Below are 103,332 nucleotides of genomic sequence, written 5' to 3' on the forward strand. Positions count from 1 at the left end.
AATGAGCCCCAAAAGCAGGTCAAGGTATCTGAGGGGTTTGGATTTTCTTTCTTGGGCAGTTTTCTCCGGTTAACTCAAGTTCTCCTATCGTTGGGAAACTTAAGACAGAAAGAAAAGGGAAAAGAATCCGATTCGGTGTGTGACTCAGGCGTCCCTCGGCTTGAGAGGATCCCGGGAAACCAGACCCGGCGGGGGTGTCCCTGGCCAAAAGGGCCCCCAGCTGCCTCCCCACGATCCGAGACTTGCTCCGGGACTCCGCGGCCGCGGGCGGGCCCCGGGCCCCGGGCCGTCCCCACCTGCAAGGCGGGGCGGGCGGGGCGGGCTGGGCTTCGCGGGCTCCGGGCCGGCCGCAGTGTCGCCGCAGCGCCGGCCCCGCCCCGCCCGCTGCTCCCCAGCCCACACGCCCGCGCCCGCGGCACCCCCAGGCGGCTCCAGAGTGGAGACCCGCGCGGAGCCCAGGTGAGCGCCCGCCCCAGGGACCCAGGCCCGTGGGGCTCCGGTCCCCCGACCCTGCCACCCTGACTTGGCCGCCGGCTCCGGTCGGCGCCGCTGGCCAGCGCTGGCGGGTCTCGGACCCGGGGCCGGCAGCCCAAGGGAGAGGGAGAAGCCCGGGCAGGAGCGCCCTTCTTTCTTTTTCCCTCCCTCTCCGGGCCCTCACTGCACCCCTTTTGCTTACAAGTTCCCCCTCGGGCCTGGGGCGTCTGGGTTTGTGGGGGACCCGGACAAGGCTTGGAAGGCTGTAGGAAAGGGCTTCTTGGATGGCAGGAGCTGCACGTGCAAAGGCAGGGAGAGTGCACAGATGGGCGAGGGGGCCGGCGGGGGAGGAGGTGAGGGAGCTGAGCCCCTCCCCCCAACTTGAATACAGGACCGAGGAGTTCAGGCACTACCCTGAGGAAGGCTGGAAGCGACTGAGGGCCCAAGATGGGCAGCAGCTCTCCTGGTGCCTATGGAAAGGACCAGGGGAACCTTGGTGATGACTGGGATAAGGGGGAGTCTAGGCATGGTAAGGACAGGTTTCTGCACCAGAGGAGCCCTGGGAAGGATGTTGGTGGGACAGGACATAGCCTCTTGGCGGGCAATGAGCACTCCTGGACCATTATAACTTTTCATTCAGCTCTCGGCGCGCCTGCGGGCATGGGACAGCTCTCTGAAAAAAAATTGGGGTCGCCTCCTGCTGTGTCCCTGGCAAGGATCTTTGCCTTTGAGTGTGGGGGGTGTGGGGGGGCATCTGGGCCTGCAGGAGGCAGAAGGGCTCCAGGCCAGCATAGTGCAGTACAGGTTAGGCCAGGAGAAGTCTGTCTCCTGCGAATCTCCTTTTAGGACCAAGGTCCTGGAGGGGCTAGAGACTGGGGAAGAGAGAACAGCCAAGACAGGCACCCCATAGCAAGTCAGGGTCCCATCTTTCCAGGGTCTATGTCCTAGAGGATGAAGCCTGCAGCCCAGCAAGAAGGAAGGGGCCTGGGCTGAGCCAAAGTGAAGCCAGGATCTGGGGAGGGGTGCCTTTGTGCCCAGACCAGGGGGAAGCCGGGCAGGTAATCACTGAGTTTTGCAGACCTGTCTTGGTGACAAGTTGGGGAAGGAGCATGGGTCCACGCAGGTGGCCTTTGATGCCACTGCATTATCCCTTGCCTGTAAGGCAAGGTGAGATCAGGTTCCTCTAGGGCAGGTAAGATAGGTGCCAGGCATTCCTTCCCCAGCCTTTCCTTCCATCTTCTGGCCCCATTGCTCTCAGGCACCCACCTGGCCCGTGCTGGGATCCAGGCAAGACCAATGGTCCTCAAAACCTCCTTGAGTCAGTCTTCAGGAAGACTTTCAGGGGAAACTGTGGGCTGGACTGGGGGAGGTTGCTGTAAACACAGCAGCTTCACCGTTGTCCTGGGCCTTCCAAAGTCCAGTCCATGAGCTGCATCTTCTGAAGGGCCTTGAGATCTTGAGGGCTCCTTCGCTCCAGGCATCTCTTTGTTGACCAGATGGCCCCTCTCCCAGCCTGATGGTTACTAGGGCTTCAGGGTGATAAGGGGGCTTCCTGGATCCCTGCCCTTCGTGCAACTAAATAAGGTGGGAGAGGGCCGGGAGGTCACCCTGATGCCCTACCTGCTGTCGGAACTTGACAAGCCCTTGGCACCTCAGGTTCTCCACCTGCTGTTGGGCATGATCACAGCACCAGGGGCCTTTGTGAAGTGGGCCTTTGTTAAGGGGGAAGGAGGGAAGCCAGGGCTGTGTGCCTGCCTACCCTTTACCCCAACCCCATCAGGCCCGGGCTGGCCGCCCACTTTCATTCACCATGGAGCTGGGTTTCCCTGGGCACCAGGGGACTGGCCCAACCCCATCCCCCCCAGCCCCTCCTCACCACCACTCTCACTGAGAGTAGGGGATGGAGGCTGGGCGGCCTCCTGCACCCCTGCCCCCCTTGCCCTGCCTCCCAGGGCCAGGCAGCCTCGGTCCACTGCTGAACTGGGAGCAAGAAGCAGTGGCTGTCCTTGGCGGAGGTGGGCATCCAGGGGCTGCCAGCCACAGTGGGGATCGGCACCACGGTGACCTAAATGTCACTCCCATTGTAGGAAGGAGAAAACTGACAACGAGGAGGATTCTGATCTTCACAAGGTGACCCCAGTTTTGACCCCCAAGTCTCCTTGGAGAATAGAAGGTCCTGGGGTATCTAGGCTGTGAAATTTTGAGGGGTAGCAAGGAGGGTTTCCTGGACGACACAGCTATGGGCTGGAACTGAAGGGCAGCTGAGGTTTTGACAGAGGGGCGCCTTTGACCGCACTGGTGTTGTCCACGCAAAAGTGGAGAGGGGAGTGAGAAAGGGGTGCTAAACCTGGGGGCCCTTAAAGGGGAGATGACCTCCAAATCCTGTTCTTCTGGGACCCAGCTCCTTTACCTACAACTGAATGTCAGCTGGTTCCCAGCTCAAATGTGGGCCTCTTCCAGAAGCCCTGCAAGTCTGTCTCTGTCCTTCTACCCCCACACCCCAGTGGTTTCCATAGATGCCCCTCTCTGTCTACCCTGCAGGTGTGTGAGTCAGCTCCAGCTGGGATGGCAGTTCTCGCATCATCGCTAAGGGCTGCAGGAGGTCCAGCCCCCCACCAGGGCACTCTGGGCTTCCCATAGCCCATCACCTGTGCACCTGTTCCGCACGCATCCTCCAGCAACTCGCCATGGGTGGCTGCTTCTCCAAGCCCAAGCCAGGTATCACCTCTCTTCTTGCCTCCACCCTCCCTTCTTCCTCCTGCTCCCTTCCTCCTCCCCCTCTGCCTCTGAAGTAGGTCAGGCCTGGTAGCAGCTGGCTCTGAATGTTAATGCGCTGCAGGCAGGAGGGGTTGCAGAGGCTGGAGTACTTCTCCTAGCCCCCCTCTTTTGGAGTCTCCTCTTTTGGTAGGTTTTGAGCTGGTGGTGGAAATAGCAGCAGAGTCTTCCTTGTAAAGGGGAGGAGACGGTTCCTCCTGCCATAGGGTGGGAACTCTGTCCCCCAGAGCTGGGGAAGTGAGGGCTCCAGTGACACCTCAATCACACTATTACCCAGGGAACTCAAGTTAGCTCTCTAGGCCTCAGTTTCCTTCCCCACAAAATAAGCCCGACCTCTCAAAGCTGCAGTGAGGGTGGGGTAGCCCTACCCTCTTCACCTCTGCTGACCCCCTTTGTGACCTTGGGCCGCCTCCTAAGCCTCTCTGGGTACCCTTCTCATTTGTACAGTAAAGCCCCACCCTGCCTGCCCTGGGTAGTTCCTGCCCCAGTTGGGGGCCTCCCAGGGTGATATGGGAGCCCTGGGCCCATTATGCACAGAGACCTCCCGCATCTGATGGACTCTCTGGCCCCCACTTTCCCTCTTCTCTCCTCACAACACCCAGAAAGGCAAAGGTATGTAGCCATATCCCAGGTGGAGAAACCGAGGCTCTGAGGCCTTAGTGACCTTGCCCACCCCCACCATAGCCACCATGCCCCGGGGAAGCGTGCCCCAGCACCCCTTACCTGATACGCATCAGCTCCATTTCCTTGGAACTCATGAACCTTTTCTGCTTTTCCTGCGCTTGAGGGAGAACCTGGTGGTGATAGAACCTGGGTTGCCCTCCAGGCAGAGGCATCCACTTATGTTTCTCACTCCCATGCTGTGGACAGCCTGGACCCTACCTTACCACCCCCCCTGCCTCAATATATGACTTGGGCAAATGATGCCCATTATCTTGACCTCAGCCTTCCTCCATCACAAGTGGGCAGGAGGATGCCAGCTGGCCACATAGCTGGCTCCTATAGGACTCCCGGGCTGGCAGGAGGACCTGGGCAGAACATACCACCTGCTTCTTCTTTCACTCACAGGCTAGCCTGCCTTGGACCCCTGGCCCCAGGACTTCCTCTACCCCAGAGGTTGTACTAAGAACTTGGGCTTTTGAGCACACACGCAGCCAGCCCTACCCTGTCCTTGGCTGCGTGACCTTGGGCAGGTGACTCCATCTCGCTGAGCCTCTGTGTTCTCACAGAGTACAGAACAGGGCTTAATAAATCTGCCCTGTTGTGGGCTATGTACTTAGCACAGCACCTAGCACACAGGAGGCATCGCAGTGTTACTATTCCCTCTTTTGGGGGAGGGGGTGGCTGGGCTCCCTGCCACCAAGATTTCCCCTGGGGGCTGTGACAGAGGGGCAGGCCCCTGGCTCTCACACCGCACAGGTCACGCAGGTGGGCTCAGGGAATTTCAGGGTGTGCTGGTGAGAGCATTTGGCCATGAGGGTTTAGCTGGGCTTGATCAGGTTGGGGTGACCACAGCCAGCAGATCTTTGTGCAAATTCTTCATCTTTTACCTGCTCGACTGTGGCTTATGCACATCAGCACATACCTCCTCAGCCCCCTCTGCGCTCCCGGTGTGCCTACAGCCCCATGTTCCTGATGGGAGGTGTTTTGGGCCAGTCTGCTAAGCTCAGAACTAAGAGGAAGTGCAATTCTCTTGCCATCTGGTCACTTGCCCTTTATTAAGACACAAGTGCCACCTAAAAGCTTTTCCTCTTCACCATGGCTGACAGGTGAAGAGCTAACCAAGAAAACATTACTATCCACCTTCCTCCACTGGGCTTCCACTCTGGTTGCATAAATTATCTCCTTCAGCATTCACTATCACCAAAGAGGCAGGCACTGTTTTCTTCCTTTTGTAGGGAAGGCATCTGAGCCAAAGGAGCTCAAGCAGGAGGCCATGGTCAAGTGGGTGGCTGAGAATCACGGAACTAGGGTTGATACATCTCTGTGGGTGAGCAGAGACCCTTTCCCCCCTCTGCCTTTCCACCACTGCTCCTGAATTCATATCTTCCCATTAGACTTGCATCAGCAAGCACCTCAGGGAGCCTTCTGGAAGGAGGTAGAGAATGAAAACAGACTAGCCTGGCTTGGCTGTTCTCCCAGCCCCTGCTAGGCTGGTCCTGTGAGCAACCTCTCTTCAGTTCACACACATAGCTGTCGTCAGCTGAGTCCACGGTATTTTTCTTCTTAATTGTTCCAAAAACATTCTAACCTCATTACATAAAGTGTGGGAAATGGAGGGGAAAACCCATCCTCCACTGTAACCCCTGCCCCCTCCCACCTGCCACAACAACCTCAGTGTGGAGCCAGCTAGGATCACAGGAGCAGACTTCACTGGGTCTGGGGGCTGGGGGCTGGAAACTGAGGAGGAGGGCCACAGGCCTGCCCGCTCAGTCTCTGGGTCTAGCTCCGGGCCGGGGGGGGGGGGGGGGGAGGGGGGGGGATCGGAACAGCACATGATGAGGGACACACAGGGACTGGGCAGCCAGTGGAGGCAGCGCAGGGGGTGTGTCTGGGTGGGAGGGCACGAGTTAGCCAGCATCGGGAGGAGGACAGCCTGGGCCAAGAGAACTGCAAAGGCAAAGGCTGGGCAGTTTGAATTAAAAAGGCTGGTTGCTTTGTTACCCAAGTGTCAGGCCTGAGGTGAAGGATGTAAGAGGTGAAGTCAGGAGAAGCTTGAGGCTCTGGTGCCTTAGAAGTGGGGAGAGGAACTTCCTGATCCCTGTGGGCCCCACACTGTGCCAGGGGCTTAGTTTCTATCACTCCGCAGTCCTCCCTGCAGCAGCAGCCCAGGAGGCCGGATTATCGCTGCTAAAAATTCTGTTTATTGTTCTCTTCTAATTAGAAAAATACCCCCGGTGCATTGCAGGGAATTTGAAAAATGTGCAAAAAATATAAAGGAGAAAAGGACAATCTCCTACTTCCTGCTCCCTAGAGTAGGCCTACTCTAGAGTAAGCCTTCCTCATGTGGGCACATGAGGAAGTGTCTTCTTGGTGGAGGTGAGGTTGCCCTGTGACCCTCTGTGTTGTCCTCACGCTCCTTCCTGCGTGGGGTCCCCTCCCTAGGCCCCAGGCTCTCACAAATGAAGTCACTGAAAAATCAGCACTTACTAAATGATGAAGAATTCTCAGATTGGTGCGAATAGCTAATTTAAAGAAGTTGAAATTATGTTGTGTACACTTCCTTACATTTTGAAACAATGTTGAAACCGATAGGGAAGTTGTAAATGTAGAACAATGACCCCTCGATTTCCCATCTCCCACATTCACTGAGCCATTCCCAGTTTTGGACACTGTTCTAAAATCATACCCTAGCCTTGCCCCTGAGCCATGAGGGGTGTCAGCATCATCCCTGGGAGACTACTTCCTTGGAGTCAGAGCAGACTTGGGGCACTAGGCATTTGTCCTCAGCACAGACCCTTGCACTAGGGCCAGTTTCAGGGTCAAAGGAGCTTCGTTTTTTGCCCTCCTCACTAATCTTGTTATTGAAAAAGAAAACTTGTGGACATTAATTCAAGCTGACCCAACTATCCCTACACTCCCCACCCCCACCGAGCCCCCACTTCTTACCATTTTAAGGCTCCTGCCTGGTGGTGCAGCTGACTTTCTGGAGTGGTTGTGGCGCAAGGGAGAATCTAGACTCAAGATCCAACCCGATCCAGAGCTAGTGGGGTGGCGCAGGAGGTGAGTAGGGTCAGGGACTCACAGCACTGCCCTACCTGCAGTGGAGCTCAAGATCGAAGTGGTGCTGCCCGAGAAGGAGCGGGGCAAGGAGGAGCTGTCAGCCAGCGGGAAGAGCAGCCCCCGGGCCTACCAGGGAAATGGCACGGCCCGCCACTTCCACGCTGAGGAGCGCCTGCCCGCCACACACCCCTACCCTGGCACTCAGGACTGCATTGAGGCTGCTGTCTGCCATGTCAAGGACCTTGAGAATGGCCAGTGGGTGCTGGGCCTGGGAGGGGGGAATCCGTGGACCTAGATGGGAGGGTAAGCTACAGATCAGGGATGGAGTGGGCTGGGAGTACTGGAAAGTACCCATGACCAACTCCTACCCTGGTCACCTCTTTGGAGGCTTCTGCTGTTTGGGTCCCAAGAACGTTGAACTCTGGAAAAAGGTGCCCACAGGGGGTTGCGCCTGGCTGCCTGGTGTCTGGCCTGACCTCTGAGTACAGCCCCTCCCCAGGATGCGGGAAGTGGAGCTGGGCTGGGGAAAGGTGTTGCTGGTGAAGGACAACGGGGAGTTTCATGCCTTGGGCCACAAGTGTCCCCACTATGGTGCACCCCTGGTGAAAGGTGAGCTGTCCCAAGGGTACATGGGAGGGAGGGGCAGGACCTCCCTGAAGGTGATTTGGCTGTTCTTCCCATAAGGGGCTAGACCAGGCCCCAGGTCAGCTTGACCCCTTCCTGGACCTCTAAGTCCTCATCTACTAGTGGGGTCTCCTGGGCTGTGGGAAAGGTCAGTGGGTACGGGGCATAGGAATACTTGCAGAGGAGTTCTTGGTGGTGGCCCCAGACTCGCGCTGTCCCCTCCCAGGTGTGCTGTCCCGAGGTCGGGTACGCTGTCCCTGGCATGGCGCCTGCTTCAACATCAGCACTGGGGACCTAGAGGATTTCCCTGGCCTGGACAGTCTACACAAGTTCCAGGTGGGACAGGGTGTGCAGTGGGGTGGCAGCTTGGGGTGCAGGGTCAGGGACTGGAGCACCCCAAAGACTGGTCCTGAGCAACTTAGCCCTTGCAGGTGAAGATTGAGAAGGAGAAAGTATACGTCCGGGCCAGCAAGCAGGTAAGGGGGTAGCTTGGGGTCTGGACAAAAGGTAAAGTTGAGGGGGACATCTTGGCCCAGGGAACAGCATGAAGAGCTGGAGATGAAGCTGTGCTGGAGTAGCAGGACCTGGTTGGCTAGGATGTTGGCACAGGAAGATGGCAACAACCGACCCCAGCTGCCTGCTCTTCCCACTCTCTGGCCACCCTCAGGCCTTGCAGCTGCAGCGAAGGACCAAGGTGATGGCCAAGTGTATCTCTCCGAGTGCTGGCCACAGCGGCAGCACCAACGTGCTCATTGTGGGCGCAGGTTGGTGGTGAGGTCACGAGGTCAGGGTGGGTTGGGGAAAAGATGGTTCTTGACCCACAGTCCCCTCTTCTCAGGTGCAGCTGGCTTGGTGTGTGCAGAGACACTGCGGCAGGAGGGCTTCTCAGACAGAATTGTCCTGTGCACGCTGGACCGACACTTCCCCTATGACCGACCCAAGCTCAGCAAGGTGGGGAGGGGTGGAGTAAAAGAGGGCACAGGCAGGACTCAGGCCCCTAGCCTTTTGTGTCCCAGTTGGGAGTAATCATCATCTTGATGTCACCCCTTGGGAGTCTGGCTAGCTGCTCTCATTGCTCGTACCAGGTTCATCTGGGGTACCCCCAGAAAGATCTGGGTTTGTTGAGTTCACTCCTACAGTTGTGTGACCTGGGGCTGGCACCACCCTCTCTGGGTTTCCATTTTTGTTGTGAAATGGAACTGTGCCCCGGATCTCATCTCAAGCTGGCTGTCTCCTGCAGTCCCTGGAATCACAGTCCGAGCAACTGGCCCTGAGGCCCAAGGAGTTCTTCCGAGCCTATGGTATTGAGGTTCTCATGGAGGCTCAGGTATGAGGTCAAGGCTGGGGAAGTGGGCTTAATGGGAACCATGAATGGCATGAATATGGGGGTGCCCCCAGAAGTGTAGAGGGTGTTCTGCCCTCCTACTCAGGCATCTGAGGGGTATTCAAGGCCTTGGAGACAACACTGGATTGTCTTCCTGTCAGGCTCCTGGAGAGCTGCAATACATGGGCACAGGCACTGTACCCACTTCTCAGGGCTGCTGGGAAATGCACAGAGTGGACTTAGCCCAGGCCTAGCAGGGAGGATGACTTGCTAAGAGCCAGAGCAGGAGGCCCTGGCGGGACTTGAGAGTATACGGAGGGATTTGAGAGGAAGCTGATACCTAAAGCTTACAGAGTTAGCAAAAGCTGCCAGGTGAGGGAGGAAGGACAACCGAGGTGGCAGGAACAGTCCCTGTGGAAGCATCTTAGGAGGTCTGGGATGTGGGCATATTACAGGAGCTGGGAGAGGGCAGAGAGGCCCGTTCCATCTACACTCTTCCTGGTGGGGGTTGTAGGTGGTCACAGTGGATGTGAGAAACAAGAAGGTCGTGTTCAAGGATGGCTTCAAGCTCGAGTACAGCAAGCTGCTGCTGGCACCAGGGAGCAGGTAGGAGGACATCTCCTCTTTTGACCCCCATGACACTGGACAGAGCACTGGGCGGGGAGGAGGGCCCTGGACTCTGGGAACCCCTCACTGTTGCCGGCCATATCTCAGTCCTAAGACCCTGAGCTGCAAAGGCAAAGAGGTGGAAAATGTGTTCACCATTCGCACACCTGAAGATGCCAATCGTGTGGTGAGGCTGGCCAGGGGCCGGAACGTGGTGGTCGTGGGAGCTGGCTTCCTAGGTGAGTAGCCAGGGATGGTGGAGGTGGTGGTCAAGCCATCATGGCCAGGCCAGGGAGGTGCTAGCCCTGGGAGGTACGTGATGCCAGCCCATCACCCACCATCCTGCCTCCAGGAATGGAGGTGGCTGCCTATCTGACTGAGAAGGCCCACTCCGTGTCTGTGGTGGAGCTGGAGGAAACGCCCTTCAGGAGGTTCCTGGGGGAGCGTGTTGGTCGTGCCCTCATGAAGGTGAGCCTACCCTGGCACCCAGCCCCTCAGAACCCTGGGTATCCAACAAAGTCCCCAGTCAGGCCCTCGCCACTGCCCATCCCCCCACCTACCCTGACAGATGTTTGAGAGCAATCGTGTCAAGTTCTACATGCAGACAGAGGTCTCAGAGTTGCGGGCCCAGGAGGGAAAGGTAGGCCCTCTGTCCACTCCCTGCCACTTTCTGTCCCTTTTTCCCTGGGCCCCAGAGTTGGGCCCACCTGCTCACCCACCCAATTCCCACAGCTGAAGGAGGTCGTGCTGAAGAGCAGTAAGGTTGTGCGGGCTGACGTCTGCGTGGTGGGCATTGGTGAGTGGGTGAGCAGAACCACCTGCACACTCAAGAGTAACCTTGGGCCAGTCCCTTCCCCATCTTGAGCCTTACTCTCAACATCTGCAAAATGGGGGCCCCCAACTATACCCATTTTTCAGGGCTGTTCAGGAATGTGTGTATTAGGCCTAGCCCAGGCCTAGCAAGGAGGATGCTCCTACTGACCACTATCCACTAATATTGAGGACACAGACAAGCCTCTACCTGGTCCCTGCTCCCTCCAGTTGAGGTTCTAGTTTGGGGAGGGACAAAGCTGGGAGGTAGCCAAGAGGGTTTGGGAGTTATGGCATGTCAATCCCCATGGGAGATAGGGGGCTTCCTGGAGTGTTTCTTGGAGGAGGTGACCCATAAGGCCTGATGGGAGGCACTGGGGTCTGTGGGACAGAGGGTCAGGACGCATCAAGGCCCCAGGGTGGGCAGTCCATGAAGAGTCAATCTGGAGCTAGATTTCAGTGAGTGAAGGGTATGGGTTTGTGGAGAGTGATGGGGCAGAAAAAGGGAGGGATTAGGGAGTGAACACAGTGGGTTCTGTTCTGTCAGGTGCAGTTCCTGCCACCGGCTTCTTGAGGCAGAGCAGCATTGGTTTGGATTCCCGAGGCTTCATCCCTGTCAACAAGGTGGGGTGGGTGGTGTGGGCAAGGGTGCTGGGCTGGGAATGGGTGGGAGGTTCAGGTCAGAGCTCTGGGTCTTCTCTCCACAGATGATGCAGACCAACATCCCAGGTGTGTTTGCCGCTGGAGATGCTGTCACCTTCCCCTTGGCCTGGAGGAATAATCGGAAAGTGAATATCCCACACTGGCAGATGGCTCATGCCCAGGGTATGGCTAGCCTTGAAGCAGGGTCTCAGCCTCCCCTCGTCGCACCTCTTAGTTGTTGGCCTTGGGTTTGGGTCTTTGGGTTAGCTATTCAAGGCCCTGTGGTAACCTCTCTGGTCAGCCTCAGCCAGCTCACAGAGTAGGCCCTGTGGTCCCATCTCCAATCAGCCACATGTCCTTCTGCCAGTCACTCCTTAAAGACATGTTCCACAGAATTCCTTACCAACCTGTGTAGTCAACTGGGGCAAGAGAAAGGAATTTATTAGGACACAGGCCAGCTCCCCAGTCAGTGCCCCTGTCTACCTTGGACTGTAACCCAGTAGCCTCACGCAGGCCTGGGAGGTAGCCTTCTGAGCTGGTAACCCAGACTCAGTGGGATCTGTGCTGAGGAATAGCCTCCTCCCACATATTTGGTGGTTCCCAGGCCCCTGATGCCTTACTCGCTGTGTGCACCTGGTGGGGACCTTTAAGCCACAGGTGCCAGAAAGTTATCTGCCTCACCGCCTCACAGGGAGGACTTCCAGATGCCCTGAACCTATTTCTCCTTTCTTCTGCCTTCACATTATCTGAGGGTCTGTGCCTGAAATCCTACTCCTGGTACCAATTTCTCCTGAGGCCCAAGGTCAAAGGTTGATGCTAGGTCTTAAAGAACCAAAGGCTGCTCATTTGCCGAGTATAAGAAAGGGAAGTCCCAGAAGCCCAGGAAGCTGACCTTCCAGACTCAGGGCACTTCATTCACCTTCTCCAGAGAAGCAATCTAAGAGGCTGCCTTTGAGCCAGGTGTCCACCTGTGCACCATCAGTTACAGCTGAGGGTGGGCAGTGGGCTGAGAAAAGATGCCCCTCTGGACTTTTAGGGAGACAAAATGTAGTTCCACATTTTAGGTGTCCCCATACAGTGTAGGGGTGGTGAGGGTGGGGGTCAGGGCTCTTACGGCCCTGGGTCCCACAGGGCGCGTGGCGGCCCAGAACATGCTAGCACAGGAGGCAGAGATCAGCACCGTGCCCTACCTGTGGACTGCAATGTTTGGCAAGAGCCTGCGTTATGCAGGTAACTGAGGGCCCTTTCATGGGGGTGGGGGTTGTGAGATGAGGTCTTAGGAGAGAGCCTGGATTTTTCCAGGCTCTCAGAATGCAGATGGGGGGCTAGGAGCATCCTAGGGGCAGGGCCATGATGATTACAGGAAGGCCCAAAGAGCTCACTGGGGGCAGGGCTAGCTCAAAGGTCTGAGGGAGCTCACTGGGTCCGGAGGGGGCCCGAGGTGTGAGGCCCTTGGAAGCCCCCTCCCTTCCATTCACATGGCACCACCACTGACTGCCTGACCCACAGGGTATGGAGAAGGCTTCGATGACGTCATCATCCAGGGAGATCTGGAAGAGCTGAAGTTCGTGGCTTTTTACACCAAGTGAGAGCAACAGGGTGGAACAGGGGTGCCAAGCAATGGGAGAGGGAATCATCCCAGAGAAGCTCTGTTCCAGATGGAAACTGACAGGAAAGGTGGAGCAGGTGGCAAAGGGAGGCAGCTAGACAGGAGACGAGGCCAAGGGAAGGTGAGGAGGCTGGACAGGAATAACTCCAGCTACTATGCATGGAGGCTAGCCATTTTATCTTTGGGACAACTCTTTGAGTTGGGTGTGGACACTGCACTTTTACTCTAAGGGAAGTGACACAGGCAGAGGAGCCCAATCCTGAAGCCCATGAAGAGGAAGACTGAAGCCAAGCAGTAAAGTGCAAAGTGGGGGCGGGGAGGGTGCTCTGGACAGTTCTGTTGTTCTAGGCTAGACCCCCTCCTGAGCCCCAGGTGGGCAGGAATGTGTCAGGGTCTTCAAGAGGGCTGGTGCTGGGCAGTTCTTAGGCTTAGCTATCCTCTCTCTGCAGAGGTGACGAGGTGATAGCTGTGGCCAGCATGAACTATGATCCCATCGTGTCCAAGGTGGCAGAGGTGCTGGCCTCAGGCCGTGCCATTCGGAAGCGGGAGGTGGAGTAAGTTTGGGCATCAATGGTCTGGAGGGAGGAAATAGCTCAAGGAAATAGCTCAAGCTGCCCGTGGCAGTCAGCTGCCTTCACAGTCCTCCAGTCCCCTTTCCCCTACTCTTGGTCCCCATTGATCTGAGGCGCCCAGATCGAAGGCTCCAGGTCTATGGGGCTATGCAGGGCAAGGGTTGTGGTTTGGGAGTGGGCAGGTTATATGTGCTCCTGGGAGACAGAAAAATAGAAGGAAAAGGGGCAGTGTCCCAGTGCTGTTGGGGAGGGATCAAAGCTTGGGACACCTGACTGGATAGGCTGTGTTGAGCATGACAGAAACCAAGTGGGTAAATGCAGCTAGTGATGGCCCTGGGCAATGCCCTGCACAGAGAAGTGAGGTGGTTGTTTGAGGGCTTGGAGGCACTGGACACCAGCCATTACTCTTATCCTAGCATGGGGTCACTCCATAGGCTTGATCTGCCTAGAGAGAGCCCCCAGTGACTGGGGAAAGCCTGAAGGCCATGGGATGGGGTAGACTTCAGGGTGTAAACAAAGGAGAAGCAAGATGGGACAAGATGAATGACATGCTTTCTCCCTGGCCTTCTCTCTGTCTCTCCCTCTTGCCTTCGCAAAGGCTGTTTGTGCTACACAGCAAGTACGTGTATTTTCTGTTCTTCCTGTTCACCATTCTAAGCCTCTCCCACCTCAGTCCAGAGCCTGCACCCAATAGTCTTTCCCCTTCTGCCCAGGTACACATAACAGGGGGGCACCAGGGCCTGGCACAAAGCAGACGCCCTGCTCTCTCAAGGGCCAGCTGCTCAGGGTGCTGAGTGGGGAACCTCCTCTCTTCTGCCCTGACCCCTCCTCCCCTCATTCCTGCAGGACCGGCGACATGTCCTGGCTCACAGGGAAAGGATCCTGAGCTCACATGAAGTGGACTTAGGCAGGCATGCTGAGACACCAGGGACAAAAGCGGAGCTCTGGGGGCAGGTGCCAACCTCCAATTTCCCAGGATTCCCCAGGGCAAAACATGAGCCCTCCCAGAGCTTGCCTTCCACTACTTGGCTACCCTTCAGGGAGGCCTCCGCTGCCTCCAGGAGATACTCACCCCCCACAAAGGCCTTGACTGCCACCCACGGTGATGGGTGGGAGTGGAGGCAGGATAGCCTTGCCTCTTACCCCTCTATTGAGACTAGTCCCCTGTAGGGCCCTGCAACGTACTAGACATTGTCTTAAAATTAAAATGCACACATTTCCTGATCTGTGTGACTTCCACTGTAATTGGGAAAATACTCATGAGGGGAAAAGCAGATGACCTGGAGACAGGAACAACCAGAGAATACTCAGTGGCACACCAAGGAAGTTTGGCCTGTTAGTGCCGAGATGAGAGGCAACTGATCTGCCCCTGGGGTTAGGGAAGACTCCTCCACCAGTCTTGAATCTGAATTTTGAATGGAAGTGCTCTGGAGGTAGAAGGAGCAGCACTTGCAAAGGACTTGAGACAGGAAATGCTGCAAAAAGTGAAAGGGGGGAATTGTTAGGGGGAAAGGATGTCCTGAGCTAATCCCATACAGGCTTTGTGGACTCCACCCCTACTCCAGACCAAAGCCATCAGGACATTGGGAAAGACAAATCCTGTCACCACCAAAGGGAAGGTGGCTGGGACCTGAGGGTGGAGTTAAGCAGCCAGGGTTGGTATAAAAACCAAACACATGGGCCTTGTGGTGAGGGGGGGTCCCTCTCTGGCTGGCCTCCTGGCTTCACAGCTCCTGGCCGGCGGCCAGCTCTCAGAGTACCATTTGGGATTCCTGATTGGCGGATCGGGTAGGACGCATTTAAAACTCTGTCTCCCACTTTTTCTCCCTGAGTTGTACATTTCCTCATTTGCCCTTCCCTTGTAAATAAACCTTTTATTAACCTTTCGCGTGTGCCTGCAGTAGAGCATTGATAAGTCCTTTTAAGCGCGCAGGTGAGGACCCACAGTCAGGCACCCCGTTTTGTATCGGGGCTGCCCTATAACACTTCCAAGGTCAGAGGCAGCTCATGTGTGGCTGTTTGGGCGCCTTTGCCTCCTTAGAACTGTATAAGCTGTCATGAGACAGACATGCTTCTCTGGCAGCCGGAGTCCTGAATCCCCATTTTGCAGGTGAAGAAGCTCAGGTTCTGCAATAAAGTAGGAATGCAAATCCAGAGTCCCGTGGCCACGATGCCACAGGAGGCCAAAACTAAGAATGCAAGGAGAAAGGGGAGAGCAAGTCTCCTTCGCAGGCCGCTGCAGCCCGGAACCCTCCATCTGGGATTCCGCGAGCCGCGGACCACCACGGCCGAGCCAGGCGCAGACAAGGCATGCCGGGAGCTAGGGCCTATCTCCGGGTGGGTCTGGCAGGCGCCTGGAAGTGCAGTTCGGACGGGACTGGGGCGGCGTTCCCAGAAATGGGAAACAGGGCGCCAGTACTCCGCGGGATGTGTATCCCACTTGCCTGGTGGCGACCGCCCAGGTGCGGGGCTGCTCCGTGAAGTCTCGGGGCGCCCTGGATTTGGCGAGAAGCACCGGCGGGTCGGAGCGGCGCTGGCCGGAAGTGCCGCGCCTGCGCCACAGGGCTTTCTGGGAAATGTAGTCCCTTTGGGCGGCCCGGGGCGGTGGCCGCGAGTCCCGCAGACCCGGTGACCGATCGGCGTGGAGCCTGGATGGCTGGGCCGAGCGGCACTGGAGGCCCGATTGGGGCTGGGGCCCTGGCAGGCGGCGCGCGGTCCAAGGTAGCCCCAAGCGTGGACTTTGACCACAGCTGTTCGGACAGTGTCGAGTACCTGACGCTCAATTTCGGGCCCTTCGAGACCGTGCATCGCTGGCGGCGCCTCCCTCCCTGCGACGAGTTCGTGGGGGCCCGGTATGGCGAGCGTCAGGGGATCTTGGGGACTATGGGAGGGTTTCTAAGGTGGGGGGGTCCGCAGAGCCGAGGCCAGGGGCCAGTGGCGAGGTCGGGGACGTGGTGCCCTGGGGAGGGACCTGGTAATAGGGTGGGGGAGGAGGAGTGATGGTGTCCAGGACCGTGTCCAGGGTGAAAGGTTCGGCGCGGTAAAGACAAGGAGAGCCAGGCTACATTTCTCAAAGGAAGGGAAAGTTTATTGCGCCCCGGGCGGACCTCACAGACCCAAGGCGGGGGTCAGTGGAGTCGCGCACGTTGCTAGGGGGAAGCAGGGTTTTATAGGGTGAGGAGACGTCAGGTGGGTAGTTGGGCTCGTACGGCGGGAAAAGTTTGTAGGGCAGGTAGAGGTTCTTTGTCTGAGATGAGACTCGTAGGGGGAGGGGGGAGGCTCATTGTCTGAGTCCTCCAGGCAGGTATCTGCATTCCTGCCCCCCAGGTGGGCTTCTGGGTAGGCTTTTGCTTTCTAGCCTGCTGCATGGACCTTTCACAGGACAGGGGTGGAGGTTCTGAGTAAGTTTCTAAGGGGGGTGGCCCTGAGAAGAATACTAGGTTAAGTTGTATTTGTCGGTCTTGTATTTGTGGGTTTGGGGTCCCACTTGTTCCGCAGTGGCTTGTGAGAGTTCAGAGACTCCCAGGACAGTGCCAGAGAGCTCCACAGAGAGAGCCCTTTGGGGGATCTTTATCTATCTTGCTAATTGTGAGATGTTACCCAATTCTTGGGACCACCCATGCTTAGTTTCATTCTTTGAATGCCCCAGGAGGGTTCTGGCCTCACTGCTGTCCACTTTTCCTTTATTTCCAGGCGCAGCAAGCACACAGTGGTGGCCTATAAAGATGCCATCTACGTATTTGGTGGAGACAATGGGTGAGTTTGGGTTAGAGCATCAGGCTATTTAAGCCAGGAAAGGAGAAGCATGGTGGTTGAGACTGGGCATCTGTAGTGCAACTGCTATTCTTTCAGATATTAGTTAAGTGCTTAGCCCCAGTTTCCCATTCCATGAAGTTTGCTGCACTCAAGGCCTTCAGTACAGCATCGAGTAGGGGGTAGCACATGCTCTGTACATGTAAGTGGCCCTCTTTTTCTGAGTGAACGTATGTAACCTTGAAAGAAACACATCAGCCCTTTCAGGCACTTCTTTCTGTGCTGCATCCACGTATTTGTATGGCAGCCAAAAAGATACAGGGGAGCTAGACCTACATGGAGGGGAAAAAACTCCTAGTGTAGGCTGGGCTATATCAGGTTATGGGCATGGGCATAACAAGCATGCTGGTCCTCTACTAGGAGAAGACTTTTTCCTCAGAAATGCCTTCATGGAGGGGTTGATAACCTGGAAGATGACTAGTAATGTGCTGGCAAAAGAGGAAGAATGTACCAAGCAGAAGGATCAGTGTGGGCAAAGACTTGCAAGTGGGAGAGTACAGAACATCATTGGGCCTAGACATTGACCTAGACAGGCCTTCCCTCCCTCATTGATTTATTATTGTGCTAGATGTGGGTCTGAAGCTAGGTCTCCTGTACATGCAGGATTCAGTTCAAGTTAGCACTTTATGGCTTTGGGCTTGGGCAGGCAGCTTAATGGCATTAACTACACTGTGGTCTTCTCCCCTGTATTAGACAGAGGGTGGCCATATGTCCTGTGTGTGCAGAGTGCTCCTGGGGTCAGTGGATACAGGTTGTGAGGGGTTCAGTTTCCCTGTGCTGAGGGTGCAGTGTTTGTGCATGAACCATCCTACCGGTGAGTCCTGTGCCCACCTCTCCTCCGCAGTACCTGCCTAAAACCCAGGCAGGACAGGCTTCTGAGGGGTGCAGCAGCCTCAGTCCTGCAGAACTCCCTGGGGCAGCTGACTTGGCTCTGGTAAGGTCGGCAGAACCTAGGGTGGACCTGCAGACTGGGCAGATGGGTCTCTGAGCATGCCCCTTTGCTTCCAGCTGGTCTCCCCCACCGCCTTTTTGCCTTTGAGCAGCCAGAGCCATCAACTTGAAAATGCAAGCTGGAGCATGTTTTTCCTCTGCTCATAATCCTGGGATGTTTCCCCACATTTCACTGAAAGCTCCAGCTCCTTGAGGTCCTACATGCTCCCCCACTGCTCTTCTGTCCTCATCCTGCATTGCAATGAGCCACACCATTGGGGTGCTGTCTTCTGGTTGTATCAAGTACCTTTCTGCTCATGCCTTCACTCGTCTTTTCCTTTTGCCCTTCCTGCCCCTGTGATGCTCTTATGACTGAGGGCTTCCCTGGCCACCAGATCACCCGGCAGCTGTCACCTCTTCTCCACCCCCCTCTAATACTCCTTACCTGCTCCATTTCCCCCTGAAGCATGCAGATGTTTGTTATCTCTCCTCTTTTAGTGCAGGGCCTGTATCCCATCACCCAGGCAATTCAATAAATATCACAGAAAGGAATAAATAGACAAGAGACATCTGCCCACAGATCTTTACTGAAACCTTAAGGAGAATCTTCCAAACCTGCAAAGTCCTGGTGTCCAGCACAGGGTGGTAGGCGGAAACATCCCCAGGTGAGATCTGTAGCTGGCTCTTTGCATAACAGCTTTATGGCAGACAGCAGAAACAACTCACCCTAAGGAAACAGGACAGGTATTATTCATCTTACAAAGTTGTAACTTTGTAAAGACTGACTGGGTACAACCCTGCTGCAGCTCCTGTCTTCCTGGCCTCATGGCTTCTTCAGGCCTTTTGTCTCTCTTTTGTACTGGGAGGAGAGTGCAGACACCTGGTGCAGACTGGACAGGTCTGGCATGTAGGACGTGCTAGGCTCCTGTTGGATTGAACCCTGTCTTCACTCTTATGTACAATAGTTAATAGTTAGGTGGTGGCCAATGAATTTATTTATTTATGCATACAAGAACTAGGGTACAGGGCATACAAGAACTACGATACAGGGCATCCCGCTGCGGTGGCGCAGCGGTTGAATGCTGAGTTGCGAAGCTGCCCACAGCCTCTGCAGCAGCGGTTGGATGCCCGGCCACCCGGCAAGGGTCCCACATAGCACGCAGACCTCTCCTGCCGCCCGCTGCTCCCCTCAGCAGTGTACTTCGGTCCTTCTGTCTGTTCTGCTCCCTGCTCTGGCTCTGGTGAATTCTCTCACCCTCCCGCGCTTCTGACTGTACCCAGTGCATGTATAAATAAATAAAAACAAACAAACAAACAAAAACAGTATTAAAAAAAAAGAACTGGGGTATAGGCCAGAGGTGCTGGGGGTAAGAGGATTCACCAGAGACAGAGTGGGGAACAGAACCAGGCAGATTGACTGAAATACACTGCTGAGGGCAGCAGCAGGTGAGACAGGAGAGGTCTGCTGCACCATGTGGGTAGCTCCCTGGCCGGGGATCAAACTTTTGCTGCAGTGGCTGTGCATAGCTTCATAGGTTGTGTCTTTTTTTTAAAAATTTATTTATTCATTTATACAAGAACCGGGGTACAGGCCAGAGGTGCTGGGGGTGAGAGGATTCACAAGAGACAGAGTGGAAAACACAACAGGCAGATCTACTGAAATACACCGCTGAGGGGAGCAGCAGGTGAGACAGGAGAGGTCAGCCGTGCCATGTAGGTATCTCCCTGGCTGGTCGGGATCGAACCCGCACTGTAGAGCCTGTGGACAGCTTCACAGTGCTGCGCTCAACTGCCCATGCCACCAGGGAGGCCCCATACTTTATCATATCTTTAGTGTAGTTGTACATTAGATTTTCAATAGTGTCAGGATGATCGGAGCATCTGCATTGTGGTGGCACAATCTCAACAAAGATGTTGAGATTCGTGACTGGTTATGAGGTGGGGATGCAGGATCCCTCAAGTGTCCCTCAAGTGTGAGGTGTTAGCACTCAAGTCAGCCACTGGGTGACCTGAATTATGCTTTGGTCCTGTCCTAGGCAGGCTGTTCCACTGCAGCCCTGGTGCCCACAACAAGTTGGGGAATATCCATTTTAGTCACCTCTTGTCTGTCAGGCATCAGCTGGTTACCTGGTCTTGGCAAAGCCCCCCCAGAACAGTTCCTTCAGGCTCTAGTGCCCATTTCTGTGGTCCTGGTGGGGGTGGGGGAGGGAATGCAATGACCTGAAGAGCTGACCTGGGTCAAATCCACCTTTCTCTGACTGTGTTTCAGGAAGACGATGCTCAACGACCTCTTGCGGTTCGATGTGAAGGACTGCTCCTGGTGCAGGTGGGTGGCTGCCGTGCTCCAGGACCCTGCTCTTTCTCCTGCAACACAACAGCACTCTGATGGGCCCTGCTTGCCACAGTCAAAGTCTTGCTCATTGTGGAAGGCTAGAGAGAAGCTCCAAGCGAGAGATGGTAGTTGTCACTGGGAAGACATGCCCAGGGGCACTCTGAGCGTTTTTCTGTGTATCTTGGCTTTCTTTTCCAGTCCATGGACTATGACTGATTATTCTGAACTCTGCCAATTAAGGAGATCTATTTGATTCAGTTGCCAGTCTTCCAGTTGTGCTTCAAGAGAGTCCTCCGGTTATCAGGCCTGTCTCCCAGGCCAGAGACTACCATGAGAGAAATATAGTGTAAACTTATGTGGCATTCCCAACACTCCCAGGCCTCTTGAAGAGAAGGGGCACCATATGGAGTTGTGCCCTCCTGCATGCCAGACTTGCCAGCTGTGGGTCCTGGGCCCTACAGAATATGGGGAGAAGGGGAATCACTGCCATGACCTCAGGCAGTTCCCTGTAGCAAGAGTCAATCCCAGTCAGACCCATCAGTCCATGACCACACATGAGAATGATGTTAATTATGGGTTTCTCATATGTGGCCTTTATTATGTTGTGGTATGTTCCTTCTAGCCCCATTTTGGGGAGAGTTTTTATCATAAATGGGTGTTGAATCTTGTGAAATGCATTCTTTGCATCTACTGATATGAGCATATGATTTTTATCTTTCCTTTTGCTAATGTGGTGAATTACATTCATTGATTTGCATATGTGGAACCATCCTTGCATCTTTGGAATAAATCCCATTTGGTCAGGATATATGATTCTTTTAATGTATTATTGAATTCAGTTTGCTAATATTTTTGTATCTGTTTTTATCAAGGATATTGTCCTAGTTTTGTGTGTGGGTGTGGGTGTGGGTGTGTGATATCCTTGTCTACTTTTAGTGTATCACATGGTGTGTTGGCCTCATAAAATGTGTTTGGGAGCATTTTCTCTTCAATTTTTTGGAAGAGTATAAGAGGGATAGGTTAATACCTATCATTGAAGGTTTACTCATTAGTAAAACCAGCTGGTCCTAGACTTTTGATATTTGGGAGATTTTTAATTATTATGTCAGTTGCCTTGCTTATAACTGTTTGAATGTTTGAATGGATCCAAACTTGATCCATTCAAGTTTTCTATTTCTTTCTGATTCATTATTGGAAGGTTGTGTGATTCTAAGAAGTTGCCCATTTCTTTTAGATTATCTAATTTAATGGCATAAATATTTTATAGAAGTCTTTTATGATCCTCTGTATTTCTGAGATGCTGGTTGTAACTTCTATTTCATAATTTTTCCTCTTTCATTTCTGATACTGTTTATTAGGATTTCGTTTTTTTCTTTGAGTCTAGCTAGAAGTTTGTATATTTTTCTGTCTTTTCAAAGAACCACTCTTGCTCTCATTAGTCTTTTTTACCGTCTTTTTCATTTCATTTACCTCCACTCCAATTCTTATTATTTCCTTCCTTTTGGTGGCTTTCAGTTTCATTAGTTCTTCTTTTCATAGATCCTTAAGATATAAAGTTAGATTAGTTATTTGAGCTTTTTTGTTTCTTGATGTCACCTATATTGCTATAAACTTTTCTCTTAGCATTGTCTTTGCTGTGTCCCCTAGGTTCTGATAGTTCGTGCCTTCATTTTCATTTGTCTCCTGTTTTTTTCTTTTTTTCTTTCTCCTTTGATTTCCTCATTAACCCAACAATCACTCAATAGCATGTTGTTCAGTCTCCACATATTTGAGCTTTTTATTTCTGTGGTTGATTTCTAGTTTCAGGCCATTGTAGTCAGAGGAGATACTTGAAATTATTCCAGTCTTTTTTTTTTTTTTGTAAAGATTTATTTATTTATGCATACAAAAGCTGTAGTACAGGCCAGAGGTATGAGGGGGTGAGAGGATTCACCAGAGACGGAGTGGAGAACAGAACAGGTGGATTGACTGAAGTATACTGCTGAGGGGAGCAGCGGGAGAGCCAGGAGAAGTCTGCTGTGCTATGTGGTCTGCTCCCTGGCAGGCCAGGGGATCGAACTCATGCTGCAGTGGCTACGGACAGACTCAGAGGTTGCGTCCTTATCCCCTATGCCACCAGGGAGGCCCTATTCCTGTCTTCATAACAATTATTTTGTAGCCAATAATTCATAACAATTATTTTGTAACGTGGTGTATCCTGAAGAATGTTCCATGTGCATTCAAGAGTAATGTATACTCACCTTTTTTGAGGTAGAGTACTCTATGAATCTAATCTGGTCTGATTTCTCATTTAGGCCAGTTGTTTCCTTATTGACTTTCTCTTTGGTTGATCTGTTGATTTAAGTGGAAGATTAAGTCCCCTACTATTGTGTTGCAGTCGATGTGAAGACCTAGTCATAAGTCTTCTAAACAGGGTTTCTACTGTTTTGTTGAAAATGCAAGTGGCAAAATATCTACCACATGATTCCATTAAAAAAATTACTCTGAGGGCCTCCCCGGTGGCGCAGCGGTAGAGTGCTGGGTTGCGAAGCTGCCCGCGGCCTCTGCGGCACCGGTTCAATCCCCGGCTGCTCCCCGGCCACCGGAGGAGGATCCCACATGGCGCGCAGACCTCTCCTGCCGCCCGCTGCTCCCCTCAGCAGTGTACCTCGGTCCTTCTGCCTGCTCTGCTCCCCGCTCTGGCTCTGGTGAATTCTCTCACCCTCCCGCGCTTCTGACTGTACCCAGTGCATGTATAAACCAAACAAACAAACAAATAATAAATAAATAAATAAGACATGCCTCTAGAAAATTTAAAAAAAAAAATTACTCTGAGATGTAAATATGTGTAGGAAGGGTGTGTGGAGACCTCACAGTATGAACAGGGGTTTTTGGCAAAGGGATTGCCAAAAGCTTTAGTGCTGGTTTTTGTTTTTAATTTTTGGTAATTTTTGGGCAGTGCTTTAAAAAGGCAGGTACTACCTCCCAAATACAAAAGTAAAAGGAGGCTTGAGGGTGGCAGGGGCTGCCTTCTGTGAGTATGGACCATATACATAGCTTACCCCATTGACACCCACTGGGCCTTATGCCACTGCAGGGCTTTTACCACTGGGACCCCACCAGCCCCCCGCTACCACCACTCGGCTGTCGTCTACGGGAGCAGCATGTTTGTCTTTGGTGAGTTGCCTCTCATCTCCTGGGCCTCTTGCCATGTGTCAGGCTTGTGGGCTCTTTGCCGGCCTCTTCACCTGCCCCTCAGCATTGTCTGCCCACATTCCCTGAGCTCTTGTGATTGGCAGAGGGGGGGTGGTGCAGGGGGATTCTCATGGACTGACGGACCCTGTGGGCTCTTTTCTCTAACTGTCCTGGACCCCCCAGGATTGGAATTACTTGCCTCTATGCCTAGGATCCCCTCCCACCAGGGGTAGGAACCAGGGTTCTGGTACCAGCACAGAGGCAGGTACATGTTGGATGCATCCTCAAAGTTTGTGGAGGGAATCCTAGAATGCGTTTTTTAAAAGGATCAGATTCTGCCCCACCTCCCAGGTTTAAAGATTAAAATACTGTCTTTGGGTATGACAGCTTCTTGCTCTCTCCATTCAGGGGGCTACACTGGGGACATTTATTCCAATTCCAACCTGAAGAATAAAAATGACCTCTTTGAATACAAGTTTGCAACTGGCCAGTGGACAGAGTGGAAAATTGAAGGACGGTGAGAGACTTTGTGGAGCCTTCTGGGATTGTTCTGACAGTTACCCTGTTAGGTCTTGGGTGGCAACAAGCCCAGATTCAGATCCTGCATCACATATGAAGGATCTGAGGCTTAGAGAAGCCTGCGGGCACACAGGGGTTAGAAACAGGTAGTTGGTGCTCACTCACAGCTGCACCTGTTCCTGACCTCCTCCTAGCTCTCAGATTCCCTCCTTTCAGGAAATGGTAGGCACCCGAATGTCCTGCTGATGGGCACTCTGGTGGTCCTGCTTTGCAAACACACCCTTGGATAATTTGGTGGCAGCTAGGAAAGAACTCTGTGCCCGTATGGCTGTTTGAAGCCCTCATCAGCTGCCGAGGGCCTCATAAGTTCAGCTGTCACTTATTCCTTGTCTCTGGAGGGAGTCCCAAGAGCCCCAGTGTCAGCAGATGTGGGCATGGCAGTCCCAGTGGGACTCTCAGGGCTGTGGTCCTTTTCCAAACCTTGTGGGGCTGTGAGGCTTCAGTCTGCCCTGGATGACCTCTCTGCTTACCCAGTCCTCACACTTCAGGTTGCCAGTTGCCAGGTCAGCCCATGGCGCCACGGTGTACAGTGACAAACTATGGATCTTTGCTGGCTATGATGGCAATGCCAGGTAGGTGGTGGCCTGGCCCATGTACCCAGCCTCTGAGCAGGCCAGGTCTGAGCAGGCCTTCCTGGCCTGCTGGGAGGGTTCAGGTGGGGAGGGCTCAGATGGGGGTTTCTAAGGAGGTGGGTATATAGACAAGGAGTGGGGGGAAGAGGAAGATGTACAGGATGGGGGTGAATAGAATTACCACTTGCCTCCCACAGTGGGAGTCTGAATGAGTGGCAAGTGTGGTCCATGTTCACTCAGCTGTCTGAGTGTACAGGTCTCCGGGGCATAGGGGCCATAGCCGAGTGTCATTAGAGTGGAGGGAGAGTGGACGTAGCCTCTGGAATTGCTTGGGTAAAAAGATTCAGGCCCATAGTAAGGAGTGACTCTGAGGGTCAAGTGGGCAAGTGGGTAGCAGCAGCAGGGCTCAGACCCAGCCCCTCCGCTATAGAAGGCAACATAGGGTTCGTGCCAGTATAATAGGTATTTCTTCTTCTCTGAGAAATTTGACTTTGCTGTATTTTTTTAATTACACATGTAGCATGTATGCATTCCCCAAAACTTCAGTTCAATAGAGAATGCTAATGTTGTGCTGTTAGTGAAGGTTTCTTTAAGTGGTGTCTCTCCACAGTCCTCTCCCAGACCTGGAGGTTTGGCTGGGTGAGTGGTTGGCCCTGCCCTAGATGTTGTGCATGTTGTTCCTGTCTGGGCTGAGCAGGGAAACTGGCATAACAGTTAACTTGGTGCAGCCTCCACTCTCCCCTAAATGAAGCTCCCATCACATGGCTGCACCCTAGTCCCCCGGTCAGAGTCCCACGTGATGGTTTGAATTGTTCTTCCTTGGAGCCATCCCTCCTGGCCAGGCCCAGGCCCATCCTGATGACCAGACCCTGCTGTGGGGATCCTGACTTCTCTGTCCTACTACAGATTGAACGACATGTGGACCATTGGCCTCCAGGACCGGGAGCTCACATGCTGGGAGGAGGTGAGGGGTGGGGCAGGGGGCCAGGGTGGGGCATGCCAAAGCCAAGCCTCGGCCTGGCTCTCCCCTGACCTGCCCAGCCATCACTACAAGTTCCACTGGCAGTTACCCAGTAATAAAGGCTCTGTGCTTTGGATGGGCAGAACATCATGGCTTACTAAAGCAGCTGGGGTATAATGCACCCTTATTTGAATATAAGGGTGCTGCCCAGTGACCTGCCCACTGCTGTTTCTGGGTAGTCTTTCAGATTGCTTCATGTCTTTCCCTTTGGGGTTCCTCTTCTCTGTCATCATGATTTTAACCCTTACCCTGGGAGGAGACTCGAAGCTGTCCTAGAGGCCAGGGGGTTGGCTGGGGTGAGGAAAGAGCAGGCAGGGCATCCCAGGCAGAGGTGACCACTGACATCCAGCCAACTGTCCTGTCCCAAGGCAACCGGCCTGAGTTGTTAACTGTTAAAACTGGGCCCATTTAGATGAGTGAGTTGGGACTTTAAACTGTTCTGCAGAAATTAATCTATGAACCCTCATCCACAGACGTTTCATGAATAAAAATAGTTTCAACTCAGCAGTGTAAGTGTGCAGACTTGTGAGCGGGGTTGGGCAGACCCTGTGCTGAGCTGCCTCCCCCACCCCAGGTGGCCCAGAGTGGCGAGATCCCACCCTCCTGCTGCAACTTCCCCGTGGCTGTGTGCCGGGACAAGATGTTTGTGTTCTCAGGGCAGAGTGGAGCCAAGATAACCAACAACCTCTTCCAGTTTGAATTCAAGGACCAGACGTGAGTACGCTTGTATTGGGCTCCTTGGTCAGCACCCAGTGCCTGCTTCTGATACTGTGCTTTCCCATTCCTGCATGTGGTGTAGGACAAGCTGCCCTTCATACAGAGTGGGTCAGAGACTCCTCGACAGGCGCGCTAGAGTGTGGCTGCAGTTCAGCAAGAAAAGGCCTAGGCAGTACCCCTCTTTGAGTGCCATAGGTTGCCCCCTGCCCCATGAATGGCTTCGTTAGTTCCATGATAACAGATGTGCCCAGCATAGATCTCCCCTGATGGCAGACCTGGGAGGTGTGTGGGCTTGAGAGCTTCCTCTCTGCTTTACCTGGCTGCTGCCTTCCAACCCCATGATGGAGACTGAGCCCTGAAGGTGGCATGGGCTAGACTTTAGCTCAGGTAGCAAGTGGAGGAGAGGGAACAGGAGTTTTGACTGTAGGCCAGGGCGGGTTGGGAAGAGACTTAAAGCTGTCCTAGAGGCCAGGGGGTTGGCTGGGGAGGGGGACGGGCAGGCAGGGCATCCCAGGCAGAAGTAACCACTGACACCCAGCCAGCTGTCCTGTCCAGGGCAACCAGGCCTGAGAGATGAGCCATACTATACATAGGCCAGCTGCTTCATCCTCGTCTCAGTCTTCAGGGCAGTGGACAGGACAGAGGACTCAGAGTAGACAGGCAGACCTCTAGAGAAGTGGATGGAAAAGTTTGGAAGCAGAGGCTAGGTGTGCCCAGACAGGCCTCTGGGAGGGGACAGACACAAGCTCTGGCCAGGTAACAGGTGATTGATCTGTGAGGGATTTCTTAGGGAGGTGCTGGTATTGGGTGATAACCTGGGGCCAGAGGGCTGCCTAAGAGTCAGGGGTCACCTGTGGAGCAGGCCAAGGAAGCTGTATTGGGCTTACAAGAAAGTTGAGGGGCCCAGGCCAGAGCTGGATGCAGAGTTGCAGCTAGGGGTGGAGTGGATGGAAGTGGAGTGAATACAGAAGGAAGAAAACCAGGGAGACACAGTTACCAGGAGTTGCCCTGGAGGAGTATCGGGGGTTCTGGTGGCCCCTAACAGTAAAGGGACCCAATGGAGTGGGGTTGGCATGTGTCACCTCTGGCAAGGGGCAACTTGCTTTCTCAGTCCACTAGGCAGCCTGTTTTTGTACCCCTACCTTTTGCTCCCACACACACACAGAGGTGGGGAGCAGATATGCCCTGCCTTCTTTAGGTTGTGTGTAGGTGGGCTGACCCTGTAGTATGGGCATCACACAGGCACCATCTCCCATAGGGGCACACAGAAGGCTGCTGGTGTGGGTGTTTAGTGCTAGGTATCTTCCAGAGCACCCCCATCCCCAGATAGGCATTCCACAGCCCCAGCCACCTGGAGATGGGCTGCTCAGGCAGATCGCCTATGTACTAATGCCCCCCTGGCAGTGCCACTGAGGCACATGCTGAGCCTAGCATATGGGGGCACTAGTGTCTACACTGAGTCAGAGGGTGGGACCCTGTCCAGTCAGGTTCCTACCTGATTTGGAAAAGAAGGCATTTGCTGGAGGTGCTGGGGAGTGGTTAGAGAGCCTGGAGTGTTACAGGAGCAGCATTAGGAAAAGGGGTATGGGTGGCTTCCCTGGGGAATTGTCCTACCTGGTGGGGTGAATAAATCTAAGATTCCCCAGATTGCCACCCCTCCAGCCCTGCCACTACTACCTGCTGGAGGGATGGGAGGGGGCTCAGGCAGGACCCACGGTAGGCAATGTGGAGCCAGACAGAACTGGTGCCAGAGTTAAGTGGGGAGAGGGATTCTGGGCACACAGGCTGAAGACTCCCTCTGTCTGGGCTGGTTTCCCCAGGGACATGAGGCTCTTCCCAGTAGAGGGAGCATCAGAGGCGAGGAGCCCCAACCTAACACTGGTTCACTGTCATTTGTCTCCAGATGGACACGCATCCCCACTGAGCATCTACTTCGCGGCTCCCCCCCACCTCCCCAGCGCCGCTATGGACACACCATGGTGGCCTTTGACCGCCACCTTTATGTGTTTGGGGGTGCGGCTGACAACACACTGCCCAACGAGCTGCATTGCTATGATGTGGATTTCCAGACCTGGGAGGTTGTCCAGCCCAGTTCTGATAGCGAGGTGAGCACTTCCAGGCTGTGGGTGGGCCACCCCCACCCCATGGGCCCTTCACAGCTAGGGGCCACCAGGACTTCCCTACACCCATCTGGGGTGACCAGGGCCCAGGGCCAGCAGGATCCTGAACCACAGGTGGACACCAGCAACTCCTGCTTGCTCTGTCTTCCCCCCAGCTAGCTCTTCACAGCCTCAAAAGGCTCTTTAGTGGTCAGCAAGAAAGGCCAGGAAGGCCAGGAAGCCCACGGTCGTTAGCCCTGGCTGGCCTGATGTTGGGACTCCTCTGGCTCATTCTCCATCTTGCAGCCCATGGGATTTTACTGCTTCATTTTAATACTTCATTTCCTCAGCGCTGTGCTGAGGACATTCTCCTGGGAAGCCCACCTTGACTTCTGCCTAGCACCCAGCAACCTCTCAGCCCACATGCTCCCAGCACCCATGTCTTGTGACTGCCCCCTTCCAAACCCGCCCAGCAGTGCTCTTGGGCATGGATGGGATGTGTCCTCTGGCCCTCGTTGATGACTCCCATGCCTGCATGTCCCTGCTCACAGGTTGGCGGGGCTGAGGTGCCAGAGCGAGCTTCTGCTTCTGAGGAGGCCCCTTCCCTGGCCTCTGAGGAGCGGGCTGGCTTCAAGAAATCCCGAGATGTGTTTGGCCTGGACTTTGGCACCACTACAGCCAAGCAGCCTGCTCCACCTGCCTCAGAGGTGAGGGCCAGCACCCTTGTTACTGTTCCTTCCCCCCCTGAAGCTGGTCCTATGGTGACCCTTTTCGCAGGTGGGAAGACTGAAGCTCAGAGAAGTACTTGTTGAGGCCTCACAGCAAGTGAGGCAAGGGCTAGCTGCCAGCTGGTGCAGCATTTGAGACCAAGTGCTTACTCTGTCCACTTTGTGGTTCCACGGGACTGGTCCTGCCCACTTGCCCATAGAGACCCTGTTTCCCGCCCTGTGCCTGCAGCTGTGCCTGGGGGCCTGCTCTCTGGCCCTCCTTCAAGACCCGAGGTCCATGTCCTTGCCCACCACCAGGCGAGGTGGGCCTCATTCAGCTCTGCTGTTGGAGACTGTCACATCTTGCTGAATTGTCCCCCTCTCCACGCAGCTACCCAGTGGGAGGCTCTTCCACGCAGCTGCTGTGATCTCAGATGCCATGTACATCTTTGGGGGCACCGTGGACAACAATATCCGCAGTGGGGAGATGTACAGGTTCCAGGTGGGACTCATGGACACACAGAGCAGGCCATTGGCTACTTCCTGGACTGACTCCACAGTGGGGCCAGCCATGGTGGATGGGCCCCCGATGATGGGAAACTGAGGCCCAAGGCCCAAGGGGTGGGGGCAGGATCGTCCAAGGGTGCCCAGAGCCAGGGCAAACCTACTGGGATACCAGCTTTTCTGAGAAGCCTGGCAGGTGGGATGGAGGATTCTAGACTGAGAGCTGCCTGTGAAACTTCATTTCAGGGCAGGGCAGGTGAGGCAGGTGGCTTGGTGGGGAGCAGGGGGAGAGGGTTGGGGCTCACAGCAGGGTCAATTGAGGGAGCTGGGCGTGGCCCAGGGGCTCTAAGGCTTCCGTTGGCAACACTGGGGTCTCCTTCTGCAGTTTTCCTGTTACCCCAAGTGCACACTGCATGAAGATTATGGACGGCTGTGGGAGAGCCGCCAGTTCTGTGATGTGGAGTTCGTGCTGGGTGAGGTGGGTGCCCTTCCTACACCCTGCCTACCGGCTATGCTGTGGAGTAGGGATTTTGCCCCTACCCGGCAGACTGGGCCTGTCTCCTGGGCAAAGGCCCCATGCCCTCCATCAAAGTGTCATTCTGTTGCTGCAGAAGGAGGAGTGTGTGCAGGGCCACATGGCCATTGTCACAGCACGAAGCCGCTGGCTCCGCAGGAAGATCGTGCAGGTGCGGGAGCGGCTGACCCAGGTGAGGTGCCTGTCTCACCCTGCCCAGGCAGCTGCATCCATCACAGTGCCCTTGAGCTCTGCCTCTCCCTACAGAAGCCAGAGGAAGAGGCGGGGCTGGCTCCCAGGGAGTCCTCTGGTGCAGCTGTGAGTGGGACCCAGCTGCCCCTGCTGCGTGTGGCCATCCCTGAGGCCGAAGCCCGGCCCTTTGAGGTGCTCATGCAGTTTCTCTACACCGACAAGATCAAATACCCGAGGAAAGGTTTGCCTGGAGTGGGGTCAGTGTGGGCCCGGGCTGGGGTGTGGGCTGCCTTGCCTTGCCAGTGGGCAGCCTGAGAGTCAGAGGACACCACCACCTGTGTGTGGCTGAGTCGCTGCCTGGGCACCCCGAGCCTTGCTCCTGCCTGTCAACTGGGTGCGTACTTGGCCACAGAGGGAGCCCTGGGCCCTCCCACCCTCATTCTGCTCCCCTGAGGTGGCTGAGGCTCAGGGACCTCTTACGTGCAGGCCATGTGGAGGACGTGCTGCTCATCATGGATGTGTACAAGCTGGCCCTGAGCTTCCAGCTGTGCCGCTTGGAGCAGCTGTGTCGGCAGTACATTGAGGCCTCTGTGGACCTGCAGAACGTGCTGGTAGTGTGTGAGAGTGCCGCCAGGCTGCAGCTGGGCCAGCTCAAGGTGCGTGTGGGGTTTGCATGAAAGCCCCTGCCTCCTCTGTGGCCCATGGGTTTGAGGCCTGACCCTGCCTGCCCACCCCTCCTGTCTGTCCCAGGAGCACTGCCTGAACTTCGTGGTGAAGGAGTCCCACTTCAACCAGGTGATCATGATGAAGGAGTTTGAGCGCCTCTCATCACCGCTGATTGTGGAGATTGTGCGGCGGAAGCAGCAGCCGCCTCCCCGCACCCCTTCAGACCAACCTGTGGACATTGGTAGGAAGCCTGTTTCCCTTCCCTGAGTCAGCTTGGGTGGTGTTCATCTGGGGCAGAGATCTGAGGGCCAAGGAAGAACCTGCCAGGTCTGGGTGGGGTTTCAGGGAGACACAAAGAGTGTTCCCCTGAGCGCAGGGGCAGGCAGGGCAGTGGTTCAGTTGAAGAGGCACCCCCCTCCCCCACATACACACACACTCATGCCCTGGACACAGGGCACTTCTCTGGCGAGGTTGCTTTCCCTGACTCGGATGGCAGGTCTGAGGGCTTCTGAAGTGAGTGATGTACTCAGCGACCCAGTGATTAGTCGCCAAGTACATCTGCTGCTGGCTTTGGGGAGGATAAGAACAGACTGCAGACCCTAGGCCTCCAGGGGCCTGTGCCAGCCCTGGATGCTGGCTCTGGGCGACATGTGTGGGTAGACAGGGTGTGTCAGTGGCTAAATTTTGGAGACTGCCAGATACTGGGGGGCATGTTCGGAAGGGAGAGAAGAGTACAGGGTCTGGTGATGCCTCTGGGACTATACTGGGGATAGCAGCGTGGGTAGATGTACAGAGGCAGGGCCCGAGGTCAGTCAGAGGCTGTCCTCTGGCCCAGGGTCTGCCTGGGAGCGGGAGGTACCTGTTCAGGGTCCCCATCCTGTCGCCCTCCCCAGGCACATCCCTGATCCAGGACATGAAGGCATACCTGGAGGGGGCAGGCGCCGAGTTCTGCGATATCACACTGCTGCTGGATGGGCACCCTCGTCCAGCACACAAAGCCATTCTAGCTGCCCGTTCTAGGTGGGTGAGAGGTGTGACTACAGGGCAGGGTAGGTCCTGGGTGCTGGCTGTGTCCCCTGAAAGCTGGGCATCCGCCATCCCACTTGCAGCTACTTTGAAGCCATGTTCCGGTCCTTCATGCCTGAGGATGGGCAGGTGAACATCTCCATTGGGGAGATGGTGCCCAGCAGGCAGGCCTTCGAATCCATGCTGCGATATATCTACTACGGTGAGGTCAACATGCCGCCCGAGGACTCGCTGCATCCTCACGTTTGAGGGTCCTCCTGGGTCACCACTAGGAGTCCTAGCACCCTCTTTGGGTGTTTTGGGACCCAGTGCTCTCAGGGTTCTCTGAAGCAGCTGATCACCAGCATGGAGGGGTGTGCAGATAGGAGAGGGTCCTTGACCCTCATGACTGGAGAGAGGGGTTGTGTCTGTCCAGTAGGTGAGCAGACAGATGTGGAGTGGCTCCTCATGACATGTCCTGAGTCGGGGTGTGAGCACGGTGTGGAGGATGCCCTTCAGAGGCTGTGCGGCTGAGGAACAGTTCTGCGTGTACATTTGGGCATGTTCCTGGGAGAGGGTTCAGTGGGCCTCTTTGGATTTTGAATGGGGCCTTTACCCCCTTAAATGGTTCTGAGCCCATTCAGAGTAAGTCAGTGACCTGCCTGGATTAGAGTCCCGTGCCAGTCCCCGTGGTTGGGGTCCCCTGGTTTTGTGCTAACAGGAGGCGGCAGCCAGTCTCTGTCATCTTCTCTACCCCTGGGGGGCAGGGGCTCCAGCAGTCAGCTCCCAGGGGGAGGGGTGAAGGAGGCTGGGGGAGGACAGGTGGGTGGGAGGACAGGCTCCTTTGGCTGGCAGCTCCTTAACCAGACCCTAGCTACCTGTTCTCGGCTCCCTACTACTACGGCTTCTACAACAACCGGCTGCAGGCGTACTGCAAGCAGAATCTGGAGATGAATGTGACGGTGCAGAACGTGTTGCAGGTAGCTCATCTGGCACCCACTGGCCTCTTGACATCTGGGTGTGTAGATGAGAGGAGGGGCAGCGTCTCAGGAGTTTTCCATTCCAGATCCTGGAGGCAGCTGACAAGACGCAGGCTCTGGACATGAAGCGGCACTGCCTGCACATCATTGTGCACCAGTTCACCAAGGTCAGGGCTCTCCCAGCTGATGCTTGGCCACCCCTTGCTTTAGGACCCAATCCCCCTCGGTGGTGACCTTGGTTAGGTGGTGGTGGGGTGCATGGAATCTGGCCTTATTTTGTGGCACGGGGCTCTTGGGATAACCAAGCAGATTGCCCACCACTGGCCACCCTTCACTCTGTCCTTGGAGCCAGCCCAAGCCCAGAGAGGGTTGGGTCCCCAGATGACTCCACAACCCACTCTGGATCTGGTTCCATGTTTTGGCCTTTTGGTCTCCTGCAGGTCTCCAAGCTGCCCACGTTACGTTTGCTGAGCCAGCAGCTACTACTCGATATCATAGATTCCCTGGCCTCCCACATCTCTGACAAGCAGTGTGCAGAGCTGGGTGCTGACATTTGAGGGCCCATGTGGTGCCGGCTCACATGTGGACAAAAACCACGCCTTCCCCTGCCCTGGCAACTGCAAAGACTCTGATGGTCAGGTTCAGGCTTGTGGCAGAACAGGGTCCCCAGAGCCTCTGAAGGGAGCAGAGGGTTGTGGGGGGCTGCAAAGGTCCCACTCCACAGCAGAGGACAGGTCTCACAAAGAGCAGATGATGAAAAAAGGCCCTCCTTTCCCCCTCCCCGGCTCTTCCCTAACCTGGTAAGGGGGTATGGGTAGGAAGCCAGGACTCAGTGATGGGGACAGTGGAAGAAACAAGCCAAGGAGTTGATTCTGGGCCCTTACCAAGCAGGGACCTGGCATGGGCTTGTAGATTTGGCTGTTGGGTCCTGTCCAAGGGCCGACCTAAGTGGAGGCCACATGCTAACACCCTTTGTCCAGGTTGGTATAAAGGCCTCTCCTGCCTATGAGAATTTGTACATGGGCAATAGTATAGGCAAATGGAGTCTGACTCGAGATGAAATTTGAAAGGCCCTGGAGTCATCCACTCTGGGTTAGGCCTAGTTTCCAAAGGGACTGGGGGGGGTCCCACCCATCCATGTGGATCCATCAGGTCCAGGGTAGGCTATGGTGAAGTCAGTGGAGATGCCGCCACCCAACTCTTCCCTGCCCTCCCATCTGTTCCTAAGTATTCTGTCACAGAATGCCTCCATTAAAGCCACAGCAGCACCACCTGGCCAATGTAGTCCCCAGTGGGGCTCTGGCCTTCAGCCCTTTGGACTTCGTGGAGCCAAGGACAGGCCAGACCACCCAGTGGGTTGGGGCCAGGGAGCCGGCCTTTCCTGGTTCTCTATCCATATGGTCAGGAATGCTCCATCCTGACCTGGGTGCTCAGTCTGATGGGTGGGGGCGTGGGGGACTCCCCTATCAGGTAAACCCTGTAAATTTGGGCCTGCTCTCCTGGCCCCATCTTCTGCTGCCTTGCTGTGTGCTGTACTCCAGACTCTGGCATAGGCTGGGAAGCTGAGTCCAGAACATTGCATCCTTTCCCAACAGAAAGCAAGCCCTGGGCCTCCCCGGTGGCGCAGTGGTTGAGCTCTGGGTTGCGAGGCTGCCCGCGGCCTCTGCGGCGCCGGTTCGATCCCCGGCTGCTCCCCGGCCACCGGAGGAGGGTCCCACATGGTGCGCAGACCCCTCCTGCCGCCCGCTGCTCCCCTCAGCAGTGTACTTCGGTCCTTCTGCCTGCTCTGCTCCCCGCTCTGGCTCTGGTGAATTCTCTCACCCTCCCGCGCTTCTGACTGTACCCAGTGCTTGTATAAACAAAACAAACAAACAAGCAGACAAATAAATAAATGGAACATGCCTCTAAAAAAAAAAAATTAAAAAAAAAGAAAAGAAAAGAAAAGAAAGCAAGCCCTGTTCAGTGAGCCCACTCCAATGTGGAAGGCATTGTTCTGCCTTTTCTGGTAACAAGAACCCCAGGGACCTTTCTGCCCTAACAGCCAGGAAGCCACTTTGGGGGAAGTGGCCTTTTAGCCTTAGAGATTGTTGCTTTCCTCTGGCTGTGCCCATGCGACTGCACCTGCCATTTCATGCCCTTGTTCAAGAACCCTGGGTGCTGCGTGCCAAGTAGACCAGGTATCCTGGGGGCAGGTGGGCACTCTTAGACAAATGGGAGCCGTCATGAGGCTACCAGAAAGCTAGGAAATGGCCCGGTGCAAGGTCAGACATCTACAAGTCCTGTCTCATAGCTGACCCTTGCAACTTAGATCTTTCAGATGTGACATAAATAAAGTTACATACACAGGCCCCCAAAACAAACATCAAGATGTGTGGCAGTTTCCATTACTGACAGCAATTTGTGCTCTTGGGGCTGTTGTGAACAAGCCCAGCAGAGAGGTCACCTATATAGTTAAAACCCTCACAATGAGTTTGCCGCATGTGGCAGATGCAGTGAGGCCTTCCAGATTCCAGTGGAGTTGAAGGAAAATGACAGACTGAAGTGAGGCTTTGATTGCCCCATTACCTACCTCCCCCGCAATATTCCCAGACCTCTGTGAACTAGAAATGTCATTTGTTGGGCCCTCACTACTCGTCTAGCACAGCAGCCCCAAGAGGCCGGTGATTTTCTTTCTTGTCCCTTTATTTCAGAGACAGGCCTGGTGGTCAGCAGCACCACTACACTGTTGATCGCTGGGCACAGTGGGCCTGTGGATGGAAGCCTGTTGGTCACTGAAAAAGAGAGTCTGGCTCAGGTTTCATGAGTTTTCTGAAAGGAACCAATATGTTGAAGTCAGGGCTATTTCAGGTGCCAAGAAAAGGGTGCCTACTCATACCATCCTGTCTCCTCATAAGCCTGATTGGTGCATGGGGAGTGCTGGGCCTTCTGCTCTCCACAGCCAAGATGACTCAGGGGCTATAGTTTTCTGAGGGAATAAGCCTGGTACCCAGGGAAGGGGCCCCAAACCCCAGCTAAGTCAGATATCAGGACCTCCTTGCAGAATCCACTTTATTATGGCATCTGGTGGATCTGGTGATGGATGCATCTTAGATCAGGTCCCTCTTCAGGTGGATTCTGAGGGTAGAGGAAGCCAGAGTTCTGATAGGCAGCCCCTCACTTAGGTCATGCTGCTGCTCAGCTGCATGGCAAAGTCCTGTACATGCTCCTTCAGAGTCTGGCGGGCATCTGCCTGTGCCCTCTTCTCCCGAGCCCGCTCCTGCTGGAGCTTGGTCAGCCGCAGCCTTAGCCGCTGTTCTCGCCGCTTGCAGGCCTGCAGCTGGCGCTGGGCCTTGTCCAGGGCATCAAGTGCAGCCTCAGCCCGCCGCTTCCAGAGCAGGGCACTGCCCACCTGGTAGCTGTGCTCATTTTGGATGTAGGCTCCGGCGGGTGGTGGAAGGCGCAGCATGTAAGCCGAGGGTGAGACAGGCCGAGGCTCAAGAGGAACTGGTTGCCTCTCTGGTTCCCGCTCTGGCAAGGGCTGGGCGCTGCAGCCCGCTTCATCGGCCTGGGCACCCAGGGGCCCGAGGAGGTCTGAGAAGGGGCTGCCAAGGCCAGGTTCCAGTCTCCCAGCAGGGGAGGCAGGCAAAGCTGCAGGTGCTGAGGCCTCTTCCACAGGAAAGCAGGTGACGTCAGCAGGGGGAGGTGGAGAAAATGGAGTCATGGGCCCTCGGCCCTCAGAGCAGCTGAGGAGGGAGAGAGAGAGAGACTGACAGGCCAGGTCAAGGGTTTGCCAAGCTCTACTTCAGCCCACCTAAATCTCCACAGAATAGAACCCTAACCAGCAAGGCTGCTGGCAGACACCCAAAAGTCCAGTTCCAAAGATTTAAGAGTAAGAGCGGAGCACCCCCTGTCCCCCCAGTCACAGCACATACCGCTTCCTGCCTCGCTGGAGCCGACTGATATTGGGGGGGCCAGCTGGGTAACTGTGCCCCTTAGTCTTGGCTGTCCGGTGCAACTTGGAGAAAGACTCAAATATCGTGGGAACTGCCCCTTCCTTCAGTCTGTGATACCCGCTGTGAGGGAAAGCAGCCTGGATGAGGTGGAGAGCAAGTGCTGACAGCCCAGGCTGACCTGCACAGAGACATCATGCTTCCTGCAACCCCAAGGTGGGCTCCCCAGTACTAGCACTTTGGGAGATGGGAGAGCATATTGCAGAGAATTAGTGTGGAGAATACCAAATAAGGGAAAGTTACACCAATCACTTCTCCTCAAAGTTAAGGTGGGTAGAAAGGCTCCCCTAGCATAACTGGGCTAACCAGATTTTTTGGACCAGAATTATCTTGTGGACTTGCTGGGAGGACTGGTGTTCTACAGACCATCCTCTGTAAAATTGGGTGTTTTTCTCTGAGAATGGAGCAGTCATCCTGGAGAGGTGGGCTTGTTAGATGAGGAAGTTAAGGTGTGGGGCTGGGAAGATGCAGTGACTCTTAGAACCAGGTCTGCTGGCAGACTGTCTGGAGCCATATGTTCCATGGATTTCTGTCCCTGAAAGGCCGCTGTCCCAATCCTGCCTGGAGAGGAGGCTCACCTGATGCCCACTAGTTCAAAGCAGTTGTCTTCGAAGTGTTTGGAGCAGAAGTAGATGTACTCAGATGCTGGGTCCCACAGGCCCTGGCCGCTGGGGTCCAGCCTCTGGCAATTGGCCAGCCACAAGCCTCGCCTTGGGTTGTCTTTCTTGGGAAGTCTGCAAAGCCACAAACCTGAGCACCAGGCTGCCTGCAGTTTTGGGCTCATGTTGCCCAAACTCCCCTAATGGGAAGAAATGGTTCCGTACATGCCACCACCAGACCTCTGACCACCAACCCTGGCCCAGATGAGGAAACAGGCCTCAAGGAGGAAAGGAATTTGCGCCCCTTCGTTTAGCAGGTAAGAGTCTGAGAGCAGTGGGTCTCCGCGGCTCCCCTTTCTCTCTAGGCACAGCCCCACCTGGCCCGCCCCCTTCAACCACCCTCGTTCAAGGCTTGCCCCAACCAGGCGAAGACGCAGGCCAAACCGGAGCATGCGCGAGTGAACCTTCGCGCCCAGCACGCACGCGCGCTGACCTGTGGAAGGAGATGCCGCGGTTGCGTGTCTCGCGCGTGTCCCGTGTGCAGCAGCCGGCGGCGGAGCAGTGACGCGGCATCTGGGGAAGAGGAGGGAGCTAGGTCGCGGGCGGCCGTCGGAGCCCCAAGGGCCTCGAGGCCCCTGCCGCGGCTCCGCGCCTGGCGGCCCTGGCCTGCGGGATCTCCTCCAACCCGCTCTCGCCCGAGCCGCGTCCCAGGCCGTCCTCCTGCCTCCACTGAGCAGTACTCACGTCTCGCCATTGCTGCGTCGCCGAAGTCTCGCGAGGAGTGGCTCGCGGCGGAAGTCGATACCATAGAAACGCGGAAGAGCGTGGCTCCAGGCCGGAGGCGGGGCGGGCCTTCGAGGCGGCGGGAGCTGGGGGTCTCAGGCGCCCAGAACGGCCGGTGCCGCCCCTCACGGGAGCCCCTCTATCTCCCGGGGCCGCGGAAGTGGCGGCCGCGCTCGGTGGCGCTGTGTCCCGGCGTACGGCTGAACGGCCCCGAAGGCCGCGGTACCCACGCTTGCCACCCGCAGCAATTAACTTACACAAAAGGGTGCCGGCGCGCGTCCCAACGATCCTGCGAAAACCCAGTGCTCGCAGCTTATACGAGAGGAGGTGCCTTTGAAGAGACGGGTGGGCCGCGGCCACTATTTTGGAAAAACGTGTTTAGCAGGAGTTTCCTTACCTCTGGGTGGCACAGGGTAAAGTTAAGACCCGGGAACTCCCTGGTGCCGCAAGGGGTTAAGACACAACACCATGAAGCTATCCAAGCCAGTGCAGCACGAATTCGATCCCCGGGCAGGAAGCTCCCCACATGGCCCAGCAGACCTCTCCTGACTCGCCCTCTGCTCCCCTCAGCAGTGTATTTCAGTTCATCTGCCTGTTCTGTCCCCACTCTGTCTCTGGTGAACCCTCTCACACACAATGCCGCCTCCCCGCCACATCACTGGCCTGCACCCCAGCTCTTGTATGCATAAATAAATCTTTTCTTTTTCAAGACCTCTGAAAAAGGCGCATTAGGACTTGGGTTTGTGTAGGGGTAAGGAGTGACTTAGGGGAGAGAGGGGAGTGCTGCCTCTATGACCCCTCCCACAAGTGGTGAAAACAGCATTTCCACCATACAGAAAAAAGCCAACCAGGTTACAGTTCTCGAATGAACATCAAGCAAGCAGAGAAAGATTTAAGAATGTTTAAATTGAAAATAAAACAAGTTTTTTGGGGGAGTAGTGCAGTAACTAAACAATTATTTCTGAGAAGTATCTTTTCCCTGGAAATTCACTTGGAAGAGGCAGGTATCTGGATGGGAAATTTTGTCAAAGTGAAGTATAGGTGACAGAAGATGGCCTTAACACAGAAACTTTAATAGGTACACATCTTGTTACAGTGGGGAGGATGCAAAGGGATGGCTGCCAGACACATTCTTCCCTTCAGTATTCTTCCCCTTCTTCGGCCTCTGCTTCCACAGAATCGACGCCCACCTCTTCATAATCTTTCTCCAGAGCTGCCAGGTCCTCCCGGGCCTCGGAAAACTCCCCTTCCTCCATGCCTTCTCCCACGTACCAGTGCACAAAGGCTCGCTTGGCATACATGAGATCAAACTTGTGGTCCAGGCGGGCCCAGGCCTCAGCGATGGCAGTGGTGTTGCTCAGCATGCACACAGCCCGCTGCACCTTGGCCAGGTCTCCCCCAGGGACAACGGTGGGGGGCTGGTAGTTGATGCCCACCTGCCGGAGAAAAGAACGTAAGAGTGAAGTTTATGTTGTGGCCTCAGAAGTGGTGGCTTATTTTTAAAAACAAGCTGTGAACCAAGATTAAATGATGCCCTTAGAAACTGGTATTTATTTTTTGGTAGTACCTATTAACGTTTAATATCCTTTGACCTCTGTTTTCACTTTTGGAATTTACCCAATTAAGAGCACAAAGCTACATGTATAAAGATTTTTATGTATTTAGGTTAAAACATTGAAATGGCAAAAATGGAAACAAGTATCCATCGTGGGAGCTAGTTAAATTATACACCTACACAATGAAACACTATATGTGTGACCATGCAAAAGAACAGGAAATCTATCTAGTATATGTTCAAAGGATACTGTATACTTAAAAAGAAAAGCTAGCTGAGTTCTATGTGAAGATTTACATTTAAAAACATCTGTAGAGTAGCAAAGAGTAGAGAGCCTCAGGGAGACGGACAAACATCTGGGAGTGCACTGAGTCTCTTGCTCTCTTTCCTTTGGAGTAGATAGCCATTAGCAAGAGTCAGGCACACAGGCAGCCCCCAGAAGAGTTGGGAGGGGCAGAAAGAAGGAGAGGGGTTTCTCACCCTGCCCTCCCACAGCTCTAAAGCCAGGCCAGCTGGCTTCTCCCATTGGGAGTGCTGCCAGCTCCCTCTTCTCTTTGGCCACCTGTGCACACTGATTGCAGTCTGTCACCTTCATGAAAGGCGTGTGCATCCTTTGCTCATCTTGCTGGCCTCTTTCGGTCAATATCATCCATAAAACAAGCAGCACAATATACCATGAATATGTACAGAGTATCTCTTTAAGCACAAACACCCCGGGGGAAGGGGAAGAGGCTTTTAGTTTTCCAGTCTTTTACCTTCAATGCTATCCCCGAGCAAATAGATGGGGAAGTCACACTAGGAGAAGTGAAAATTCAACATGGTCCTCCAGGCTGGGCTGTCTGCTGTGGGGACAGTAGAAACGGCAATTTCACTGTCTCCAACAGAGCGGCCTCCCTACTGGCTCAGAAGCACAAGAGACTCAGGAGAGGAGACCTGGACACAAGGCACAGCACCTCTCACAGTACTTCCTACAGGCTGTTGGGATGTCTTAACCTTCCAGAGGTTAACTGTGACCGAGAAAATTTCCTCTGCTTAAGTCAAGAGCACGATAACTAGACATAGGGAATGAAGGTTTCAATTCCAACCAATAACCTATAATGTTTACAAATGTAAGATTTAATGGATGTTCACAAAGCTGGTGAAAACTGTCGTGCATTTTACACTTTTCTAAGTCACTTTAAATTTGTCAATCTGATCCATCAAGATGTCTTAAAATGGGGCCGACTAAGGGCCAGATGGGCTTAAAAATTTTTGTGTAGTCAGAGGTAGAGTCATTCCAAATGGGAAAAAGACTCACAATTTCTGCTGCTTCTCTTTTCATCTGGAATTATAACTGGGTTTGTTTTTTTTTTTAAAAAAACTCCTTAGACACTCACTAGCCTTTAATGTGGTGAGTCACACCTTTGTTCAAAAACAAAAAATAAGGCACAAAGTTAACAAACCCAGGCACAGTGGGGCACTTCACTGGTAATAATAGGCCCAGGCTGGATATTCTATTATTTGGCGTCTAAGTACATATGCGGCTTTCCTCTGGTAGACATTTCATTCTGTCACTAAACATGCTTGAAGGAGCCACCTAATTACAAAGTGATTTTGCATTTGAGGCAGTATTCCCAGTCTGGTTTGGAGGACGGCAGTGAACCATCCTTTGCCACCACCACCACCTCAACAGCAGAATGAATTTAAAATTCTATTTACAGGAATGTAGATGCTGCCTAAAATGCAATGACAATTGACTTAAGTTAAGAAACACTATTTCTAATATACTAAACATACCACAGAGCTCACAAACTTTTTAGTTTGTGAGAAATGTAGATAGACTGCTTTACAGTAGACCCTCCCTTAATGCTTTCCTATCATTGTGCCCGTGAAATTTTTATATACAAAAGCTCTTTCAGTCTGTTTCCACATCATAAAATATTAGTATGTCCCATGGATATTTCAAAGTGGTTGTAAGCAACAGGGCACATAAAACACTTTGAAGAATAAGGCACTTAGCAAATTAATTACTAAGGTTATTCCTCCTGCACTGAGCTGACATGGAAAAACAGGTATTCTCCGCAAAGGGGAAGCCTTCTATTGCAGGTCTGCTGCTTGCCAACAGGGAAAACCCCCCAATGTCACCCAGTCCTACCTTAAACCCAGTTGGGCACCAGTCCACAAACTGGATGGTGCGCTTGGTCTTGATGGTGGCGATGGCCGCGTTGACGTCTTTGGGAACCACGTCACCCCTGTACAACATGCAGCAGGCCATGTACTTGCCATGGCGAGGGTCACATTTGACCATTTGGTTGGCCGGCTCGAAGCAGGCATTGGTGATCTCAGCCACAGACAGCTGCTCGTGATAGGCCTTCTCTGCTGAGATGACTGGGGCATAGGTGGCCAGGGGAAAGTGGATGCGAGGGTATGGGACCAGGTTGGTCTGGAATTCCGTCAAGTCCACGTTCAAGGCCCCATCGAAGCGCAGGGAAGCTGTGATGGAGGACACGATCTGCCCGATCAGACGATTGAGGTTGGTGTAGGTGGGCCGTTCGATGTCCAGGTTGCGCCGACATATGTCATAGATGGCTTCGTTGTCCACCATGAAGGCACAGTCGGAATGCTCCAGGGTCGTGTGGGTGGTCAGGATGGAGTTGTAGGGCTCCACCACGGCCGTGGACACCTGGGGGGCCGGGTAAATGGCAAATTCCAGCTTGGACTTCTTGCCATAGTCCACCGACAGCCGCTCCATGAGCAGAGATGCAAACCCGGAGCCGGTGCCGCCCCCGAAGCTGTGGAAGATGAGGAAGCCCTGCAGCCCCGTGCACAGGTCCGCCTGAGAGCAAACGAGACCCGGGTCAACGCCTGCAGCAGCCACACCACCATCCCCAAACATTCCTTGGCACGTGTCTATGGACTCAAATCATCCTTGGTGAATGTGCATCATGCTCAGACGCTAAACAACTGTGGACACACTGTGGTCACACTGCAGTGCCAGGATGTGGACTCACCATTCTGACTTGGGTTTGGTCAAAATGACCTGCTGGTCTCCACCTCAGGCCCACCCTTCTGTCCAGGACAACGTCCCCGGGAAGCCTTCCCCGCGTTCTCACCAGTTTGCGGATCCTGTCCAGGACCAGGTCGACAATCTCCTTGCCGATGGTGTAATGGCCTCTGGCGTAATTATTGGCTGCATCTTCCTTCCCGGTGATCAGCTGCTCGGGGTGGAAGAGCTGCCTGTAGGTCCCTGTGCGCACTTCATCTGCAGAGAGGACACAGGTGCTGCCATCTTTGAGGCCCACGGTGAGCCCATCAGGGCAGAGGTTCGCAAGCACGTCTCTTCTACTAGGCATGTGTTGTTCTGTCAGCTCAGGGTACAAATGCCAGCTCCACCAGTTCCCAAGAAGGGAAACAGCTCTCACACCCCCAGGCCCCTTATATACTACACAGCCACCAGGTCAGCAGCATGACTTCTGCCAGTCAGTCCCATTTGTCACCCTAAAGCCTGGGAGACAAAGGCCACATAGGGTGCCCTTTCTGTCACTTCCCGAGGGGCCACTGAAAGGACTTGCTCGCTCTCTCTCTGCAGCTCTCCTTGGCCTTCTAATCTACTACTGGCCTTCTAACCTGGAAGAACACTATGAATGTTCTCCACGTAACTTTCTATGTCTCATACACGGGTCAAGACTCTTGTGCACCAGCAGGACAGAGAGCATGGCATTAAGCAGGGACCAGCGAGTGCCCACGTTCCCCGCAGGCAGAGTCTACATCCCCACCTGACCAGGGCTGAGGCAGCCACCAGTTGGTCCCTCATCAGCCATCCTGCTGCTGACAAAGCAGCCTTTTGCTCTACTTGAGGATTTTCTAAATCAGGAGCCAGCGCCCCACATTCACTCAAGGAAACTTTGCCATTTCTCACCTAACATGGCTGAGGGCGTTCGCTTGTATGTCCTAGCCTTTCTGCAGAGGGATTGAAAGGAGCAGAAAGCTGTCTAAGTGTCTGAGTACCTACCAACCACGGTGGGCTCCAGGTCCACAAACACTGCTCTGGGCACGTGCTTGCCAGCTCCCGTCTCGCTGAAGAACGTGTTGAATGAGTCATCCCCACCACCGATGGTTTTGTCACTTGGCATCTGACCGTCGGGCTGAATCCCATGTTCAAGGCAGTACAATTCCCAGCAGGCATTGCCGATCTGGACACCTGCCTGCCCCACGTGGATAGAGATGCACTCGCGCTGGGAACCAGAACATAAACGTGAGACCCACTTGTCTTCAGGGCCGGTGACACTATATGGCATGCAAAACATAATGTAATCTTTGTGTGCTTCAGTGCTAGGGCTCTCAAACTTATTACCTATGATTCTTAAGTGAATCTTCTACCTTTGTGAATCCAGAGGAAGAGCTGACCTTGCTCTGTGAGACAGCAATTTGTGATGTTAAACTTACTCAGACCCACCGTAGGTAAGAAATGCTAAGTTCCTCAAACCCTAACCTTTTGCTACAATACAAAATTAGGTTATTTTAAACCTTGAAAGCCCATTATTTTCAATAGTAAACTTCACATTATGGCTTTCGCAGCAATTATCTGAGGAATATAACAGGTCTGATTGTGTCCTGACTTAAGGATAAACTGAAAGGTAGTAAGTCAAGGGAGGAAAGAGAGACTAGGATACAGGTAGCCATGGCCCGAGTGCTGGCGGTTACTGTGCTCTCGCCTCCCTCCTGCTCCTCTGTATCTGCCCTCACTTGTCTCCCATCCCGCTCTAAGCTCCACGAGGCTGACCCCTACGGGCCGGCCGTACCAAAGGGCTGCCTGTCCTCTGGCTTCTGGTTGGTTTGGCCAGGGTCAAGCAGCTAGACTGGGAAGTTAGAGGGAGGTGCGGTCAGGGTGCTTGCTCCCTGGCTCCCTCTCTGCCAGACTGCCATGTGCTGCATGAGGCGTTTATCAAGGCCACAACTTTCGGCAGTAACTCTCTTCATAAAGCTGCCTGGTTCACTCTAGTATCCATTTCCTCCCCACACCCTTGCCTTCAAACCTAGGAGTTAATGGTGCCTACACATCGCAAATGGTGGGAAACTGCTCTGTACTTTGGTAATTCCTTTAAGTCCTACCCCTATCCTCAGAAAGAGTATCTTTTCTTGATACCCATTAGTTTCCTGTCAGAAGCCTAACTACACAGTCACTAAATCACTCGTTCCATTTTAAACATATCATGCTGGGGCTCCCCAGTGGTGCAGTGGTTGACCGCTGGGTTGCGAAGCTGCCCGCGGCCTCTGCGGCACCGGTTCGATCCCCGGCTGCTCCCCGGCCACTGGAGGAGGGTCCCACATGGTGCGCAGACCCCTCCTGCCGCCCGCTGCTCCCCTCAGCAGTGTACTTTGGTCCTTCTGCCTGCTCTGCTTCCCGCTCTGGCTCTGGTGAATTCTCTCACCCTCCCGCGCTTCTGACTGTACCCAGTGCATGTATAAACAAACAAACAAACAAACAAACAAACAAATAAATAAATAAAACATGCCTCTATTAAAAAAAATTAAAAAAAAACATAAACATATCATGCTCACAACTATATGAGATCAAATGAAACTGAGGTGTCCGTCCACTTTAAATTCCAATGTACACCTTCCAGTCCCGTTTTCTATCACGCAAGTATCAAATCTCAGAATTATCAAGGGCATCAAAGATCAATGCAATGAAGCAAACGCTCCACCACAGCCCAAAAGGGAGCATTCAGTTCTAGAAAGAACACTGACAGGGAACTCATTCACCCAGAGGAGGAATTCATTAACACTTTAGAATCCACCCATCCGCATCATTTCAGCGAGATTATTCATTCGCTTTACTTAGTTAGATGCAGATACTCAAGTTCACAAGATGCCTGACTTGGCATTCTACTCATTCAGCCCCCACAAGATCAGTGCAAGCTCTGTGACCTGGGCAAACCACACAATTTCTTTCTTTACAAAATAAGGACCGGGGAGCTGAGTTGTCCACAAGGCCATTTGAATCTGAGTTCATAAAACTAACCAAACCAATCAGGGAGATCATTCCTAACTCGCAATAGAAAGCCACGAGAAATTCTCGTTGCCATTTCACCCGAAGCATTGAAATTCCTATTTCTTTACTCAGCTGTCTTTCCTGAAGAAAATTATCTGAAACTTCCTCTGTTCTTTTCCCACTCCACACCAACTCGTCTCTTCAGTCTTGGTAGATGCCACTGTATCCTACCCACCCAGATATCTCAACTTCCTGCCACCGAACAGACCTTTCTGCTCCTGTCCTTCCTTTCCAACCACGCCAGGCCTCTTCCTGCCAATGAACCTCTGCTTCTGCTGACCGCCGCCCCAGCAGAGTATCTAGACCTTTTCAGAATACACGGAGATAGAAGCAACTTCCCAGGAGGACAACGAGGGTTCGAGCCCTTCCAGTTTGCACGGGTGGTGGGTCATCAAAGATGGCGAGAGTGCTGGCGTCTGAGCTCGAACTGCACCGGCGGCCAGCACATTGTTCACAAGCACCGACAGACAGACAAAATTTAGGGTAAGGATGGCCTTGCTGGAACAACGAAAAGACGACGTTCAGTCAATCTCTACCCTGACAGAACGGGAAGACACGTTCCGTTTGAGCGCCCGGCTGAACTGGCCGCTCTCTTCCGAGGAAAGCTACTTTTACTTGAAAGAAGTGAGAAACCTTGGGCTACTCAGTCTTGGGTCATTTCTTCTGTCCACATGCGTGGCTCTAGAGTGAATAGGTACTTTTAAAGTTTCCGTGTTCATTTCAAACATGACAAGTTCCAGGGACAGAACCCCCAGAAACAGAAACAGAATCTCTTCGGGCTCCCGGGTAATTTCTAGCGCAGCGGTGCCGGCCGCCTCTGGTCTTCGGAACCCGGCGAGGTGGCGCCTTCTCAGCGGCTCCGCCACGGCCGAGAAGGAGCCGCGGCCGCCCGGGCCCACGCCCGCCCCGGGCCCTGGTCTCCGCCACGCTCGGGGCCGCCACCGCCCTCGGCGCCCACAAGCCCAGGGACGAGGCAGGGGCCGGGGCCCAGGCCTCCCGCGGGCCTCCGGCCTCTCCCCGGCGCCCGAGCCCCGCGGGCCTTCTCACAGAGCGGCTTCGCCCACCTCCACGCCCCACCCCGCCCACCCCGGGCCAGGGCGCCCACCCCGCGCGGCCCTGCGGCCCTACCATGCTGAGCGGTGCCGCCGCCGCAGCTCGACTCCAACCGCCCGGCCTGCCGCGCGCCCAACGAACTCGGCCGCTGCGCACGGGCGCGCAGGGAATTGGTCCGCCAGCGCCTCGACAGCCATTGGTCCGCAGAGCCCAGGGGCGGGCCGAGTCCCAGAACCCCACTTCCCATTGGTCCTTGCTTAACTCGTGTACTGTGGCGCTTTCTGGTTGGATGCGAGTTTTGGCGGGAAGGCTGCACAGTCCTCGAGCGCGCAGTGAGGGCTGGAGCCTCCGAGGCGTTTTTGGGCTTTAGGTTGGCGCCTCCACCGCCACGCCTGGGACGTTCCCAACTGCGTGAGCCCCTAGCCTGAGAATGAGTTGACTACGACCTCATGCTGCTATCCCTTTTGGCTCCCCGCACCGGTTCCGTTTTTTTCAAAGCGGACTGCCTGCGAGAGGCTTGTTCACCATCTCTCCAAAGTGGCCTCCCTCTTTCTTTTCCACCCGCTGCCAGTGCAGAAAGGCTCTTCCCGTGTAGCACCCGGCGACCGGGCCGGATTCACCTGCTTTTAAAGGAGAAAGGGGCTTCTGGGGACAAAGGAGAAGGAGGGTACAACCCTGCTCTTCTCCCTCCCTGGGTTGGGGTGCAAAGTCCATTTTGGAGGACTTTGGAACAATCATGGGGCTCTTCCGTTCCGTAAAGATCAACTTAACTTTCTTTAGGCTCCAACATGCATTTCCTTCTGAGAAAGGCAAGGGAGGGCCTCCCTGGTGGCGCAGGCGGTTGAGTGAAGCGCTGTGAAGCTGTCCGCAGCCTCTGCAGTGCTGGTTCGATCCCCGCCGGTCGTGGAGATACCCACATGGCGCGGCAGACCTCTCCTGTCTCCCCCACTGCTCCCCTCAGCAGTGTGTTTCGGTCGGTCTGCCTGTTCTGTTCCCCATTCTGTCTCTGGTGAATCCTCTCACCCTCCTGCACATCTGGCCTGTACCCCCATTCTTTGTAAAATAAATAAATAAATAAATAACTCTTAAAAAAAAAAAAAAGAAAGGCAAGGGAGAAGGAATCCATGGGTACCTCCAGTTCATCACTAGAAAGTGGCACCCCATGTGGCGACTCCCTAGAAGGTGTTGAGCAGACCCTTCCCCTCCTTGCAAGAGAGTGGATCCTGCCCCTGTGATGGGACTCATCACATAGAGGAGTTGGAATATTTTATAGGCCTTGGTGAGCCTCTAAAGGCACAACCACATCTGTACTTAGAAAGATGCCCTTTGCAGCAGGGAGGAGGGAGGACAACAGAGTTATGGAAACCAAAAGAAACCCTGTTTGCCTCTTCTCCCCAGGAGGGTGAAGCCTTCCCTCCTACTCAGCTGTTTGCCATAATAAAAGACCACAGACCAGGTGACTTAAGCAACAGTGTATTTTCTCACAGTTCTAGAGGCTAGAAGTCCCAGTGTAACCGGAAGATCAGAGTTTGGGCCACCTGTCACCACTAAATGCCAATGCAGAAGAGACAGAAATAGAGTGAGCTCTAAAGTGTGCTTTAATCAGGTAGCCATCAATCTGGAAGATTGGGGGGTGGCTAACACCCTATAGGGTAAGTAAAGTATCAGGCTTTTCTGTCCTCCCACCATTTGGATGGATGATGGATCCCTGTGGTCCTGAATGCATGCCTGAAGGGCACCTGAGGTGGGGTGTGGGCATGAATAGATGGGTACACCCGAGCTGAGAGACTGGGCTTATAAGGGCGGCATCACGGGGACACCAGGAGAGAAGAAAGAGAACGACCAGAGAGAGGAACAACTGAGAGAGCAGCCCCAGCAGAGAAGCAGAGGTCACGAGAGAACGCCGGAGAGCCCAGAAAGAGGGACGATTTGCCGGGGGCTGGGAGGCCCGCCAGCCCCCCTGCCTGCCATGTACCTGGTAAACTCAATAAAAGCCTGAAAAGGCCACTGAGGGCTCCTGGGACTCTCCTTCGCCTGCCTGCTCCCATCATAGAGATGCTGCTCCGTGTCCCATCCTGCCGCTACACACCCTAAAGAAAGTGCCTTAACCTTTCATTTCCAGCTGCCTTTTAGTGAGTTGAACAAAGACAGTTCAGCAGTAAGCAGGCCTTCACTGCTGCCAGGAGATTGTGATGTCCAGCCCCGGAGCTCCTGGTCACCTGGCCTCATGCTCGTCCCGCCGTGCTGAGGCTGGTCTGCAGCGAGCACTGGCTCCCTGCCCTCCTCCAGATGTGTCCTCGGGCTGGAAAATTCACTCAGGACAGACAGGCCATAAACAACACGTATGTGCAGATTCCCTACTATAGCAGCTTAGTGTCTCACCCGATCTCCTCCCCCTCCATAGCCCCTATTACCAGCTCAAGGTCTGTGAGGGTCGATGTCTATTGAGGTCTCTCTTCCTGGCTTCCAGAGGGTTTCCTTCTTGTATCCTCATGTGGGGCGTGGGTGGAAAGAACAAGCTGTCTGGTGCCTCTTCTCATAAAGCTATGAGACCTATCCCATCCCAGCTCACCTGTACGACCTCATTCAACCTTAATCATTCCCTCTCCAGCACCTCAGAGAGTCTCTTTCACATCCAGAGTGGCCCCCCAGAACTTTCTTTCCTTGCTCTTTCACTAATCAATAAATGCTGGAGGTTAGGATTCCAATATCTCCTGGAGGTTAGGATTTCAACGCATGAATTGGGGGACTGACACAATTCAGTCTATATCACCCTCCTTCCTCGGGGCTCTATCTATACCTTGCACTTATCATTGTAACCTTACCTGTATCATGTTGTGGTTTTAATTACTAGTCAGTCAGGAAGAGTCCCAGGACACATATAGGACAGAACTCAAGAACCAGATTTTTCTGTTCCCATGGGCTTGTAAACAAGAGACGAAGCACCTGATGACTCCAGGCCTCACACTTGTTGCCATAAATATTCTTGGCTCATTGTTTTTTAAAACCATTTCTAGGTGGTCTTTTCACAGCTTATTGAGTTTACTGCTATTAGAAGAAAAGGGAGTTACAGATTCAGAAGAGGATCCCAGAGCTTGAGACCAGACCAGTTCAGACTGGAGCTGTGGGCACACGGCCTCTGTGAAATGTTCACCTTGAAGATGCAGACCTCCAAGCTACAGCTGATTGGTGCTCCCTACTAGCAACAACAAATGGACGTTAGCCAGGTCCACTCTCCTTGCTGTCTCAGCCAATAAAATTGAATTCCTTTGTTCTTATACTTTTATCTGGCAGAGTGAGGGGTAACCCAGGATCCTCAAACCTGCCTGCTCTAAATAGGTTCTGCATCTGCTGCATCAAGACAAAGGATACTCTAGTGTGTAAGACCTTTAATGAAAAGAACTTTTAGGCCTCCCTGGTGGTGCAAGGGGTTGGGCACCGCACTGTGAAGCAATCCGCAGCCTTTGCAGCATGAGTTCCAACTCCGGCCGGCCAGGGAGAAACCACACGGTGGGGCAGACCTCTCCTGTCTTGCCCACTGCTCCCCTCAGCAGGGTGTTTCAGTCAGTCTGCCTGTTCTGTTCCCTACTCTGTCTCTGGTGAACCCTCTCACCCCCACACCTCTGGCCTGTACCCTAGCTCTTGTATGCATAAGTAGGTGGATCTTGGGGGGGAAAAAGGAATAAATTATTAAAAAAAAGAACTTTTAATACAATTAGTGTGCAATATAGACAATTCGTGCGCAGAGAAGAGAAAGAATATAGTTAAAATAGTTTCCATTTAAACATCCAGTTACCCATCCCTGCATGGGTGAATGTCCAGCCAAACAGGGTTGGCCCAAAGCAGGGTCACTGAGGTCTGAAAGTTTGCCATAAGTCTAAAGCACCTTCTGGGGGGGAGCCATGAAAAAGGGGCAGAAGGGACCAGGAAAGTCTGGAAGGAAAAGGGCAAAATCAAAATACAAGTCAAGATAAAGGCTGCCATTGTCAGTCCCCCCATGGGTTCCTCACCCATGTCTCTTTCAAGTGTCTCTTTTCACGTCTCCAAGTCCCAGGCACTGTCCAAGGCCAAGAAGCAAGCACGGCTTCACATGTCTTTCCTCCAGCTTTCTTTCTCCATCTCTCTCTGCTTCTTCTCTTTCCTCCAGCCCTTTCCCCAGTCATTTCTAGTTTACCACCTTGCCCAGCTCCGCCCTTCCTTAGGGTGGGGCAGAGAACCTGGAATCTTCCCTTTCCCTGGGGATTACACTGTTACAACACCCCAGCTCCCAAACCTGTGCAGACCCCTAGCTCAGGCTCTTCGGAGAGTCTCTTTCACCTCCAGAGAGGCCACCCCCGCCCCAGAACTTTCCTTGCTCTTTCACTAAGCAATAAATGCTGAGTCTTTGCCTGCCCTCACCAATGTCTGTGAGATCCACTTTTCAGTCTTGACCACAGAGTCTCAAATGGCCCCTAAGTCCATCCCTCTGATTTCCAGTGGGTGGAGCAGTGGGCAGTGACTGGTTTGCCAGCCTGTGTTGTTGGAGGACGAGATCGGAACTAGGGGCCCTGGGCCTGCTCCCTTGTCTGGTGACACTATTAATTTTTCTGATTATAAAAGTAACACTCAAAGTAAAAAATGTAGAAAATACATAAAAACATAAAGAAAAAAACCCATAAACCCACCCCCTAGAAATAAACATTGCCAATAAGTTGGGGGTTCCGCTCCTTTTTTTTCCCCCTGTGTATATACATTCACACACTTAAAAATACAGTTTGGATCCAATAATATGACCTTTTGGTAACAGCTTTATCAAGATAATTCATGTTTTCCAATTCACCCATGTAAGATGGTGTACAAATCGATGTCGTTTAGTATAGTCAGAGTTGGGTAACCATCATCACAACCAATTTTAAAACATTTTTATGATCTCACAAAGAAATCCGTATCTTCCAGTTGTCAACCCTCCAACCCCCAAGGTTGCCTTGGGCAACCTCTACTGTACTTTCTGTCGCTGCAGATTTTTCCTGGTTTGGACATTTCATACCCATGAAATGATCCAGAAGATGGTCTTTGTGACTGACTTCTCTCACTCACATACATAATGTTTCCAAAGTTTATCCATGTTGTGTCACATGCCATCCCTTCCTTTTTCTTTTACATAACTTTATTGACTTGCGGTTCACATACCTTACAATTCACCTATTTAAAGCATACAATTCAATTTTTAGCATATTTACAGAGTTGTGCAACTATTACCATAATCAAGTTAGAAGATTCATCACTCCAAATGTCACTACCTTTTATTGCAAAATAATATTTCATTATATGGGTATACCATATTTTTTTATCCACAGATCAGGTGGTGGGCAATTTCACCTTGTGGATATTATGAAAAATACTGCTATGAACATTTGTGAAGATGTTTTTGTGTGGACCAAATATTTTCGTTTCCATAGGAATGGAATTGCTGGGCCATAGGGTAACCCTATGTTTAAGCCTTTGAAGATTTCCAGACAAACCATGCGAGATTTTTATCCTGACTTTCTCACTTAGCATTAATCGTGTACGTTTTCATAAATTGTTAAATGTCATTTGAACATTTAGTAACATTAGTAAAAACATGCTGGGGTTTTACTATTTGCAGAGTTCCACCTCTTAGCTAGCCAATCCCCTATTATTGGACATTTAGACCATTTCCAGTTTCCATGGTTGTTAACAGCATTTCAATGAACATCTTTGGGCACTAATCCTTGTATCCATCTCTAGTTATTTCTTAGATGAGATTAATCAGACCATTGGAACAGAGGGCACCGGCAGTTTAGCGTGCATAATAATAAATTGCCTTCCCAAAAATTGTGTTAGCATGCATTCTGTACGTTGAATTTGGGCATATCAGTTGCATACCTCCTTACATTTCAATTGCCTTCCAAGGTAGAGCACCAGGGAAAGAGGTTGTTTGGGCACCTTTGACACACTGCCCAGCACAATTTGCAGCACATAATATGAGTCTGTGTTGAGTGAAAGTAAAGGAAGGTCCCAATTAGTGCAGGGGCCACAGGGTGTCAAGTCACGTGAAGGTTGGCTCCACAGGACTTACCACCTGGTTGACAGGAGACTCAATTCAGACTCAAGGGGCAATAAGGCATCTGAACGGCCAGAATCCTCAGCATGAGAGCTGAAGTGACTGATGGGAGATGAGGAAGCCATACTCCGTAGTCATTTAGGGTCAGACACTGGCAGCAACTCTTTTTTGTATTCCACTCTATGAGCACCAGTCTTTATGCAAAGTGCTGGGAGAATTACCTTCGCGGAACTAGCAAGGTCATCAAACTCTCTGTTCACGTGGATATTCTGAGGAGAAACCCAGCACAAAGCAATGCGTTATCCCTTTCTGAGAACTTGACGTGTTTTACCTACAGCACACAAGAGCTCGAAGACCTTAAGGTGACTTCTTTCCTGTGGACGACAATCTCATTATTCCCCAAGTCATTCAAATGGAGAAGGAAAGGGGCTCGAGGGGGACTTGGAGGGTCCTGTTCTATTTCTTGATCAGGGGATTGGTTATGTACGTTACATGCTGCTGGCAGAAATTCACTGAACTCTACTCAATCTATCTGCTCTTTTTGGCATAGATATTTCTCAATAAAAATCAAAAATAAAGGCTTGGGGATAAAGACCTAGTACTCATTGAGTCTTCCTCTGCACAGGCCTGACCCCGAGTGGTAGGTATTAGCCTTGTTTCACATAAAGACAAGACTGAGTCCCGGGAATAATTTCGCATCAAGTGTAAGGATTCAGAAGTATTTCCCTAAAAACTGAGGATAAAATCTGTGAGCATCAGATTAGACGAATGACAGCAGTGAAGGAATAAGTAAACAGAAAAGTGCATCTTGCCTAGTGTTGATCTCTAATCAGAATCCCATGCTGACTAGAATTTGGACCCAGGCCTGTCTCATTCCAAACTCTGTGGTGTTTTCATTACACTAAGTTTCTGATGATAACCATACGTTGTGTTGAATAAGTATGTCTTTTGGCAGGACAATCTCATATGTGTAGAGTAAATGGAAGTGATCAGGGTTTTTCCGCCCTCCCGCCATTAGCATCGATGAGCGACAACTGTGGTCTTACACGCACGCCTGAAGGCAGACCCTCGAGCGTGGTGTGCGCACGCATGAGTGGGCACATCTGAGCCTGGGGCCTGAGCATATCAGGGCGGCAGCAGAGGCAAAGGCGGCAGAGAACTGTGCAGTGGAGTACAGCAGAGACCAGGGGACAGACCACAAGAGAACACCAGAGAGCCCAGAAAGAGCGAAGATTCGCCGGGGCGAGGAAGTCAGCCAGCCTTCTGGCCCCCAGGCCTCCCTGCCAGCCCTGCACCTGTTGCCTCACTACAGATGGGGTAGAAAGATTATTAAAAGCCTGAAAAAGCCATCGAGGGCTCCAGGACTCCTCCTTTACCTGTCTGCCTGTATCATCCAAAACCTGCTCTGTGCTTTGCTGGCATTACAATATGCCATTCCATTTCTTGTTTTTTAAGAATGTTCGAATTCAGGGGCCTCCCTGGTGGTGCAGCGGGCTGAGCGCAGTGCTGTGAAGCTGTCCGCAGCCTCTGCAGTGCGGGTTCGATGTCGGCCGGCCAGGGAGAAACCCACATGGCGCGGCAGACCTCTCCTGTCTTATCCGCTTCTCCCCTCAGCAGAGTGTTTCAGTCAGTCTGCCTGTTCTGCTCCCCAATCTGTCTCTGGTGAATCCTCTCACCCTCCTGCACCTCTGGCCTGTACCCCGGTTCTTGTATAAATAAGTGTAGGATAAGGTAAAAAGTTTCAGGCTTTTCTGCCCTCCCGCTAGTAGGATAGATGACGGAACCCTGTGGTCCCGAATGCATGCCTGATGGCGGGCACCTGGAATAGGGTGTGGGCACATGTAGATGGGATTCGCCTGGGCTAAGACTGGGCTTTTAAGGGCGGTGTCACAGGGATGCCAGCAAGAAGCAGAGAAGCCGAGAAAGAAGCAGAGAAGCAGAAGCAGAAGAACCACGAGAACAAGGCCACCAGAGAACGCCGGAGAGCCCAGATAGAGTGAGCGCTTGCTGGGGGCAGGGAGGCCTGTCAGCCTCCCGGCCCCCCAGTGCCCCTGCCTGCCGTGTACCTGGTATACCAATAAAAGCCTGCAAAAGCCACTGAGGGCTCCAGGACTCTTTCCTTCTTTACCCCATCTGCATGGGATCATAGAAAACCTGCTCCGTGGCCATTCCTGCCCCTACAATTGGGGTAGTCAGCAGTATTATCCATGCAGATGGGTATGGAGACCTGTGAAGACCTCAGAAGGGACCTCTGGAGCAGACTGAGAGCCTGTGACAATGCTGGAGGCATCGTGGTGGCACAGGAGATGGACAAGGTCCGGTAGCTACAGATGGACAAGGTCCGAGACCTCGCATGAAGGAGATGGCCCAAGAGGACCAGCCAAAGACCCCTGAGGCAGCAGAATCATCGGGGAAAGAAAGGACCAGAATTTGGAGCTCCCCAGTGCTGATGCAGGGAGAGGCCTGATGGACTTGGACTAATGGAGTTGGACTGACAATCCCGCCAGAAGGCAGAGGACCTTGCAGGTTGATATGTTTTGGGACCCTGGGGGTGGAACAGTTTCGTTTGTAAACCCCAGGAGATGGGAACCTGGGGGTGGCCAGTAGGCCTTGATGGCCAAAAGCAGGCCTGTGTACTGCCCAGCAGCTAGACAGAGGAGAAAAGCCAACTGGGAAGGCAAAAACTGGTACTGATGCTAAGTTTGGGAAGCCCCGAGAGGCTGTTAAGCACTAAGTAAGCTGAGGAAGGCCAGTGAGTCTCGTAAAATCACCTGTGGGTGATGCCCTGCTCGTTCTTGAGTGAGGGTGAGGAGCTGAGGAACCCGTCCTTAGGGGACAGGTGGGGAATGTGGCTTGGGATGGAGCCCAAGCCAAAGAGGGGACCCAAGAGAGGCCGCATGTGGAGTGTGGATCCCCGACCCATGTGCTTGTGCAGCGGGTTGGCCTGAGTGCAGGGGTCTGCGAGTTGCATTGGTGGCTATGAAAGCCAAATGTTGGAGCAACCACAGACAGAAACCCTGAGGGTTGGCGTTTACCCCCAACAGTACACAATTGCCAATCCCGGAGTGAGTGCATCCTGGGGGTGGATGCTGTGTGTGGCTTGTGGCTGAGACCACAGCCAGAGAAGGCCATGAAACCTGACGGCTCCTGGTGTGTTAAGGCAGATGCTGTGAGTGGTTCCCCTCCCTCCTATGAATAGTGCCTTTGGCAGCAGAAGTAGTGGATTATCTGCTGGTGCCAATAATTATCTTTTGCATGTTGGTGCCCTGCCTGGACTTACTTGTGTTCTGTTGTATTTTGTTATATATTTCATTTGCTTTTGTGGGTCATGGCTGCAGTGTTCTATTGCCAAGAGAAACGTATATGACTTGTTGTGAAGGGCGGGAACGGACACTGCAGGTTTTCTGATCCAGCAGTCTGGGTAAAGGAGAAGTCCTGGAGCCCTCAGTGGCTTTTGCAGGCTTTAATTGGGCTTTACCAGGCACACCGCAGGCAGGGGTGCCAGGGGGCTTGGAGGCTGGCAGGCCTCCTGGCCCCCAGCAAGTCCTCACTCTCTCTGGGCTCTCCAGCGTTCTCTCGTGGCCATTTCTTCTCTCGTGGTTCTCTGCTTTCGTTCCTGCTTCGCTGCTTCTGCTGGCATCCCCGTGACACCACCCATAAAAGCCCAGTCTTACCCCAGGTGAATCCCATCTACATATGCCCACACCCTATTCCAGGTGCCCGCCATCAGGCATGCATTCAGGACTGCAGGGTTTGGTATTCTATCCTAGTAGAGGGAGGGCAGAAAAGCCTGATACTTTTACCTTACCTTACACTTGTATAGACTGTCTGTCAGAAAACCCTGGGGGGTGGACTGTAGGGTAAGGTAAAAAGTATCAGGCTTTTCTGCCCTCCCGCCATCAGGATAGATGACGGATCCTTGTAGTCTTGAATGCATGCCTGATGGCGGGCACCTGATGGCACCCTACCTGGAGTAGGGTGTAGGCATAGGTAGATGGGATTCACCTGGGCTAAGACTGGGATTTTAAGGGCAGGGTCACAGGGATGCCAGCAAGAAGCAGAGAAGCAGAAGCAGAAGCACCACTAGAACAAGGCCACCAGAGAACGCCGGAGAGCCCAGATAGAGTGAGCACTTGCTGGGGCCAGGGAGGCCTGTCAGCCTCCCGGCCCCCCCAGTGCCCCTGCCTGCCGTGTACCTGGTAATCCCAATAAAAGCCTGCAAAAGCCACTGAGGGCTCCAGGACTCTTTCCTCCATCACCCCATCTTCACGGAATCATAGAAAACCTGCTCCATGGCCATTCCTGCCTGTAGGGTAAAGAAAATGTCAGGCATTTCTGCCCTTCCGCCCATCAGGATGGATGATGGATCCTTGTCCTGAATGCATGCCTGATGGCGGGCACCTGGAATAGGGTGTGGGCATAGGTAGATGGGATTCACCTGGGCTAAGACTGTGCTTTTTAAGGGCGGCGTCACAGGGACGTCAGTAGAAGCCAAGAAGCTGAGAAAGAAGCCGAAGCCGAAAGAGAAGCCGAGAAGCAGCTGAACAAACTCCAGAGAGCTCAGATAGAGTGAAGACTTGCTGGGGGCTGGGAGGCTGGCAGGCCTGCACCCCTGCCTGCCATATGCCTGGTGAACCCCAATAAAAGACCTGCAAAAACCACTGAGGACTCTGACTCCTCCTTAACCCGGTCTGCATGGGATCAGAAAACCTGCACCTTTTCCAGTCCTGCCCTTTACACTGCCCCTACAGTAAGTAAATCTTTTTTTAAAAAAGAATATTCAAATTCAGTGCCGACAGGAATTCTTAAAGCAGAAGGAACCTGGTCAAGGATACAAGTCTCTGGCTTTGGAGTTGTAGAGACTAGGCAGATGGAAGGACACAGTAAGGATGCTACACATCAATTGTTTTAGACCTGAGGGATCAGAACTATAAAAACACATCTCTGGAAAGACTCAAATCTGGGTTGAAATAAAGCAGGGTTAAAATAATTGGTATCTTTCTTTTAATAATTTGCATCTGGGGATTCTCTTCAAGTTTAACTGCCTTGGAAAAATGTCAGGGTCCCTCCCCAAACCCCCCCCCCCCCAGTTAAGAAGGTGAAACTGAATGAAAAGGGAACCTAACCTCCTTCGGCCACACAAGCAGATTTTCCAGCCCCACGATCCACCTGCAGGCAGTAAGGCCAGGTTGGGAGGCGGATCACTTTACAAGGGCTGAACCCGCAAATCTAAACTCCAGCAAGCAGTGAGCATCATGCTGCTGAGCCTCTCTCTCTCTCTCCCCTCTCTCCCCTCTCTCCCCTCTCTCCCCTCTCCCTCTCTCTTCTCTCTTCTCTCTCTTCTCTCTCTTCTCCTCTCTCTCTCTCTCTCTCCTCTCTCTGTTAATGGAGAACCCAGGGGTGGCCTTTGGAGATCACAAAGGTTCCCCCATCGGGGGTGCATAATGGAGCCAGAGTGGTATAATGACCTACATTCAGGCCTGGGGCTAGAATTTGGACTTGACCACACTATGGTATCTGGGCAGGGACCTCTGTTTCTCTAATCCCCACTTGCTTCCTTTAAACAGAAATAACACCTCACAGGACTATTCAACAAGAGGTACAGTTTGTGAGAAGCTCTTACAGAGAAATCCAGCAGTTCTATGGCAGATGCTGGGTTATCCTGGACAGACTTGAGAACAGCAAAGCAGCCTTTACTTTGCATAGGATTCCTCGACACCTAAGAAACACAGACACAAACACACGCAACACTAAGAGAAGCTGAGCCTGGGAAGTAAGACAGTAATGCGAAAGAGAAGGCAGGTATCTGATGACATGGCTCAGGTTGGCCCTGCTGTCTCAGCTCAGAAGGTGTCTCCCTCAAACAGGAGGAGGAGGAGGGAGTGAACGCTGGCTGAGGACCCACCCAGTGCTGACTGTGAGCTGGTGCCGACAATACAGACAAGACACACCCCAACCCTGAAAGAACTCACCTGTTGGAGGGAGAGGGGGGGAAAGGAAACATCATAAACATGCAGTGTGATCAGTGCAATGAGATAGTGCCCCCAAGCTCTACCTGGGAGGTAAAGTTTGAGGGGGGCAGGATAAAACACCTGAGTGGAAGTTTACAGCTGAGGTGGGAAAGAGCAGCAGGAACACAGCAGAGGGGAGATGAAGCCCTGTGTGGGCAGAGAGTTCTGAGCAGCTCAGGGAGCGAGAGCCATTATGTGCTGCCAGTAGGAGGGAAGGAGGCAGAGCTCAGATTTAGTGAAAGTTCAGCTTAGTGAAAAGAGTTTAGTGAAAGATGCACTACTATGCTTGAATTTATCCAGAAGGGAACCACACTGAAGGGCTTAAAGCAGGGAGGCACAGGGTCAAGTTTCTGGTTTAGAAAAATTGCCTGGTAGCAGGTGGGAAGGAAGTGTTGGAAACTGACAGGCAACAGAATTCAAGGAGGGGAAGTGCAAAGCAGGAGGAGCAGGCTGCCCGAGCATTCTGCAGGAGAAGAGAGCTAAGGAAGGGTAAGTGTGGGAAAGAGGGACAAGCACTGGGCCCCAGCTTGTGATTCCATGAGAAGTACCCCTCCACCCTCCCTCCAGCCGCCCAGCCTGACTAGGCAGCTCTTAGAGGCTTTACTCTCAGAATGCAGCTGGCCAATAGGAGATCCGAGGCACCATACAGCAGGTGGAAATGTGGATCCAGAGCTCAGAAGAGGTCTATGTTCCAGCGGGGGTGAAGGTGGAGGAGGTGGTAACCGGGTGAACCACAGGCTTGGGTTGAGGGCGCTGCGGGGGCTGCTCTGTCAGCTGAAGGAGCTGAAGGCCAGGCAGGGCTGGATAGCCCCTGGAACTGATGAGTGTCCCCAGTCACATGCTCCACCCTTGACTGCATCTTCCCTTCACTGTCTTAAGCTCCCAGCCCTCTCCGCACTCCCTCTCCATTGACAAGAGAGCCCCTGCTGTGCGCCCAAGACCTTGGGTAGGTCTGAGCAGCGGACTCAGTCTGACACGTAGGCTCACGCTGACTTCCAGCAAGGCCAGAGGAAGCTCAGGGAAGAAGATAAAGGGGAAGCAAGAGTGCTCCTCACCATCAGCAGCAGAGCAACACTGCAGGGAGCTGAGAAGGAGGGATGGCAGGAAGGGTGGGATGCCATGCCACTAGGACAGAAGGATGAAGTGAGGAGGAATCTGAAGAAGTGAGACTCTGGCCCAGGCCAGAAATGAGTGAGGGGTTGAAAAGGGGAAGTCGTGGCCCCAAAGGAAGCCAGGAGGTTTCCTTTCTGAGACCCTCATCTAGGTTCTGGAGTATGTACCTCCCACTGCTGTTGTGCTAGGGAGATATGCATGGCTAGGTACAGGCTTGAGCCTCCCCTCCCCCCAATCAGGCTAACACTCACAACAAGGATCCTTAGTGTCTGGTTGACCCGGAGGCCCAGGCCCAGCCTCAGGGCGCCTGTTGCAGAGATGCGGTTATTGCTGCAACAAAAAGACATGTGCGTTGTGCTAGCTTGCAAACAGCTGTGCAGAGCCAGACCACTTCAAGGTCACAGCTGGAGCTGCTGGCTCAGGCACCTGGTCAGGCTTCACATTCCATCTTCACAGATACCCTGGACCCTGGAGAGGTTAGGTGTAAATGGTGGATAACGAGCATGTTTCATTGGCAGCTCCCAGTGTTGAGGGAGATCACCCAGCCAACATCTCCAGAGCACCCATCACCCCTGGTGGAGACAGCCGCCCTCAGAACTCAGCAGCTCCCATGTGTCTGCCCCACCTTGTGCCCATATCGATGACCATAACAGTGTCTGTTCTGGAAAACTACCCAAACTCCTCCCCACATCTGCTCCTCTTCTTCCCACTTTGTACCTTGGATCTAAACTCCAGCCCTCATCCCTGCTCTTGGCCACGTCTCCCGAGCCAGTCCCACATCTCTGATTTCTCAGACCCCAACACTGGACTTGCCTCTCAGCATCTTTCAATGCCTCTTCTGGCCTTTTCCCTTCCATGGGAAGGAAGGTGGGCAAAATTGCAGTGGGCAGGCCCTGCTCACTCTAGTAGCCCCCAAGGAGGGGCTCGGCCACAGCAGCTCATCGCCTGACTGATGTCTGCCATTTTTTCCTCTCTGGGCTTATGGTCCCTGCTCTGGTTTTCTGCTGAGGCTGGCACTGTGCTGGGGGCCGCAGGAGAGCTTGGCATGCCGGCAATAGTCATGTGCTGAGCAGAGCGTAAGTAAGGGCCCGCTTGTCAAGGCCCTGCCCAGCCCCACTCACACTCTGCTCCTCCTCTGAAAGGGAAGAACACACACAGAGCACCCAGTCACACCCACAGGCTCTGCTGAAGATGCCTCACTTCACACCAACTACCTGTGTGCTAGGAACCATGAGCCCCAACATGGAAATGATGAACTCAAGGAAGGACAGACCTGGGAGATCCTTGTGGCCCAAGCTGCATCATGAGTAGATGGTGGTAGGTTAGAGAATTTAAATGGCGAGAGACCAGAAAGATTACCATGGAGACCCCGTCTACAGAGTCTGGGGATAGTGACACTGACATGGGCAGCACCCTATGCTCCTCACCTCATGCTGAGTTCCTCCAGAACATTGTTGGTCGCAAGTGCCTCACCCACTGCAGAGGCTCCAGGGTCTCCAAATCCATTGTGAGAGATGTCCAGGACTTTCAGGAAGATGTTTGCCTGGAGCACAAAAAGAGCAACCCCATGGGGTCCCATGCAATGGTGGAGAAAGCCAGGAGCCAGTCGCAGGACCCAAGAGACCCGAGGTATAAAGATCACAGGCCGCGTATGGACAGGCAGAGTTTCCGGGGAAGTCATGTGACTTGGGTGGTGGTGACCGATAGAGTCCAAAGGCCAGAAACACAGTGCGGAAGGTGGATGTGGATGTGAATGACCTTCAGAGACTACAGGTTGGCCATGTGGCAGCAGCTGCCGGAGATACGGTGCTCATATCTGCTTGGGCACCCCTCAGGGACAAGCGCCCCCAGGCACAGAGCAGCCCAGGAGCCCAGAGGAGGCTCCAGTGAAGGCTGTTGGCTAAAGCTTATCCAGGGATTTGTGACGGGAGGAAGGAGGAGAGCTTGTGAGTACACGCGATGATAGCCTGACATGTCTTCTTGTGGGGAAGCCCTCAGGTCACCCCGTCAGGGGGCAAGGCAGCAACATCCATTCCCTGAGAAGGACTTGACAAAGGTGGTTGGCACTTGGGGCACTGCAGGTGCCTTGTGCCATCCTGGCAGGTTCTTGAACCGCCCATTTACTGTGAACCTCACAGGGAGCGGGTGAGGTGTTTGAGAGCGTGTGCTGGGATCCAAGGGTGCAAGGGAGTCATCTTAGGGAACATGGATACATGCCCAGCAGTGACAATGTGTCTCCTCACTGCCTGATGCTCCCCACCAGCAGAATGTCTGGAGAAGGTGCACATGAGCTTGACCCCTTCAGTGAGTGCCCTGAGAGTGTGCACAAGTAGGTCATAGTCATTAAATGGGAGCCAGGAAAATTAGTCACCTAAAGCAATAATCTTTAAGCTTTGCTTCAAGATGAAAGGTTCGTTTCTGAAGAGTTCCAAAGGCAGGGGAGCTGGGACCCAGAGACAAGCCGAAGGAGATGACAGGGTGAGTTGGGGGCCTCTTACCTCCAATCCCTTGGCAAAGGCTATGGCTCCTGGGCCTCGAAGGTGATTCCAGCTTATGTTAAGCTGGGTGAGTCCTGTGTTTTCTGCCAGGGCTGGACCAAGCATCTCCCCTTCAGAAACACCAAGAGAGACCTCCTTACTCACCTAGTTCATTCCTTCAAAACATGATACGGATGCCCGCTGTGTACCAGGGTCTCCTCTGGGCATGAGGATCACAGAGTGGACCTGCACATAGCTCCAGCCTGCCTTCAAGGAATTCACACGGAGTGGAGAAGGTACAAATACAAATTAATGGGATGGGGGTATTATAAACTACAAACCTTGGTGATGCAAGGGGTTAAGTCTCGGCACTATCAAGTTATCACCAGCCACTGAGGCATGATTTCGATCCCCTCAGCAGTGTATTCCAGTAGATCCACCTGTTCTGCTCCCCACTCTGTCTCTGGTGAATCCTCTTACCCCCACACCTCTGGCCTACACCCCCGTTCTTATATGCATAAATAAATAAAAATAAGCCTTAAAAACAACATCAAAACAAAAACGACAGACAAGGATGAATGGAAGAGAGTGGAGCTAAGCTTGCCTGGGGGCAGGGGGCAGGACAGTGAGGACAGAAGAGAGGAGCTTGGACACCGAGGGAGTCACCACACGTACACACATGCACAGAGGCCAGCAGACACAGGACAGGATTACACGCAGAGCCTCAGGGAGCATGTGCAGGCCTTCAGCTGGGGGTGAGCTGGGGGAAAGATAGCAAAATGAGGTAGGAGCGACGGGCACTTGAGAGAGACTGAGAGACCTTGGATGCCAGGCCAAGGATCTTGGGCACCACTGTATAGGTGGTGAGGAGGCAGGGAGGGCTTTAGAGTAGAGGTTGGGTTCCTTAGCAGAGGATGTAGGGGGTGGACTTGGGTGAGCAGGGGCAGAGATGAGAGTCTGGGGTGGTGCGGGGCCTAGGGGAACAGTAGAACAAGGCTGGAGCAGCTGTGGAGGAGTGAGGCAAGTTTCAGAGAAAAGAAAGGGAAGGCCATGTGGGGTAAGACACCCTGAGAGATATTTAGCATGCGAAATGGGCAGAAGTCCCACCTACCACCCTGCTCCCCACTGTCAGCCCTCAGCACCAGCTCCAGCATGCCTCTCAGCTGTCACCCTGTGTGGACCTGTTGACCCCCCTTCACCTGGTGAATAGCTCCTCAGCCTGGGTTCCTGCCATCGGGAAGCCTTGCCTGCTCATGTGGCCCGAGTCCACTGGCTTCCCTCCTTCCAAGCCCTAGCTGTTAGATTTCTCTCCCATCAACCTGGATGCCCCTCAAGGATTTGAATTTGACTCCTCTGCATAGTCCCATCCCTGAGCATGGTCCAGGAAGGCTGGTGGGAAGAAATGCACAGAGGGAAAACAGCTGCTAATTGAGCAGAGCATTCAGTCTGCTCCTCCTGGATGAGGCCCCCCCCTCCCCCCAGGCATTTTTAGCACCATGGAGAGCTCTCTGCAGGCGGTGGGGATGGGGGCATAGGGGCCCCTTGTGCTGCCTCCCTGAGACCAGGACCCAGCACTGGGTCTGACACCCTCGGGTTCTCAAATGTGGGTGATTTCCTCCTTCCTTAGACATTTTCAGGCCTGGGAGGAGCAGTGGTGCCCTCCACTTCGTTGTGCAGCCCTTTCCTGCTGAACAGCTAGAGGGTAAGAAGGTTCTTCTAATTCTAATGCTTGGTCTTAGTGACTGCTGTAGTCAGTCGAAGAGGCAGGGGCTACCACAGTCGTTCTGCAGGTGGGGAGACTGAGATCCAAGCTCCTTCACCCCTTAAGGGAGTCAAGCTCCCCACCACGGATCCCAAGGGAAAACAGAAGCGCTCCCCCAGTCAGCGTTGGAGACCCAGCCCTGACCCCATATCTGTGAGCCTTTACAGGGTTTTAGCTTCCAGTCCCATCCATGCTGGCTGCCTCTCTGTCACTCATCCTCTGACCATGCTGGCCCAGAGAGTCTGAAACGATTTTCTCTTTTAATTTTACTGGTTCCCCACAGTGATTTTCTTAAGAATGCACTCCTGGCAGTTAGGTTCCACGACTGACTCTCACAGGCTGCCACCTCATTGCTCTCAGCAGTCTGAGACAGACCAGTGCTTCCCAAACATTCTGAACCAGACAAATCTCCTGGGGCACCCCTATAAAATAAAGTGCACAGCAGCCACTCAAGAGTCTGGTTCAATGGGTCTGGGGATGCAGGAATCTGTATTCCTAACCCAAGGCCCCAGATTATTCTTGTAATTGATTGGTTGAAGACAGAGAGATATGACTGCATGTTCCTGGCAAAGCAGATAGCCTGTGCAAAAGGGATGAAAAAAAAAAAGTGATCAGCTCTAGCAATCCCACTGGTGTCTTCCACTGAGAACAAAATCTTCCATGTAAATTGTAAAGAAAAGAAAACCCAACAGCACAGGCATGCATGTAAACTGGAAAAACAAAAAAGAAGAAATCTTCATGCCTGGTGTCATGAGTGGTAGCGCTGCAGCTCCCCGCTCTCTCCACCCTTCAGCCTGGCCTCTCTCCCCTGGCTCATGAGCTCAGGCGCACTGGGTCTGCCAGTCTGGGAACAGGTCTGCATGCTCTCTGTCCACTTGAAATATTCTTCCTCTGTCTCGCAGCTGATTTCCTCCCACCCAGGCCATTTCAGCTTAAATGTTCACCTCACAGAATCTTCCCCATGCACCCCTCTCCAGCGTGGGGTCCCCATTCTTCTCTAGAATGACACCCTTTTTGTTTCTTTTGTGACAGCAGAATTTTCATGGTTGGGCCCTGAAATCAGCACCCAGCACAGGCAGAGGAGGACAATGAAATATCCCTGGGAAGAATCAAGAGTTGTGTGTGGAAGGAGAGGGAGGGGGGCAGGCCTGCGTGGAGTGTGTGGGTGAAGGCTGAAGCAGGGCTGCTCAGCATGTCCCTTTCAGCACCACCCTGTCTGAGGAGCGCCCCATGCGGCCTTGGCTGGATGGTACCTGCTTGGTCACTCAGTTGGTTGTAACTCAGGTCCAGGGATTTCAGGCTTGTATGGGCAAGCAGAAGTTCAGCAAGGTGCTGGGCTGCCTGCTCCTCCAGGTGGTTCCCTGCCAGCTGCACCTTCTGTACAACTTGGTTCACCGTGAGGGAGGCACAGAGGACTTGGGCTGCCACTGCTCCCAGCAGGTTCTCCGACAGGTCCACATCTGGGGACCAGCACAACCCCTCAGCCAGACAGCTCCACAGTCAGGTCCACCTCCTCCACCTCACCCCATCCTCCAAGCTTCCAGGCCTGAGGAGCTTTACAGTCAGATTGTTCTGGATTGACATGGAGACTCTGCCACCTTTGGGGACCAGGCAGCTCCCCGCTTATGTGTCCAGGAGTGTCATTGTCAAGGGGCTAACACCTCCAAGTTTGCAGTCCTGGGAAGAATGCCTGTGATGGAGTCACATCAGCAGCCACCTTGCAAATGATCTGTGCCCAAGAGCAATACACCCCACCCACAGAAGCCCTGGAAGCTGCATTTCTGCGTGCTGGCAATTACAGCCCAGGTGGCCATGCACTCACATGCCTCAGACTCTCTGCTGAGCATGTTATGATCACCACAGCCTCAAGGGTGGGCGGGAATTATTGGGGCCATTTCACAGATTGAAAATTGAGTCTCAGTGAGTTTGAGCTGCTTTCCTTGCATCATCCAGATCTTTGTGGCAGAGGCAGCATTTGGATCCAGCCCCACCATACTCCCACGCCACCCTCCCTCTTTTCACACCTCCCAGGCCCTGCCTCTCTGTGTCACAGGACCCTCCCCCCCACACCTTCAGTCACTGAGAGGCCACCAAATGCAGGGGGAGGAGGGGTGCTGGCCAGCAGAGGAGAGTGAATGGGGTGGGGTGGTTGGAAAGAGTGATGCCCAGCTGTATGCACGCCTCCACCTGCCCCACCCTGAAATGAGGCCTCAGCAATACCAGCAGCCCCCATATGAGAGGGCCCAGTTGGGGGAGCGCACATCCCTCAGGAAAGGAAGGACTCCAATCTGCCCACCTGCCTCAGGCTGAGCACCTACCACAGATGCTGCTGTTTTTGCTCAGGGCACGTGCCAGGATTTCCACATCAGCCCCACGGAGCCCACTGTCCCCAAGGTCCAGCCGCCTGACATGGGGATTAGAGATCAGCGCAGAAGCCAGAGCCTGTGCCCCCTGGAGAGAGGAGAACAATGGGAGGGGCCTGTTCCTTTCCAGGACTAAAGGCCCCAGACACAGCCGGTTACTACCTGGCTGGCGTTCCCAGGGGTCAGCCTACTCGTTGCCCTCCAGCTGGAAGGCCTTCCCCTTCCCACATGCTCAGGGGGTACCTGCTCCTCTCTCTAGGCTACTCCTACACCTCACCTCCAGGAGCCCTCCCTGACCCCTTTCCAATGGGTTAGGGGCCCCCTGCAGACTCCCAAGTCAGTATACTGCTCTGGGTCATAGCCTGGGCCCATCTGTCACCCAGATGTGGGGGATGGGACATGCCTGGCACACAGCGGGGCAGGGGAGTGTATAGGGTGGGTTCAGAAGGGCCACACCCTTAGTTGTTGCCCCAGGTCCTCCCTTCCGAATGTGGCACCAGGGTCCCTCCAAGGGTACCTGAGGCCCCAGGCCACGGTGTCGCAGGCTCAGCTCTGGGGAGCTCCCTTGGCGCAGAAAGCAGGGGGCAGGCCCAGCACCGCGGGCCCAGCAAGACCCCGAGTAGTGGGGAGCCTCAGCCCTCTCTCCAAGTCCACGGGTGTCTGAAAGTCACAGGGACAAATGTGGATCCTTCTGCAGGCACAGCCACGGCCTCCTCCCTCCTGTCAGGTGCTTCCCCTCTTGAGGCATTTCTTTTCCTGTGCTGAGGACTTTGAGTCTCAAAGAAAGTAAAATCCTCTCACCACTGGAAGAAGCTAACCCTGGCAGAGCCAGTCTGTCCGATGCCAAAGTCATTCTGTGTCTTTCTGTGGGAGCGCAGCCCACCTGTGTTTTGGGGCCTTCTCATGGGGGGAGGGGGAGGGGTAACTGAAACAGCTCGAAGCTCAAGACACCCCTCAGCTTAGTTTGTCCTATGTGCTGGGGAAACTCCACCTGACTTCACTTCAGAAGGGGCCTCCTTTGGCACTGGTGGGCTTGTTTGCACGTTAACCTCATCCTGGAAGGGTATTCTAATAGCAGAAGTCCCGATGCCGCCAGGAACCAGGAGGCTGAGGGGCTGCGTTCTGCCCTGGTGGGCACGTAGGGCTAAGCTTCCTGATGGACAGCGGTTCCCTGACACCTGGGCCCCAGATTGTTCCCTCTAGCCAGGGAGGGAAGCTCTCAAGGTGAGGAGACTGGCCTGACACCGATCCTTATCGCTCCGCCTGTCTGGGGGCACCTTCAGTCTCCAGGTCGGAATCTGAATCTGCCTTGTCCTCCGCGACCCCTGCAGGATGCCCAGCGACTGTAGCAGCCTCTTTCTCCTGCTCTTCTTCTTCTCCAGGTGTCTTGCTGGGCCCCCTCATGGTTACTTCTCTGTGGCAGTCTGAGCATGGAGACTGGCCCTGCGGGGGGCCGCCCCTAAAGTGCGCCAAGAATGCAGGCAGACACTGGGCTGCGTCAACCAACCGAAGTGGCCTGCAGGGAACAGGCTCCGGAGGCAGCCAATAGAGACGCACTCCCGGTCGCAGAGGCCCTGGTAACCCGGTGTTGTTGGTTGCTGCAGAAATGGCCAGCACTTTTGACTCTGCGCTTGGGGGTGGGGTGGAAGTGGGGAAAACTCAGGAGATCCTGGGGAGTCTTGCAGAGCGGGACCACCCTCCCCTCTGGAACCAGTCCCTCCCGGGATGCAGGTTCCTTCTCAGGCTCCAGCCCTTGCATATGCTGCTTCCTCCAGTAGGAAAATCCTTTTTCAGAGCTGCACGTAGAAACTTCAGATTCTGCAAGTGTCAGCTTGGAGGTCACCTCTTCAGCTGAAGCTTTAGTGGCCCTTCCTCTGGGCTCCTGCTGCCCTCCCTCCATAGTTCCTGTAACAACTGTCATCCTCTTACCCCCAATGGAAGTGATTCAGGGGACAGGGTCTGCTCCTCTCTGCATGCCCTGTGTCTGGCAGGGAGAATCTGGAAAGGGTTGGAGGTCCAGGTCAGCAGGAGGTGGAAACTTAGCCCAGGGTTGGTGGATAGAAGCTGGATCCTGCCCTGAAAGGAAGTGTCCCTTTAATAGCTGCTGACCTGGCCTGGCTCAGGCACCTGCTTCGCCTCCTGTTCAGCTGTGGCAGCAGTTGCTGTGCTGACTCATGCACCCGAGCAGCCAGTAGGAACCAGGAACATGGGCTCCCCAGGGGCCGCGGTAGGCTGGGGGCTTCTGGATTACAAAACTGAGAAGTATGTGATGACCAGGAACTGTCGGGTGGGTGCCCTGCAAAGGCTGCTGCAGCTCGGAGCTGTAGTCTACATGGTGGGGTAAGAGCATGGCGCCTGGTCCCCTGGCTGGAGGGATCATGGCTGGTCCTGATGGGTTGAGGGTTGAGGGTCTGCCTGCTCAAGGGCCAGACTGGTGGTAGAGGGGGGAGATTAGGCATAATAGGAGGTTAGGCTGAAGGAGGGATTTCTGTGTCTAGAAGCAGTTGGGTTACAGAGCAAGCTGTGTGCTTGGGTCCTCTTGCATGCCTACTCACTTTCTTCCCAGGGCCTTGTCCCCATACCCATGTTGGGTTCTGGCCACAGAGTAGATGGACCCCAAGAGTGCCCAGGGTGTGGCAAGAAGTTGTCCCTGACACTTGTGAGAGCTGGAGCACTGAGGCCTAGGAGAGAGACCAGTTTTAGCTGGGACTTAGAGGAGTTTGTAAGGAGGGAACTGTGTGCAGCATGGTGAGGGGTTGGCAGGTGAAAGAGATGTTGGTGGACATTTTGTCTGGGGCCACTGGCTCTCAGACGTGTGGCCAGATCTCCGGCCTGTGCAGGGTGTTTGGGGAGAGAATGAGGCTGGAGAGGAGGCAGGGACCCTGAACACTGTTCAGGGCAGGGCCCTAAACCTACAGGGCCCCTACTTGCTGCCCCTCACTGTATGCCAGGGATATGCCACATTGCCCTTCACCTTCTCCTCAGGTGGGCCCTTCTGGCCAAAAAGGGCTACCAGGAGCAGGACCTGGACCCCCAGGTTTCTGTCATCACCAAACTCAAAGGGGTTTCTGTGACACAAATCAAGGAACTGGGGGACCAGCTATGGGACACAGCTGACTTCGTGAAGCCATCACAGGTGGGTACCTCAGCAGTGGTGCTGCGAGGCACTAGCCCTCTAAGAGCAACCTTGCAGCACGCGCATGTGAGAGAGGCAGACAGTGGCAGAGGCTGTCACAGGGCTGGGCTTGGGAAAGACCCAGGACTCTTAGGGACGCCTAAGAGATTTCCAGGTGGAGCAGGGGATGGGTTAGGAAGCCAGGCCCAAGGTACTGCATTTGCAAAGACTGCGTGTGTATCTCAGTAGAGTCTCTGGCAACTCAGGCATGAGTTGCAGGTGGGGTGGAGGGGATTAGGGGCCGGGACTGGGAGTTTCCTGAATGCTCCCCTCCCTGACCTGGGCACTGCTGTCAGAGTCTCCTCTGTGCCTCTCACGGTGCATTTCTTGACCTTTTGTCCCTCCATCCAGATGATCCATGGCTTGTTTCTATCTCTGTCCTGCTGATGCCCAAATTGTAGCCTAGTATCCACCTACCTCCCAGATGTATATCCTTCACTCCAAAAAGAAATCATCACCCTCTCCCAGAAAGGCCTCTTTTCATTCAATAAGGGTCATTATGTCCCTCATTATGTCCCAAAGCTGGATCTGCCTCAACACCTTCCTGTCCCTCCCTCCAATGTGTTTCATCTCCAGAGAGTTTCCCTTATTGCCTGCACTGCTGGGCCAGGCCTGAGGGTTTCCCATTGGTCCCCAGTACACTCCCCGCAGCAGCTGGGCTGAGATTTCTCACGATACGTCTTCCAAGTCTGTCAGCACTTGGCTTCCACACTTGCAAGGTTCCATTTCCATATTGCTATCCACCAGATCCTATCTACTACCACACCCTGATGCCCTCTGCCCCACCCTCATTTCCCCTTCCTGGGGTGCATTTTCGCACATGTACAGAGTTCTCTTCCTGCTCCTCCTGGCCTGGCCCCTGCAGTGTGTGGATCTATCTGCCCACTATCTTGGGTGGGAAGGTACAACTCAGCTCTGGATGTTCAGTGCTTACAAGCAGGACATTTGGGGGAAATTCTGGTTGAACAAATGGGAATGAACGTGAGAAATAAACTTGTCTCAAAGAAGTGGACATCAGTTCAGAAAAAGCCAGAAATCTAGCCAGCCTCCTATCGCTGCCCAAATTTGCCTCACTGTAGGTGTTCTCCTGGGACACAGGGCTGATGGCCAGACAGGACTGGGACCAAACTGCCAGCTTCTGGACCCTCCTGTTGAGGGAGAAAATTGGGGCTAACTCTGACACTTGCATTCTAGGGAGAAAATGTATTCTTCTTGGTGACCAATTTCCTTGTGACACCAAAGCAAGTTCAGGGAACATGCCCAGAGGTAAGGCTTCCTGGGGGCTTCCCCGTGGACCCCTAATCCCTCCACCAAGGAAAAAAGCAAGTCATTTCATCTGGTCTTTACAAATACCCTGCCTGGTAGGAATTACTATGGCTCCCACTTAAGATGAGGAGACTGAGGCTCAGAAAGTTTGAGTCACTTGCCGAAGAGGTCCCAGCCTCTGGGCACAGAAGCTTTCTACTAGCCCTGTGTTCTCCACGAGGTGTCCAGGCTCTTCCTATCCTGGTCCCACCTCTGTAGACTCTGGGTTATCAGAGAGCTGTCAAAACTGGGTATCACTCTCAGGTGGGCTTTGATAAAGAGAGGCAAGTTGGCAGATCACCTTCCCATTTCTAGGCCCAGCCTCTATTAATGTGTTTGATTTTTTTTTTTTTGTGGGTAAATACAATACACTCTTGTTCACTACTACAACTGTCATCAAGCCAGAGTCCTGCATCCCATTCTTGTTCATTTCGCATCCAGAAATGTGGATTATCTCCCTGAAGCTCCATGCATTTCTCTAACCAGGGGATGTCCCAGGAACCCAAAATCTGTCACAGAGCACACTTGCTCTCCTTCCCAGCCATGGATTTTTTTCCCTAATTTTAAAAATTGTGATAATATATGCATAAGACTTATTATCTTAACCACTTTGAAGAGTACAGTTCCCCAGCTATGGATTTTGCTTGAACAGTTGAACTGTTCTGAACTGAGGACATAGCCCTGGTGGCATGGTGACATTTTTCTTCAATCAAATCCAAAATTTAATCTCTTGCTGAATTCGAGGGTACCTGGTTACCTGTCCCCTGAGCCCTAGTGGTTGGTCCCACCACAGTTACTGGGGGCTTCGCAGTTGCACATCTTTGACCCTGCTACACAGGAGGTGCAGTACGTGCACAGGGGGAGTGCTTACATTCGGCAGATGCGTACTATGTCCTTCCCATTCTAAATACCGAGAGGACATCTGTTTAGTGTTGTTTGTAGACTGTCTTGAGATTTTGCTGGGGCCATGGTTCTGTGCTTTCTGGAATCCATGTGATTTCTCTTTGCCCCATGTCCCAGCTTCTGACACTTCCCATGAAACCGCTAGGACTGGGAAATAATTCATCCAATCTGCCAGCCCGGTTCCTGAGAATAGCCATCGCCCCTGCCAGCTCTTCCTGGGGATCCCGGTTGTCTGCTCCCGCCCAGAACATGCACTGTGTTACTTGCAGTGTCACAGCCTCCAGCAAGAATCTGCTGTGCCTCCTCCTCCTGAGCCAGCCATATGAGGAGTGTGAAAAACACCATCCCCCAGGCTCTGGGAGCTCCTGCACAGCAAGCCAGCCAGGGTGTTGGTCTTGTGAGGAGGGCACAGGCTAAAGCTGGTGGGTCTAGCAGCACTGCACGTCGGTGCTCGCTCAGCAAGCTTATGGAGCCTACTTCCCTTTGCAGGCACCTCTGGCTAGGGCTCTGCCATTGGTCCACCACCTGGCGCCTCCACCTTCCATGAATTTAATCTTGCCAGGGTCCCCTCACCTTCCCTGCGCTGTCATCTGAATTAGACCAGAGGAGCTGGGTCTCTGTGAATTACTTTTGCTCCTGCCAAGGACACAACTATCAGGCAGTGAGGAGTCTCACTCTCCCTTGGGATATAGCATCTATCCTCCCCCTTCTACCACTTCTTTTTATTTGCACCCTCAAACTCAGGGAAGCTTGGAGAGTTAAGGTAAGGAGGGTATGTCCCTATGGACTGTGGCACTGGGTCACAGAGAGGAGATACCCCCTGGGCCCTTGGTAACTCTGTTCTCTGACCACCTCAGCACCCCTCCATCCCACTGGCCAACTGCTGGGCTGATGAGGACTGTCCAGAAGGAGAGATGGGGACGCACAGTCACGGTACCTGGGCTCTGTCTTCCTATGCTTCCATTAGGAAGTGGGGGGTGGGGGTGGGTGCGGGCTGGAACCCTGGATGGCTCCCATACCTCTGTGTCTCTCCTTTTTGCCAGCAGCCTTCTTGCCCACCCTCTCTGGACCCCATACGGATTTGAAAGACTGAAGTCTGTCTTGTGTTTTCCAGGCATAAAAACAGGTCAGTGTGTGGTTTTCAATGGAACGCACAGGACCTGTGAGATCTGGGGCTGGTGCCCTGTGGAGAGTGGCGCTGTGCCAATGTAAGTCTCCTCTAGTTTCCAGGGCAGGACCCCAGGTTGGGCCAAGCCTACCCCTCATCTCCTCTCCTCTTATAGGAAGCCCTTGCTGATCCAGGCCGAGAACTTTACACTGTTCATCAAAAACGCAGTCACCTTTAGCAAGTTTAACTTTTCCAAGTAAGTGTGGCTGGGTCCTGGCTGGCCTGAGTCTCCCTTTACCGGGCCTGGTCTGATCCCTGGCTCCACGCCCTCAGGTCCAATGCCTTAGAGATCTGGGATGACACCTATTTCAAGAGCTGCCGCTATGACCCGCACTCCAGCCCCTATTGCCCTGTGTTCCGAATCGGGGACCTTGTGGCTGCAGCTGGAGGGGTCTTTGAGGACCTGGCATTGCTGGTGGGTCCATGGCTGGGGGGGGAGGAGCTCTGAGAGGACTAGGGAGAGGGCCCCTGGCTGGTATGCTGGTGGAGCAGTGGTGTGTCATGAGCAGGGCGGTGCTGTGAGCATCCACATCCGCTGGGATTGTGACCTGGACCACAGGAACTCTGACTGCAGGCCCCACTACTCCTTCCACCTGCTGCAGAGAAGTTACAACTTCAGGTGGGGCCCCCATCCTCACCAACAACTCCTTGCCGAGGTCCCCTACACTGTCCTCCTCTGGCAGCCACACCGAGGCCCTGCCCCCTGGACACTCCACTGCATGTGTGTTGGGGGAGGGGCCCCAGGGGCAGAAGGGGGTGGTCCCAGCTCCAGGCCCTCCAGCACAGGTTCCATCCAGCCTCCCTCTGGACACTTCCCCTCTGATCTGGGTCCACACCTCCTTCAGCAGGAGCTCAGACTGTTCACCCCACCCTGCCTCTGGCTTCTCCCCTCCACAGCACTGGGGCCTGTCTGTTTTGCTTTTTCCTTAAGCTTTTACAGAAAATTTCCAAAAATCTATAGAAAAGGCCAAAGGTAAGTGCTGTGAACATCTATTTTCCCTTCATCTGGGTTCCCCACCGTTTTCCTCAGTGCTGGCCTGAGGATGAGTACCCTTCCCACTTGATGGCGGTCTCACCACATCTAAGAAACTTCACATTGACAGAATACATCTAATAGTTATAGGTCCTCAACTGTGCCCTTATAGCACTAAATCTTTTTGTTTTTCAATCCAGGATGTGCTCAAGGAGCTTGCACTGCGTTTATGGTCTCCCAAGCACAGCCTCCCTTCCTCCCCTCGCCCCACGGGTCCCCCTTAGCACAGGTCTGGAGATGGCACCACAGGACAGTGCTCCCTGGCTCTGCCTGGCCTGGCTCCACTGACCTCTCCAGCCCTTTGCCTTTATGTGGGACTGCTCCCTGCCCACGGCCTGCTCCCTCTGTCTATGCTCTTGCTGGTCTATTCTCTCTGCCGACAACTCCTTCGTGACCCTGGGAAACCAGCCTGGAAGTCTCCCCGGAAGGAAGCCCCCCAGTTCCTAGAGGGAAGCAGGTCATAGCCCTGGGCCTGTCCCCCACCCCCTCCTACCTCACTGGTCTCTGTGGCAGGACCTTTCTGTCCTCCTGTCCCCTCAGCAGGCAGACCTTACCCAAGACTTAGGCTTGGGCTGGGGGTGCATGGAATCAATGGATGGGTCAGAGGAAGCTTGAGAGAGCCATCCCAGCTTGGGGACGGCACAGTGGGCCAGCAGAGTTCTCTCTCCCGCCTCCAGGACAGCCACTCACTGGTGGGAGACCCCTGGCGTGGAGGCCCGGAATCTTCTCAAGCTCTATGGGATCCGTTTTGATATTGTGGTCACCGGGCAGGTAGGGGGGGGCAGAGGGACAGGTGGGGGCCTGGGTGACCCAGAGGCTCAGCCCACATATCTCTCAGGCAGGGAAGTTCGGGCTCATCCCCACAACCATCACTCTGGGCACAGGAGTGGCTTGGCTGGGTGTGGTGAGTCTGGCCACTATGGATCCCCTTTGTCTGCTGTGAGCATGTGTCCTTGCCTGCCGAATGCCCCCCGTGCCTGTCCTTGGGTCTCTAGGTGAGGACGAGGCGGGGAGAGCAGCAAGTAGGTTGGGGGCTGGGATACAGATTTGTGCTGTCTTTCCCAGATCACCTTCTTCTGTGATCTGCTGCTGTTGTATGTGGATGGAGAAGCCCAATTTTACTGGAGGACCAAGTACGAGGAGGTGAGCTGTGGTCTGGCCTGGATCCTGAGTTCTGCTACACTTTGGAGAACATACCTCGAGTCCTGACTCACTGTACTCATCTGCAGGCAAAGGCCCCAAAGGTGACCACCCACCATGAGCAGATAGAGCTGGCCTCAGTACCCTCACACTCTTAGAGGGGGCCCAGCACCCACCCCCTTGGCTGCTGATGCTGGGAGCTGAAGAGTGACGCTGGGGTGGCCTTCTCAAGCTATGGGCCCAACTGTCAGTTCACTCCTGTCCCCTGCTGTTGGGGTCAGGGCTTGGAAGAGCGGGGGCTCCGCCCTTGGTATCTCATGGATGGACCCAAGCGGACCAGAGAAGGGAGCAGAGAATTCTCCCCTTCATCTCCCGGGAATTTGTCCCCACCTTGACTCCAGCCACTCCAGGGTGACGGAAGTCCATGTTGTGTAGAGACCTGCAGCAGAGTAGGGGCACAGACAAGGGGGCCCGCGCACCCACATGGCAGGGAGCTGGTCCAGGCAGGCCCTGCTGTGCCCAGATCTGGAGAACAACCTCCACGGCTGTCACCAGTGCTCCCAGTAGCGCCAACTCTCAGTAGTGGACACTGGTTACAGTGACTGCAGCCCTGGCTGGCTTCCAGTCCTCCTTTTCTCACCGGAGTGGGGGTATTGAGGGAGTAGAGCCCCTCCCTGCCCCACCAGCTGCCTTTCAACAGGATCTGGGCAACCAGAGTCCAATGCGCGGTCGACAGAGGTCTGACTCATAGGGGTTGTCTCCCTGCTCTGGTGTTGGGTTGCCGGGGCAGGGCCCCACCCAACTTTGGGCCTCATCCATGGAACGGGGAATGTTTGAGGCAGATGACCCGGCCCCTGAGGGTCCCAGGCAAGGACACAGGCACCTATTTGGCCCATACCTGCTAGGGCACTTCCCAGAGCCTTGGGCTATGGAGGGCTGGAGGAGGAGAAGGAGGAGGGCTGCTGGTCACTGGGGTCTTCTCTATGCCCCCTGGGTGAGCTGCATCCCAACCTCTGGAGCCTGCTTCCCAGGGAGTCATGGGGGTGAGGTGGATGTACATCTGGAATTCACTACACCCAAGGTCATGCCTAAGTACATGTTTTGGCAGCTGCTTTCCCTCCCTGAGGCAACTGTAAACAGGAGGCCTTGACCACGACTCAAGGCAGAGCCTAGAAGCAGGAAGGACTATCCTTAATAGGGGATGCAGAGGCCCCTAGCAGATTGGTCTGGCTCTGACTTTGGAATCCTCCCAGGATTCAGAGACTTGCCTGATGGAGAATGTTCCTGGACCCCAGGCCCAAGGAGTGGAGGGATGAGGGCTATAAGAACCAGGACAGGGGCAGGGATCTGGGAGTACCTATCCCCTGAGAGATGAAGGCTTTCTCACGGGCACCTGGTGGCTGGAGTGTGCTGGCAGCTTGCTGGTGGAGGAACATGGGCCAGACTGAAGAGGGCCAGGGTGGAGTTCAGCCTGTGCTAGCATCTGGAATCATCTGGCCCCTGGAGCCTCAGCAAAGCCTTGGGGACCCTCCTGCCTCTCTCCTCAGAGCAGTGTCCATGAAAACGTGGGCTCAGAAGGGCCGGGGTGAGAAGCATGGCCCTGAGGTCTGGTGATTGGAGCAGGGTCACAAGTACCTGGTTGTTCTCAGGGCCTAGTGAGAGCTGATGTCACCACTGCAGAATGTGCAGGAATAAAGCCTACCAAAGCCAGAAGCTTCCCGTGTAGTCCTTGCAGGCAGGGACAGGGAATTGGATGTGTCTATGGGGAATAGAACATGGACACTATAGACAGTGTCGTGGGGAACAGGGTGGATCTGGGGTCCCTCCCAAGGACCAGGGCCTCACAAACACCAGCTGGCTGGCAGGTGCTTCGAGCGGCCTGGGTGCTGGCACAGCACACATGTGTGCTCCATCTCGAACCTTTACTGCAAAGACTTGAGGGGTAGGCAGAGCAAGAGGAGAGAATGAGAACTTGGAAACAGCCATTGCCTCATTCTGGGTGTGTATTCCCCAGGGTAGCCATGCAGACCATGTGCTCATGTGACGCTATATCCCTGGGCAGGCTTTAGGCACACGGTGTGCTCTCTGAGAGCCCTGGGAAACCAAGAGGACCCAGATCTCCATTGCTTTTCTCAACAACCTTCTTGGGGCCCAGGCTCTGCTCCCTGGATCTACCCCCAGGGAACTCATGAGAGTGAACCTGCCCTTGGCCCTGTGATGGACTCCTTTGAGCCTGTGCATCTATGTCCATCCCTCCGAGCAGCACAAAGGGTTGGACTGGCCTGTAGGCAGGATCCCAGGTCCCAGGCCCAGGGCTGTCTCAGGACTGGTGCCTCCCCCTTGCAGAACTGGGGACAGTCACTTGGTGAGCAGGTGAAGACTCAATACTGCAAAGAATGCGAGAGTGGACACAGCAACGGCCTCATGGCAGGCCAAGCAGTTATTATTGTGGATCCTTGGGGTTGGAGGCCTCTCCCCACCAGCCCACCCCACCTGCCCAGGTAGCTGGAGCTGGTCATAAACTGGAAGATGCTGGACAAAGAGACCACCACATGTTGGCTAAGGCCCTAAGGTCCTGAGGACCCCCAGCATGAACAGGCCTACAAACCCAAGCTGTCTCAGAGAGAAAAGGCTCCCAGCCCCTCCAGCCTCCTGATGAAATAGGGGTGGCAGGGCAAGAGTGGGCAGGTTTTCAGCTGGCTTCATGGACTGGCAGGCTGTACCATGAGGTCAGGTTCCTGGGTTGGGGCCTGGCTGCAAGGCTGCACAGCATGCACCGTCTCCTCCAGGCTGCCGCTGGGGAACACCACGTAGCGCGTGGCAGTCAGCCCTGGCTGCTCCCGCTGGTTCTCCTTGCTGTGCCAGATGCCGTAGCCAAAATAGACCGCAAGTCCTATAGGGGTGATACAAGCCAGAGGGGCAGGTCCTGACCATGTGCACCCTCCTTGGCCTCCTCCCAAAGCCCAGCCAGGGACCTAGTCCAACCCCCACTCACCAAGCAGCAGCCAGATGGAGAAGCGCAGCCAGGTCAGGTAGCTCAGCTTCAGCATGAGGCAGATGTTGAGGAGGATGCTGAGGGCTGGAGTCAAGGGCACCATGGGGATCTGAGGGGCAAGGGTAGGGCTGGGCTGGGCAGCAGGGAAGGTCTGCGAACCCAGGGTCTCATTTCTCAGGAGTCCACAGAACCTTTGGAGATTCTGGAGACAAATGCCCGCTTGCCATGCCATGCAGAATGAGGACAGTGGGCATATTGGCCTCCCCAGCCCTGTGAGCCCTTGTTCTCTCTGCTGCGGTAGAGGGGGAAGGGGCATGGGGAGTTGACTGGACTGAGAGCAAATGGATGTCGGCTATGGGTGGTACCTGGAAGGTGTCCTGCCGGTGCTGTTGCTGGTGGGCCAACAGGACAAGGAGACTGAGCAGAAACACAACAGTGCTGAGCAGGAGCATTAGCGTGTAACCCCAGTACGGAAGGTGGAGGGTCGAGAGTCCGAAGACTAGCACACATCCCAGGGTGATGGCTGAGGATACCAGGATGCCAAGTGCCCAAGACACAGCAGCTCCAGGGCTATAGGCACTCAGGAACCCCAGATAGGGCCTCAGGGCTGGCCTTAGTTGCCCGGGCTCAGGGGCCAAGGCCTCCTCCATGCCCACCAGCTGTATGCGGTCTGAGAAGGAGTTGTACTCTTTGGCAATAGGACCAGGGCTGGATGGGTCTGAAGAACTGGATGGGGGCGCCTTCTGGAAACGTAGCACAATAATACTGGCAGCCACGAAAGTGTAGGCCAGGAGTGTGCCAATGGACAGGAACTGGACCAGTGCCTCAAGATCCAGCAGCAGTGCCAGGAAAGCCATGAGGACCCCAAACACCAGGATGCCTACCACAGGCACCTGGGTCTGGGGTTGCACACGGGCAAACACCTGGAAGAAGAGCCCATCGGATGCCATGGCATAGACGATGCGTGGCAGGGAGAAGAGGTTGCTGAGCAGGACAGTGTTCATGGCTGTGGCAGAGGGGAGGGAACTGGTCAGCATGGTGGCCATGCCTATTGGGGGGGGGGTCAATGCTGGGGCCGAGGGCATGGATTGTCTGGGAACAACATGGACATGAGTTTTTCTGGCTTTCAGAGTGAGCTGCAGGGCTCTGGATTGTCACCCCCCAATCATGAATGGGACACCCCAGTTTAGGTGACAGGCCCACTGAAGTATCTGATGAAGGCTGAGCGCCTCTGTCCAGGAAAGGACCTGGGTGTTTCCAGGTGTAGAACTGACAGTCTACGTATAATTTGGGGGTGAGGTCAGTAGGTCCCTCACGACAAACCCGGGTCAATAGCCTAATAATTAGTACCTTCTTGGGCCACTCATACAACTGCTAAACTGAAGCCCAGATGGAGATGTGTTCCCCCGGAGGCTTAGGGCAGGGCCCTGCTGCTCATTTCCCTCCCACCTTGCTCAGAAGGCCCTTACCACAGATGGAGCCAGCTGCCACAATGAAACCAGCCCAGCTGTAGCCCCTCCGGTAGAAGGCATCTGCCAGCGCTGAGTCAGGGTCCAGGCTGTGCCAGGGCACCATGAGGGTGAGCACAGTGGAGACGAGGATGTAGGCACCAGCTGCCAGGCCAAGTGAGATGGCGATGGCCATAGGTACGGACCGCTGAGGGTTCCGAGCCTCCTCGCTGGAGGCAGCGATGACATCAAAGCCCACAAAGGCATAGAAGCAGGTGGCGGTGCCAGCCATGATGCCAGAAAAGCCAAAGGGAGCAAAGCCGCCCTCTTCAGAGCTCCAGTTATGTGGGCGGGCCAGGACGAACCCTAAGATGCTGATGAAGAGAATGACAACCAGGCTGACGGCAGAGAAGATATGGTTGAGCCAGGAGGAGACACGGGCACCACAGGAGACGAAGGCAGAGGCCAAAAGTAGGATGCCAGCAGCCAGGAAGTCTGGGTAGCGAGCCAGGAATGGCACCTGCCAGGCGCCCATGTGGGCCTCAGTGAAGTTTCTGATGCGGTGACTGAAGATAGCATCCAGATAGCCACTCCAGGCTCGGGCCACAGCGGCACCACCAATGAGGTACTCTAGGAGTACGTTCCAGCCAATGAGGAAAGCCCACAGCTCTCCCATGGACACGTAGGTGAACAGATAAGCAGAGCCTGTGCGGGGCACACGAGCCCCGAACTCTGCATAACACAGGGCTGCTAGGAGGGAAGCTACAGCTGCCACACCGAAGGACACAAGCACAGCAGGGCCGGCCATCTCCTTGGCTACGGTGCCAGTCAGCACGTACAGGCCTGAGCCCACCATACCACCCACGCCCAGCAGGGTCAGGTCCAGTGTGGACAGGCAGCGCCTCAGTGATGTCTCCATGGTGGACTCCTCCAGCGGTTTCAGCCGGTTCAGCTTTTGGCAAAAGTGTGCCAGTCTGCTCATGCTGGGCATCCCAGGGGCCATTGTGGGCAGCTGAGAAGAACACCAAACCAGGCCCCAGCACCTATTAGGGTCAGAGGGGAATAACAGGCTGTTCATTCAGGTCCCGCCCAGTCTTCAATCCTTGCTCTGTCCCTATCTTGGGAACCGGAGGGCTGGGATGGGCAGTACCCCTGCAGGAAGTCACAGGGAAGCTTGGAGATCCCAGCTGCTTCCCAGGCAGGGGGACAGATGGAGTCCTGCCTAGGGTTGTTTGAGAGGCCCCTGAGGGTGAGGAGGAGTCAGCCCCAGGGAGGGCCGGAAAGCCACTCTGAAATATGGGGTCATGGACAAGGTGGAAACCTGAGGCTTCCCGTGAGCTGCCTCAGGCCTCCGGACCCGGAACAGGATCGGCTCTGCGGCCCTGGGCGTGGCTCAGACGGCCACCTGGCCTCAGACAGAGGCCATCACCCGTTCTCCCCGCCCCGCGCGGTCAGACTGCTGTACTGGCGCAGTGGGCCGGGAGGGAGAGGATCCCCCGCCCTACGCCCCCAAGCCCCACGCCCTGCCCTGCGGCCACTGCTGCCAGTCAGTTCCGTTAAGCCCCGATCCCCAGGTACCCGAATCTTCACCTCTTCTGGGGCCTGAATATGGCTCAGCAGGACTTGCTGCGACCCACCTGCTGTCGCCGCTGCCGCTCTGCGCGCTGTGCCAGCCCCGCCCGCCGCCGCCGCCGCCGCCAGGGCTGCCTGAGTGCAGGGCCCGCCCCCACCCCCAGCGCCTGATGGAGCGCTGGCTCCATGTCGCTCTGTAACACGCACACCAGAGAGCCCACCCTACCTGACCGAGACCACGGCTTAACAAGGTCCGGGGAAACCCTGTCTGGTTCACAGATGGGGAAGTCCAGGCCAACAGGTAAGTGATTAACCCAGGAGTTGGGAAGTTAAGGCCCAGGTCTGGGGCCTCTGCAGACACCTGCCTTGATCCCTCACCCCAATCCGGGGGGTGGGGTGTGGGTGGTGTGGGACCTACTCCTTGACAGTTCCTACATCTCGGCCATTATATGACCATCAAATTTCTGCAGATATATATATTCCTGGGGCAAAGGTGTTTTGGTCCTTTTGCAATTTCCATTTCTTTGAAGGTGAAAAAGTTGGTGTAGCTTTTTCATAGCGTAGGATGTTCTTGGCAAAACGATGGCAGTTTATCCAAGCAAAGCAAACCAAGGTAGATATTCTCTCCATCTACCTCTTTAAACATTATTTCCAGGTTTATGGGTGATTCATGGAATGGAATTTTAGGGTCACCTGAAGTCTGTCTGGCTTAATGGAGTGGTGACAGGGTGGTGACTCCCAAACCAGCTTAGCCAGCTTCTGTGATCCCACTGATATTTGGCTGATATTACCTAGAGGAACTTGTCAGATGGACTCTCCCTTCCTGCGAGAAGATGACATCTTCCTTAACCCACTTTCAGTTGCCTAAACATAACTGAGCAGGTGTTCCTTGTTCTGAAATGCCCCCTTAAATATATAGAAAAATGCATTTCAAATGATGAGGTCCAGTAGTTCTGTGACAGGAGCCCCCCAAGGCCTGACTGACAAGCAGCTGAGAGTTAGTGTCCAGCTTTCAGAGCACGAACGTTTTATGTACTCAGAGAAGGGTTGCTCTCAGCACACACTCCTTTTCACAGGCATCAACATTGATGATTATGGCCAAGCATGCTTGACAGGGAATTGTAAGTTTCTAGGGAATTCTGGGACACCAGTGGGCAAGGCAAAGACACAGAACAACTCCCTGAAGATGCGGTGAAGCTAAAGGACAAGAAGGAGAAGGAAAAGGGGGATGTTCCAGTTCAGCACCCTGACACTAAACGCAGTGACATTGCAAGAAAGGAGAACTATGGATCAATATCCCTTGTGGCTACAGCATCAGCAAAAATACTAGCAAATCAAATCCAGCAAAATATAAAAAGTATAAAGAGGGATTTATCCCAGGAATGCAAGGTTGATTTAGCACAGGAAAATCAACCACCATAATATATTATTCTAATAGAATAAAAGGCCCAAATCCCAAAGATGACGAATCTGTGCCATCTCAATAGATGCAGAGAAAGCACTAAACACACTAGGGATAGAAGGGAATGTCTTCAGTTTGCTAGAGCCCACCTATGAAAAAGCCACAGATAACATACTCAGTGATGAAAGACTGGACGTTTTCCTTTTCCACCAAAACCAACATAAGGATGTCCACCTGCATTTAGTATTTTACTGGAGGTTCTAGCCAGGGCAATTAGGTGAAAAAAATGAAATTAGAAGAATATAGATGGGAAAGGAAGAAGAAAAACTCTAGTCAGATGACATGACCTGATTGAACAGAAAGCCCTAGGGAATTCATACATACACAAACACTAGAATTAGTAAGTTCAACAAAGGTGCAGGATATAAGGTCAATACACAAAAATCAAAGAATCTAATGTATAGTATCTTTACTATACTTGATAACATTTTATCATCTAACTGAAATTTGATAAGAGCAGAACTTAAATTGTTCCCACTAACAAAAATTAAAGTATAAAAGAAATATGGGAGGTGACAGATGTGTTAATTAGAAAGAAACCTTTTATAATTTATGCATGTATCAGATCATCACAGTGGACACTTTAAAAACCTTACAATTTTATTTGTCAGTTATACCTCAGGAAAGCTGAAAAAACATTTGAAAATCAATTGTTGTTCTCTACGCTAGCAATGATTTATCCAGCATGAAATTAAGAAAACAATTCTGCTTACAAGGTATCAAAAAGAATAAATTTACTTACAAAGATACTTAAAATTAATATGCCAATTATATCTCAGTAAGGCTGGAAAGAAAGATACTTAAAATAAAGTTAACAAAAGAAACACAAGATTTGTATGCTGACTACTAAACATAATTGAAATGAATTAAAGACCTAAATAAATGGAAAGACCTGTGTGTGTGAATTTGCAGACTTAATATTGTAAAGTTGGCAATATCCCCAAATTGGTCTGTAGATTCAGTGCAATGTCCATGAAAATTCCAACTGCCTGCTTTGCAGAAATTGATCCTCAAATTCATATGGAAGTGAATTAGCCAAAACAATTTCAAAAAAGAACAAAATCAGAAGACTCACACTTCTTGATTTCTAAACTGGCTATAAGCTAAAGTAATTAAGACAGTGTGTTTCTGGGCCTTCTTGGTGGCGCAGGGGGTTGAGTACATGCTGTGAAGCTGTCCACAGCCTCTGCAGTGCGGAGTCTATCCCGGGCCCGGCAGGGAGACACCCACATGGTGCAACAGAACCTCTCCAGTCTGACCCACTGCTCCCCCCAGCAGTGTTTTTGGTCAGTCCATCTGCCTGTTCTGCTCTCCACTCTGTCTCTGGTGAACCTTCTCATTCCCACCCCTTTGCACTTCTTCCCTGTACTCCAGTTCTTGTATGCATAAATAAATAAATCTTAAAAAAAAAAAAAGATAGTGTGTTTCTGGAAAAAAAAAAGATAGTGGAATTGAGAGTCCAGAATTATGGTCAGTTTTTTTTTTTAATTTATGACCAATTTAAATTTATGGCCAATTGATGTTTTTAGAATAAACTTTATTTTATATATTTACTGTTTTTTGTTGTTGTTGTTTGAGAACAGAACAGGCAGATTTATTGAAATAAACTATTAAGAGAAACAGCAGGTGAGACAGGAGAGGTCTGCTACCTTTTTTTTTTTAAACTAAAAAAAAAACCCAACTATTTTTTAGAGCACTTTTAGGTTGACCACAGAATTAAGCAGAAAGTGTTGAGTATTCCCATATAATCCATGCCCCCACACACACACAAACACACACACAGCCTCCCTCACAATCAGTGTCCCTCACAGAGTGATAGATTTGTTACAATCGATACTGATGAACATATTATTATCACCTAAAGTCCATAGTTCACAATTGGGTTCACTCTTACTATTACACATTATATGACTTTTAACAAATATATAATGGCAGTTGTCTGCCATTATAGAATCGTACAGAATTGTTTTACTGACCTAAAAATCCTTTGTGCTTTGCTTATTCTCCCTCCCCATTAACCCCAGCAACCTCTGAACTTTTCTGTCTCCACAGTTTTCCCTACCAGATTACCATATAGTTGGAATCATACAATATGTGGCCTTTTCACATACATTTTTGACATAGTAATAAGCATTCAAGATTCCTCCATGTCTTTTCACAACTTGATAATTGATTTTTTTTAGTGCTGAGTAATGCTCCATCATCTGGATGTACCACTTTATGTAACCATTCACCAACTGAAGGATGTCTTGGGTGCTTACAAGTTTGGGAAATGATGAATAAAAATGCTGTGAACATCTATGTGCAGATTTTTGTGTGGATATAAGTTTTCGGCTCGTTTGTAAATTCTAAGAATTGTGATTGCTGAATCATATGGTAAGAGTATGTTCAGTTTTGTAAGAAAATTTAAACTGTCTTCCAGTGTGTACTTGTACCATTTTGCGTCCCCACTAGCAATGAATTCCTGTTGCTTCACATCCTTAGCAACATTTGATGTGTCAGTCCGCATTTTGGCCAATCTAGTCCATATGAATGTATGGTGGTATCTCACTGTTCTTTTCACCCCCCATTACCATTCCTTATATCCCTTTGATCTGCTCCCTCTTAACCTCAGAAATTCCACTTCCTTTATTAGTGTCTGCTAGTTTTTATAAGTATTTTGCTTTGTCAGTATGCCCACTCTGTAAGGTCTGATATTTGTCTTTCATTCTGTGTAGCTCTACTCATCATAATTCCCTCAAACTCTTTCCATTTTACTGTAAATTTTAACACTTTATCTTTACCTTTTGTTGTGCATATACTACATCTTCTTGATTCAGTCTTCTATCAGTGGGCACTTAGGTTGTATCCATGTCTTAGTTGTTATAAATAATGCTGCAGTAAACATTGTAGAACATAACTTTTAAGTTGACGGTTACATGTTCTTTGGATAGATGCCCAAGAGTGGTATTAATGTGTCATGTGGTACTTCCATTTTCAGTTTTTTAAGATTGTTTTCCAAAATGGCCATGCCAGTACACGTTACCACTGACAGTGTATATATGGTTTTTCTTTCTTTTTATTCTCTTCCGCAATTGTTGTTTGGTGTCTTTTTAGTATGTGCCATTCTCATTGTGATTTTGATCTGCATCTCCCTTATTAAAGGCTTTGAAGAATATTTTTCCATGTGTCTATTGGGTTTCTGAATCTCCTCTTTGGTGAATTGTCTGTCCATATCTACTGCCTATTTATGGATTGAGTTGTTTGTTTTTTTATTATTAAATTGCATACGTTTATTATATATCTTGGATAGTACCCCTTGTCAGTTGTGTAACATGTAAATATTTTCTTCCACTCAATGGGATGTCTTTTTAATCTACCTATGTTTTCTTTTGATGTGTAAAAGTTTTTAAATTTGAGATAACCCCAAAAGTAAGAGTCTCCAAAAATATCTTTATCATTGATGTCATGAAACATCACCAATGTTTTCTTCATATATTTTATTATTGCAGGTCTTAAATCTAATTTTTTGCTCCATTTGGCTTTTGTGTGTGTGTGTGCATGTAGTTAGAGCATGATCCAATTTCATTCTTTTATATGTTGCTATTCAGTTTTCACAGCACCATTTGTTCCAAGAGCTTCCCTTCCCCCATTATGTGGTCATGATTTCTTTCTCATGAATTAAGTATTGCTCTATCGGTGGATTTACTTCTGGGATTTCAGTTTTGTTCCATTGATCCATGTATCTATTTTTATGTCAATAGCATAGTTTTAATTATTGTTGTCTTATACTACCTTTTAGAGTCAGATAACATTTCTTTCTGTTTCTCTCCTTTTATCTCGGGATTGCCTTTGCTATTCGGGTTCCTTTATAGTTTCAGATAAATTTTAGTATTTTTGTTCAAGTTCTTTGAAGAATGCTCTTGGTATTTTGATGGAGTTTACATTATATTTATATATTACTTTTGATAGACTAATAATGTTAACTATATTGATTCTCTGTATCATGAGCATGGAATGGTTTTCCATCTCCTTATATCATCTAAATCTTTAAAAATTTTTTCAGTTCTCAATGTATAAATCATTCACCTCCTTGGTAAGTATTTAATTCTTTTTGAAGTGACTGTAAATGGAATTATTTTCTTAATTTCTTTCCCCCCCATTCATTATTTGTCTATAAAAATGCAACAGATTTTTGTATGTTGATTTGCCATGTTGCTAAATTTATTTATCATTTCTAATAGCTTTTTGTGGAGTCTTTAGGGTTTTCTAAATGTAGTATCATATCCTCTGTAAATAATAATAGTTTCACTTCTTTTCCAGCCTGGATTCTTTTATTTACTCCTTTTGTCTGATTAGCTAAAACCACATATTTGTTTGTATGTTTGTGATATATGGCTTTTATTATGTTGATACAGGTTCCTTGAATTCCCATCTTATTAAGAATTTTTATCATAAATGGGTACTGAATCTTATAAAATGATTTCTCTTCATCTATTGATATTGTCATATGAGTTTTATCTTTTATTGATATGACGTAATACATTGAGTGATTTATATATATTAAACTATCTTGCTTCCTTGGGATAAATCCCACTTGATAATAATGATGATCCTTGCAATGAATTGTTGAATTTGATTTGCTAGTATTTTTTTTTTAATTCAACTTTCAAATAGTCTTTTTTTTTTTTTAAGATTTTATTTATTTATTTATACAAGCACTGGGCACAGTCAGAAGCGCAGGAGGGTGAGAGAATTCACCAGAGCCAGAGAGGGGAGAAGAGCAGGCAGAAGGACCGAAGTACACTGCTGAGGGGAGCAGCGGGCAGCAGGAGAGGTCTGCGCGCCATGTGGGACCCTCGCCCGGGGATTGAACTGGCGTTGCAGAGGCCGTGGGCAGCCTGCAACCCAGCGCTCAACCGCTGCGCCACTGGGGAGGCCCAATTTGCTAGTATTTTTTGTTGACAATTTTTGCACGAGTATTCATCAGAGATATTGGTCTGTAGTTTTCTTTTTTGGTGGTTTCAGTATTAGTAAATGGATTCAGTATCTTTATCTAATGTCAGCATTAAGATAATGTTGGCATTGTAAAAGGTATTAAGGAGCATTCCCTCTTGGATTATTACAAATAATTTGAACAAGGGCCTCCCCGGTGGCGCAGCGGTTGAGCGCTGGGTTGCGAAGCTGCCCGCAGCCTCTGCAGCGCCGGTTCGATTCCCGGCTGCTCCCCGGCCACCGGAGACGGGTCCCACATGGCGTGCAGACCTCTCCTGCCGCCCGCTGCTCCCCTCAGCAGTGTACCTCGGCCCTTCTGCCTGCTCTGCTCCCCGCTCTGGCTCTGGTGAATTCTCTCACCCTCCCACACTTCTGACTGTACCCAGTGCTTGTATAAATAATAAATAAATCTTAAAAAAATCGTTAAAATATAAAAAATAATAATTTGAACAAGATGGGCATAATTTCATCATTAACGATTTGAAGAATTTGCTTGTGAAACCATCTAGCTTTTGTTTAGGGAGAGATTTTTATTGCTATTTCAATTTCCATATTTGTTCAACTCTTTTATTTCTTCTGGGTTTAGTCTTGGTAAACTATATTGTTCTAGAAATTTGTCCATTTCTTCAAGATTATAAAATCTATTGATGTAGAGTTGTTCAGAATAATCTCTTATGATTCTTTGTGTTTCTGTGCCATCTGTGATAATTTTTCCTCTTTTATTTCTAGTTATTTTTATTAATATTTTCTTTTTTCTTTTTCTTTCTTTTTTTTTTTTCTTTTTTTTTTTTTTTTGTGGGACCTTCGCCGGCCGCCGGGGAACGAACCGGCGCTGCAGAAGCTGTGGGCAACCTTGGAGCCCAGCGCTCAACTGCTGCACCACCAGGGGAGGCCCTTAATATTTTCTAACTTCTTTGTTAGCCTAGCCAGAGGACTATAAATTTTATTTTCTTGAAGAACCAATTCTCAATTTCATTGATCTTTTGGTATGGTCTTTTTGGCTTCTATTGCATTTATTTTCACACTTATTTTTATTTTTCCTTCCTTCTACTAACTTTAGTTTTTAAAAAAAAGATTTTATTTATTTATTTTGTGTAGAAGAACTGGGGTGTAGGCCAGAGGTGTGGGGGTGGTGAGAGGATTCACCAGAGACAGAGTAGGGAGCAGAACAGGCAGATCTACTGAAATACACTGTTAAGGGGAGCAGCAGGCAAAACAGGAGGTATCTGCTGTGCCATGTGGGTTAGTTCTCTGGCTGGGGACTGAACTCAGGCCATGGTGATGATATTCCTGAGACTTAACCCCCTACACCACCAGGAAGGCCCTGTTTGTTCTTTTTTTCCAGTTGCTTTATGAATAGCAAGTTGTTTCTGGCATTTTCCATTCCCATTTTGGGCCTGTACTGCAATTATCTTCCCTCTTAATACTGTTGCTGTAGCCTATAAATTCTGATAAGTTGTATCTTCATTTTCATTAGTCATGAGGTGTTTTGATTTTTGCTTTAATTTCCTATTTACTACAATGGCCATGAAGCAGCATATTATTTAGTGTTATGTTTATGGATTTCCCTGTTGTTGTTGTTTTTATTTATTTATTTGTTTGTTTGTTTTTAAAGATTTATTTATTTATTTATACAAGCACTGGGTACAGTCAGAAGCGCGGGAGGGTGAGAGAATTCACCAGAGCCAGAGCGGGGAGCAGAGCAGGCAGAAGGACCGAGGTACAGTGCTGAGGGGAGCAGCGGGTGGCAGGAGAGGTCTGCGCATCATGTGGGACCCTCCTCCAGTGGCCGGGGAGCAGCCGGGGATCGAACTGGCGCTGCAGAGGCTGCGGGCAGCTTCGCAACCCAGCGCTCAACCGCTGCGCCACCGGGGAGGCCCTGTTGTTGTTGTTTTTAATAATTAATTTCTAGAGTTATGACATTCTGCCCAGAAAGACTACTTGGTAAGATTTCAGTCTTTGTGGTTTTATTGAAAATTGACTTGTGTCCCACCAAATGGTCTATTCTTGAAAATGTTATATGTGCACTTGAAAGAATGTCTAAGCGGTGGTTTTGAAAATATTTTTATTTGTTTGAGGTAACATTGGTTTACCATATAGACTGTATCACTGTATGTGATTCAGAGGAATAGATTCACACCTTCTCAACTGTGTATCCACACCCCGCTGACCCCAGAGCACTCATATCCCTTTATTGTATACTGTTGGGCCCATTCCCCACTTTGTTCTTACACCCTCACCTTCTAGTGGTCTCAATTCTTCATTCATTTCTAGCCTTTGTTTTAATTTAGTTATGTCAGTTCCTTTTTTTTTTTCTATATTCCACTTATGAATGAAATCATACAGCATTTATCTTTCTTCTGCTGGCTTATTTCAATTATCATAAGCCCCTCCAGTTCTGTTGCACAGTTGTTAGGAGTTTATCTTTTTCTTTGATACTGAATATATGCTACTAAATATAATGTATTCCAATATAAATATTTTTAATACAGTAGAATCTATACTATTGTACCACATCTTCTTTTTTTTTTTTAATAGAGGCATGTTTATTTATTTATTTGTTTTGTTTTGTTTATACATGCACTGGGTACAGTCAGAAGTGCGGGAGGGTGAGAGAATTCACCAGAGCCAGAGGAGGGAGCAGAGCAGGCAGAAGGACCGAAGCACACTGCTGAGGGGAGCAGCGGGCAGCAGGAGAGGTCTGCGCGCCATGTGGGACCCTCCTCCGGTGGCCGGGGAGCAGCCGGGGATCGAACCGGCGCTGCGGGCAGCTTCGCAACCCAGCGCTCAGCCGCTGCGCCACCGGGGAGGCCCTGTACCACATCTTCTTAATCCAGACATCTGTTGTTGGGCACCTAAGTTGTTTTTATAACTTGGTCATTGTAAATAGTGCTATAACGAACAAAGGATTGCATATATCCCTTTGAATTAGTTTTTTTTAATTAAATTTTATATTATTGTTCATTTTTGTACAGTGTATGCTTTCTCCTCTCAGGAGTAGTCCCATAAAATTCCCACCACCAATTCACCCCCATGTACCATCACCATAGTCCCTTGTGCTTTTTTGCATTCATTGGATAAATGCCAAAGAGTGTAACTACTAGATCATATGGTATCTATTTTTAATATATTCTTAATCTTTTGAGAAACCTCCATACTGTTTTCCATAGGAACTGAACCATCCTATGCAATGTTTTTTTTTTTAAATATATATTCAAAAAGTCAGGTTTTAATATATATTCAAAGAGAAGGCAAAGGAAGTCAAGGATGCTTTCACAAACACAAATTGGCAGAAAGAGCTGTCCTAAAAGGGATGGGTTTGTTAAAGAAGAGTACATAGTCATAGGTGGGCAGTCTTGGGAGGAAAGCTGCCTCTGCTGTTTGCAAAGGGAGAAGGTTGGTGAAAACACCTGCATAACTACAGGTGGGCATGAGAGCTGCTGCCTGCAGCAGTTTTTGGGTGGAGTATTCTGTAGAAGTATGTCAGGCCTATTTGGTCTATTTACTTTCAAAGACTATTGCTTTTTAAAAATTTATTCTTTGTCTTGTTCTGCCCATAGTTGTACGTGGAGTATTAAAATCTCCTAGGATTATTTTGTTGCTGCCAATATCTTTCATTAGTTGTATTAATAATTGTTTGTATATCTTGGTGTTCTGTCATTTAATGCATATATTTATGTGTTGCTTCTCATTGTTCTATTAAGTCCTTAACCATAATGTAATGCACATCTCTGTATCTTATTACCTTTTTATTTTTTTTTATTTTTTTTTAATTTTTTTTTTAAATAGAGGCATTTTTTTTATTTATTTGTTTGTTTGTTTGTTTATTTGTTTATACATGCACTGGGTACAGTCAGAAGCATGGGAGGGTGAGAGAATTCACCAGAGCCAGAGCGGGGAGCAGAGCAGGCAGAAGGACCGAAGTACACTGCTGAGGGGAGCAGCGGGCGGCAGGAGAGGTCTGCTTGCCATGTGGGACCCTCCTCTGGTGGCCGGGGAGCAGCCGGGGATTGAACCGGTGCCGCAAAGGCTGCGGGCAGCTTCGCAACCCAGCGCTCTACCTCTGCGCCACCGGGGAGGCCCTCTTATTACCTTTTTAAATTGGAAATCTATTTTGTCTGATGTAAGTAGATTGTTCCTTTTTTTCATTGGCTTTTGTTTTTATAACTGTCTTCCAGTCTTTTTTTTTTTTAATTATGTATTTTTTAAGATTTATTTGTTTTTATTTATTTATATAAGCACTGAGTACAGTCCGAAGTGCAGGAGGGTGAGAGAATTCACCAGAGCCAGAGCGGGGTGCAGAGCAGGCAGAAGGACCAAAGTACACTGCTGAGGGGAGCAGTGGGCGGCAGGAGAGGTCTGCGCGCCATGTGGGACCCTCCTCCGGTGGCCGGGGAGCAGCCGGGGATCGAACCGGCGCCGCAGAGGCTGCGAATAGCTTCGCAACCCAGCGCTCAACCGCTGTGCCACCGGGGAGGCCCGACACATAAGTCCTTTTTGCCATTTGTTACTTTGCTTTTTAGTTTGTCCTTATCTTTTTCTGACATCTTCCTGTTATGTTTTGTTTAGGTTACATTTCCATTGTCTTATGTTTTAATTTCTATTGATTTTTGCTTGAGGGTCCTGCTGAGGTTAGTGTATGATAGACTGTTTTTGTGGCCTATTGGATGGTCTGATCTCAAATTCATCCTGATGGACCACCTTCCTTTTTATTATTTTTTTTTACTCTCCTCCATGTTGTATAATTTAGGTGTTTGTTACTACTAACTAGATCTTTTTTGGAGGAGGATTACTTTATAATAGCCCCTTTAGTACTTCTTTTATGTCCAACTTGATATTGGTAAATTCTTTAATTTTTACATTTCAAGGAAGCTCCTTATCCATTCTTTCTATCTTGAATTGTAATATTCCAGAATAAAGGATTCTAGGTTGGAAGTAATTTTCTTGAATACTTGAACTCTTACTATTCCCTTCTTGCCTCTAAGGTTTCCACTGAAAAGTTGGCAGTCTAATTGGTATTCCCTTATAGGTTACTTTTCTTTTCCTTGATGCTTTTCATAGTCTGTCCTTGTCAAATCTTTTAACCGCTTTGTTATAATATGTCTTGGAGTGTGTTGGTCTGGTAATATTTTGTTTGGAGTTCTTTGGGTTTCTTGGATCAAAGTATCTGGTTTATTTCCCACATTGAGATGATTCTCAGCAATTGTATCTTTAAATAAATTTTATATATCTCTTTCTTTCTCTTCTCCTTCTAGGACCCCCACGATTCAGATGTTATATTTCTCTTTGGGTTATCCTAAAGAACTCTTAGTTTTTTTTCTTCTTTGTAATTCTCTTTTGTCTTTGTTCTTCTGTTTGTGTGCTCTCCATCACAGTCTTTCAAGTTCCCTAATTTTCTCCATTACTTATGTTTGTCTACTGTTGAGTCCCCACTATTTTATTTATTTATTTATTTATTTATTTATTTAAAAGATTTATTTATTTAAGCATACAAGAGCTGGGGTGTAGGCCAGAGGTGTTGGGGGTGAGAGAATTCACCAGAGACTGAGTGGGAAACAGAACAGGCAGACTGACTGAAATACACTGCTGAGGGGAGCAGTGGGAGAGGTCTGCTTTGCCATGTGGGTGCTCCCTGGGCGGCCGGGGATCAAACTCATGTTGCAGAGGCTGTGGATTGCTTTATAGTGTGGTGCTTAACCCCTTGCGCCACCAGGGAGGCCCTATTTTTAATTCCACTGTAGTATTTTTCATTTCCTCCTCAAATTATGTTTATTGAAGTAAAATAGTGTAGGGTAAATGATTTTCAGGCTTTTCTGCCCTCCCACCATTAGGATTGCATGCCTGATCATGGGCACCTGCATTTTCACTTTGTTATCTTCAGTTGTGTTGTTTACTCTTGTGGGCCATGGCTACAGTATTGATATGTCCGCCTAGAGTGCAGAGTGAAAATTCGCTGGGGGCTGGGTTGCCTTCGGCCTCCTGGACCTCTGGCACCCCTGCTTGCTGTGTACCTGGTAGCTGTACTACATATAAAAGCTCAATAAAAGCCTGAGAAAGCCAGCGAGGGCTCCAGGACTCTCTTCCTTTCCATCTACTCCAATCATAGAAAACCTGCTCTGTGCCCTTCCTGCCACCACAACTGGCATAGTCATCATGATGATTCAATGAAGACAGGTTTGGAGCCCTCTGAAGACCTCAGGAGGAACTGAGGAGTAGCAGACTGTGAGCCTGTGACAATGCTGGAGGCGCCATGGCAGCACAGGTTGTGACTAGAGTCCAGGAGCTGTGGGAAGAGCTAAAGATGCTGCAGGAGCACAGGAGGTGGACAAGGTCCGGGAGCTGTGGGATGAGACCGAGTGAAGGAGAAGACAGCTGGCAAGAACCAGCCCAGAAACCCTGAGGAAGCAGAATTGTCAGGGAACAAAGAACCACAATTTGGAGCTCACCCAGTGCTGACACAGGAACAACAGATGAACTTGGACTGACATCCCGCCAGAAGGCAGAGGAACTTTGGCAGGGTAATGTTATGTTTTGGGGACCATGGGGGAGGATGGTATTGTTTGTAAACCCCAGGAGATGGGAATCTGGGTGTGGCCAGTGGGCCTCGGTGGCCAAAAGCAGCCTGTGTACTGCCCAGCAATTCTAGGGCCACAGTCTGGAGAGGCAATGGCCAGAGTAGAGGAAGGGGCAGGCATAAGAAGAGCACAAGAGGCTGAGGGAGGAAGCCCTCACCAAGTTCTCCACAGCCGAGCAGAGAAGATGTGTCAAAAAGCCAACTTAGAAAGGCAAAAGCTGGTGCTGAGATTGGGAGGCCCTGAGTGGCTGTTAAGCAGCCTAAGTATGTTAAAGAAGGCCAGTGAGTCTCTTAAAATCACCTGTTGGTGATGCCCTGTTCATTGTCAAGTAAGGGTGAGGAGCTAAGGAACCCATCCTTGGTCGACAGTGGGGAACATGGCTTATGGTGGAGCCCACAGCCAAAGAGGAGACCCAAGAGAGGCCACATGTGCAACGGGTTGGCCTGAGTGCAGGGGTCTGTGTGTCCCATTGGTGGCTATGAAAGCCAAGTGTTGGAATGATCGCAGACAGAAACCCTGAGGATTGGGTGATGTAGGGTTAGGAGGACATGGAGCAGTATCTCTATGACTCTAGCAGACAGGGTAAAGGAGTAGAGAGTCCTGGAGCCCTCAGTGGCTTTTGCAGGTGTAGGGTAAGGAAAAATGTCAGGCTTTTCTGCCCTCCTGCCATCAAGATAGATGATGGATCCTGCGGTCCTGAATGCATGCCTGATGGTGGGCACCTGGAATAGGGTGTGGAGATGTAGATAGGATTCACCTGGGCTAAGACTGGGCTTTTTTTTTTAAGGGCGGCGTCACAGGGACGCCAGTAGAAGCCAAAGCCGAAGCCAAAAGAGAAGCCGAGAAAGCAGCAGCAGAAGCCAAGAGAGAAGCAGAGAACGCCAGAGAGCCCAGATAGAGTGAATACCTGTTGGGGGCTGGGAGGCCTGCCAGCCTCCCAGCACCCCTGCCTGCCATATGCCTGGTGAACCCCAATAAAAGACCTTCAAAAAGCCACTGAGGACTCTGACTCCTCCTTCACCTGGTCTGCATGGGATCAGAAAACCTGCCCTATGTCATTCCTGCCTTTACAGCAGGCTTTTTATTAGGATTTACCAGGTACATGGCAGGCAGGGGTGCTGGGGGGCCTAGAGGCTGGCAGGCCTCCCAGCTCACCTTCACTCTATCTGGGGTCTCCGGCCTTCTACATTCTCTCTGCTTTCTGCTGGTGTCTCCATGATGCCGCCTTTATAAGCCCAATCGTAGCCCAGGTGAATCCCATCTACTTATGCCCACACCCTACTCCAAGTGCCTGCCATCAGGCATGCATTCGGGACCACAAGGATCTATCATTAATCCTAATGGCAGAAGGGCAGAAAAGCCTGATACTTTATACCTTACCCTACAATCCACCCCCTCAGGGTTTTCTGCCAGACAGTCTATACAAATTATACACACATTTCTCTTGGCGAATATGAACACTGCAACCATGGCCTACCAAAGTACTTAAATACATCACAATATATAACAAAATACAACAGAACACAAATAAGTCCAGGCAGGGCACCAACCTAGTGGCAAAAGACAAGATTATTGGCACCAGCAGATGATTCACCACTTCTGCTGCCGAAGGCACTGCTCATGTGAGAGAAGGAAACCACTCACGGCATCTGCCGTTACACACCAGAAGCCATCAGGCTTCCTGACCTTCTCTGGCTGTAGTCTCGGCCACAAACCACACACTGCATCCACCCCCAGGATGCACTTACTCTTGGAATGGCGATTCTATGCTGTTGGGGGTAATTGCCCAACCCTCAGGGTTTCTGTCTGCAGTCGCTGCAACACTCAGCCTTCATAGCCACCAATGTGACACATAGACCTCCGTACTTAGGCCAACCATTGCACAAGCACATGGGTCGGGGATCCGTGGATACAAGCTCCACATGTGGCCTCTCTTAGGTCCCCTCTTCAACTGTGGGCTCCACCACAAGCCACATTCCTCATCCATCCCCCAAGGACGGGTTCCTCAACTCCCCACCCTCACTCAACCATGAGCAGGGCCTCACCCACAGTGATTTTAAGAGACTCACTTGCCTTCTGTAGCATACTTAGTACTTAACAGCCACTCAGGGCTTCTCAATCTTAGCACCAGTTTTTGCCTTCTCAGCTGGATTTTCTCCTCTGTCTAGCTGCTGGGCAATACACAGGCTGCTTTTGGTCACTGAGGCCCACTGGCTACTCCCAGATTCCCATCTCCTGGGGTTTACAAATGATACCAAACACTCCCAGGGTCCCCAAAACAACAACCTGCCAAGGTTCCTCCACCTTGATTGTCAGTCCATTAGTCCATCAGTTTCCCTGCATCAGCACTAGGGGGCTCCAAATCGTGGTCCTTTCTTCCCCGACAATTCTGCTGCCTCAGGGGTTGCTGGCTGGTCTTCTTGGGTGTCTCCTCCAGGCAAGGTCTTGTCCTGTAACTCCCGGACCTTGTCCACCTCCTGTGCCACCATGATGCCTCCAGCGTTGTCACAGGTTCTCAGTCTGCTACTCCGCAGTCCCTCCTGAGGCCTTCGGAGGGCTCCATACCCGTCTGCATAGGTTTATCCTGCCAACTATGCCAAATGTAGGGGCAGGAGAACATGGAGCAGGATCTCTATGACCCTAGCAGATGGGGTAAAGGAGGAGAGTCCTGGAGCCCTCAGTGACTTTTGCAGGCTTTTATTAGGATTTACCAGGTACACAGCAGGGATGCTGGGGGGCCGGGAGGCTGACAGGCCTCCCAGCCCCCAGATCTTCACTCTATTTGGGCTCTCCGGCCTTCTCTCACATTCTCTCTGCTTCTCTGCTCTCTGCTCTTCTTGTGGTCTGCTCTCTGCTCGCGTCTCTGTAATGCTGCCCTTATAAGCCCAATCTTAGCGCAGGTGAATCACATCTACATATGCCCACACCCTACTCCAGATGCCTGCCATCAGGCATGTATTCAGGACCACAAGGATCTATCATTAATCCTAATGGCGGGAGGGCAGAAAAGCCTGATACTTTTTACCTTACCCTACAGGTGATTACCCCCAAAGAGACAGAATCGCTAATCCAAGAGTGAGTGCATCCCAGAGATGGGTGTGGTGTGTGGCTTGTGGCCAAACCACAGCTGGAGAAGGCCAGGATGCTTGTCGGCTCCTGGCGTGTGACAGCACATGCCTGAGTGGTTCCCCTCCCTTGTATGAGCAGTGCGTTCCTCAGCACAAGTGGTGGATCATCTGCTGGTACCAATAATCTTGCCTTTTGCCACTAGGTTGGTGCCCTGCCTGTACTTATTTGTGTTCTGTTGTATTGTTTCATTGTTATGTATTCAGTTGTGGCTCCAGTGTTTATACTGTTAAGGGGAAATTGTATATAACTTACATGTAGACTGTTGTAGGGTAAAGAAAATATCGGGCTTTTCTGCCCTTCCGCCATCAGGATAGATGATGGATCCTTGTCCTGAATGCATGCCTGATGGCGAGCACCTGGAATAGGGTGTGGGCATAGGTAGATGGGATTCAGCTGAGCTAAGACTGTGCTTTTAAGGGCGGCGTCACAGGGAGACGCCGGCAGCCCCAGCCAGCCAGCAGCAGAACCTGAAGGAGAAGCCGAAGCAGAAGCAGAGAACGCCAGAGAGCCCAGATAGAGTGAAGACTTGCTGGGGGCTGGGAGGCCTGCCAGCCCCCCAGCCAGCACCCCTGCCTGCCATATGCCTGGTGAACCCCAAATAAAAAACCTGCAAAACTACTGAGGACTCTGACTCCTCCTTTACCCGGTCTGCATGGGATCAGAAAACCTGCACTGTGCCCAGTCCTGCCCTTACAACTGTATAGCAGAAAACGCCTAGGGGGTGGATTGTAGAGTAAATGATTTTCAGGCTTTTCTGCCCTCCCGCCATTAGGATTGCATGCCTTATGGTGGGCACCTGCATTTTGTTACATTGTTATCTTCAGTTGTCTTGTTTACTCTTGTGGGCCATGGCTGAAGTAGTGATATGTTCACCAAGAGCACAGAGTAAAGATTCACCTGGAGCTGGGAGGCCCTTTGCTTACCAGCCCTCTGGCGCCCCTGCCTGTTGTGTACCTGGTAGCTGCACTACATGTAAAAGCTCAATGAAAGCCTGAGAAAGCCTCCGAAGGCTCTAGGACTCTCCTCCTTACCCCATCTGCCCGGGTCATAGAGAAACTGCACTGTGCCTTCCTGGCACTACAAATAGAAACATCTTTTTATCTACTCTGGTTGGTAATAGGTTCAAACCTCTACAAATCTATACTTTCACACCCTGCCCACCACCAGTGCCCAAACAATCCTCCACCATGTTCCATTGAGCCCATTCCCTCCCCTACTCACCCGCCACCACTGTAGTATTTTTTTTTAGATCTCTTCGTTATAGTTGTAAAGGTCTTGTATTGTCTCAGTCTTTGTTGTGTTCCTATTTTACACTGCCCATTATTTTTCTTCATTCAAAAATTTTGTTTAAATTGTTACCATTAACTCTCTTCAGGCATAGTTCACAGTTCTGATCGATCAATACTTCTCTAGTATTTTTTTCCTCCAGCATTTGTGATATGTTCTTCTGTCTCTGCAGGTTTAGTTTTTATGGGTTGTAACAAATAAGAAGGAACTGGGGCAGTAAGGCACTGAAAGATCACCTCCATTGAGCATCAAGGGGTCAAACTTCCTTCTGTGCTTTGGAAACCCAAGTAGTGTGGCAATCCACAGTGACCCCTGCCAAACTTTAGATGAACTTCTTGGTGAAAATGTCTCTTGCCAGTCTCAACCCATAGATGTGGTTAAGCACCAGATGTAGCACTGGATGAGGACTAAACTAAGTCACAACAGAACATAGTCAACAACCCCAGAAAGATATGTGGATGACTACTACATACATCAGAAGCAACACTGTAATGGGAAGGGATCTATAATGAACATGTTTGTAGCAATACCAGGGAACTACAACCTATGAGACAGAGAAGCAGCTGTTGTACTGAGTTCCTCTGCTGTTGTCAACTTCAGGATACATGACAACATCAGAGATATTGGTTACTTGGCACTCCATTGGAGAAGGGGGTGCTTAGAGTTGACATACAGGACAGAGGGTCTACTGCTCGAGAACTAGAGGAGTATGGTTCAAACAGGGCCACAAAGCCAGAAATTATTGTATACTTTTCAAATAAGGAGCCTTATTCTGGGAAATTTGCTCCTTTATTAAGGTCCATGTGATTACTCTCTGGTTAGTAAGAACATTCAGTTGTTTCAGTTTTGGCTCTCGTTGGGAGTAAGGCAAGTATCACAGCCTCAGGCTGCAAATATTTGCCTTGTCTATTAGGAGATCCATGAGATCCTATCTGGCTCTCTTTACTGGTTTTGGCTCCAACTGTTACAGACTGGGAGCCCTAGGCTCAAGTCAGTAATCATTATTCTGCACCCATATTCCTCTGGTACCTTATAGTGGACCCTCTGTCCCTCCCCTGAGTGCCAAGTCACCAATATCTCTGATGTGGGCATGGATCCTGAAGTTGACAACAGCAGAGGAACTCAGTACAGCAGATACTGCTCTATCTCATAGGTTGTAGTTCCCTGGTATTGCTACAAACATGTTCATTACATATCCCTTTCCACTACAGTGTTGCTCCCGATGTATGTAGTAGTCATCTACTTATCTTTCTGGGGTTGTTGACAATGTTCTGTTGTAATTTAGTTGTGAATATATGCCAGGAGGCAAGTCCAGCATCTTTACTCTGCCACCATCTTGTTGGATGTTCTTCATTGTTGTTTTTGTTTGCAATTTCCTCATGGCATATGATGTGGTGTATCTTTTGATATATTCATTTGCCCTCTGTTGATCCTCTGTTAATGAAGTGTATGTTCATATCTTTTCTCAATCTTTAATTGAGTTGTTGATTTTTTTCACTGTTGAGTTTTAAGAGTTCATTGAATATTTTGAGTGATGTCCTTTATCACATTTATCTCTTGCACGTATTTTCTCCTAGTCTCTGGCTTGTCTTCTCATTCTCTTGTAAGTCAACTGACTTTTGGTAAAGCTTCAAAGCAATTAAATGGAATAAAGAATAGTATTTTCAACAAACTGTGCTGGGATAACTCGACATCAACAAAGAAATAAAGGAAGTTGACCTGTATCTCACTCTACATAAAAAATTAACTCAAAATGGATCATGTTTGAGCTTTATATGTTTGAGCTCAAACTATGTTGTGTTTTGTTAAATTAACATTTGTCAAGTAGAGCTATGAGGGTATCAGATGGTTTGCCTCTGTTTAATAAAAAAACATTAACAAGTTAGAGAAATTTATTATTCACGGGTCCTTGTGAGGGTACACAGCACATCATAAGATGTCACACCAAGATATTGAGGCAGGATACAGGCAGAGAGTGCAGCAGGACCTGGATTGCATGCCTAAATTAGGGTTCCCACCCTAAGGCTAGATTGGTCAATTCAAAGCAAAAAGATCACACTCTTGATAAGTTTCTCAGGGATCTTATCTAAGAGGCACACGAGAAAACCCTGATAGGCAAGTGGGAAAGGGGAAGAATGCTTATCATAAGGGCCATTGGGGGACACATATCAGGACCTTAAGTTTACTTGTGATTCTACTGGCTATTATCTAGAGCATGCACCTTTGGAAGGGCTAGTATCATTTCAAGTCCCTTGCAGAACACTTGACCCCACAAAACACATGCCAAAGCAGCCTATTATGGTATAGTTTAGTTAAACCCTTTACAGACTCTTAAAAAAAGACATAGTAAATCTTCATGACCTTGGCTTAGGCAATGGCTTCTTAAATATGACTCCAAGTCTGAGAAACCTAAGAAAAATATAGATAAATTGAAATTCATCAAAATTACAGGTTTTTGTGCTTTAAAAGATACCGTAAGTAAGTAAAAAGCTAATCAACAGAATGGGAGAAAAATATTTGTCAATCATATATCTGATAAGGCGAACTTAAAATGCAAAACCTGAAATTACCGCATGATTCAGTCAATTTACTCCTGGATATACACCCAAGAAATGAAAACATGTCCACACAAAAATTTGTATGTGAATTTTCCTAGAAGCATTATTCATAAAATTAAAAGCAATGCAAATGTTTATTAACTGATGATGAACAAATAAAGTGTGAATTTTCAATCCAATGGAATATTTGTCCACAAGAACCACCACTAGTGGTGATACAACATAGATGAATCTTGAAAACATTATGCTAAATGAAAGAAGCCAATCACAAAAGACTACATACTGTATGATTTCCTTTGTATAAAATGTCCATAATAGTCAAATCCACAGAGACAGAGTAGATCAGGGGATGGGGGATATGAAGGAGTGCCCACTAATGGTTACTTTGTGGAATGATGACATTTGAATTTATTAGTGGTGGTTGTACAATTCTACAAATGAACTCACAACCACTGAATTGTGCATTTTTAAATTAATGAGTATTATTGCTATAGGGCCTTGACCCAAAAGAGTGGGTCCTTTGCTCTCTAGGGAAAGAACTTAGCAGAGAGTGCTGGTATAGTTGAAACAGGCAAGGCTTTATTAGAGAAACTGATGCCCGTGGGAGCCATTTTGAGGAAGGAGAATATAACCTAGCCCCCTGAAACAAATTAGAGGAGATAGTTAAAGGATAAGTCCATGGCACGGCAGGGGGCGGGGTGGGAAGGGAAGAGCAGCCCCAGCTTATACTGGGTGGGCTTCCCCCGACCACGTGCAAATGGGTTATATTCCAACTGCGCATGAGGCTCTCTGTGAGATACATTCATCAGCATCGAATGCTTTTTATCTATCATGGCACTACTCATGGTCAGTGCAGTGGGCTGAATTGTTTGAACAGGACTTACAAAAGGACTGGATAAAATCATTCGACTGGCCCACAGTTTCTTTAAACTTGGTTATCTCATTATGGTGTGAATAAAGCTGTTACAAAAAATAAGAAGATAAAGCACCATGGGGGCCTTCCTCGGGGTGAAGGGGTTAAGCATCAGCACTATAAAGCTATCTGCGGCCACTACGGCACAAGTTCGATCCCCGGCCAGGGAGCTAACCCACATGGCGAACAGACCTCTGCTGTCTCACCCACTGCTCTCCTCAGCAGTGTATTTTCAGTCAGTCAGCCTGTCCTGCTCCCCACCCTATCTCTCCCCACTCTATGCTGTCACCATCACTCCCGCACCTCTGGCCTGCACCCCAGCTCTTGTATGCATAAATAAATAAATCTTAAAAAAAAAAAAAAAGGAAGATAAAGCACCAGAGTGTTTCCAAGAAAAAACTGCAGGGGCAGGAATAGCTGAGTACCCAAAAGAGAGGAAGCCTAGTAAACAGAGGGACAAAGTAAGAGTTTAGGGGAGACTCAGAAAATATAAGGGGCAGCCCCCAGGATTTAGCATCTCTGGGGATGTTTTAGCATTTGGGATTTCAGCAGTTTTGGATTTTCATCAATTCTGGGATCAGCCATTTCTGCCCCCACCATGCCAGCCTTCCAGAAGGCTGTGGTAGGCCTCAGAAGGACATGGTGAGGTTTCCAGCAGCCAACCTCAGAGAAGAAATGTTCGGAGACTTTGCAAGTAGTCGAGCAACTGAAACTATTCCCAGCTTTGCTGTTGTTACAGCCTGGGGGGGAAGGTGAAGACCTGGAGCTGGGCGCCTGGCTGTGCTGCATGCGTGTGGCCATTTGTTGGGTTGTTCAGCTGCTGCAACTGCTGTTTTGAGTGTTGCTTGTCTGGTGCTGCGCTGGGACATCTTCGAAGCTCAGGAATGTCTCCTGTTGTGTCTTCTGTTGTCTTCATGAGTTGTATCAC

General features: G+C 51.7%; 7 protein-coding genes across 9 annotated transcripts; 3 read left to right on the top strand and 4 right to left on the bottom strand.

The window, feature by feature from the left end:
• Positions 1 to 3,161: 3,161 nt before the first annotated feature.
• Positions 3,162 to 14,045, top strand: AIFM3 (AIF family member 3; the record flags this gene model as incomplete). Of its 3 annotated transcripts, XM_084244768.1 has the most annotated exons (20): positions 3,162 to 3,192; positions 7,014 to 7,227; positions 7,472 to 7,581; positions 7,823 to 7,932; positions 8,028 to 8,072; positions 8,264 to 8,360; positions 8,435 to 8,547; positions 8,837 to 8,923; positions 9,435 to 9,526; positions 9,635 to 9,765; positions 9,879 to 9,994; positions 10,095 to 10,166; positions 10,259 to 10,322; positions 10,884 to 10,960; positions 11,044 to 11,161; positions 12,110 to 12,208; positions 12,488 to 12,563; positions 13,037 to 13,141; positions 13,758 to 13,778; positions 14,006 to 14,045. In XM_084244768.1, 20 exons carry the CDS (start codon positions 3,162 to 3,164, stop codon positions 14,043 to 14,045), a joined length of 1,818 nt encoding a protein of 605 aa, XP_084100894.1. The 3 variants fall into 3 exon arrangements, with proteins under 3 accessions (XP_084100894.1, XP_084100893.1, XP_084100895.1); XM_084244767.1 differs by lacking the exon at positions 13,758 to 13,778 and having other exon boundaries at positions 6,987 to 7,227; XM_084244769.1 differs by lacking the exon at positions 13,758 to 13,778.
• Positions 14,046 to 15,544: 1,499 nt separating this feature from the next.
• On the top strand, positions 15,545 to 33,521 carry LZTR1 (leucine zipper like post translational regulator 1; the record flags this gene model as incomplete). The annotated part of the gene is made up of 21 exons (XM_084245021.1): positions 15,545 to 16,011; positions 16,853 to 16,915; positions 20,172 to 20,228; positions 23,311 to 23,390; positions 23,817 to 23,925; positions 24,476 to 24,559; positions 25,466 to 25,523; positions 26,155 to 26,294; positions 28,201 to 28,402; positions 28,948 to 29,103; positions 29,495 to 29,605; positions 29,993 to 30,085; positions 30,219 to 30,314; positions 30,389 to 30,554; positions 30,800 to 30,969; positions 31,064 to 31,220; positions 31,873 to 31,999; positions 32,089 to 32,238; positions 32,859 to 32,964; positions 33,051 to 33,131; positions 33,405 to 33,521. The coding sequence occupies exons 1-21, from the start codon at positions 15,812 to 15,814 to the stop codon at positions 33,519 to 33,521; spliced, it is 2,523 nt and encodes an 840-aa protein (XP_084101147.1). The 5' UTR covers positions 15,545 to 15,811.
• A 2,600-nt stretch (positions 33,522 to 36,121) lies between these two features.
• On the bottom strand, positions 36,122 to 38,125 carry THAP7 (THAP domain containing 7; the record flags this gene model as incomplete). The annotated part of the gene is made up of 4 exons (XM_084245285.1): positions 36,122 to 36,686; positions 36,876 to 37,016; positions 37,532 to 37,687; positions 38,046 to 38,125. 4 exons carry the CDS (start codon positions 38,123 to 38,125, stop codon positions 36,122 to 36,124), a joined length of 942 nt encoding a protein of 313 aa, XP_084101411.1.
• A 1,349-nt stretch (positions 38,126 to 39,474) lies between these two features.
• LOC311178651 (tubulin alpha-3 chain) lies at positions 39,475 to 44,210 on the bottom strand (the record flags this gene model as incomplete). Its single annotated transcript, XM_084245390.1, has 4 exons — positions 43,882 to 44,210; positions 42,983 to 43,131; positions 42,025 to 42,705; positions 39,475 to 39,771 (listed from the first exon to the last, which is right to left on the bottom strand). Exons 1-4 carry the CDS (start codon positions 44,174 to 44,176, stop codon positions 39,475 to 39,477), a joined length of 1,422 nt encoding a protein of 473 aa, XP_084101516.1. The 5' UTR covers positions 44,177 to 44,210.
• An 8,965-nt stretch (positions 44,211 to 53,175) lies between these two features.
• On the bottom strand, positions 53,176 to 68,171 carry LRRC74B (leucine rich repeat containing 74B; the record flags this gene model as incomplete). Its single annotated transcript, XM_084245474.1, has 9 exons — positions 53,176 to 53,310; positions 58,665 to 58,760; positions 60,417 to 60,495; positions 61,593 to 61,708; positions 62,664 to 62,773; positions 65,658 to 65,864; positions 66,723 to 66,855; positions 67,285 to 67,427; positions 68,045 to 68,171. The coding sequence occupies 9 exons, from the start codon at positions 68,169 to 68,171 to the stop codon at positions 53,176 to 53,178; spliced, it is 1,146 nt and encodes a 381-aa protein (XP_084101600.1).
• An 802-nt stretch (positions 68,172 to 68,973) lies between these two features.
• Positions 68,974 to 75,649, top strand: P2RX6 (purinergic receptor P2X 6; the record flags this gene model as incomplete). Its single annotated transcript, XM_084245475.1, has 12 exons — positions 68,974 to 69,107; positions 69,753 to 69,903; positions 71,137 to 71,208; positions 73,008 to 73,083; positions 73,265 to 73,358; positions 73,434 to 73,514; positions 73,592 to 73,733; positions 73,828 to 73,937; positions 75,029 to 75,122; positions 75,190 to 75,255; positions 75,417 to 75,494; positions 75,581 to 75,649. 12 exons carry the CDS (start codon positions 68,974 to 68,976, stop codon positions 75,647 to 75,649), a joined length of 1,167 nt encoding a protein of 388 aa, XP_084101601.1.
• Positions 75,650 to 78,193: 2,544 nt separating this feature from the next.
• Positions 78,194 to 80,955, bottom strand: SLC7A4 (solute carrier family 7 member 4; the record flags this gene model as incomplete). Its single annotated transcript, XM_084245476.1, has 4 exons — positions 79,956 to 80,955; positions 78,852 to 79,492; positions 78,487 to 78,595; positions 78,194 to 78,384 (listed from the first exon to the last, which is right to left on the bottom strand). Exons 1-4 carry the CDS (start codon positions 80,935 to 80,937, stop codon positions 78,194 to 78,196), a joined length of 1,923 nt encoding a protein of 640 aa, XP_084101602.1. The 5' UTR covers positions 80,938 to 80,955.
• Between the last annotated feature and the right edge of the window lie 22,377 nt (positions 80,956 to 103,332).

This window comes from Talpa europaea (assembly GCF_964194135.1).
Source record: "Talpa europaea genome assembly, chromosome: 10".
In the NCBI taxonomy this organism is placed as follows: domain Eukaryota; kingdom Metazoa; phylum Chordata; class Mammalia; order Eulipotyphla; family Talpidae; genus Talpa; species Talpa europaea.